The 144179-nt window shown below is 44.0% G+C and overlaps 1 protein-coding gene across 1 annotated transcript; it reads right to left on the minus strand.

Annotated features, from left to right (window-relative positions):
• Positions 1-6456: 6456 nt before the first annotated feature.
• Positions 6457-119757, minus strand: NTN4 (netrin 4). Its single transcript, XM_066591561.1, has 10 exons — positions 119374-119757; positions 101525-102054; positions 81799-82077; positions 54274-54400; positions 49892-50080; positions 27126-27321; positions 21217-21290; positions 12469-12537; positions 8473-8643; positions 6457-7161 (listed from the first exon to the last, which is right to left on the minus strand). The coding sequence occupies exons 1-10, from the start codon at positions 119480-119482 to the stop codon at positions 7025-7027; spliced, it is 1881 nt and encodes a 626-aa protein (XP_066447658.1). The 5' UTR covers positions 119483-119757; the 3' UTR covers positions 6457-7024.
• Between the last annotated feature and the right edge of the window lie 24422 nt (positions 119758-144179).

Genomic DNA, 144179 nt, shown 5'->3' on the forward strand with positions numbered 1-144179 from the left:
TTACCTTAATCCCCGCGCTCCGGTGACTTCTCTACTCACCGCTGAAGATGGCCTCTTCCTCCGTGGACCGCAGCTCTTCTGTGCGGTCCACTGCCGATTCCAGCCTCCTGATTGGCTGGAATCGGCACGTGACGGGGCGGAGCTACACGGAGCTACACGGAGCCCCATAGAAGACTGCAGAAGACCCGGACTGCGCAAGCGCGGCTAATTTGGCCATCGGAGGCCAAAAATTAGTCGGCTCCATGGAGACGAGGACGCCAGCAACGGAGCAGGTAAGTATAAAACTTTTTATAACTTCTGTATGGCTCATAATTAATGCACAATGTACATTACAAAGTGCATTAATATGGCCATACAGAAGTGTATAGACCCACTTGCTGCCTCGGGACATCTCCTTTAAGCAGCTTATATCTGCCATTAATTTCCCCCCCTATTCCGCAGATCCGTATACAAATATAGCTCTGGTCAATGAGCTAAGTTTGTGTGTGGAACCTCGGAAGTAGATTCTACACAGTTCTGCATTAAGTGACATGCCACTTCCTTTTTTCTGTAACGTGGATTTAAACGTGGAAAAATCCACTTAGTAAGACCGTGATGAAGATCTGTCATTGAAAAGATTGGGGACCACACTGTAAGCATGTTTTGGTGTGGATTTCGTGCCGTACAAAAATACCCCTACACAGAGGCGTAACTTGAAGCTCTTGGACCCCAATGCAGAACCTGGAAAGGGGCCCCCAACTATAATGCTTTATTCATAGTACTCGACTACCTATATGGAGAAGAGAGGCCTTATGGGCCCCTCAAGGCTCCTGGGCCCGGGTGCATCCTCTATAGTTACGCCTCTGCCCCTACAGATATGTCATATTCTTGGCCTGGAAATTTTCTTGTATTCATCTCCTGATCCGCATTTTTCATACCTTGCCAAGAAGCTGTGTTACGTGTTGTCTTCAGGGCTACCATAAGTTGGACCTTTCAGAGACAATTGCATCCTAGTACACCTTGACTACATACAAATGATCTAGATTTGACTAAAGATGTACAGAGCCATACTTTTATCACACTATGATAAACTGCCAGCACATAAGCGCAATCCTTGCTGCTCTATGTGAAGGTACCCAATAAGCGTATGGTCACACGTCACAATTCGCAGCAGAATTTTCGATGTGAACTTAAATCTCTAAAAACCACTGCAAAATCTGTGAGTTTCTGCCATGAATCTACGCACAGATTTAGCCCTGTCAATGGATAATATCCACGCTCGGAATTCTGGTGTAGCAAATCGCATTTTCGTGTCAAGAAAGGACATGTCAATTCTTGACGTGGATACAAGTGGAAATGGGTCAGAATTCTGCTTGCGGGGGGCAGGGGGAAGACAGAGGAAAATATGATCCAACGCATGGAAGGAATCACAATGTAAATTTTGTTAAACAGTCTTTTCTAGTAGAGCTAAACTAATGGTGAATGTTTATTAGTTTGTGTGTTTAATAATTCTAATTAATGAAGATCACTTAGCAGAGATCTGTTTATACTTTTACATTAAGGTAGTCTTCTTTTGATCAGTGTAAAAAAAACATAAAACATAATTAAAGGGGTTGTCCCGCGGCAGCAAGTGGGTCTATACACTTCTGTATGGCCATATTAATGCACTTTGTAATGTACATTGTGCATTAATTATGAGCCATACAGAAGTTATAAGAAGTTTTTCACGTACCTGCTCCGTTGTTGGCGTCCTCGTTTCCATGGAGCCGACTAATTTTCGGCGTCTAATGGCCAAATTAGCCGCGCTTGCGCAGTCCGGGTCTTCTTCTTTTCTCAATGGGGCCGCTCGTGCAGGATGCCGGCTGTGTGTAGCTCCGCCCCGTCACGTGCCGATTCCAGCCAATCAGGAGGCTGGAATCGGCAATGGACCGCACAGAAGCCCTGCGGTCCAACGAGGGAGAAGATCCCGGCGGCCATCTTCAACCAGTAAGTAAGAAGTCACCGGAGCGCGGGGATTCAGGTAAGCGCTGTGCGGTTTTTTTTTTAAGTCCCTGCATCGGGGTTGTCTTGCGCCGAACGGGGGGGGGGGGTTGAAAAAAAAAAAACCTGTTTCGGCGCGGCACAACCCCTTTAAGCCTTCACATTTACAAGCAGAGTTTGAAATGAACCATGCTTAAAAGCGAACCCTTCGTGTCCCTAATGGGTGCCCAGGCTGTGGACAGCACAGTATACCGTAGTAACACAAACGATTAATTCAGAGGTCTGTCACTTAAGGTACATGCACACGGACCTCCTTTCCATCCAATATTCAGACCTAAAAATCAGTCCGCACATCGGACAGCATTAGCACCCACTCATGTGAATGGATGTATTCACACGGGCTCCCTTTTAATTAGACAAATAGTATAAAAAATGCAGCATGCTCTATTCTTGTCCGAGTCTTGGACAAAAAAAAATATATGTCAATGTGCAGTGTTTCACACATTGGACAGCACATGGGTGGGATGTCCAAGTGCTGTCCAATCCAACTTGTGTCCGAGAAGTTCAAGCTTAACTTTTATAACATCCGTGTGCATGTAGCCTTATAATGATCGTTGCAGGAGTTTTGTACGGCATCCATGAAATCACGGCATTATTGAGACATATTAAAATCCCAACAGGAAGGACATACAATGGCGTAACAAGCTGACACTTTTCAAGCTGTCACAGCAGCTGTTAGGCTTCCCTTACGCAGGCGCTTTTTACCGCGATTAATGTGTCACTTTGAATGCTGAACGGCGCTTTCCAGCGCCAGGATTTTCGAGTGCTGTCTGCTCTATCTTAGGGCGTTTAGCGCACCTTGTTACCCATCACAATGATGGGGTGCGCTAAAACACACTGTCGGACACAGGGAGCTACGACCGAAAGCGAAAGTAAAATCACGGCAAAGCGCCGTGATTGAAATTGCTGCGTTTTGCTGCGTGTTCATGTGTGAGAGAGGACCCTTAGTCATAGCATACAAATATGGCGCATTTGCTCAGTTTAAAAAGAAACATACAACCAATAAACAAAAAAGTACTTATGTGACTAAACAGAAAAAAGGAAGAGAAAAGAGGTAGGACAGCTGGCAATTAACCTTTAGTAGTGTAAAATCAGGTCAGATCTCTTGTTTAGACCAAGGGGGCGCTGTTGATCATTTAAAATGTTTCTCTATTAAGTAGTCTTTGATGGTGGTCACCTGCCCTAATGGGACAACTGACCCATTCCATGCCTGCAGTGCTCATAGATGAAAGTTACCAGGAGGCATGTTGAAAAAAAGCGCAAAAAACTTCAGAAACACTCCTGTATGCCCCATTTAGTATATCACAGATATGTCGTCTAATACGCGTTTTTAAACTGCAAGTTATGCAGCCAACATACTGAAGATGACATGAGACACAAGTGATCAAATACACTACATAAGGGGTGTTACAAGTAATAGATTGTTTAATATCAAATGAGTTGCCAGTGACACATAAAAGAAATGTTTTTGAGATATGCAGAACCGAACAATTTTGAATTTACATATGTAAATGCCCCAGGATGTGAGAACTAGGAGCCAGATGGACCAATATGGTCAGAGAATAGACTGGGCGATAATACTTGACCCAAAGTTGGGTCTTTCTTTGCTACATTCCTATGACCATTACAGAGAATAGATGCAAAAATAGGATCATTCTGCAAAATAGATGCATATTTATTAGCCATCTGGCATATTCTGAAATTCATAACTAAATTCAGTGGAAAATACTAACGCAGGATGACTGGAATTTTCAACAGATGGAAGCATCTGTAAGAGATCAGATCGATCCCTATTGTTTACCATGGATTTGGCTCTGTTTAGCTTCCATGATGGATAGTTGCATTCTTTTAAGCGATGAATAGTTTTATGAATGTCATTATTTCATTAGTGATAGAACATTTACATTTTACTTGAATCAACTCTCCAACTGGAACACTCTTGATAGTGTAAATGGGGGGACTCAAAGCTAACAACACCATGTTGCCAGTAATTTGTTTTACGGTATGTAAGCGCATTTACCTGTTGATGATCAAGGTCAGCGCTTAACTGTAAATCTAGATAAGAGATAGAGAATGCATGGAAAGAAAAGGAAACTTTTAACCCAAAGTGGTTAATGTTAAGATACGGTTCTAGCTGTGGTACAAGCGCCACATCCCCAGGCCAAATGAATAACCCGTCCTCTATGTAGTGGCCGTACCAGGCGGGAACTGCATTAAAAGTAGTTTCTACAAAGCCACAAAAATGATGGTGACACATGGGCAGACATTCGCTCCCATGCTGCTCCAGTGGGGGAGTTGCTTCGTGTAAAATATACTCACAGACTATTCTCTTTGCGTTCAATAGTTGAGTCTGAACAAGACGCTTTAGAACAGATTCGGATGATCTCAAGCGCACACAAGAGTCTGTTTTGAAGTACTCCAGACAACAGCTGAAGTATTTGGACTTTAAATTGAAGGAAAGGTTTTAAAACTGGAGACTCAGATTTTCAAAACTAAGCAGGTAAAATGTATTTGGGACTTGCAAGACCATTGTGTGGATACTGTATAGCTCTCTTTTTTCTGCTTAGTCACAGGATTACTTTTTTTGTTTGTTTATTGGTTGTATGTGTCTTTTTAAACTGAGCAGGTGCGATATGTTCTCATGCCATGGCTAAGAGCTGCTGTAACAGCTTTGAAACGCATCAGAGGTCACGCCATTGCATGTTCTTCCTGCTGGGATTTTAATATGCCTCAATCAAGCCGTGATTTTATGGATACTGGATCCTTTTCTTGCTGTCTTCTGCAATTGATTCCGGTCAAGTCTGTGCAGCCTGCTGGTGACCCGGTTCATTTTCTCTGTATAACTTACATTTGTAAATTTGCAGCACTCGGCAAAGAAGAGTCATATATGGCTCATTAATATTTATATATTCACTACTCCTCCACCCTCTGCCGTTGTCTCTCTGTGTAAGTTCGGCTGCACATGGGCATATTTGCATTACGGATTCCGTAGTGGGCGTCCACCTCCGGATTCCGCAGCAAATACCGCCCATAGCATGCAATGGAAAAGTGCCTTTTCCTTCACACAAGCGGAAACCAATTGCGATTTTCCGCTCGCAGTGGAAAGATCGCAGCAAGCTCTGTTTTTGTGCGGTGTCTGCATGGACAGCTTCCATTGAAGTCAATGGAAGCCGCCTGAACTGCGGCCCTTCCACAATTAACATTAGGCGATGACACGGGAAAATCTTGTTATGTGTGCTGCTGGGATCTGTAGTTCTAAGCTTCCTAGCAGCACAGCCCTCACAGGGTTAATTGATTGAGCTGGCCGGGTGTGGTACTTCCTGCTAGCCAATCTCCTGGGTCTGTGCTCACATATAATCCCAGCTCCTGGTCAGTCTGTCTGGTGTTCATGGTGAGCAGTCATGAATCCTTGTCTGTTGAAGTTTGCTGTGTGATCTGTGTCTTGCTGGTTCATGTCCGTTTGTTTGTTTATATTCTGTCAATTTTGTGTTAGCTTGCTGTGTGACCTGCTATCTGTGTCCTGTCCTGTTGCAGCGTGCTGTGTAAACTGTGTCCGGTTCTGCTGGAATCCTGGTTAGTGTAGGGACTAGTGGTATAAGCAGGAGCTGTGAAGTTTCGCCCACTAGCTTCCACGTTTTGTACAAAATGTCAACTAATACCTGGTATTTATATTCAGCTTCCTATCTGTTACTAGTGGTTGCATTTTGGCTGCTGTATGCTGTGTATTCTGGCTCTGTGTGTCCTGTTGTTCAGTCCCTGTCATGTGGCATGTGAATGCGTCCTGTTCTGGTGCGTGGCTCCGAGGATCAGCTAGGGCCCAGATCCGAAGACCACTGGACTGCCCTTATTGGGGCAATGTCCCCGCTTAGTTAGGGCCAGGTCACCTCACAGTAGCACAGGGTCAGTTGCCTGAAACCCATGTGCGTGCATCTCTCTGGTCACGATTGTGTGGGCCCTGTGCTTAGTTTGCCCACACGATTGTAACAAATCTGTACTGTTCATATCCGGATCGCCGGTCGGAACATCTGCAGTACAGAAGAATTCAAAAAAAGATAGGTACGCGGGGGTCAGCGGCCAGGCACAGGGTCGAATTCTACTGCAGGCTTACATGCGGAATACAACCTGGTCTTATGCAGCTGGCCATTAAGAGCTGCACACGACCAGGTCGGATTAAGAGCACTATGCATTAAGAGCCACCTGTCTATCAGTAGCAGGGAAAGCAGTCAACATATGTTAAATAGTTGCATCGGATTCCTTTCTGCCGAGCACTGCAAACTTACAAATTCAAGTATTGCAAAACTCCTGGACCAGTTTGTATAAGTGACAGAGCACTGAAATCAGTGCATTTGTCACTATTCTGTGCTGCCCGCAGCCAAAACAGCATTAGGTACCTGACAGGTTCCCTTTAATGAAGAAAAGAAGCCCACAATATTAATGTCCATTGTCTTCATTTATCTATGGTAACATAAAATGACAATAAAACATAAATACATGTGAAGAAAACAAAACTTAGTAAGCAGTAACTGCTTTAAGGTGTCTCTAGTGTCATTTCAGTTCTGTAGCTCTCTAAACACTTTAAACACCATTGTCTTTTCGAACAAATACAAAAAATAAACACAATAACAATTAGTAAAGTGCTTTTTAAAAATGGTATTTACATTTCAGGATGCGGTTTGGAAAACTATCTAAATAACGACAGTCCAAGTTTTCCTTTTGTACCTTCAATTCAATAAAATGTAAGCGGATTGTAGAAGCTTTAGCTTTTACGTTTTTACATTTGCTTTTAAATTTGATTTACCTGCAAAATTCCATTATAAGTGTAGTTTCCTGCTATTATATTGCAAATGTGCCATGGAAGAGGAGAACCATTTGGCTGTAAAACATGTATATGAACCTGTAAGGAATACAGGTGTTGCTGTGCAGTATCTTTATGTGCGTTTTTCACTAAACAGGTCAATAAATATACTTAATTACTTCTGTATTCAGTAATTTGCCTTATTTTGCCTCAAATGCAGTCTTTTTTTAGCATCTCCACTACTTTCTTGCCAAGGGAAGGTTTCCAGAGCTGGACAAAACTTTTCATGTTCACAATGAGACGACCTGTACGCATATCTTCATATCCAGCCACTAGATATTCTAGACCTAAAAAAGAATAAATCAGAACAGTGTGACCACAATCATGAAGCCTTCACTTGTTTCTATCGTTTCACTTTTGCTGCTGTTTTATAGTCCCATTTACATAGTAACATAGTATGTTAGGCTAAAGGAAGACAATGTCCATCTAGTTCAGCCTGTTTCTACCCCCCTACCCCCGCATGTTGATCCAGAGGAACGCAAAAAAAAAAACGAGGCAGATGACAAGCTAACGTAAACGTTCCAAGTGACGCACGTTTACGTTAGCTTGTCATCGGGCGGCTCTACCCCGCCCCTGGTGATTACAGAGATTCCTCCATGGCACCGCCTGCAACAAATTTCACAGACATGTAAGTCTCCTATTTATACCCGTGTTGTTTTATTGTTATGAGCTTGAGAAAGGCTGTTATCACAGCCGAAACGCGTTGCTCACTTTACGGAATAATAAAAATATTAATTACAATATTAATGCTTGCTGAGATTTAAGATTAACCCTCTATCCTGATGAGAGCGGAAAAACGTTTTTATTTTTTTGATTCGGCTATATATGTAACAATGATATTTTATTGGCTTTATGTGCAGGTTGCAACCTTAAGGGCTCATGTCCATGGGCAAAATAAGAATTAAAATCCGCAGCGGATTTTAACTCTTCTCCTGCCCGCGGATCCGCACCCCATAGGGATGCATTGACCACCCGCGGGGTAGATAAATACCCGCGGATGGTCAATAAAAGGGATTTTTAAAAAAATGGAGCATGAAAAAATCTGGACCATGCTCCATTTTCATGCGGGTCTCCCGCGGGCTTCTATTGAAGCCTATGGAAGCCGTCCGGATCCGCGGGAGACAAAAATCAGATTTTACTCAGACGCTCCGTTTCTTCTCTTCACCGCGGCGCCATCTTCTCTCAGTCGCGGCCGGATCTTTTGTCTTCGGGACGGCGCATGCGCGGGGCACGTCACCGACGTCATCATGCGCATCCGCCGAGCCGAAGAAAGAAGATCCGGCTGCGACGCAGAGAAGATGACGCCGCGGCGAAGAGAAAAAACGGATGGAGAATCTGCAGCGGATCTGATTTTCCCCGTGGACATGAGGCCTAAGGCTGAGTGTCCATGGGTGGGACGGAATATCGCGAGCGCAATTTTTCGTGATTAATCTATTTTAATGATAGGTTCATCGCGGCAAGACACGATTTTTAGACGCAAGCGATTTTTCGCTTGTGTACATTGGGCTGCGCTTTCCATTTCCAAATTCAAACATCTAGTGTACAAATACATCTGGTATAACATAACACTGAAGCAATTGATAGACAAGGCGACATACCTGGGTTTAGGATAGGACATGTACAGCCTCGATTTGTCCACGATTCCGGATACAAAGTTCTTTTTCCACGAAGAATCTTCAATTTTGTCATTTTCAAAACCTTTTTAATTTTCACATTCACTTCAGCGTGGGAGCCCATATCATGAGCCGACAGTATCTTTACTTTAAGCACTACCCAAAAAAGAAAGGGGGCCACAACAAAATAAAAAACGTGTTATTGTACTCAAAAGTCTCCTAAATATTCCAGAGATAACACAGATTTATATTACTATGTACATCTGTGGCCGAATTTTATGCTGGTCATAGATTGTACAGCTGACAGTCATTTTACCTATTACTCCACCGGCAGACAGTGTGCCATGCAAGTACAAAATGTGCTGCAAAACTGCACATTTTGTACTTAGTTGTCATGTAGCATTCTCAGTTTGATTATCTCTTCACTAATGTATAGCAATTGTCAATAGAGTTTGCTGTTGTCAATTGCTTTGCAATGGGTTTTTTGTGTTAAGATAAGCGAACAAGAGCTTTTGAATGACTTAAGATAACCTGTCACAGAAAATTAACACGATCTAGTCAAACTTTGCTACATTTGTACACACACACACACAGAGCTTTACCATATTGTGTAGTGCATAAAAGGCAATACAATCATGCCAGTCTTTAGTCTGCAGTGCAGTTCATGTTCCATTTTCCCTATGAGGGGCAATTTCTTAAGCAGCCAATTAACCTAATTATGTTTTTGGGGTGTGGGAAAACACTGGAGCTGAACAGTCCAATGGGCGGTCCTATCAAGGGCTTTTTGAACAAATCATTAAACAGCATGTACGCAAGTACTTGAATAAAAATGGAGTAATTAACCAAAGCCAGCATGGGTTTGTAACAAACAAGTCATGCCAGACAAATCTAATTTCCTTCTATGACAGTATCACCGACTGGGTTGATCAGGGAAATGCGGTAAATATAGTAGAACTTGACTTTAGTAAAGCATTTGACAAAGTATCTTATACCATCCTTATTAAAAAAATGACATATGGGATTGACAAGGCAACTGTAAGGTGGATTCACAACTGGCTGAGTGATCGTACTCTAAGAGTGGTCATTAATGGCTGCACATCCAAGTGGGGTACCAGAAGGCTTTGTCTTGGGCCTGGTGGTTTTCAATATTTTTTTAAATGATCTGGAGGAGGGAATTGAGGGTAAACTGATCAACTTTGCTGACGACACAAAGCTAGGAGGGATAGCTAACACTAGAGAAGAGAGAGAGGGGATTCAAAAAGATCTGGACAACCTTGCACAGTGGGTGGCACCTAACAAAATGGTGTTTAACAAGGAGAAATACAAAGTCCTAAATCTGGGCAAGAAAAATAAAAAAAACAGCACATGCAGAAGGGGGGAATTGGGCTAAGCAGCAGCACATGTGAAAAAGACTTGGGTATACTAATAGATCTCAGGCTGAACATGAGTCAACAGTGTGATGCAGTAGCAAACACAATTCTGGGATGTATTAAGAGAAGCATAGAGTCTATATCACATGAGGTAATTATCCCCCTCCACTCTTCTTTAAATCAGACCTCATCTGGAATACTACGTCCAGTTCTGGGCACCACAATTTAAAAAAAGACACTAACAAACTGGAGCAAGTTCAGAGAAGAGTTACCAAGATGATGAGCGATCTGCAAATCATGTTCTATTGGGAACGGTTAAAGGATCTGGGAATGTTTAGCTTGCGAAAAAGAAGGCTGAGAGGAGCCCTAATTAGCCCTATTCTCATTTGTATAAGGAAAAACTAGAAGCGATGGGATAAAACTGAAAGGGAGGAGACACAGATTAGATATTAGAAAAAAAAAAACCTTTCTGACAGTGAGGGTGATGAATGAGTGGAACAGGTGACCGCAGAAGGGGGCGAGTTCTCCTTCAATGGAAGTTTTCAAACAGAGGCTGGACAGACATGATTTAGTGAATCCTGCATTGAGCAGGGGGTTCAGCTCAATGACCCTGGAGGTTCCTTCCAACTCTACCATTCTATGACTGACAGCTACCTTTGTATGCAGAGTCAAACACAGATTGTTGTCAACCCCTTTAAGATCCTTGCATTGCTTACAGTATGGTCTGTATATGCGTCCATTTAATATATCCAGCACACAATACCAGTCCATGAGGCAACAATAAAAGACTGAATAGAATATTAATACTTCACAGAAAGGATGACTGAAGGGAAGCTGTCAGCACCTATAAGCACTGTAAACTAAATCCTCATAGGAGCAACCTATTTTCTTAAAACTCACATAAGACTCAGGGTCATCTAGCATCCTTTGCTAGAAGACAGGGGTTTCTATCTTGAATCCCTGCCACCCCCCACCCCCCTTCCACTCTACCTATATATCTGGTCATTATTCCCCCTGTCCCGTTTTTTTTCTCTTTCCCCTTCTTTTCTTCATTCTTCGCTTTTCCTCTTTGGTAGATTTTTTTCTTTTTGGATGGTACCAAGTAAGCTGCCTACCTCATGGTTTGGTTCCGCTAGGTTATGTAGGTGGTTGCTTCGTCTTTACATTGAATAGTTTAACCCTTTCCAATCCAATGTCGGGCCTGCCCCGACATCATAATTTCCCTCCACAGCTCCGATGTCAGGGCAGGCCCGACACTGCAGTGCAGGAGCGCTTCTGCACCCGATCATCAGATACATCTGGTGCAGATGCACTCCTGCACTGGTCCTCATCAAGGACCCCCGAGGAGAAGGCAGAAAGGGTTTTTTAACCCTTTCTGCCCTCTCCTATACACATTACATAGCGCTCAATTAGCGCTATGTAATGCACGGAGATTCCGGCCAGCGGTCACATGAACGCCGAGTCGGGAGCCTGCACCGTGGGGGGGCCTGCTTACCTGTCCGGCGTCTTCCGCATTCTCCCTTCTGTCTCCCGGCTCGGCGATCATGTGACTGCTGGGTGCCACCTAACCCCAGCAGTCACATGATCGCCGAGCCAGGAGGCAGAAGGGAGAATGCAGAAGACAGGTAAGCAGGTCCCTCCATGGTGCAGTGAGCACCTGCACCCTCCTGTACTCTGTCAGTTCAAGAGGGTGCAGGAAAATGTACTTTTTCTCATCCATTCTCACCAGCTCCAATTTATTTGGAGCTGGGGAGAATTGATGAGAAAAAATAATTGGATTGGAAAGGGTTAATACTCTATGATTGTCAGAAAGAGTAAAGCATGGCGCTGGATCCAAGTTGCTCAATAAAGTCTTGCCCAGTTTTTTGTTCTGTTTTAGGGGTCCTGTCCACGGGCGATTGTGCTCTGCGTTCCACGCTGTGATAATCCGGCCGCGGGGAACGCAGTGAACACCTTCCATAGTGTTGCTATGGAAAGCACAGCCCCCCTGTCCACAAGCAGAGAGTCATAGCGATTCTCCGCTTGCGGGCGGCAAATCACAGCATGGCTCGATTCTCCGCGGTGAGCCTATTTGTCAGTTCTCTCCCCTGCTCCCGGGCAGTGCAATATCACTGGCAGCCTAAGGGTCCTGCGTGACCTAGCTGTAAATTTTTGTGCATTTTTATTTGCTAAAAATCAATGAAAAAAACTAATTAAACATAATGCTCATAGGCCAGGTTCCTCTGTATGCACAGTCATGCACAGATAGCTGTCAATCACTGATAGCCCCGCCTATTGGACAGTTCAGCTCAGAATGTGCGGAGATATAAATGAATAAAACATAAGTTATACTGAATATTCCCCATAAAGCTACACTATATATCTGCTCAGATCTTCCTGCTCCAACATGATGCCTGCGGTTTGAACAGCATCTTCCAGCTGACAGATTTATTTTAAGTGTTGTCAGATGATAAACTGTGTTCTTAATGAAACACCTATCCCTCCTTCATACAGGGATTGATGAAAGGGGTGCAGGAGTAGGGTGCTGTAGTACGATTCACACTTTTGGGGCTTTTTACTCCTTATGTCAAAGAAAGATTAAATAGGTGATAGGAATAAAACAGTTACTCACCATAGGAGTATCTCATGTCACAAAACACTTTTGGATTTTCTAATACTTGATCCTTGCACTCACATTTTCCTAAAACGTAAATATATACAAGACTTCACATATGTAACTAGTGAGGAAAGCTGTAATACTTCTTATGAAAGGTATGCATTTATCTAGCAGTAGATTGTGGAACAGAACACTTTCCATAATTCTGATACCTTTTAAAAACAGAACCTTACCGATGTTGTGCATTAGTGAACATTATAACAATTTCTTCAAACACTTCCATTATCCCATTTACTTGAATGGGAGAATGCTGCAATACTTAGAAGAGCCGCTATAAGAAAGCGTATACTGAATGCGTATCAGACTGCAACACGATGTAAAGATTGAACAAGCTCCACAGTCCCTTCTGTCAGTTTATTGTGGGGTTGCTGACAGTCAGACCCCAATAATTAGATTTTGATGCTTTATTATAAGGGTAGGTCATCAATTTTAGAAGCCCAGAAACAACCTTTAGGCTGGGTTCACACAGGGCGAATTCGCCGCGGTTTTGCCACTCGGAATTTCGCCACGGCAAATCCACCCGCAGCCGCTAATCTCGGGATTAGCCAGCCATGTGGACGAGATTTCTCAGAAATCTCATCCACATGGGACGGCCAATCCGCTGCGGTAAGTTATAGTTTACTTTCGTCGCGGCCGCGCTCTCCTCTATGGGAGTGCCGCCCGTAACGGAAAAGCGAGCGGCCGGGCCGCTTCAAAGCCGCCGCAGCTTTTTCCGCGGCGCTTCTCCTGGCGGAAATCTTGCGGTTTTTGCTGTGGCCAAACCGCGGGATTTCCGGTGGGAATACGCCCGTGTGAACCCAGCCTAAGGGTGGTTCCACAAAGATTCTGTGATTGTTCTCAGCAAGAGAAATCAAGTAATCTTGTAGATAGGATACCTTTTAATGGCTAATAATAAAAACACATGAGGTTATAGCGAACTTTCAAACCTACTCAGGGTTCTTCCTCAGGCATAATGAAATAGATCAGAAGAGGGCATGCATATATGTACGCACATACATATGACAAGGCACATACATATGACAAGGCACATACATATGACAAGGCACAGACATGGATGTGATTAATTTGCACTTTAAAAAAATACAAGAACAGGATGAGTAGAGAAATAAATACTTACATAGTCCATGTTCGCAACTTTATCAGTGGACTATTCAAGTATGTATTTATTTATAAGTGCAAATTAATCACATCATGTCTGTGCCTTGTCATAAGTATGTGTGTACATATATGCATCCCTCTTCGGATCTATTTCATTATGCCTGAGGAAGACCCCTGAGTAGGTTCGAAAGCTCCCAAACATCATGTATTTTTGTTAGCCATTAAAAAGGTGTTATATTGCCTTATTTTGTATAAGTAAGTAATATATGCCTGACAAGGCACATAAGGGTTAAGCTAGAGTTGTTTACACTGTTAAAATAAACTGCCTTAGAGACAGAGATTACAAATCAAAGAATGATAAGAGTTTTTAAGCATTTCTATACTGTTTAATTGAGGACTTGCTTTCACATGTCTGTATTCATCATATTTCCATGGCATACCAAATAAAAACTTTGTAAACCATAAAAAGGTGTTATGGTGAGCTTTCAAACCTACTCAGAGTTCTTGCTCAGTCATAATGAAATCGATCCAAAGAAGCATGCATGTATGTACACACATACATATGACAAGGCACAGACATGACGTAATTAATTTTCACTTTAAAAAATGCCAGAACAGGATGAGTAGAAAAATAAATACTTAAAGTGCAAATTAATCACATCATGTCTGTGCCTTGTCATATGTATGTGTGTATATATCTATGCATGCCTCTTTGGATCTATTTCATTATATCTGAGGAAGAACCCTGCGTAGGTTCGAAAGCTGGCTATATCATCAGGTTTGAAAGTTCGCTATAACCTCATGTATTCTTGTTAGCCATTAAAAGGTATCCTATCTACAAGATTATTTGGTTTCTCTTGCTGAGAACAATCACATTTTGCTCTACTGGCTAACACATAGTAACAGTTACACAGTACCAAACATCTTTCATTTTACAGAGCATTCTATTACAGATATTCTGGCAGCTTCCATAATTACTGATACACATCCCTTAGTAGGTCTCACACACTTTAAATGGCTCATCTATGTGAATGTGTAAAACTAAGCAGCCACTCCCCTCAATATGTGGTAGGTATCTAAGTGGTCCTTCATCAGTATACCGCACCTGTGCAATGCTCCTCCATATAGCAATATGGCTATCTGCATGCTGAGGGATGTGGTATGTATACCTCACATTGTGTATTTTTGTAGCAGTACATCAATAATTATTGAAGCTGGCAGCGATTTTTGAATTGATAAGTTCTTTTTCTGTGATTTCCTAGTTAGTGTAGGGACTCGCAAGAAAACAAGGAACCTTTATGTGGGTTGTGAGCTTGCATATTTTGGCCAAAATATTATCTTATACATCGTATTTATCATTATTTTTGCAGCAAGTAGCCTGTCTTTAAATGCTGGTGAAGTCCATGGTGTCAGTGCAGTTCTGAGGTGCAGGACAGCTCACCGTGCTGAATCATCAGAAGTCAGCAGTATAGCTTTTGGTGTGCATTTTTACAAGTTTCAGCTACTTTGAACCCTATAAGAGAAGCTCAAAGTAGCCGACATGTAGAGTTCAGGGATTTAAGTTTTATATTTACCTTCCCCGCCGTTCTCTCAGTGTCAGCTGTCAAACTCATCTCTGAATGCTTCCATGGGACTACTTAGTCGCGTGTATAGAATGAGAGGACTACTTAGCACACGCCTATCTAGTTCACTCAATGCATTCAGTGGCAGGTTTGAGAGCTGACAGCGAGGCAACATCGGGGAAGGCAAGTATAAGTGCTGCAGAGCTTCCACTGTAGAAATTCCGCAGCATTTACAGTACAAACCATGCAGAGGGAATACAAAAAAAATCTTTCACATGGTGCAAAAAATTTCAAAATATCTATTTTGAGGAAAGCCCACAGCGAATGTTAGACACACGTAAAGGTAGCCTAAAACGTACGTCCCGGACTCCGTGTGTCAGCTACTTCGAACCTATAAACTTAGCTTATAAATAGTGTATTTAACGTTTATGCACTGGCAAGTTTGTTCATCATTTTTGACAGTACAAAATCAAAACAAGAGCACTTTTTATAAATGTGCCCCGTAGCTTACAAAACTGTAAGCAATCATAGTCATCTATGACAGAAAAGGGGTTAATTTGCACTGAAGGATAAGCACAGGTGTCTTATGACATGCAGATCAGCAGCACTCCCTTTGTTGACATTCCAAAGAGGGGGAGCAGCAAACTGGGAGCAGTTTTCAGTTTATCCAATAATTAGGAAATGGAATGTTTGTACAATCCAAGAAAAACAAACCACAGCTAACGCATTTCTCATACGCACAAATGAATTTTACATAAGAAAATTAAAACATGGGTTACAAAAACCACAAAGTTTCTTCACTGTGAAATATATATGTTAAATTACATGAAAGCTCCTAACTCAATCTAAGTCCAATACTTCGGGCACGGCCACAGGTTGCCACATCCTGACCCACCCACAGCAGCCAATAGCCACATACTCTTACTAGCAAGATCATGACTGCCAAGTGTGTGCAGGATTTTGGCTGCATGCGGTTACCATATCATGTGGCTGTATCCTTAGGGTGCTATTTCATGAGAATAACCTGTAATTGCTAAGGGCACTATTACACAAGCGCCGTCGTCAGCCCAGCAATTATGGCCAATAATGTGAGAATTAGCTTAGCTGCTAGTGCTTGTCTAATAGCACCCCAACGCTTGCACCTGTCTTCAGCCGGGCAAGAAGCAAAAAAACACAGGCTTTACTGGTGGCCACTAACAGCGCCCTTAGGCTGCTATTAAAAGACCGCTAACAGCTGCCACTAGCACTCACATTTTCCTGACAAATGCCGGGCTCAAACTGCAAGTGCCACGTGGGCTGTCTTAAGTTGTTTTCATAACTCACATAGACGTGAATGAGAGTTACGAAGAAACGGTATAGCCTGCTGTGCCGTTTCCACACTCTAAGGTGTCGTATACAGAATGGTATTCTCATCTTGATCATAATGGGAGGAATATGAATGTCATACTTTTCTGTCATTGGAATACCCTCTTGAGTTTCATCAGAGGATAAAACCCATGAACATAACATTTTGGTGCCAAGCAGTGAGGCCTTGACCATGTTTTAGCATCCTGTACAGATTTTCTGCTATCCCTTAAAACAGGAAGCAACAGAAAACAATGGGGGGAATTTATCATCATATATGCTAGTTTTCTGGTGTAATTTTTTGGCCCAAGTATGGTGAAAATTTGCAACTATTTGGAAATTTCTGATGCTCTCGCCATTTTTGTAAAAAGTGAACAGGCTGTCCGTGGCCCATTAGCTTTACCATAATTTATGGCAGGTACTAGCATCAATTATATCAGAATTTCTTGGCAACTCATAGCTTCAGGTGGTAGTGCACAGACTGTCCAAGATGTGCCAAATATATTAAGAGTAGAGATGAGCGAGCGTACTCGCTAAGGCAAACTACTCAAGCGAGTAGTGCCTTATGCGAGTACCTGCCCGCTCATCTCTAAAGATTCAGGTGCCGGCGGGGAAGAACGGCGAGTTGCGGGAGTGAGCTCTCCCCTCCCCCCCCCCCCCCCCCCCCCCCCCCCCGTTCCTCCCCGCTCTCCCCCGCCGGCACCCGAATCTTTGGAGACAAGCGGGCAGGTACTCGCATAAGGCACTACTCACTTGAGTAGTTTGCCTTAGCAAGTACGCTCGCTCATCTCTAATTAAGAGGCTTGCACTTCTTAAAATAAACTGTCAAAAAACAAATCCAGCCCCTAGAAGTCTTCGTTTTGCTGTAAAATACGATATGCAGTTACATTTCAGGCAGATATGCAAATGATTAGAATTGTGGCGTGATTATATGAACAGTTTTGCTATCTGAGGCTGAAAAAAAGAGGTTCCACCCTTGACCATTAAAAAAGGCTTCCAACAGCTACTTGTGTGTAGAGGACAAGACGCCTAGACGCCTCTATGACACAATCAAAGAGATTTCGCCAAGTTAACCAAGTTTGAGAGGGGGCGCATTATTGGAATGCGAGAAGCTGGTCATATTGACAAATTGCCCACCCACCTCGGCTATTCTGACCAAACTGTTAGGAGGTGTTCGCACCAGTGGATGTATGAGGGCATGCACACAAAGCGACTGGGCTCAGAACACCCTCAACAGACCACCAGTAGAGAGGATGGTTTGACAAGCATGAGCAGCTCCAAGTGTTTTGTTGTTCACCATCCAGAGACAGATGGCACCATCTTTGCAGGCCCCTGTGTCTGTCAGAACCATTTCCAGACACTTGGCTGAAGGACATTTGCTCTCATGGTGCCAATTAAATGTACTGCCTTTGACCCCACTCCTCCCCCCAATGTTGCCTCCATTTGCTGCTGTTTCACAAGTGAAAAAACTGGACTACGACGGAGGGGGACTGGGTTGTCTTCAGCAACAAATTCAGGTTTAGTTTGGGCATGGACGATGGCCGTATTCATGTCTGGAGACCTCGGGATGAGCGTTTGAGTCCTGCTTTTGCTGTGGTGCGGCACACTGCACCCACTGCTGGTGTAATGGTCTGTGGGGGCCATCGCATACGACAGTCGGTCACCCCTAGTAGTGGTATGAGGGACAAAGACAGCTCAGTAATATGTTCAGGACATCCTGCAGCCACATGTGTTCCTCTCATGGTGGCTTCCAAGAGGCATTTTCCAGTAGGATAATTTTTGGCCACATACACAAGGGTGTCATAGGAATGTCTCCACAACATTGTCACACTTCCATGGCTGCCCGGTTGTCAGATTTATCTTCAATATAACATGTATGGGACCATCTAGGATGCAAGTCTATGAGTTTGCATGATCTAGAGGCTCAGTTACAGCAAATGTGGACCGGCATGCCGCAGGATAACATATGGAATTTGTATGCCTCCATGCCCGCCTGTATCACACCTTGTATCCAAGCTAGAGGCAGTATAACAGGGAACCAGAGCCTCCATGCCCACCCGTATTACATCTTGTATCTAAGCTAGAGGCGGTACAACACGGTACTAGAGCCTCCATGCACGCCCGTATTACATCTTGTATCCAAGCTAGAGGCGGTACAACAGGGTACTAGACCCTCCATGCCCACCTGTATCACACCTTGTATCCAAGCTATAGGCAGTATAACAGGGAACTAGAGCCTCCATGCCCACCTGTATTACATCTTGTATCTAAGCTAGAGGCGGTACAACACGGTACTAGAGCCTCCATGCACGCCCGTATTACATCTTGTATCCAAGCTAGAGGCGGTACAACAGGGTACTAGACCCTCCATGCCCACCTGTATCACACCTTGCATCCAAGCTAGAGGCAGTATAACAGGGAACTAGAGCCTCCATGCCCACCCGTATTACATCTTGTATCTAAGCTAGAGGCGGTACAACACGGTACTAGAGCCTCCATGCCCACCCGTATTACATCTTGTATCTAAGCTAGAGGCGGTACAACACGGTACTAGAGCCTCGATGCACGCCCGTATTACATCTTGTATCCAAGCTAGAGGCGGTACAACAGGGTACTAGACCCTCCATGCCCACCCGTATCACATCTTGTATCCAAGCTAGAGGCGGTACAACAGGGTACTAGAGCCTCCATGCCCACCTGTATCACACCTTGTATCCAAGCTAGAGGCAGTATAACAGGGAACTAGAGCCTCCATGCCCACCCGTATTACATCTTGTATCTAAGCTAGAGGCGGTACAACACGGTACTAGAGCCTCCATGCACGACCGTATTACATCTTGTATCCAAGCTAGAGGCGGTACAACAGGGTACTAGACCCTCCATGCCCACCTGTATCACACCTTGTATCCAAGCTAGAGGCAGTATAACAGGGAACTAGAGCCTCCATGCCCACCCGTATTACATCTTGTATCCAAGCTAGAGGCGGTACAACAGGGTACTAGACCCTCCATGCCCACCCGTATCACATCTTATATCCAAGCTAGAGGCGGTACAACAGGGTACTAGAGCCTCCATGCCTGCCCGTATTACATCTTGTATCTAAGCTAGAGGCAGTACAACAGGGTACTAGAGCCTCCATGCCCGCCTGTATCACATCTTGTATCTAAGTTAGAGGCAGTACAACAGGGTACTAGAGCCTCCATGCCCGCCTGTATCACATCTTGTATCTAAGTTAGAGGCAGTACAACAGGGTACTAGAGCCTCCATGCCCGCCTGTATCACATCTTGTATCTAAGTTAGAGGCGGTACAACAGGGTACTAGAGCCTCCATGCCCGCCTGTATCACATCTTGTATCTAAGTTAGAGGCGGTACCACAGGGTACTAGAGCCTCTTTTCAAGTGTTCAGTTTTCTGCAATAAATTATCCTTTTGCTCTGACATTGTAAATCAGTTATTTATATCAATGTTACAATCACAAATAGGAATTGTCAGAATCGAATTAAACTTTCTATATGCTTGATTTGTATGGACAATGAGTGTATTAGGGCCATCTTATTCCAGCGACACTTCACTAAGACTATCGTATCAAACAGCAGTTTTAGATAAATGTGCCCCAAAATGTTGACATCTCTTTTTTTGTCTTGTTGAAGAACAGGATCCAGAAGGCTTTTCAAAGTGGGAGACAGTGGCAACAAGATCTAAAAGGAAATTAGTTGTGTTGTATCCTGTTTTAATGGTACTTAATTTTTTAATTTAAAAACAAAAACATTATCTTTTAAAAGTCTGCAAAAATGTGGCGTCAACAGGGCCCCTAAGGCTGGATTCACACAGGGCAGATTTGCCGCGGTTTTGCCGCAGCAGATCCGCCCGCGGCCGCTAATCTCGGGATTAGCCAGCCATGTGGATGAGATTGCTCAGAAATCTCGTCCACACGGGATGGCTAATCCGCTGCGGTAAATCCGGTTGAAACCGCGGCTGCGGCAGCCGCGGCTTCAAAAGATGCAGCATGTCTATTTACTTTTTTTTTGTTGTTTATTTACATCTCGGCCGCGCTCTCCTCTATGGGAGCGCCGGCCGCAACAGAAAAGCATGCGGCCGAGCCGCTTCAAAGCCACCGCGGCTTGAACCGCGGTGGTTCTCCCGGCGGAAATCTCGCTGTTTTTGCTGCGGCCAAACCGCGAGATTTCCGACGGGAATCCGCCCTGTGTGAACCCAGCCTAACAGTTATCAGATATTATAATCTATCTATCTATCTGGGGACAATACAGAAAGGTGTCCATCTATCCCATGATCTGTTTGTACCATTTTTTTTTTTTACCTTCCTCTGGATCAACATTAAGCTCACTTCTCGGGAATGCACACAAACATGGTGACTGACGTATGCAACATCACACACATTTGTTTTTGATGCAACGGCTGTACTAACAGAATGTTTATACCGTGGTACTTTTATATCACAATGGTCTCAGAGAAAACTTTATCTTGTTGATGATGGCAACCGTTCAGAGCAGCTTTTATTTGTAAATTATACCGACATACACGTTATACAAAGTCAACAAGTACAAAAGTGCAGCATACATGAGGCCTATTATATAAACCTGTACAATTCAGCTTATGGACACAAAGAAGCAAAAAGAATGGAATATGAAAAAACAGACTGAACTGCTAACAAAGCAACAAAAAGGCAAAAACTTCTCACCAGAATGGCGAAGAGCTGAAAATCCTTGTTCACTTGAAAGGAAGTCAGGATCATGATGCCAGTCTATTTCCAAGCTGTGTATTAAAAGAAACGCAGTTAGCGTATTATGAACAGAGTAGCCCTTCTATACGCTCTATTTACTGGGGACGTGATGTCTGTAACAGTGTTCAGTCCAGCCATTTCTCAATACTGGAGTGTAATGTACAAAGAGTAGAGATGAGCGAGCGTACTCACTAAGGCAAACTACTCGAGCGAGCAGTGCCTTATCCGAGTACCTGCCCGCTCATCTCTAAAGATTTGGGTGCCATGGGGGGCGGGGGAGAGCGGGGAGGAACGGGGGGGGGGGGGGGATCTCTCTCTCTCACTCTCTCCCCCCCCCCCCGGCTCCTCCCTGCTCACTCCCGCAACTCACCGCTCTCCCCCGTCGGCACACGAATCTTTAGAGACGAGCGGGCAGGTACTCGCATAAGACACTGCTCGATCGAGTAGTTTGCCTTAGCGAGTACGCTCGCTCATCTCTAACAAAGAGGCTATATACACTATAATCTTGTGAAGGTCTACTTTATAGTGTGAACTATCAGCCTTAGATCTCACAGACAAAAATGCTATGTGCTGCAGTAATATTCTCCCTAACAAACTTTATTCTTAGGGGAGGGAACCTCCATAAGGCTTCCTTCACACACAATTTTTGTGGGTCTTTTTTCCAGATTCCAAAAAACAGCATGAATTTCATGATTTTTTTTTCTGTTTTACCAGCGTTTTTTGGTGGTGTTCCTTTTGGTCACACATTTTTTTACATGCATTTTTCTAGCCTATTTTTTCCTATAGTGAAGCCTATGGAAGATGCCTGAAAAAAATCTACCATATTTAATGCTGCATTTTTGAAAAAAAACCAAAACCATGGACTGAAAAAACCAACACAGGTAAGGAAACCGCAACAAATAAGAGGAAAGGAGGGGAAAAAAAAAAACATTTCACATTTCCCTATGGTCAGTATTTCATTGAGGGCTCAGTCACACAGGCGCCGACCTGCCCGTGTTACTGCACGATAAGACGGCCGCACCGGGTGCAGATGTCTCTCTGCATGACCGGCTCCATTGCCGGCCATGTGTTCTATCTGACGGCCGCTGTGGAGAGTCGTCTGCACCGGCAGTGCAGCGGTCTTATCCTGCAGAAACACGAGAGCATCGGCGCCCATGTGACTGAGCACTGGAAAAAAGAAATCCCTGTGCGCGACACTACTCTAATAAGAAATCGAATGTAGCATGCTAGGTTTTCTTTTATCTCTTAGATTCATATGAAGCTCAACAGAAGAAACATCCATATGAATCAGTGGCATACAGAGTTTCAATAATGTCCTGTTGGTGCCATATACTGGCTCCAAACATTTGTGTGCATAGGGTCATAATTGAAAGTATATATAGTTGTGCTCTTACATTTACATACCCCAGTCGAAATTTGTAAAGCATGTACCATTTTTGGATAATATAAGTGATCAACAAAACACCATTTGTTACTTTAGAAATATTGGACAGCTGAAGCAATTTAGTACAGAAATTTGTATATCCTGTAGTAATCAAGGTGCCCGTATCGGATGTGGTTGCAGTGCTGTAACATAGCGCCCAGCAAGTACAGGTGAAGCACATAAAAACCACGTGCTCTTCTGGTATTTTTATAGAAGACGTCGTGGCAATTCCAGTTAAGCCGCCTGTCCAGAATTGTACTGTACTCTACCATATCGGGTTATGGCCAAACTCGTAATGATAACTGAAATCACAAAGATTTCACAAAGATCAAAAGTTTACATATACTAGAATTATTGTACTGATAAAAACTACAGATGTAATGAAAGGTATGTATTCACACTGGTACCTTGTTTAACTGGGATTAGTATTTGTGAATTTCTTAGCTTTCTTATAATTTCTTGCCTTTCATCCAGACTGCACTGACTTTCCTAGATACTAAAACATGAGAAAAGTAAAAGAACGGTCAAAGAATCTGCAGACAAAAGTAGTCCAGTAAAAGTATTAATGTCCGTTCTGTTCAAACTCTAATCAAAAATAGGAAAGTAATTGGTTGTGTTAATACCAGGCTAGGTCAGGCAGCCCAAGAGTGGGTTCAATCTACAAGCTACTTCTATTGAAACCCAGGCTTCCTCAAAACAAAATTGGCGTGCCTGCTTCAGCATGGATGATCAGGAGATTTTTGAAGGAAAATGGGCTGCAGACAAAGAAAAAAAAAAAAGCCATTCCTCCGCCAATGTCAGGGAATGGTCACGTAAAATACGCTACACAGCACCAAAAGAAACCTCAAAACTTGTGGAACAAAAAATAAAGTTTGGAGAAAGAAGACCAAAACGGAGCTTGAGCCAAGAGAAATGAGCGGCTTCACCACATGTGAAAATAAATGGCCTTATTCACTCCTATTACAAAACTGCAAGCTGCTCCAGTACTGTTGTAAAGGCAACAATACCTGATACTAAAAGGCGTTATCTGAGGACAAGTGCATTTTCAAAATTCTGCTCAGTCTACAGTTGAAACATCAAAGCCATACTCATCTTTCCCACTCTCCCAGTGCTCGATCCCTGCTGCAAGGAACCCGCAATGACGTCACCATCACCAGGGTTGTGTGACCACTGCAGTCAATCACAGGCTCGCATCAGCGGATATTTAGCTGCAGTGGACACATGACTAGTGTAGGGACATCATCACTCGGCGCCCAGAAGTGAACAGCAGTGGGGGCCTAGTCACAGCGGAATAGGAATGGGAGAAGGGACAGAGAGTATGACATCTTTTATACTACCATTGCAGGATGAGAATTTATTTTTTTTAAATAAAGCCCCCGGGGAACCCATTTAAGAACTAAAGGAATACAAACTTTTGAACGGGATAAGTTTTTTTCTTTCTTTTTTAATGCTATGGTTTAATACTTGTGCTATTCGGTGATGCATAACAGTTTAACCCCTTAGCGACAGCCTATTTTGGACTTAAGAATGTAACAATTTTGGGGGGATTTTTCTGTCCACTTTTCAAAAGCCATAAACTTTTTTTTTTTTTTTTGAACATTCAATTTCTATTGAAAAATTATTTTTCAATATAGTTACATAATTTAATGGTAAATAAAATACCGTTAAATGGGTCATCAAAGAATCTCTTTCACAGAGGTTGTAGTACGTAACTTAGGCTGGCTGCACACGAATGGGTTGGATTCCGAATGTGGGATCCCACAGTGGATTCCGACCCTGTGCCCGGCCGGCATCCAGCTTACCTCCAGCTGGCTGATTCTTCTGCTTCCTGTGATGTTACGTACATTCACAGGCAGTCTTTTTCCTGCCCGGCAATGTATGCTACGTCACTAAATCATAGTCTGGCAGGGAATGCCAAGCTATTGTAGAAACTGGCTATGTGCGCGGTCTCTGCAATAGATCAGCATTCTGTCTTACTACATCACAGGGACGGGACCTTCACTGACCTGCCGGAAGCAGAATGTGAGGAATGCACGTTTCATAACAAGCCAGCCGACTGGAGGTGAAGTGACCCAATGGGGAAAAGGGGGACTGCGCAAGACCAGGAGGAGAAGATGACTTATGCAGTCTGCCTGGGAAAGAATACGTGAGTATAGACATTTTTTTTTTAAATGACAAAATCCCTTTAATTATATCAATTATAACCTTTTTATTTTTCCAACGACATGGCTACAAGAGGACTTGTTTTTTGTGTGGCAAGCTGTAGTTTTTATTGGAACCATTTTTTGAGTGCATATTTACTGTATTTTCCCATCAGCAAAGCTTAGAGTGTGTGGACCAAAAAGTGTGTTTACTTTATTGTACAGGTTGTTATGGATTCAACAACAACAACAAACTTAAAAGGGAAAGTGCGCAAAAGAGGGTTTTTTAAATTTTTTGTTACATTTTTATGTCCCTGTAGGCGACTTGAACCTGCGATGCAATGATCACTCTGACAATACACTGCAGTACTTCTGTACTGCAATGCATTATCTTTTATTACAGCAATGACAAGCCATGGCAGACCTGGACATCATTGACTAGAGTCCAGTCGCCATAGCAACCCATCGGCCCTTCGTCATTACATGGCAGGGGGCCGATGACATCACAGAGGGAACTCCCTCCCTGTGTGAACCATTTTACATGCCGCGATCAACATTAATTGCAGCATGGAATCCTGCACTGAGCAGGGGGTTGAACCAGATGACCCTGGAGGTCCCTTCCAAGTCTACCATTCTAAGGTTCCATTCTATATAAGTGATTAAAAGTGGGGATTAGCGTTCTCACCGTAGCGAGAGGCCGGTTGTAAGTCATGGCTAGCTCTTGCTGTGGATGGCGCGGGCTCAGCTTTTAAGCACATGTCATTTGCAGAAGATTAGTGTACGCCCTTTAACAGGAACCGCCTTCTCAGTCAGGACGTGTATATATATGCTTTGGGATGGGTTGGGTTTAATTTAAAACGTACGGTATTTAAAATAACATGCTTTTATCTGATAGTTTTATTCTCTTCAAAAACAGAACACGTTACAAATGCTGCTGTGTTATGGAAACTTATGAGCACAACTGTATATACATCAGTTAAAAAAAACAAACACTAAAAGAAAAAAACTGGGGATTACACAAAAATCACATTTTGGAGTGTTCTAAAGTCAGAAATCTACTCCTAGATTTAATTTTCTGACATTTTCTGGCTTTAGTATTAAATTTGTCTAAACGTTTTTGCCTGCGTCCAGTAAATCCTTATTTTTCACATCATTTTTAAATTTTGTCGAGTGAAGTGAAGATTCAAAAATCTTTGTAAAACTATTTTTTTCACACTTTAATGTAAAATACTGGTGCAAACTGCTTAATAAATGTGTGCCATAAAGTCTTCTCTGCTTGCATGATTGGTTTCAAGAAAAGACTTATACATTGTTAATTAAAAGAGGTAAGAGGAAAAAGTTTAACAAGGTTTGCAAAATATTCCTGAACTAAACGAAAAGTAAAAGAAGTGTAAAATAAAAGCCATGTCATGAGTCTGTGTATCACGATCACAAGAAAATCCAGCACTGTTAGATTTTAGGGAATAGTTTCCTCCAACTATATGAATACCCTCCCCTAACTTACTCGTATCACAAGGAACATATTGCATGTGATTATATTGCAACTTTTGCAAGATTACATCCCCACAGGCCACGTGGCAATATTTTGCCGTGGAAACCTGGCTTTACCCTAGAAGGCAACTGCAGCACAATGGTTAATACTGGAAAGCTACATTATAAACAGTGGAGCCCTAGCCTAAGGGTACGTTTACACAAAGCGAGAAACCGTTCGTCAAAGCAATGAGCAAACAATGGCACAGTTTGCTCGTCCACTCGGGCGGTCAGTTTAAACAGACAAATCGCTTTTAAACCGAACGATAAGTAAACGAGCTAACAATGATTTTTTTCGGCTTGCGTAAAATAAATGAATGGTAAGGAAACAAATTATGCTTTTTGGTATCATGTAACGTATTCCTGTTCCCATGTGAATATGCAATATTGTGCATCTGTGATATTCTAGCCTGTACAATTGGGGACCCTCCCATCATGACCAGCATCACAAATGCAAGTTTAATCTCCATTCTTGCAAGAGATTGTTTTATATATCATGTGCAATAGGAAACCAAGGGACCCTGACCTAATGTAGAAGAAGAAATCTTCTACATTAGGCCAGGGGCCAAAACAGGCACGTTACAGTGGGGCGGAGCCAAAAGCTGGGGCGGGGTCGAACACAATTTGATGCTAGTTCGAGTAACGAGCACCATCGAGTATGCTAATACTCGAACGAGCATCAAGTTCGGCAGAGTATGTTCGCTCAACTCTAGTAAAGATTTATATATGCTTTCTATAACCACACATCCATTTTTATAAATACCAGAACTCACTTGGTAATACAGTCTCCAGTTAAAGAATCACAGCTTCCAGCGCAAGTACATGGTCTACAACCGTATTCACCAAACCCCCAATATCCAACCATACATTGGTCACAAGAAGGGCCAGCTACACCAGGTTTGCAAGGGCAGTGTCCATTTTGAGGGTCGCATAAAAGTTTTGCTGATCCAACTGAGTGGCAGGAACATGCTGAAAACAGAGAGAAGGAAAACAGTGACTAACTTAACATGCAACAAAGAAGCTGCTATCAGTACCTGGAAATAAAACAAAAAAACTTAAAGGGGTTGTCCCGCGCCGAAACGGGTTTTTTTTTTTTTTCAAACCCCCCCCCCCCCCGTTCGGCGCGAGACAACCCCGATGCAGGGACGTAAAGAAAGCTTACCGGAGCGCTTACCTTAATCCCCGCGCTCCGGTGACTTCTATACTTACCGGTGAAGATGGCCGCCGGGATCCTCTTCCTCCGTGGACCGCAGCTCTTCTGTGCGGTCCATTGCCGATTCCAGCCTCCTGATTGGCTGGAATCGGCACGTGACAGGGCGGAGCTACACGGAGCCGGCATCCTGCACGAGAGGCTCCATAGAAGAAAGCAGAAGACCCGGACTGCGCAAGCGCGGCTAATTTGGCCATCAGAGGCCGAAAATTAGTCGGCACCATGGAGACGAGGACGCCAGCAACGGAGCAGGTAAGTATAAAACTTTTTATAACTTCTGTATGGCTCATAATTAATGCACAATGTATATTACAAAGTGCATTAATATGGCCATACAGAAGTGTATACCCCCACTTGCTGCCGCGGGACAACCCCTTTAAGTATTGTGAAAACTTCAGCTTTTCTGTATGACATCACATATACAGATGTGCCCAGCCTGCTCCAAAAGAGGAAAGAAAGCAACAGCACAAGGGAAGAGGTTGAAGCCAATGCTGCACAACAGTACAGCAATTTATTCTAGTCCACTACCTTTAAATGGTTAGAAAATTATTAAAGGGGTTGGCTGACAGGTTTTAAAAAATAAATAACTGAATAAAATGCTCTAAAATTTAAAAAAAAACAATAAATGTTATTCATCTGATGAATTCCCTGCTGCTCCAGCGCCCATCCTGTAGACGTGGTCCCCACTGGACTTTGACTTACCATACATTCAGGTAACTGCAGAAGCCAATCACTGGCCTCAGAAGTCACATGCCGTGGATACTACTGCTGAGCCCATTGGTTGCTTACACATGCACATGGACCACTGTAGCCAAAGACTGCTGGGAACCCCTGGAACATCAGTGCTCTAGCAGCAGGGGATTTAACAGGAGAGGAATGATTTTTTTTTCCTTTATGCGCTTTCCCACATTTTTTGAAACTCTCAGACAACCCTTTTAACGAGTTCAACTCCAGCTGCCATTTTTTTGCCTTTTTAGCCACATTCCAAAACCCACAACTTCTTAAGGCATCACACTGTTATGTTGATGAAAATGTTTTTTTTACAAGGAGTAGAGCAAGTAGGGCAATGTGCAGCAATAAGTTGCTGCTTGTGAAATACTGTACATGGACAGGCGAGAAGTGCTTCTGTTACAGGGAACCTTTCACCTCCCTACAGCACCATAAACAAATTTGTGGTGCTGTTAGGCGAGGTAACCAGGAGCCATATTTTTATATTCACCTGCTGCCTGGTTCCTGCGGTGCCCGCTGCTCTCCTAGGTCAGAGGGCATGCACCGGAGGAACCAGGGAGAAGGAGCGTATAAAAAATACATCGCCTGACTTCCTGTCACCTTCCCTAATAGCATCATAAGTTACTTTTTGGTGCTTTGGGTAAGGGACAGGTTTCTTTTAACAAGTATTGATCTGAAGAAATCAGCAGACCTTGCTTGGTGCATGAAAATAAACCACACTTCAGATTTTTCAAAGTTTCCTTCACAATTTTAAGCTTTGTAATCCATTGGAAAATGTGAAATGTTGTAGATACATTCCTGTCTAAATAAAGTAGACATATAGAAATATATGAGGGAGTACCAATGCGGGTGCAGTTTCGTAAAGCTGAGACCTGTTTAGAACAACTGCGATCAGCACTCTCACTGAGTGAGTCTGTTAACCCTTTAAATGCTAATGTTGAAGAGGTGAAGCAAAAAAAGGCACATTTTTTCTTTGAGGTCTCTTTTTTTAGTTCTTCGGGTTAAAAAAAGTCTGAGAAAGCAAGAATATGGAGGGCGAGACAAGGGTGTCATGCCATTTCTCGTCAAAAATTGCTTAACACTCAGTACTGTGTGCCAGGTGTGTTGTCATGATGGAAGAACTAGTCATAAATCAGGATGTTTTCTTCACACATCTTAACGCAACCTTTTCAAAACTTTCAAATAAAAAAACTTTGGTTGACCAAACTTCAGTTTGACCCAGTGTTACAAATTCTGAGTGCACTATCCCTCTCACAGCCAAGAAACAAATAAACATTGTTTATATACTGTTCGTTTGAATCGGCCATCACAAAATTGGTGAAAAACTGAACTTGTTGAAAAAAATAAAAAATAAATAGCTAGAACTGAACGCAATCTTCCCCAATGTCGTCAGCTGGCATATCGCCTCAGAAGAATTCTGCAGATATTCAGCTACCGTAGCAACAGAAGCCTGTACTAGTAATGCCCCGCCAACCAGATTACTCCTGTTTCTTTTGGGTACTCTTTTGTATATTTCATAACACATTAGTACAACATGTTCATAGATATTAGAGTTAACATAGAAAAATAAAATTTCTAATTAAAAAAAAATATGTATATTATTTGACAATCACAGATTGTGTCACACTATGTAGGACACACCTTACTCATCAAAATACTAATGACCACCTGTCTGACGAGTGACTGTGTGAGTTACATGTGATGTTACTGTCATGTGATCAGTCACTGGGCCTCTGATCTACACCCTTGATTACATGACTAAAGACTATATAGTAAGTGGCAGCATAAAGGCAGTCCTCTTAGTTAAAAATAGAAAGTTCTTTATTCCATAAAAAGTGACGTTTTGCCCAAAGTATATGGCGTTTTTCAAGCTAAGCTTGAAAAAGACCATATACTTTGGCCGAAACGTCACGTTTATGGAATAAAGAACTTTTTTTTTAACTAAGAGGACTGCCTTTATGCTGCCACTTACTATATATTCTTTGATTGTACATACATGGTGACCATGGGTTCAGGTCACCACTAAGTGGCTACGCATGTAAATCCGCCTCCCACCGATTATGGTCCATTTGGAGTGCCGTGGTATCTGCTGTTTTTCTTGATCACATGACTGTAACATCATTAGAGGTCCTTCATCCTTGTGCACTGAATGAGGGATTACAGGTGGACTACATTTCCCACAAACCCCCATGGCCTCAGTTGCTATGGATACAGCAGTACTCAGTCTGACAGTTTGTAGCTGGTTGTGAGACAGCTGGACACCTGTGTGGAGACTCCAATAAATGACACCTCACAAATGTATACATACATAGCTGGCGGTGCATATTGACCAACAACATTGAAGCATAGTCCTTCACCACTATCTTCACATCTCCTGAACGTGATATTATGTCATCTCCAAGTGCTAATGCCGCCAACACCAGTCCAGCCTTCATCTATTTGTTAACTGTTGTCCAGTATTTAAACAAACCATTGCTGTCATGCAATCATGTCCCCAAAGAGGGTTCAACGCCGTTGTGAAGCTAATGCAGCTTACATGACACAGCGACAAGCCATGATTTCACCTCAGCCGCCAGCTATATTATATTAGTAAGTGGCGCATTGCACCACGAGAAACACTGGTAAGGTACATAATGCCCAGTTGTCAATGTATTCATTAAAATGGACATGTAGGGAATGCTGAGCTTATGCTGCAGAGCAGTCTGATTGTCACACAGAAGTACAATTAAAGCCTATTCCCAAGTACGGTACTTTCGTCATGAGTGCACAGTGCAGGGTCAACACTGAAGATCAGCACTAAATTCCTGTGGGGGGCACAAAATTAACCAGGAATGGACTGACTCACAGACAGATGGCATCTTGCAGAAAAAGTGATACAGACAAGAAGTTGAATATTTGTTGCACTTTAGAATTTAACACAACAAGAAAAAAAATGTTACAAAGTAGGTGGCATTTATAGTGGAATCACTTTTAAGAATTCATGCACGTGGAGGTATTAAGGCTCCATTTTGAACAAAGCTATAAGAGAGCACCAGTAGAAGTACACAGGGACTCACTATTCCCCTCTGAGGCCTCAGGAAGCATCAAGAGACACAGTAAAGCCCCTGTACGCTTTTATGAGTGCCCTAATAACAGCTCCATGCAAGAGAGGCCAGATTTGCCGAAAAACAGTCAGGCAGATCTATAAAACTGCCTAAAGGAAAAGCAGTCTTAGGCCACTCTCACACATGCGGTCGGCAAACGCCATGATTTCGATCGTGGTGTTCTGACGCAATTCTACTTTCGTTTTCAGACCCAAGTTCCTGTCTCCGACAGCGGGTTTTAACGCGGCAAAATAGAGCAGACAGCGCTCAAAAATCACATGTCTGCAAGGCCCCATTGAAATCAATGGGAGTGTTATACTGTGGTGTTCAAAATACTGCGGTAAAAAAACGGATGTGTCAGAGTGGCCTTAGTTGCCATTAGCAACCAATCACCGGTCAGCTCTCATTTTACCAGAGCAGAAAAAAATGAAAACTGCACTGGGATTGGTTGCTAAGGGCAAGAAGGACAGTTTTTCTTTTAGACGGGTTTGATAAATGAGACCTAGTATTTGTGAGTTTTAAAAGGCGTGCCCAGGAGGTTTTATTGATGAAGTGATTGTGTTAATCTGGTGTCTTTCTATAAATTTATGGAGTTCTGGCATACATCAAGCAAGAGCAGCAAGCACTTTCAGCAGCAAACAAATGTAAGTGCTTGATAAGATAAAATCACCACCCGCTGACTGAGCTTTTGGCAGAAGGCTGCTGGTTGGATTGGGTATTAAAAACACATGGTTTAGCAAAATGCATTTCGACTATCATTCCTGTCTGTGAAATCTGAAAAATATTGTGCTGTTAAAACACATTCTTTACTCCTTGAGCAAGAAGTCCAAAAGGGTGAATTATCTGTGCCACTGCAATACACAATACGTTTAGTATGTCCTACTGTCAACATTACAAAGTACTGATATGAACAATGCTAAGTTATGAGAACCACCCAGGGAAAAGGAGTGACCGAAAACATAAGGATCACACAGTTTATTTCTAAAAAATATTGGCCAGATTGTTAGTGCTTACAAGTTTCCTCAAACACACAGTTTTTTTGCAAGCTATGGTTTTTGGCGTTTTTCACCATTCTTTCCCTCATTATCACATGTGTTAACATGTGAAAACAAGAATACTGAATTAAAATTGCATTTGATGTGTAATGTATTATACTATATTTGAAGATTCCCCATTCTTCACAAAGTCGCTGCTAAGGTAGTCAGCGCTGGTACAGAGCGGTTAGAGAGACAGACATCACCGCTGGGTTCCCACTCAGTGCTTCACCTTCTATGTGAAGGGCTGGCCATGGAGCATTTATACGGAACAAGAAGCCAGTGATCCAGGGATAGTTCTTATGCTGACTGAATAGGAAGCGATTATTTTGCATTTACACTGCACGATTATCGCTTAAAGGGGTTGTCCCGCGGCAGCAAGTGGGTCTATACACTTCTGTATGGCCATATTAATGCACTTTGTAATGTACATTGTGCATTAATTATGAGCCATACAGAAGTTATAAAAAGTTTTGTACTTACCTGCTCCGTTGCTGGCGTCCTCGTCTCCATGGTGCCGACTAATTTTCGGCCTCCGATGGCCAAATTAGCCGCGCTTGCGCAGTCCGGGTCTTCTGCGGTCTTCAATGGGGCCGCTCGTGCAGAATGCCGGCTCCGTGTAGCTCCGCCCCGTCACGTGCCGATTCCAGCCAATCAGGAGGCTGGAATCGGCAATGGACCGCACAGAAGAGCTGCAGTCCACGGAGGGAGCAGACCCCGGCGGCCATCTTCAGCAGGTGAGTATGAAGACGCCGGACCGCCGGGATTCAGGTAAGCACTCTCCGGTTTGTTTTTTTAACCCCTGCATCGGGGTTGTCTCGCGCCGAACGGGGGGGGGGGGGTTAAAAAAAAAAAAACCAGTTTCGGTGCGGGACAACCCCTTTAAATTAGTTTGTTTGCTGTAGAAATGGGCCTTAACAGACCATGTGAAACATGCATGCTTGCTACAAGTCTTTGAATGTGATAATAGGGCACTTCCTAAACACCATATGAAGAATCTTTTACACACCACAAAGCCTGGCTATGAATTGAAACAGACAGAAACAAGTAAGTAGAGTTGCTGTGCAAGAGCCCTTCTCACCCGCTTGTTCATCACTTCATTTGCCAACAGCAGTGCCCAATGGTTTGTTAATTTCTGGTTTCCGTGTCAGTATAGGAAACCAGCCATTATTTACCATGGGGCAGAGAACTATCTAGAAAGGCTTACAGCTGGCCAAGATTCTGTATGTTTGTGCTCTGCCTGAACATTTGGCTTTGAGCTGGTCAACAAAATAAAATAAAAAAAAGAAGTGTGAGGGTATATATATATATTGCCATATGTGTTTTTTATGCTTTTATACCTATATGCAAGTTTTATTCAATTCCAAATGAAAAAAACTTATATGTCGCCTTACATCAGATATCCCAAGGCTTTGCAAGAGATGTTCTAGAAACACAGCAAAAAAGAACCAGACATGAAGGACGCATGTACTTGGCCGTTTTCCCAGAAACAAGATATCAAGATGTTCAAATGTACATAACTTTCACTGTCTTAGGCCGAAATCCGGACTTCTTAGAATTGAGTGGGTGATTCTTTGTACTGGAGTTAATTGAATACGTGATTTTCTGTACGTAGGCCAGAGGCGCCAGTATCAAGATAATGACTGTTATATGATTTTCACTGTCTCAGTCCGCAAATCAGGACTTCCCATATATGGTTATGAGCCCATCACCCCCTAGTGGGGATGGGACAAAGGGTATAAGATCTCATGTAATCTGTAATAAAGTACGTCGACGTGGGCACAGCAGAGAGCCATGTCCCGTGTGAGGAATGATACCAGATCCCTGTGTGGTGTCTCTTCTTACGGCCGGCAACGGGGCAAGTGGGGTGGGCCTGATTGGTGCTGTACTTAGAATTTTAACCCTGATAGAAGCACTTCAAAAGGTTTGCAAAATTTAATAGCCCATGGTTTTACAGCAACATTTCCACTCCATTTTTGGGGCCATTTTTAGGCCCAATGTCCACGTGCAAAATGGAATTAGTAAAACCGCACGGGTGTCCCGCATGCGTGATCCGCGCCCATAGGGGATCAGTGGACACCCGCGGGTAATTAAATACCTGTGGATCGATTGTGTGGAAAACCACCCGCAGCATGCTCCATTTTGTGCAGGTCCGCACAGACTGATTCCATTGAAGCCTATGGAAGTTGTCCTGTCCCGCAGCACAACCGCAGCTGTATTTGTGTTGTGCCACAAGACCACGGGAAAGCAGGAGTTAAAAAAATGTGCACGGTGCAGTCGCGCAGCACGCTGCCGGCGCGCCGAGCACATCCGCCAGGCTGAATAATGAAGATCCCACCACAACGGAGAAGAGACCCGCAGCGTCTGAACAGGCAAGTATAATCTGATTTCTTGGCCTCATGTCTGCAGGCCACGAGGGACCCGCTGTGGGACTCTGCATGGGGAATCCGTGCTGGCCCAAATTACCCCGTAGACATGAGGCCTTAATCTTGGGATACCTTGTCAAAAAGCGTAAAGTGAGATCTTTGTACGGCAGCATGTGACAAGAATTAGAGTTAGCGGGCTGTTAAAATGGCAGATGAAAAACTACCTTACAGGAAACGGACTACTGATATCAGTCACTAGAAATATAATGCATTTCATAGGGTATCATCAGACTAAGTCAGCAGGGATAAATGCAATAACCCACATGATATGGACTTTTGTATGCTGTGGTTGTATATATGCACATTTTAAAACAATATTTGTGAGTATGATGACTAAAGAATCTCTTTGCTTGTACTAAATCCTGGATTCCACTTTCTGATAGCAGCTTCAGTGCATCCATTAACATCAGAGTTTCCTCCACAACAGATGAGTCCTTTCGTTCCATCATTAGGAGACGTGTTCCCGTGTGGATTTGGGAGCAGATTCTTGTAACCAGTGAGGACATATCATCCCACCAGGAGCAGCGTGCATAGGATTTCTCGTGTGGCTTATTGCATTCATCCCTGATGACTTGGTCTGACGTTGAGCAGTGAGGTGCATTTGATTATTTCTAGTGTTCTGGAAAACCTTCTCACTCAGTTGTCCTCACTTTATCTGCTCCGCTGGGTGGTTTGTTTTGTGCCACTTATCACAATCTACATAAACATTTTTGCTGATAAACACTGACTTTGAATTACTTTTCAAACTGCCTAATAGTCAGCCTGAGTAGATAAGGGTCATACACTGTCAGAGACCCACGTTGCAGTTTCTACATGATAGGTCTCTATCAGGTAACGTTCTCCTCCCACATACTGAAATGAAATGAAAATTTGGATCTCCTAGCTGGACAAGAGAGAAGCTATTTGAATTGGACATGGTGCAGAGTTAAAAAAAGGAATTTCTAATTGAAGGAAAATATTTTAGAATTATTCTTTTCATTTAAGTATAGGAAAATGAATATTAAAAGGATGTAACTCCGGTACAAAAGGTTTTACCAGGAAAAAGCTGTTTAAAAGGGGTGTTAAAACATATTAGCCTGCACACACTTTCTACACTATAAAGTTATAATTACATAAAGTGCTCGTACTCGGTTGTAGTTTAAAGTCTATTTGGTGTTAAATTTAGTTGCAAGAACAAGCTTGCTTATCCCCAGTGCCCGGACTGCCACTTTCTTCTACCACCTGCATTCTCTAGATGCTCAGAGTGGCACAAATTAGACTATATTACAAAATATAATAATGTGGTTTCTTTGAAACCTGAGTCAAGATTTGTTAGGAACCCATTCAGCCCAGTCCCAAGTTTTATTTGACACAGAATACATTATATGCAGTTTATTGAAGTCTCCAATAAGACTGCCACTTCTAGACACTATTTATCAATGTCTTTAAAAGCTAAAAATTTAGTGCCAAATTGGCGCAAGAAAAAAGAGAAACAGATCAAAGCTCCAGCAATTTATTACCGAGAGCCGTATAGCTTTAGCTCTGCCAAATATTCCTGCTACATGTTATAAAGGTGAGGGCCTCTGTGATTCAGCAGGAAGAATTAAGTGTATGAAACATGTATTGATTCGTTGTCAATTGAAAATCTATGATTATCGTATAGTATGAATAATAGAACAAACTGACAGACTAATTTAACATTTTTGGATGACATTTTTAGTTCAAGCCATAATGAGTTTGTATAGTGTACATGTGTTCAATGAAAGGGCTTGTCAAGCAGAAACGGATTCCATGCATTTGACACTGGTATGAGCTGATTTTATACATTCATCTTTCATGATAACCACTTACAGTATGTATCAGAGCACAGGGATACAAAACCCATGACATCCGCCTGAGCTCGGAATTTGGTGACACTAAGCACATTTTTGAAAAGGTTTTTCATATATCTTTTTAAAGTAATAAAATATAAAAAGGAAGCAAGCATAAATTTCTTTTAGCTGTAAACCTGCAGAATCGAGTTAGCATGTTGTTTTTCAGTTCTTTGAATGCTGTAAAAACGAAACCCTCAAAACAGCAGAATTGTGTTTTGTTGTTTTTTTTCTTTTCTCCCTCCCCATTAAGGTTAAGTCAATGGAAAAATTAAGAAAAAAAAGTTATAGGTCTTACAAAAGCAGGGATTAAAAAAACATGTAGAAGAGAAAAATGACCGGTTTCGGAAAGGGGATTTAAAAAGATTTGTTTCATGATTAAATCATTTTTCTGTTAGAGAACGCAAAAAAAAAATAATTTTTCAATTGGAATTAAAAAATGCTCTTGGATCCAAGTATTGCTGTTGAATACTTCTTACTGTGTCCTCCAGTGCTCTGTATTCTCTTTTTAGAAGGTTAGTAGCATAGTATGTAAGGCTGAAAAATGTCCATCTAGTTCAGCCTATTATTCTGCAATATTGGTCACCTAAGATGTTCAGTGAGAAGCAGCCAATTCTACTACGCAGATTGTTAGAGGCTGGCCTGCACATCAGCAGGGATCGCTCTGCCGCCTGTATATAAAGCTGCAAACCATTCTCAATCACCTCTTCTCACAGTTACTATCCCACCTAAGGCTGGCTTCAGATGTGTCGCAAAATCTAAATCCTCGTATAGTGAAAGTAAACCAAACTCAGGGCTCATGCCCACAGCCGTGGCGGGCTCCACAAACGGAATACCGCAGCGGAGTCCGTCAAGGCGCCCCCCCCAAAGACCCATACTCAGTGTCATGATGCTGGCGGCGGTGGCCGGGGCGCGTATTCACACTATACTTCCGCTGTGCTACTGGGGAAGTATAGCGTGACGGCCGGCTTTCATTGACTACAATGGAAGCTGGACGCTCGTATTCCCATGGCAAATAGGACATGCTGCGTGCTATTTCACACTGCAGAATTCCACGGTAGAATTCCGCAGCGTGAGCATTGAGTTATTAATAGCTGCAGTGAAACGCCGCGGATTACCGCCACATTTCACATGGAGGAAATCCAGCCGTGGGCATTAGTCCTTAGATGACTTTATGATGGTATAGTGATCTATGTTCTGTTCAACCTCAGGAGCTCCGGATGTAGCAGGTGGTTACAACCACTGGAAACGTATTATCTAAGTCTCTAGCAGCTCCAACAAACCATCTTATTAAATCTTTTGGTCGATAATGAGAAGAGTTTGCTAACTCTTTTCAAGTACGCTGAGGAAAGATAAAAAGTGAGATGCAGAAAACAAGAATGTTCTATGACTGGGGCGTGGCCTGCGACCAAGATGGCCGGTCGCACTTAAGTGTAGCTCCCCAGGGGATCTCTATTATCCTGCAATAATCCTGGCCTAAGGCACTCCACTTACCTCTTTGAGGCACCGACAGGACATATTTACCCTGCTGCAGCGGCGGAACAAGAAACAGCGGCGCCTCTGGGTTCCCGCTGGACGGTGGGTGACTCGAGACGGAGCGCGGGGTGACCGCCAGCCAACGCCCTGCCGACACTCTCGGCCGCGACCCGGCGGCGCCGCGCGACAGAACCTCCATACACACTTGATCCCGGCACACCAGAGAGACCGGCTCCCAGTGCCTGAAGCCGGCGGTGCAGCGGTTCGGGACCATCGGCGGTGCAGGCGACCACGCTGCATCACATCGCCGTTCCGGCCCCCCCCCCCCCCGCGGGAGGTGCGGACTCCCGGTCTCCGACAAGACATCTCAGCGGAGGCGCCGGGGACCTACTGGCCTGCTGCTGAGACCCTCCTGTGGCGCCCCCGTTAGCGGAGCTCCGGACGGGCCCGCTCCCGGCGGGCCCTGAGCGCACCACGGGCTGACCTTTTTCTCCTGCCGGACGGGACCCAGTGGATTGACAGCACGCCGACCGGAGCTGTAGCGTCGCTGCATTGTGCTGATCTGCCCGCCGACGCACGGGACCCGTGGCAGGGCTCATCCACCGCTGGGCCCCTGCTCTGAGAGACCGCGAACAGTGAGTAAAGTCAGGGGGGGGTCATTGCCCGGGAGATTGACATCCCCTAAACTGCACTTGAGGAGGGGATCGCCCAATACTGGGAGCACCCCCAGATAAAGCCCTTGGCAGAACACTCCATAAAGGGAAACAGCGACAGCACCGCAACCCCTCACAAACCCGTGCACCCGGGATAGCCCCTGACAAACGGCGCATGTGAAGGCAGCCGAAACAATAAACCCATCAAGCCATCTATCTGTTTGGGACCCGAGGGCTATTCCCTAGGAGCCACTACAGGACCCACATTAAATCTCTGGGGCCTAGCCCTAACGCCTTCTTCAACTACCATCTCCCGCCAGATCGACTGGTCAGTAGTCCAGACCCCTACACAACGATCAAGGGCCCACACCCCCTCGGCCGGTTGTACCCAGCTGGCGCCGCTGAGAGCTTCAAGACACCCGGCTCTACTAACTGCACGAGCAGGGCCCCTTTTCAGCCCTATATATTCTCTCTCAATAACACCACGGAGATATACTCCGACAGCTTCAACTATCCTTCCCGTTTAATATTTGTTCAACATGAGTACCCGAGCCAAGGGTAGCACTGCGGCCGAAAAACTTAAAGAATTCTCCAGGACAGAGACACCTGAACATACACCACGACCTGCACGTGCCACCCAGGCGAGAGAGAGCGAGACAGACCCGGGGCAGCCCCCGGAACCCACTATGCGGCAACTTCTTGAAGCCATTAATATCTGCAAATCCTCCCTCACGGGCAAAATAGACGAAATCAAAGCAGACGTCTCCCTGCTGAGACAGGACTTACAAAATATGCGAGGCAGAATGAGCGAGATGGAAGACCGCATTTCCAGCATTGAAGATTCCCTGAAACCACTCCCAGCAGCAATACACAAAGCTACCAAACAGTCAGAATTTTGCCAGTCCAAGATGGATGACTTAGAAAATCGCCTACGTCGTAACAACCTACGGATAATTGGCTTGCCGGAACGAGCAGAAGGCTCCCAACCGGAGTCTTTCACAGAGAACTGGCTAAAGTCTTTACTAGGGAACGACATTTTCTCAGCCTCCTTTACCGTAGAGAGAGCCCATCGTGTCCCGGCTAGACCTCCACCCCCGGGTGCCCCCCCGCGCCCCTTTTTGGCAAGGATTCTAAACTGCAGAGACCGTGACATCGCACTGCGTCAGGCCAGACTTAAAGGCCCACTTAAATACAACAATTCGCTGATCTCCATTTTTCCTGATTTTTCTGCGGATCTACAGAAGCAGAGAGCCACCTTCATAGAGGTCAAGAAAAAATTCAAGGACAGGAATATCCCTTACTCCATGGCCTACCCAGCCCGCCTGCGCATTGTAGCGGACGGGAAAGCCCTCTTTATGCAATCACCAACCGAAGCCATGGAGTGGCTCCAGATGCATCCTACACCATCCGCGGACGCTGGATCCTGAACACGCCGTAACTATACTTTAAATCTCATTTGTAATGTTACTCTGTAATTCCCCAGGCCTATTGGGAACAATGGGCAATTAATAATCAATAAGCCCCTTATTGGGACCTTAAGACGCAAAAACCCACCAGTCTCAGTCGAGGCCACCACTTCCCTTAAGGCCACAGGAATTTCCCCTTCTAGCAACAACCGTTACTCTCTTGATAGAGCGTAACTTAAAGATTTCCTCTTGACATTCCCGTTATAATTGTTAAACGGAATGTCACAAGTTGACTGTTTATGTGATTACAGTTCAGTTTTTGTTAAACCCCCGGAGAGTCCGTGCCGGTGCTATTATCCCATTAGTATATGCAAACTGCTGCCGCTCATAAATGCCCTACCCGTGAACTACCGGGTTCTTTTACCACTTAAATGGCGTTAATATGTTTTAGTTGGAATGTGAGAGGTCTGGGCACCACCGCCAAGCGTAAAGCTGTGTTCTCATGCATTAAACAATTTAATCCTCACATTGTATGTTTACAGGAAACTCACCTCACCACAGAAAGAGCCGAACTACTCAAAAAACCTTGGGTCCAATGGGTAAGCCACTCCTACCACACCTCTTCCAGGGGAGTTTCACTCCTTATTCACAAAGCAGTAAGATGGAACCCAATTAACACCCGTAGAGACCCTGAGGGGAGATTCATTTTTACATATGCTGAAATAGACTCTAAGCCCTACACCATCTTATGTATATATAACCCACCCCATAACAACCAGTACCCCGTACAAGCGGCCATCGCGTTCGCCCACCAATATCCCCTAGCAAGCGTCATCTGTATGGGGGACTTTAACCAAGTAATGGATTTAAATATAGATAGGTTCCATACACCATCCACAGCCCCCACCACTGCTAAATCCTCTCTGCAACAGCTTACTGATAGTGTGGGATGGTTGGATTTCTGGCGCATCAATCACCCCACTACCCAGGAATACACCTGCCACTCCCAGGGACATAACACTCTGTCTAGAATTGACTATATATTCGGCTCCCCATCTCTAGCAATCTATCTCTCCAATATAACACACTGCCCACGGGGCATCTCGGACCATTGCCCGATACTATTAACCTTAAAATTCCCCCAAAACAAAATCATCCCTAACTGGAAAATACATCCATTCTGGCTTAAACTTATTGATACCGACGACCAAACACCCGCCCACATATCAACCTTTCTAGACGTCCACAACAACAACACCCACTATGCCCTGAAATGGGATACCCTCAAGGCTTACCTCAGAGGCTGTCTTAAATCCACCATCACTCATATTAAAAAATCCACATCCCAGTCTGACCGCGACATTGAGGCCCGGGCTATGGAGGCAGAAAAACTATACATCTCCGACCCTACAGACTCCAATAAAGTAGCATGGCTCGGCATGTCCCGCCTGCATAAAATTCAAATCCATGAAAAAACCAAACGGAAATTATTCTTCACCAAACAATACTATTTTGAATTGGGGAACCAATCCAGCCATCTTCTGGCTAACCTCATCAGGCGGGAGGGCCACTCTAATACCATCCTTAAAATTCAAAACACACAAGGCGAGACGCTCACCGACGCCCAGTCCATCACAGAACGATTTAGAGAATTCTATGCCAACCTCTACAGCTCATCTACTAATAAAACCACTTCTGACTCCCTCAACTACCTCCAGGATCTGATATTCCCAACACTCGAGGCTGAACAAATAGCGTTTCTAGAGGCCCCTATTTCCCTAGAAGAAGTCCAGCAAACCATCCAAGATATGGCATTGAACAAAGCCCCAGGCCCAGATGGCCTCCCCATTGAAGTATACCAAAAATATAGTGAACATCTTACCCCACTACTGCACGAAACACTACTTCAAGCCCAAATAGGTAACTCCCTTCCCCCCTCATTTTATAAAGCCACTATAATCGTATTGCTAAAACCCAACAAAAACCCGTTGGACTGTAGCTCCTATCGACCCATTTCGCTAGTCAATGCAGACTACAAAATCCTAACCAAAGTCCTAGCAACTAGACTAAACCAAGTCATTCTTTCTATTATACATCCAGACCAGACCGGCTTCATGCCAGGGAAATCCACAACGATCAACATAAGAAAAGTCCAAACCGCCATTCAGATTGGTACCAAATTTAATATGCCCTGGGCCCTTGCATCACTGGACATGATGAAAGCCTTCGACTCCCTGGAGTGGAGCTTTCTGGAGGCTTGCCTTCACCGCTTTGGTTTTGGTCCCCAGTTCATACACTGGATCAAAATAATATACAAATCCCCAAGCGCCAATGTATCTGTAAACGGCATTCCATCAGCCGAATTTTCATTGACCAGGGGCACCCGCCAGGGCTGCCCACTATCCCCGGCTTTATTCGCCATAGCCATAGAGGCGCTGGCGATTCGTTTGAGAGCCACTCCGGCTGTAACCGGAATCAAGTGGGGTGGCCTGGAGAGCAAGGTGGGCCTTTACGCTGACGATACGATCCTGTTCTTGTCAAATCCAGAGATCTCCTTCCCCCATGCTCTACAACACATTGACAAATTTGCCCAATATTCAGGCCTACAAGTCAATTGGTCCAAATCCACGATCCTATACATGGACCATAACCCTGTGATAGACCCCTCAGCAGCTAGATGCGGCCTGGCGGTGGTATCAACGTTCAAATACCTTGGGATAAACATAACCCGAAGCCATAATAGAGCCCTAGAAGAAAATATTAACCCTCTATTTGAGACCATAAGACACAAACTTAAACAGTGGTCCGGGTTGCCCCTATCAGTTGCAGGTCGCATAAACCTAGTAAAAATGGCTATACAACCGAAATGTTTATATATACTACAACACATGCCTACGATCGTCCCCAAACGGTATTTCCAATCCCTAAACTCCCACATCTCCTCATTTATATGGGGCTCATCGAGACCCAAACTAAGTTTGGCGTCACTGCAGAGACCCAAGAATCAAGCGGGTATGTCCCTCCCAGACCTCAGATTATATTATCTAGCTGGTCAACTCCGCAATATCCGCCCGTGGTTCCAAAACACAGTAAAACCTATCACAGATCAATACCTTGAACATCAAGTGAAAGGCGGCAATCTGTTGGTGTATTTGGAGTTCCCCGAATGCTCAAACCCCTCAGATTTATTACCAATCCACAAACTGGCGTTGAGTGTGTGGAGAGAGACAAAATCTATCCAGAGTTTTGATGACACGGTATCCGATCTTCCTCTCTGGGATAACCCAGGCCTGTCGGCTCTGCTGTCAGTCCCAGACCCCCAATACTGGAAGAATTTGGGGGTCACCTCACTCAAAGACATATACAAGGACGGTATATTCCCTACATTTACTCAACTGCGCGATCAAATACAATCCCCGCACCTCCAGCTGTTCAGATTTTTTCAACTTAGGCACGCACTGACCACCCAGTTCCCCCCCAACTCTACTCAGATATCCAACTTCCCTACCATTGGAATCCTTAAATCCCAAGGACCCAGGGGCTTAATTTCGGCACTTTATACACACTTACTTTCAGCCAAAATAAACCTCCACCCACTTCCAGTCCTTAATAAATGGACAATCTCCATCCCATCCCTCACAACTGATGATTTGACAGACATCATGGAATCCCATTTGTCTGTCTCGCCCGCCGTGAATAATAAATTGATTCAACTCTATATAATCCATCAAGCTTATCTCACCCCCAACCGACTATACCAAATGGGTAACGCCCCATCAAATTCATGCCACAGATGCCATCAACCTGGGGCGAACTTCTGGCATTTAATCTGGGACTGTCCACCAGTAAACAATTTCTGGTCCGACATTGCAACCTTTACAAACGCACTTTTATTACCCCCATTTAACATATCAATGGACCCCAAAGTAATTCTATTCGGCCTACTGCCAGAAGACCAATGGCCCAAATACACACGCACCTTCCTCAGGAAAATACTGTTTCTGGCCCGCAAAGTGGTGGTGCTGCACTGGATGGCTGCAGACCCACCCCTACTATCACAATGGATAAAGCTAATAAACGATGTCACTCCATATGAAAAAATCATTTATAAGAATAGAGGATGCCCGGGTAGGTTTCAGGAGATTTGGGGCCTCTGGCTCATCAACCGACAAACTTTATCAACAATATGAGTCTTATCCGGGCTTCCACCCCTTCTCTCCCCCCTCGGGACTTCAGATTCCCCTTATCTCTCCCTACGTTCCACCCGCATCTTTAATGCATTTCCCATTTTTCTGCCAGGTACTGAGCGGCTGCCCGGCACGGGCTCTCCGATACGTTCTCCCCCCTTTACTGTTGTTCAACTGTTTGACTTGAAACTAAGCAAAGCAAAACAAAAAGCAATGTTTCTCCCCCTTTTTTTATTGCCAATTTATACAGGTACAGTTCAGCAATAAATGTACTTTACGTATACATGATATTTGTACAGTTACAATCAATGCCATGTACAATATTCCTCTTTTCATGCAAATGTGCTCTGTACCGTGATTTTGCAATATGTTAAATAAAACAAAGTTAAAAAAAAAAAGAATGTTCTATGACTAGTGTGTGAAAACTAAAATATTTCAGGATTTTTTTCATCTGGATAATCACACACATTTAAAAAATATATATATCTCAAACCCCTAGAAGGAGTTGTCGGAATCAAATAAAAAACTTTATATGTGTTATTTTAACATTAATATAAGTAAGTGATTGCCAAACTAAACTAATAAATGGAATGAGAGGACTGGAATACCCAGAGAGGCTATCAAAATTAGGATTATTTACTCTAGAAAAAAGACGGCTAAGTGGCGATCAAATAACTATGTATAAGTACATGAGGGGACAACACATGGATCTCTCCCATGATCTGTTTATACCCAGGACTGCGACGGTAACAAGAGGGCATCCGCTATGTCTAGAAGAAAGCAGGTTTCATGACCAACACAAAGGGGAATTCTTTACTGTAAGAGCAGTGAGACTGTGGAACTCTCTGCCTGAGGATGTGGTGATGGCAAAATCCATAGAGGAGTTTAAGAGGGGACTAGATGTCTTTCTCGAGCGGAAGGATATTACAGGATATAGACATTAAGTGATCAGTGGGTTTGTAGTTCCGGGTCTTACAGTCAGGTAGGAACTATCAAAGGTTGATCCAGGGATTATTCTGATTGCCATTATGGAGTCGGGAAGGCATTTTCCCCCAAATGGGCTAATTAGCTTCTGCCTCTTGGGGTTTTTGCCTTCCTCTGGATCAACTAGAGGGTGGAAATAGGCTGAACTAGATTGACATGATCTTCATTCAGTCTAACGTACTATGTTACAATACTTGTAATAGACCACGTGAGACTAAGGCCTCATGTCCACTGCTAAAATAAAATTAAGAATCCGCAGCGTGATCCGCGCCCCATAGGGATGCATTGGACACCCGCATGTAGTTAAATACCTGCGGATGTCATTTTCCCCTGAGGCACGGATTGCGTGTGCGGGAAAACACCTGCAGCAAGCTCCATTTTTAGTGCGGGTCTCCCGCAGGCTTCTATTGAAACCTATAGAAGCTGTCCGGATCTGCGGCACACCCGTACCTGAATTTCTGCTCTCCGGCGCGGTAGGGGAAACAAATAAAAAATGGCCTGCGGAACACATCCACCGGGCCGAAGAAAGAAGATCCGGCCGCGACGGAGAGAAGATCCGCAGCGTCCGGACAGGTAAGTTTAATCTTTTTAGCCTCATGTCCGCAGGAAAGGAGGGACCCGCTGCGGGATTCTGCATGGAGAATCCGCGGCGGGCCTGATTTTCCCCGTGGACATGAGGCCTTAATGTCCTTCAGCCAAGTGCCTGGAAATGGTTCTGACAAACACAGAGGCCTGTAAAGATATCCTGCCTCTGGAAGGCAGACAACGAAACAGTTGGAGCGTCTCGTGCTTGTCAGTTGCTCAGATGATCTTCTATATTGATATTCTGTTGAGGGCATCGCCTTGTGTGCATGCCCTTACACATCTGCTGGTCCCAACACCTCCTCACAGTCTGGTCAGAACAGTTCAGGTGGCGGGTAATTAATCGTTACGACCATCCAGCTTCTTGAATTCCAATAATGCGGTCCTTCTCAAACTCTGTTAGCAGGGCATATTTTATAGATCAAAGGTGGAATCACATTTAGGGTTTCAGGTGACAAGACCCTTCATCTAATCACGCCGCTACTATAATAATTTGCATATCTGCCTAAGAGGCTGATTTAGACAACGATTATCGCTCGAAATTTGCTTAAAAGCCATCGTTCAAGCAATAATTGTTGTTTATCTTGTGCCCGTCGTGCAGTTTTCGTTAAAGCTTCACTCATCGTCTTTCAGTCTGCTTAAAATCCATCGTTCGGCCGTTTGCTTCTCGTGTGGTCAAAATGACATAGTTCAGTCGTTCAGCGATGTTAGGGGAGTTTTCTATGCAAACATTACACAACAATAGTACGATGACTGAAAAGCCCAACATTTTCCAACAATTTTCGCTAAAAAAAGGTCCGTCTTTAAAAGCAAAACCATCGCTCACTTTTATCGTTCTAACGAATTTCAAGCAATAACCTATGTGTCTAAATGGGGCTTAAGATGTAACTGCATGCCGAGTTTTGCAGCAAAACGACAACTCTTAGGTGCTTGATTTTTTTTTTTTCCGACAAAGAGTATAGATCAGTGTTTCCCCATTTCCAGTTCTCAGGGACCCCAACAGGCCATGTCTTCAGGATATCCTATGGTAAGAACACCTGTGGTAATGTCTGAGGCACCGACAGTAATTACATCACCTGTGTAACACAGAGGAAATCCTGAAAACATGACCTGTTGGGGGTTCCTGAGGACTGGGGTTGGGGAACACTGGGATAGATAGATTAGATAGTTAGATTAGAATGTTAATTGTGGATGAGCCGCGGACCAGACAGCTTCTATTGACTTCAATGAAAGTCGTCCACACAAAAATGGAACATGCTGTGATTTTTTCTCCGCGAGCGGAAACCACAATTAAATTTCTGCTCATGTGCAAAGCATGCTATGATCGGTAATTGCTGCGGATCCACAGCATGGACGCCCGCCACGGATTCCGCAGCAAAAATCCGCCCATGTGTAGGCGGCTTAAATCAGTAGCATAAAGCTAAAACTCAGCTTTGGATTTCTGCTGTGGATTCTACTGCATATAATGTACCACTGTGTGAACATACCCTTATGGCTCTTTTACATGGGACAATTTTTGTTTAAAATTGTTCAGATTCCTGCAGGAGAAAACTAAATGATATGTCGTTCATTGTAAGCAGCAGTTGTTCACTTTTGAACGACTATCTACTTAATGTAAATGAAGGCTGGGAAGTGGGGGGGGGGGGACGCTCCCTGACCCGCTCCATCTCCATGCCGGTAATGCTTTGAGCGATGTCAACGATCTTGTGTAACAGCACAGAAGCGAGCATCACTGGGACGCGCTGTCGGGCATTGTTTTCCTGACAGAGCTTGTCCTGTGTGGAAGGACCTTTTCTTCTGAATATGACTAGGAGCACAGTACCGTATTTTGGCTGTTGTTTTGCGTCCGTAATATGGAAGTGCATGCCGGCAGGACCGTGAGTTTCCTGACCAAAACTATGAACATCATGGATATGCATGATCCTTGGGAGCTCGGGACAGAAGACCCATGGTCAGGCTGGGACACACTTCCGTATTTGGATTGGATATCAGTCAGTTTTTGGATTATTTTATTTTTTTTGCATAAGACAAAAAGGACATCGGCCTGATATGTTAATGTAAATAAGATGTAAATAAAATTAGGAAAAAGCTCAGTTTGTTTAAAAAATAAGCATTATGGCCGCCCATATTATTTTTTTATTTTTTTATAAAACCACAGCATGTAATATAATTTATCATGTTGTATTATCAATTTTTAATTCTTCATTGTGCTAAAAAAAAAAAAAGTGAAAAAAAAAGAGATGGTAATTTTGTCTGGATTAAACATAAATCATTCTGAGGATTGTTCTTTGATAATATCATTTTACTTCAATGGTTACTGAATAATTTTGCACTCGGCAATTTGTTCCAAGTGTGACTTCCAGTTTAGGAAAGTTACAATGTATGCATTATATGGAAGGGCTTGTGCAATCTTTCCAGCACGTCAGTATTCTGTCTCTGTTTACCTTGGATGTAACACCTGATCGTTCGTGTTCGTAACATTTTCTTCCACCTTTCTACAGACATGCCAGACACCTGCACAACATGTGAGGTAGTTTACAAGAACAATCCAGCATTTTATAAATGGTTTAACCCCTGGCAATATTTACTTGTCCTTTTCTTCCCCAAAGTGTCGAGCATAAATCATAGGATTACTGCGACTGCCGGATGCCTGCTTTTCTCAATGGTTATAAAGCTTTTCCAAAGGGAAACAGTGAAGCTCTGTTGCAGCAAAGCTGAGACTTTACGTCATTTTGTAGGCAACGCCATGGGCTCTAGGTTTAAAGCGTAGCTGCACCTTCCTGTGACTTCTTACAGTACATTGCCGTGTAAGTATACCTGAGGAATACCATTATTTCTGGTCATTATAGGACTTGTATCCTGCATTTATCACCAGTTTTTCTCTCTGCAGGCTGCTTTAGTAATTTTCAGTTAGTATAAGGCCACGCCCACATGACCGTTTTCTACGCAGCCTTTTGCTGCGTGCAGAACTGCGCTTCTGTACGCGCCTACCTGCATTTTTATGCAGTAAAAGCACAGACAAGCAAGCTGATGTCACAAACTTTATTCCCCCCCCCCCAGTGGCATAGCAACCTGCATAAAAAAGGCAAAACACAGTATTACGCATGCAATTGCGTATTTGCTACATTTTATATGCGCCCCCAATTCATTACCCCGAAAATAGGACATGCTATGCGTGATTTTGCGTATGAAAAACATGCGGCGCAAAAACGCTAGTGTGAGAGGCCCCACTGAAATACACGAAGGTTTAGTGCTGCATATTTCATGCTCTGTAAATACGCAGCAAAAAAACGCTTGTGTGACAGTGGCCTTAGTTTCTCTTCCCCTCTATAGACTTCTGTGGGCAGCATGAGTTATGCCCCTCCATTCACTTTCTGCGTTCTCTCTTGTCATCACTGTTACCAGAGAGGGATTTCACATGACAAGAAGAGTGGATAGCAAATTAGAAGGAAGGGAGACCCCTGGTGGTCAGCACTTTAGAGGGACTTTTCAACACAAAATTGTCGTTTTAGGTAAATAAAACAATTTACAGTTTTGTGAATCATCACATTGGCTATCATATTAAAAAATGTTTTCTCAAAGTGCAACGACCATTTATTAATGGGAATGTATATTCAGGAAACAATTTAAAAAAATGCTAATCTGAATGGCCCAATGTAAATCAATGGGCTTTTAGGACTGCGTAATACGCAGCCCCCATACACCCGTGTGAGTAAGCCTCAACAGTGAATTAGTTACATGCAATTAGGTAGAATTTTTAAAATGTATTCAAACAAACAGAAACTGAAAAGAAGCACAACCACAATAGATACTACATATATATGTGCTAAAAAGCCCAAGAATTACTGAGCTTTCAGTGTTAACTGCACTGATTACGGTAGGAATAACGCATAAGATGATATAATACTACTTGTAGTACCTTTACAGGCATCTGGTGCGGTGAATGGGATCTTTAAATCTCGGTAGAAGCCTGGCTTACACCTCTGGCAGTGTATCCCCTCTGTGTTGTGCTGACAGCCGTTACATACTCCTCCACTTCGGTTGCCTGATGCCAGCCACACATCCATGTCAAAATGACAACTATCAGCATGATTGTTACACTTGCACTCTATAATCAGTGACAAAAGAAATGACAGTAAGTAAAGGGCCACAATGTATCAGCAGTTCAGAACACTTATGTGGTGTTAATAGGGGCGAGTATTTCTATACAGGCTCAATGAGAACAGAAGGAATTCTGCATTCAGATGTGGTTCATACAGGATATCTAACAGGTCTAACGTCTATGCCAGGGCATTATCATCTAACTGAACCACTACAGCAATGCCACTACGGTTAGCAGAACATAGATGTTAAAAGTAAGGGATAAAAGCCAGATGGAGAACTGATGGAAGCAGTGTAAAGGCAACTGTAAAGAAAGTAGTCTTGTAAAACACTTTAACTAGGAATCGGCAATTCATTTCTCCTGGTTTCAGCATGAATTATCATTACATACATAGGCAACAAAACGGTGAAATAACTCACAAGGAGGAACAACACATTTCTTACTTTAGTCTTCCACTAGGTTTCTCATGACGTGGAGTTTACATTCTCTAATATCACAATGATAACAGCACTTGCCTACATCATAGGTGTGTGGGAACGATCACAGAGAAGTGCATCTAAGGTCTTCAGGTAGGCAGTTATTACAATCACCATGGATATACTTATTAGAGTAATGAGCTAACACTTTTTTTTTTTCGTTTATTAGACCTGGTATACCGAATATGGTGAATATTTATATGTATTAATTTATTGCCCTCTCTTATAGAATATAAGATAACTTTTATGTGAATTCCATGTTCCATGTTTAGGAGATTAAGGGAATAACTCCTCACCAGCATGGATTCATGAAGGGTCGCTCATGTCAGACAAATCTGATCAGTTTCTACGATGAAGTAAGCTCTAAGCTGGACCAGGGAGAATCTATTGATCTTGTATATCTGGACTTCTCTAAAGCCTTTGACACCGTGCCACATAATAGGCTAATATACAAAATGAGGCAGCTCGGACTGGGCGAAAACGTTTGTAAGTGGGTAAAAAATTGGCTCAATGATAGAAAGCAGAGGGTGGTAATAAATGGTTCGTACTCTGATTGGACCACAGTCGCTAGTGAGGTGCCACAGGGTTCAGTATTAGGCCCCACTCTGTTCAACATATTTATCAATGACCTGATAGAGGGGCTGCACAGCAAAATATCAATATTTGCAGATGACACAAAATTATACAATATAATTAATGCAACGGAGGACAATGTACGGCTACAAATGGACCTGGATAAGCTGAGGGCTTGGGCAGAAAAATGGCAAATGAAGTTCAATGTTGAAAAATGTAAGACTATGCACATGGGCAGGAGGAACGGATGTCACAAATATTCACTTAATGGGATACCGCTGGGGAAAAGTGATATGGAAAAGGATCTAGGGGTATTAGTGGATAATAGACTAAACTGGAGTAACCAATGCCAGTCAGCTGCTGCAAAGGCAAATAAAGTCTTGGGGTGCATTAAAAGAGGTATAGGGGCGAAGGACGAGAACATTATCCTTCCACTATATAAGGCACTTGTCAGGCCTCACATGGAATACTGCGTACAATTCTGGACACCGGTGCTCAGGAAAGATGTCACAGTGCTTGAGGGGGTTCAAAGAAGGGCAACTAAACTAATACATGGAATGACGGGACTGGAATACCCAGAGAGGCTATCCAAATTGGGACTATTTACTCTAGAAAAAAGAAGGTTAAGAGGCGACCAAATAACCATGTATAAGTACATGAGGGGACAACACATGGATCTCTCCCGTGATCTGTTTACACCCAGGACCACAAAGGTAACAAGAGGACATCCGCTACGATTAGAGGAAAGTAGGTTTCATCACCAACATAGAAAGGGGTTCTTTACTGTAAGAGCAGTTAGACTGTGGAACTCTCTACCGGAGGAAGTGGTGATGGCAAAATCCATAGAGGAGTTTAAAAGGGGACTTGATGTCTTTCTGGAGAAGAAGTATATTACAGGATATAAATATTAGGTTAAGGGTCAATCCTGGTATATAGGCAGGTAGGAACTATTAGGGGTTGATCCAGGGAACAGTCTGATTGCCATTAGGGAGTCGGGAAGGAATTTTTCCCCCAAAAGGGCTAATTGGCTTCTGGCCTTGGGGTTTTTTGCCTTCCTCTGGATCAACACAGTAGGATAGACAGGCTGGACTAGATGGACAATGTCTTCATTCGGCCTTACATACTATGTTACTATGTTACCTGCATCCACAACTCCGCTGGATTTCCATTATTTGGCTCGGTCCTTAAAACCGCTAGATCCGAGCAAAGCCGGACAGACCTTGCTGACAATAACGGGGTTTGTTCAGCTTCCGGCATGTTGGATAAAATTTTCCAGATGAAATAGCATTATTTCATCTGGGAGTTCCTGCCGAATCTGTGCCAGAGGAGTTGGGCACTCTAAGAATACAATATTCAATCTTGTATTGCACAGTACAATAAGCAAAACATTAAAGGCTCCGTTTACATTTATGTTCTGGTTTTTCATCATGGTTTCAGTCAAAAATGCTGGAAAAATAGTGCAGAATGCTGCGATATTTCCTGTAGAATGACGGGAACTAGATGGAATCCATTATAGTCAATGGGTTTCATCAGGTATTGCTGGCTTCTGTTATCTTACGGATTTGGAATGCAGTTTTCTTTCATTGTTCCATGACGGAACAGAAACATGGACATTTTAAACTGACCTTTACACCATTTTCCTAATTCATGAAGCCACACCCCTGAATCATATAGCCTTCCCCAGCCTGCTCTGTCTAGAATGTGGCCACACATGGAGTGACTGATGGCAAGAGACAGATATCAGCAACTGCTACTGAAAACCACAGCACATGCACAGGTTCTGGGCAGTCGGGAAACTATTGCATGTGCTTTGGTTTCATCAGAGGTTGCAAACAATGACATCTTGTCACATGACTATTCATTATGAAATATTGCAACGCGACTGATTCACTTAGCTTAAAATTGCACAAAATTTTCAACATTACGCCAAGAACAAGTGAGCAGCACTGCAAAATGTTTTTAATGTACAGCCCTTGCTCAAAACCTTTATGGACAAGACCATGATGAGAACACTGCATATATTGGTATAAATACAAGCAGCATATCCTATGTAACAAAGCATCAACAATAGAGATGAGCGAGCGTACTCGGAAAAGCACTACTTGCTTGAGTAATTTGCTTTATCCGAGTATCGCTGCGCTCATCCCTGAAGATTCGGGTGCCGCTGCGGCTGACAGGTGAGTCGCAGCGGGGAGCAGGGGAGAGCGGGCGGGAGAGAGGAAGAGAAAGATCTCCCCTCCGTTCCTCCCCGCTCTCCCCTGCAGCTCCCCGCTCCGTGCCGGCACCCGAATCTTCAGGGACGAGCACAGCGATACTCGGATAAAGCAAATTACTCGAGCGAGTAGTGCTTTTCCGAGTACGCTCGCTCATCCCTAATCAACAACTAAACTGATCATTATAAAAATCAATCATGCAGCATAGGCCTTTGGCTATTAGAACAGACATTTGCCGTGTGATTAAGGCAAACCAAAAGTTTAGAAGGCTAATATTTTTTTTAATAATGAATCATGGCCTCATTCTGTATTTTTGGGGACACGCTGAAGAACTAAAAATAAAAAGAGTGGCAACCTGAAAATTATGCTCCTTCCCCTTTTTATTTCTGCTAATATTAATGATAATCACTTTTTAAATTGGCTAAGATCTACAAAGATGACATTTTGGAACAAATAGTGTGATAAACATGAACTAAATAAGAAATCAAGAACTTCCCTGCCTAGTATAAATACTACATCGGAGAACATTGGAGAACAGAGCTATCATTGGCAGCGTCCCATCTAGAGTTTTTAGCATCCAGTTATTTCTTGTGTCCAGAAAACGGTGATGATATAAAAGGTCACATGAGTCGAGACCTGTTACCATTTTAGAATGGCACACAGTTTCCATCCGTCACGATTTCACAGTGACAAAAAGCATAACAGGAAAACTAATTAGCAATCGTGGGAAAAATCTGCTCATGTGTTTGATTTAGAGAGCAGAAAGATTCTAAAATGAAAATGAGTCATCTGGCGTAAATGGTTTACAGTGGTGGAATATAGCAGGAGGGATGAAAAGGACACAAAACTGTTAGCACTTTGTAATTCATGTAATAATGGACATGATATAATAATAATACACATTGTTTAAACTCAGAAATGGTCCCTTTTTACTTACTTTCACATATGTTAGGTTCCCCAGTTTTACCATTTGCTGCTTTCCAAGACTGGTCATTATAAAGGGGAGCGCACTGTTCACAATGAGGACCTGCTGTATTGTGTTTGCAGATACATCGGCCATGGACCTAGAACATAAAAAATAACAGAGTTGAAATCCTTAAATACGCGCATCATTAAAAACAGTCCAATTCAGTCATATTGGAGAAATAATAAGCAAAGTGTATAATGAAATATTCTGTACAAAATAGGAGTGATTTACACTAAATTACTGGCATAGTAGAAGAAAGCAATGGCAGCTTCCAACCTAAAAAAAAACAAAACTAAAAGCCAATGGCTCCCAAACTGGTAAGGGCCAAATACAATTTTCAGTTGGCAAATATCTGTTCATCACTGTACCTATACAAGAGATTGGCATTGGAATAAATTCAGTATAACTTGTATTTTGTTCAATCTTTCTTCTCAGCTCCTCCAGTTCTATAATATGCTGTCTGCAGAATAGATTGCATCCTCAATGTGACAGCTCCTCTTTAGAAATAGACTTGTAATTATTAGGAAATTTTAGTAGCAGCGTTTCTGGTGGCACATCACACACACAGCAGCTTGCTTACCACACAAGACAAACACAGCTCGACTACTCCCACAGCAGTGACATCACCACAGGTCCTTTAGCCCACCGGATCTCTGTGGTGGAGGTAGGTCAGTGTGTTCTGTCAGGACCGCTGAGTTGTGTCTGACATGATACGGTAGTGGTTTGGTTGTATTCTCATTTTGCTATTTTTGTCCTCCATTTTTAAGAACCCTAACTGTGTTGTTCTTGTGTTTTATATAAGTTGTAGGAGCTTCAATGACTTCACAAGGCAGCAGAGTGATGACATCACCAGGAATGGAGCATAAGAAACACACATACATACAGACAAATGGTCGTTAGCAGTTTGACTTCCTTTGTGCAGTGACCTGCATCTCTCTCCTCCTGCAGATACCTCCATTCTGGTTGTACACTTGATAGTTATATCATCAAGTCTTTGATTAGACTACGATATTATCCCCTAGGTACAAGAATATAACTTCAATAATACTGTCTCCTACAGGCAAGAAAATAGCTACTACAATACTGCTCCTATGGACAATAGTATTACTACTATAATACTGCCCCTATATGGGCATATCTAGGGCCTTTGTTTCACAGTAAATATTACATATACATATCCAGACTGCTGCACCCTTCATACGAGCGCCATTTTCACGCATTAGAAGCACATGAAAAAAGCACTTCTGTAAGAACCAATGGTTTACTATACAGGTGTTCACATGAAGGAATTTTAGACCAACTAAATACTTGCACCAATCAAAGATAGGACATGCACGGCTATAATGCCTGCATCTAAGGTCCCTGCTGCGAGAATACATAGGATCTGACCTATCTTTAGTGTGAGCTGCGCAGGAGTTTCCATAGACTCCTATGGGAGCAGGAGTCTATGGAAACTCCTGTGCAGGAAAAGAAGATTTCTGCCGACCGAGGGAATACCCCGCTGCTTACAGCAGGACATTTAAAGCTTGCTGCCCAGAAGCACATTTTAAATGTCCCGCTGTAAAGTCCTGTTAGTCCCCGTGGGGATGCGGGGACTCCTCGGGGGTTCCATTAACTAACAGGAAGTTACAATGGGACATTTAAAATGTGCTTCTGGGTAGCAAGCTCTAAATGTCCTGATGTATGCAGTGGGGTATTCCTCCAGCCCCGCTGCTGGGCAATTGCCCAGCAGTGCGGGGCAGTAGGGGACTTGCATTACTTTTCTCCCCAGGTGATTTCCCTATAGCAAGGAGAGAGAGGGGGCGGGGTTATAGGGCTTCCCTCAGAGCATGGGAGGAGGGGCAGAGCTAGAGGGATCCACTCTCTAGCCCCACCCCTCTATATTTGCTATGGGGGATCTCTGTGAGAAGCCCTATAGTCCCGCCCCATCTCTAGCCCTGCTCACTCTCGGAGCTATGGGGATATCCTTCGGGGATCCCCAGAGCAGGGAGAGAGAGCAGATCAATGGGGGATTAACCCATAGCAGTGAGAGACAATGGGGCTATGGGTTAATCCCCCATAGCCCCGCTCTCTCCCTGCTATGGGGAAATCCTGAAGCCCTGCGGGGCTTCTTCCCTCTCTCCTCCTGGAGCAGCTGCCCGTTCACATAATTTTTAGGACAGTTTAGGTGCGTTTTTTTTTTTTTACACACCTATACTGCGCTAAAACAGCGCTCGTGTGAATGAGGCCTAATCTACACATATAATCCAAAACAAAGTACAGGATGCCCCTCAGTATAATATACACAGCGCCACCACATAATATACAAATACAGAGTCCCCCCACAGTATAATTATATCCTGAGCAGTATAATCACATCCAGAACTCACCCCTAGTATAGTGCATGTGATCACTCAACCAATCACAGGCTTCAGTGCCATTTAGAGTCCATGATTGGCTGAGTATTCACATGCACAATGAATGGCACACAACTGCTCAAGCAACGTCCGGGATTGGAGAAGCAGGAACTGGGGCTCGTGTGTTGGACTGGTGGCTATTTAAATGGAGGGAAGTAAGCCTTTTTTATTTTAGACCATTCTTTTCCTTTTTTTCTTCAGTCCTGGAAAAACTCTTTAAAGTCTAGTAATGGGGCTAAGAGCATGTGGCGACAAGGCTAAATAATGCTGTCACTATTTGCAATTTCTGGTCACATTGGCAACCATTTCATTTGCCATATACAGACCTGGGCTGATTAAACCAGATGTTGTATAGAAGCATGCACTATTTTCTCTAATGGGTGGGAACCATGCTGATTGCGACAGCACATGCAGCACTACTTCTACAAAGTCTTAGGAAATGCAACCCCCCCCCTTCCATTATGCGAAGGCTGTCTGATTTTAATGGTTTGAATAACATTAACTGCAACAGTTTTATGAAGTTGTGCCCTGTTATTAAAGGCTGGTTTACACAGAGCGATGATTGCTCAAACGACAGTTTGAGTGACAGCTTTGAGCGATCATTTTGCATTAACTATTAAGTAGCTACTCAGCTACTTAATAGCAATTCAGTCTGCAAATGAAGCCTTTGCTGAATGCAGGTAAAAGCCCAAGGGCTCTTATCTGCTTTCAGTTATTTTGTTCTCCAATGCTATCAGTACTACCTGTGGAGAACTGCTGATAAGGCCGAAAAACGATTTTTAGGTTGGCCTGAATTTAACGATCTGCTAGCAGTGCCTGAAAATTGCACAATGGGTGCACATTTAGACGCAACGCAATGGTTTCAGAATACAAATACAGCAACATTGTAGGATTTCACAGAACCATCACTGTAATTTAAAAAAAAAAAAAAGAAAAAGGAAAGTGTAAGCAGGGCCTAATCAAACATAAAGATTACAAAGTAGTGCCCCGCATTTACTATGCTCAGATGTGTTACATTTCAATATAATATTAAAAATACATTAGATAAAAGTTAAAGGAGATGTCCCGAGGCAGCAAGTGGGGTTATACACTTCTGTATGGCCATAATAATGCACTTTGTAATATACATTGTGCATTAATTATGAGCCATACAGAAGTTATAAAAAGTTTTTTACTTACCTGCTCCGTTGCTGGCGTCCTGGTCTCCATGGTGCCGACTAATTTTTGGCCTCCGATGGCCAAATTAGCCGCGCTTGCGCAGTCCGGGTCTTCTGCTGTTCTCTATGGGGCTCCGTGTAGCTCCGTGTAGCTCCGCCCCGTCACGTGCCGATTCCAGCCAATCAGGAGGCTGGAATCGGCAGTGGACCGCACAGAAGAGCTGCGGTCCACGGAGGAAGAGGCCATCTTCAGCGGTGAGTAGAGAAGTCACCGGAGCGCCGGGATTCAGGTAAGCGCTGTGCGGGTGGTTTTTTTAACCCCTGCATCGGGGTTGTCTCGCGCCGAACGGGGGGGGGGTTTAAAAAAAAAAAAACCCGTTTCGGCGCGGGACATCTCCTTTAAATAAAAGTTCTTTCATAGTAGTTAATGTAAGCCAAAATAATATGAATTTACAGCGGACAAATTAGAAGAGGGCTTCTGCAGGATTTTAGAACTAAAGCAACAAAGCTCTATGCTCAAGATACACACTGTGCAAAAGTTTTAGGACTCATTCACACAACCGTGATTTCAACACATATATTATGCTCGGCCACATGACATGCGGTGAATGGAGTCAATGAAAGTACATGGCCTTTCAGTAATCTGTTCACATTAGCGTGTAGATACGCGCGTGAAAAATATTGTTGCATGCTCAATTGTACTGCTGATCATGCAGCATGAGCCCTATTTTTCATATGGGTAGTGTAAGTAATGCTGTCCTGTCCATATGCAATACATTGTGTATGGGAGACGATACATACGCAACCCCACTATGAAACAGAGTAGGGAATTTAAAAAAAACAAAATCTCACTGAGTATGACAGTGTGTGCGAGATGCGCCATCATGTGCAGTGTACTCACTGCTATTCGCTGCGATAGCTGGCTCTCAGACCGGTAAAACGCTGCGTGGGTTACGCATACATTCGTTTCAATGAGCCCTTGGGTGGGTGTGGCAAAAAATGTTGCAAAAGAATGGTTTTTAAAAAAAAAATAAATAAATAGGTGTCTGATGGACTCTATGCCTGGGTTCTTACATGCCGGATTCCCGGCGGAAATCTCGCGGATTGGCCGCAGCGAAAAACCGCGAGATTTCCGCCGGGAGAAGCGCTGCTTCAAAACCCGCAGCACTTAGCCGCAGGTTTTGAAGCGGGCCAGCTGCTTGCTCTTCCATAGAGGAGAGCGCGGCCGCAGCGGAGGAAGAAAAAGAATCAGCATGCTGCGGCTGGCTAATGCGCGCCGCAGTGCCGGCTCCTGCCGGCTTTGCCGCGGCGGATTTGCCGTCCCGTGTGAACGAGATTTCTGAGAAGTCTCGTCCACATGGCTGGCTAATCCCGGGATTAGCCGCGGCGAAATTCCGGACTTAATTTCCGCTGCAAATCCGCCCCGTGTGAACCCAGCCTAAATGTATTCTGCAGCAGGATGACCCCAAACATTCAGCCAATGTCATCAACAACTGTCTTCAGCGTAGAGAAGAACAAGGAGTCCTGGAAGTGATGTTATAGCGCCCACAGAGCGCTTATCTCATTACCAAGTCTATCTGGGATTACATGAAGAGACAGAAGGATTTAGGCAGTCTGCACATGGGCAAACTTGCATTGCGGAATCCGGAGCGAGTGTGCGACCATAACATACTATGGAAAAGGGATTCTTCCTGTGCACGAGTGGAAACCAAGTGCGGTTTCCGCTCGTGGAGGAAACAAAAAAAAAAAAAATCACAGCATGCTCCATTGTTGTGTGGGTTCTGCACAGACAGCTTTTTCATTCAAATCAATAGAAGCCGTCCGATACTCAACCCTTCCGCTAGGCGATAACGCTAGGAAAAACAGGTGGAGATTCATCAGTCAACAACTGTCTCTGAGAAGTCAGCAGTGTAACTAAGATGACTTTCATTTAATATTCGTTAATAGGAACCTCAAAGTATTTGCTTGTTTTTTCTAAGATACATTCAGCACATTTGATCCTGTATTTACAAAAGAAGCTACACAACAAGGCAAAGAAACCCATGAAAATATTTGAAATTTGTGCATTTTAGCTATTTGAAAATGAAATAAAGATGAAACAAAGCCTACAAATTCCATGTGACTCACAGGCAAAATAAGTATTGAACACTTTGCAACTATGAAGTAGTTCCATTCAACAGATTGTACAGAACTTTAGGATGAAAAATATTACAGATCACAAAATGAAATGGGCTAAAACGTCATCCACAATCTCAGCCACTTTGACTATTGCGATTTTCAATAAATAAATGGTCTAGTAGAATCTAAAGGCATCCTGAACACCCGAGAATATTCTAATGAGTGCATGTGCTCCAAAAACAGAACAAAGACAGAAAGCCCTAATGGAGCCCTGATGCTGGTGTAAACCAACCACAATTAGGTTTTATGAGTTTATGGATACTATTGTTTTTTTCTACATCGTATATAGGATAAGAATATCTTCCGCAAATCCACAAGACAAATATTCATTATACAGTGCAGATTTTGGTGTGGATTTGCCTCAGTAGATTCTGATTAAAAGAAAAAAAATGTTTTAACCTAAACTGGTAATCTGCACCAAAAAATACAAACAGTACTTTTCTTGCAGATTTTTTTTCTTCTCCACTGAACTCAATGGGTGACTTCTAAAATCTCTGCACAATCTGCAACAGAATTGCCATGATGCAGATATTAAAAATCGGCACCGCAGGCCATTTTAAATGCAGACAATTTCCACATTATATGGATCAGAGTTGTAAAATTTCATCTATTTACCTCGCTACTGTATTTTGCTGCAGATTTTACCTATGCAAAATGGGTAAAATCAGCAACAATTCTGTCCCATGTGGGGGTATAATACCGTATGACACTGTATTCCGCACTGACATTGAGCAGGTCTTCTCTACATGCAGCACAGCTGCATTCAGAACTACAGCAGTGGACGACTCCATTAGATCCTGCACTCATATCTTCTGGATATCGAGTTATACACACTTGTGTAGAGAACCTCTTTAAAGAAGAACACATTCTCTCCCGCTCTCTCCCCCTTTCTTTATGTCCTGGTGATGGAGTCCCTGGCCAACGCCCTTCAAAACAACCCAAACATACAAGGGGTCCAATCAGCTACCTCTGAACACAAGCTTGCTCTTTTTTGCAGATGACCTCTTAATGTATATCACAAATCCCCAGATTGCTCTTCCAGTTGCTCTGGAGCAGTTTGAAAGAGTCGGTAGCGTCAGTAATTTTAAAGTCGTAAATCTTTACTATAACAGTTCTGTCGGAGGTCGCTTTGGCTGTCAGCAATTTCTCCACTATGAAGTGGAGGAATGATCACATTAAATACCTAGGAATTAACCTCACCAGTGACCCTAAAGCCTTATTCGACACAAACTTTAAACCGATGATCGATAGCTTTGGAAGAGATCTTAAGAAATGGATACCCCTCACGATATCATGGTTTGGGAGAATAAATGCACTAAAGATGGATTCATTGCCTAAGTTCTTATACCTCTTCCAGACTCTACTGATAAGACTCCCCAAATCGTACTTGACCAAGCTCCGCAAAAACTCTCCATGGATTTCGTATGGGGAGGAACGAGATCGAAGGTTAAATTCAAGACCCTTATTAGAAGGAAGGGGGATGGAGGGGTTAGCCTACCGAGTTTTTCTCTAAACTATAGGGCGTTCATATGTAGATGCGTCCTAGATATCCTACACAACAGACCCGCCAAACTCTGAGTGGACTTTGAACGCGAGAGATTCAATGCTCTTGTCACTGGCTCCTTCTGGCTTCCACCCTCGGTAGCTAGCAAGACACCTTTACTATTTCCACTTTTGAAACAGATCCTGGACACATGCAATGGCTTTGCCTCACGCATGGGTCTGGTCTCTCGCCCAGGCCCCCTATCACCGCAAGCCAGTAACCCTAAACTCCTGACTCTCCTGGAGGGTTCTCCCCTCTTGGTGGAGAGGGACAACCCCTGCCATTAGAGTCAGGGACGCTATGTCGACTCTTGGAGTCCATTCAATGGACAAGATTCTGGATGGGGAAGGGGGGGGGGGGCGGTCCGGAGCGTGGTTTCAGTATATGCAGATCAGACATTTCATCCAATCCTTGGGTCCTATGGCCTCTCTTCAGGCTCCCCTCTCCCAGTTCGAACAACTCTGTGTCTCCTCCACGGTGGTTTCAGAGGGAGTTTCTACACTGTACAGTTTTTTGTTGGCCTTGGAGACCTGTGATGACCCTCTGAGATTTGTTGAAGGCTGGGAGAAAGAGTTAGGGAGATCCTTTCACGGGGAGGCATTGAACAAGGCCTTTATATTAACACACTCAATGGCGACCTCGTCGAAACTCCAAGAAACGAATTACAAGATCCTGTCTCAGTGGTACAGGACACCGGCACGTTTAGCAAAAATATTTCCCAGACCGCGGATGCCTGCTGGAGAGGTGACTTTATACATATTTGGTGGTCCTGCCCTCTGGTCTCACCTCTGTGGCAAGATACAGTGGGGAAAAAAAGTATTTAGTCAGTTACCAATTGTACAAGTTCTCCCACTTAAAAAAGAGGAGAGGCCTGTAATTGACATCATAGGGAAACCTCAACTATGAGAGACAACATGAGAAAACGCATCCAGAAAATCACATTGAAAAATAAGTATTTGGTCAATAACAAAAGTTCATCTCAATACTTTGTTATATATCATTTATTGGCAATGATAGAGGTCACAAGGTTGGCACACACTGTTGCTGGTATGTTGGCCCATTCCTCCATGCAGATCTCCTTAAGAGCAGTGATGTTTTGGAGCTGTCGCTGGGCAACACAGACTTTCAACTCCCTCCAAAGGTTTTCTATAGGGTTGAGATCTGGAGACTGGCTAGACACTCCAGGACCTTGAAATGCTTCTTACAAAGCCACTCCTTCGTTGCCCTGGTGGTGTGCTTGGGATCATTGTCATGCTGAAAGACCCAGTCACGTTTCATCTTCAGTGCCCTTGCTGATGGAAGGAGGTTTGCACTCAAAATCTCACGATATATGGCCCGTCATTCTTTCATCTATATGGATCAGTCGTCCTGGTCCCTTTGCAGAGAAACAGCCCCAAAGGTATGGTGTTCTTTGGATGCAACTCAGCATTCTTTCTCCTCCAAACACGACGAGTTGTGTTTCTGCCAAACAGTTCAACTTTGGTTTCATCTGACCATATGATATTCTCTCAATACTCTTCTGGATCATCCAAATGCTCTCTAGCAAACTTCAGTCAGCCCCGGACATGTACTGGCATAAGCAGGGGACATGTCTGGCACTGCAGGATCTGAGTCCCTGGCGGCATAGTGTGTTACTGATGGTAGCCTTTGTTACAATGGTCCCAGCTCTCTGCAGATCATTCACTAGGTTTCCCTGTGTGGTTCTGGGATTTTTGCTCACCGTTCTTGTGATCATTTTGACCCCACGGGGTGAGATCTTGCGTGGAGCCCCAGATCGAGGAAGATTATCAGTGGTCTTGTATCTCTTCCATTTTCTAATTATTGCTCCCACACAGCTGATTTCTTCACACCAAGATGCTTGCCTATTGCAGATTCAGTCCTCCCAGTCTGGTGCAGGGCTACAATTTTGTTTCTAGTGTCCTTCGACAGCTCTTTGGTCTTCACCATAGTGGAGTTTGGAGTATGACTGCTTGAGGTTGTGCACAAGTGTCTTTTATACTGATAACAAGTTCAAACAGGAGCCATTACTACAGGTAATGAGTGGAGGACAGATGAGCCTCTTAAAGAAGAAGTTACAGGTCTGTGAGACCAAGAAATCTTGCTTGTTTGTAGGTGACCAAATACTTATTTTCCACCATAATTTGCAAATAAATTCGTTAAAAATCAGACAATGTGATTTTCTGGATGCGTTTTCTCATGTTGTCTCTCACAGTTAAGGTCTACCTAGGATGTCAATTACAGGACTCATCTTTTTAAGTGGGAGAACTTGTACGATTGGTATCTGACTAAATACTTTTCCCCCCCACTGTATAATTAATCTCTACAACACAGTCTACAAAGATACTGTGGTCCTCACGCCGGAGGCAGCTCTGCTGTCCATGATCCCGGGACCCCCATCAAGAACCAAAAAAAATATTCTCAAATTTTTTCTCATTGCCACGAGACAGATAATACCTAGGCTTTGGAGGTCCTCCTCCCCTCCCATGAGGATCTTGTGGCCTAAAGCCTTTAGTTCCAAAAGTTTTTATTGAAGTATCGGATAACATTTGCATTAAGCTTATTTGAGTCCCCACGCAGGGGGTGCAATAATGTTGAAAAGCATATAACAATAACATAACATTTTTATTTTATTTATTTTTTTTTTTTCCTGTTCGGATTCCACCATGTTCTTAATGTAGGCAATGGACTGGTTTAAGTGTTCAAGTTTTTCTCCTCTTCTGTGTCCCTTAATTCCACCATTGTGTGTTGTGTGTTGCCTTTGATATCCCTCTCCCCCGCCCCACTCCTCTTTTCCACATCCTTCCCCCCTCCTGTTATCAGTCTTTATTTGTTCTTCTATCGGTTTAGTAGCTTATGAACTAAGGGGTCTGGTTAAGCCTGGTATATCTAATGAGACGGCCCAGGGCGTCCAGGTCTTGAGAAATAGGTCCATTTTGTCATCCCTCATGGCCGACAGTTTTTCATAAAGCATCATTCTTGATATTCTAGTTATGATTGGTTCTATATGAAGGGTGGGTTTCATCCATTGGAATGCGATGTAGATTTTGGTTGCCATACAGATCTGCTGTGCTAGTTTGTGTTGTTGGTTATTGTATCCCATGGGTTTGTCAGCCAGGAGGCATACAGATGGAGTGAGGGGGAATGTCTTACCCAATACTCTAGATATGAGGTTGGTTACTCTTCTCCAGAGGGCGGCCACTATGGGGCAGGTCCACCATGTATGTAGGATTGTACCTAGGTTATTGCATCCCCTGAAACAGTTCGGGGAGGTGGTAGGGGAGTACTTATTTATCGTTGTGGGGACTAGATATGCTCTGTGGAGTATTTTTACTGCGGTTTCTGCTAAGGTTACTTGATGACTGCCTTTTGCTGCGAATGTGCAGCAATGATGCCATCGTGGTAGAGAGAGGGTAACACCCAGATCTGACTCCCAGCGTGTCATAAAGGGGAGTTTTGTGCCTTCTGGGGGTTTATTCATGGAAGCGTAGAGTGTAGATATTACGCCCGATTGAAGTGGTGACCGTAAGCAGGTTCTCTCGAAAGGTGTGGGGGCGGTTGGCGGATTAGTAGTGTTCAGTAGGGAGCGTAGGAAGCTGTATATTTGCCTTAGTTCAAACCATAGGTTTTCTGGGACTGTGTATTTATCTATCAGTTGTTGCATAGATAGTAGTTTCCCACAGGGCATGAACTGGTGTAGGGTCGTGATGTGTTTGGCTCGCCACTATTGGTAATTTTGTTCTTGTAGGCTAAGGGGGAACGCCTGATTGGGGATCACCGGTAGTAGTTGTGGGATGGGTGACATCATGGCATATTTAAATCTGTTCTTTCTCCAAATCAAAAATTGGTGGTGGGGCTAGGTGTTGTATGTTTGTGGGTTTCCAGTTTTTATCCCAGAATATGATACCTAGGCCCAAAGGGGCCAGAAGGGCAGTTTCCACCTCTGCCCACAGGGGTCTTTTCCTGCCGGCGAACATTAGGGGGATTTGTGATAGTTGCGCTGCTATATAATATTTTTTCAGGTTGGGTACTGATAGGCCTCCGGTTCTCTTGTGATAGTGCATTACCTTTTGTTTGATTCTGGGTCGTTTGTTCCTCCAGATAAATTGAAATATGGCCTTTTGCATTTCTTGTAAGTCTTTAGGGGGGATTCCAATGGGGAGGCATCTGAATAAGTATAGTAGACGGGGCAGAACGTTCATTTTAATAGAGTTGATGCGCCCTATCCATGAAATGGAGGGGTGGTTCCATTTCTTTAAGTCTGCTTTCAACTCTGCGAACAGGGGGGGGTAGTTCTTTTTGTATAAGGTGTCTAGTTTGGGGGTGAGTTTGATACCGAGATATGTGATATGATGTTGGCATGCATTAAATCCAAAATTTAGTTCAATGAGCTTTTGTGAGTGTGAGGGGATATTGTGGAATAAGGCTTCCGTTTTGCCCATATTCACTATCAGTCCTGAGACTTCAGCAAAGGTGTCTAAGACTTTCATTAAGTTTGGTAGTGAGGTGAGGGGTTTAGTTAGAGTGAGCAGGATATCGTCCGCGAATAGGCTAGCTTTATATTCTTTGCTTCCTGCGGTCACCCCCATTATGTTTGGGTTATTTCTAATAATTTGTGCAAGGGGTTCCATCGCTAGAGCGAAGAGGGCTGGGGATAAGGGGCATCCCTGTCTGGTTCCCCTCTGAACTAATATTTTATTTACTGTTGAGGTGGGAAGTTTTAATTCCGCGGAGGGGGTTGAGTATAGGGCGTGTAGTGCCGTAATGAAGTTCCCTTGGATACCTGCTTTTTTAAGGACAGCGAATAGGTAATCCCAGGATAAGCTATCAAAAGCTTTTTCGATGTCTAGGGATAGGGTTAGTTGTGGTGTTTTATTAGTGTTTGATATGTGTATGAGGTTAAGGACTTTTCTAATGTTGTCTGATGCCTGACGGGAAGGAATAAAGCCTACTTGATCTTTGTGGATCAGTGAGGGGAGAAATGTGTTTAGTCGTTTCGCTAATATGCTGGTCAGGATCTTATAGTCTATATTTAATAGTGAAATTGGTCTGTAGTTTTTTGGGGAGGTATGGTCTTTATTAGGTTTGGGGATGACAGTTATATGGGCTTTAAGGAATTCGTCTGGAACAGTTTTTCCTAATAGAATGTCATTATAGAAGCGCGTTAGGGGCTGTGAGAGGACGGTGCTAAATTTTTTATAGTACAAGGCGGTAAGGCCGTCTGGGCCTGGGGCCTTACCTGGTTTCAGTAGTTTGATAGTCTCTTCCACTTCTTCTACCGAGATGTGTTGGTTGAGGTGGTCATTTTGGTGATCTGAGAGCTGTGGGAGCATTAGATTATTTAGAAACTCTTGGGGGGCAGAAGGCGATTTTTGGGGTTTATATGTATATAATTTGTTGTAAAAGTCAAGGAACGTGTTAGCAATTTTATCGGGGTCCGCTGAGCATGATCCATTTTGTGTTCTAATGGAGTGGACTATGTTAATTTTTTCTTTCGCTCTAAGGCGTGATGCCAGTAGTTTGTCAGGTTTATTGGCCAGTTTGAAGTACACTGATTGAGTCCATTGGAGGGCCCTTTCTGCCTGGTTTGTATATAGAAGGTCGATTTGTAGTTTGGTATCTCGGATGTTTTTCGCCAGGGCTATACTAGGGCGTTGCTGGTTTGCTATTTCTAGCAGGGCGAGGCGTCTTTCTAGTGCTTGTAGAGCTTGTGTTTTTTCCTTCTTTTTGGTAGCAGAAATTCTGGAAATTTGGCCTCTCATGAAGGCTTTATGAGCCAGCCATACCCAGACAGGTTCGGACGTATTATTGTCGTTTGTTGCTAGGAATTCCGTCAGTTGCTCTGTTGTTTGTGCCAACGTTATGGGGTCTTTCAGTATGGACTCATTGAGTCTCCATTTTCTTGGTAGAGGCTGCGGGGTAGTATTTATAAATTGGGTGAGGACTATGTCATGATCTGACCAGGCGCATGGGATGTGTCTAGCCTGGGCAAGTATGGGGAGTATATGGGTCGATACCAGGGCCCAATCGATGTGCGAGTATGTTTTGTGCGGGGCCGAGAAAAAGGTGTAGCCTCTGCTCGTGCCGTGCATCTCCCTCCAACAGTCTGCTATTGCTAAGTCTTTCAGTGTATTGTTTATTGAAATTCTTTGTGAAGGGCTTAATTTGTCTGGACTTTGGGAGGAACGGTCTAGGGCCGGGGAGAGGGCCATGTTGAAGTCTCCCATCCAATATATAGAAGCTTTCGGTATCTCTCTTAGTTTTCTGGCGATTTGAGTAAATAGTTTGCAAGGATTGTTCACGGGGGCGTATGAATTTACTATTACTAATTTATGTTCCCTGAGCTTACCGTGTAGTATGACATATCTCCCTTGTGAGTCTATTTCTGTTTTGTCTATTACGAGGGGAAAGGAATTATGTAGGAGAGTTGTAACTCCTTGGTGTTTTTTGGATGCAACCGACGAGAAGACTCTGGTGTATTGTGGGTGTAGGTAGCTAGGGGCAGAGGTGGTGGAAAAATGGGTTTCTTGAAGGCAAATGATGTCGGGTTTGACTTTAAGGTATTGTGTAAATGCCTTCCTTCTCTTGAGTGGGGAGTTGAATCCCTTAACGTTGTGTGAGATTATGGTAGCCATGTTGGGGCGGTAGGAGAAGGCTGAATATTTCTGGGGTGTGGCCCTGTTGGGGGGGTAGGAGGAGGCTGAGTGTTTCTAGAGTGTATCTGGTGTTTTTGGGTAGTAATGTGGTGGTAGTCGTTAGGCAGGTGGTGTGTGGAATTACCTTTCAGTACATACAATAGCATTGTAGAAATAACAGTTAAAACAAATATCAAGGTTTCGAACGGGTTTGGGTCTCTTTCAGAACCCAAGAAATCCCAAACTGAGTGTTCCCTTAAGAACATCAAAAGGGGACACTCAAAGTCTGGTGAGGATTGGGCGTCAAGTTTCTCCGCCCCGTCCCAATGCGAAAATTTATCATAACATTTAACAGAAACAATTAAACAATTCAATCTGGTTTACCAGGTCATTTTGACCTTTTGACTCCGGAGGAAACAGTTTTTAAGTTTCCTTGTGCCTATCCACGTGGGGCCCGCACACCACCTGTGTTGGTGTTAAGCTTACGTCTCCTCAACCCGTTACGGGGGGGGGGGAGGGGGTCAATTATGTATATTTTATAGAATGCGGGGCCCCAGGCGGACAAGCCACTCATGGGTTGTAGGTGGGTTGCCAGGTCTCACCGTGGGTGTAGTGCCTTTGTCTATTGGCATTGCTCAAGTCCACCTTCGTTTGTCCATGTGTATCACAGGGAAGGTCCCTTTTCAGTAGGTAGTGTCTAGTGGATGTTGGGGAGTAGTCATGTGGTAGCTGAGCCACCCCACGCCCCCCTGTGGAGGGCCTGGGGGGGGGCCAGCCCCGTCGGGGCCAACAAGCACTACTAGTTAAATGATACATATCTGAATCAGGCGCTCTGGGTTCGGTTTTCGTTGATGTTCATTCTGCGGCGTGGATTTCCCGCTGTTGTCCAGGAACGCGTTGGTCGTTGTTGTCTAGGGGATCTGCTCGGTTCGCTCACATAGGGGATGTGTTCCTCCTCTAAGATGCGTTTTCCTTCTTCCAAGTTTCTTATTGAGTACGACCTTTGGTTGATGCGGACCAACAAGGCAAATGGAAAGTTCCAGCGGTATCTTATATTCGCTTGCTGCAGGGCTAGGGTTATGGGCCTCAAAGCTCTTCTTTTTGCAAGAGTGGACGGAGCAATGTCTGCAAACATTTGGACTGAGGTGGGGACCCCCGGCAGCGAGTCTAGGTTGCGTGCAGCCGTTAGGAGTTGATCTCTCATCTCTGAGTAATGGAGCTTCAGGATAGTATCTCTTGGTAAGTCAGTATTGGTCGGTCTTGAGAGGGCACGATGTATTCTGTCTATCCGTAGGGATTCCTGCGCTACTTGGGGGAGGAGAGCGGAGAACAGATTCGTAGCGGCCTCTTTCAGGTTGATGATAGACTCTGGAAGGCCTCGGATGCGTATGTTAGCTCTCCTACTCCGGTTTTCGAGGTCCTCACATTTTAGTTCAAGCGCTTCTACTCTTTCAGCACAGTCATCCCATCTCGCTCTTTCATGGTCCAGCGCGTCTATGATGTCGTCCGTTTTGTGTTCAAGATCGTTGGTTCGCTGGCCTAGATCGTTAATTTGTCTGGATATGTCGTGCACCGCTGCCTGTAGCTCCTCTCGGAACAGTTTCTTGATGTGTGTAAGGAGCTTCGAGTCTGAGGAGGAGAGATCAGAAGCTTGGTGCATACTTGGTGGGTCGATGTTCTGGCCGGTGCTTGGGATGTCTCCGTTTTCGGAGTTGTGGGGTGATTGCTCCATCTGCGTTAATGGGGTATATTGGTTGCCCGAGAACAGTTCTGGTAATGTACACTGTGATGTTGTAGGCTGGCCCTTGCTTTGTCTGTTGGTCCTCCTGGACATTATAGATGTTTCAGATTGTGAGGTCTTCTAGTTTGGTGTTAAAAGTTGCTTCTGTTCTGAAGAGAGGGACGGGGTCAGAGCGCAGCTCATGGGTAGGCCGTAGTCATTCCACTAACTGCGTATGACCCTTTTCCTGTGGGGGGGTTGCAGGTCAGCGGAAGTCTTTTGTGAATATTCTTAAATATATGCTTGCGTTTGTGGCCGTTTGTAGGATGCCTTTTATAGCAGTTGTTGTGTGGTTAGCTTCTGCAGGTTCAGGGTGCAGATTTTATGAGTGGCTGGTGCTGCAGGTCTGGGGCTGCAGGGGAGGTGTGCAGGCAGACTTTATGCTGTGCTGGCTCTGGGCCTCTTGCAGGCTGCTTCACTTCAGAGAAGGGGGGGGGGTTCTGGGGGCAGACTCCTGGGGTATCTCCTCTGTTTGCTTGAGCTACAGGGCTCACTTTATCTCTCTGCTCCCCAGCACAGGATTGGTGCAGGCTTCCAGGGGTCTGCACTGGGCAGCACTTACTTTTAGGAGTCTGCCGCCTTCTCTCCTGCCTCTTCTGCCCGTTCCCCGACGTGTTCTGGGTCTCTGCAGCTGTTCCCCCGGTCCTGCTGTTCTCTAGCAGGGGTTTGGTGCTGTCTTCCGCGGCCGGCCCTCACTTCCGGTCGGCCGCGTCCAGAAATTTAGTCCGGGGATGCGGCCGGAAGTGTAGGCCGCAAAATCGCGGTTCCGGCTAGAGACCCGCGGAAGGTCTCTTTTTGTTGGTCTAGGGCCGGAGGTGTCAGCGGTGGTGTTTTCGGCTCCGTGGGGGCCCTTGGACGAGCGAGAAAGCCGCCGGCGTGATGCTGCTGCCAGGAGCTCTGGATTCAGCGTGTGCTCCCGCTGCTGGCTAGCCACGCCCATGGCCTAAAGCCTTTGACAACATAAATCGAATGGAGGAACTTGGTGCAACAGATAAAGGTAATACCCAAAAATATTTCACCATATAGACGGCGTGGATCCAATTTAGGAATTCCACAGGACTGAAAACTTTTCTCCAAACAGGACCAATACCCTCCTAGGCCTAGTCAATTTATCTCTTGGATAGAGCCCTGGTTCTTGGCTCCCAACCGTTAACGATAGACCCTCCACCGCGCCCCCTCCCAATCCATGTTCTCCTCTCTGTCCGGTTAAGTTGTTTTTGTTTTCAGCATTTACTAGCCATCAGTTTATACACCAATGCCGTTCCCCTGGTCCTGAATTGTTTAGAGTTACAACCCATTCTAGGCGCGGGTTGCTCCGTGGTTGCCAGGTAATGGGATCAGGGACATCGGCAGTATATTTCTCCAGTCAAAATAGGCTTCACTATCCTTTATTGAAACAGTTTTTGTAACGAAGCTGCAATATGTTTGTGGATTGAAAAACTCAATAAAATAATTTGAACAGTAAAGAACACATATCATCTGAAATTTAGTATGAAAAATCAATCTAAATTACCATCTCAAGAGTTAACCCCAATAGATTTCTATGAAATCTCACGAAAACTGTAATTTGTACAGTTGCTAATTGTGCATTGTACAGTGTTTCTTACAGAGTGAATCACAGAGCATGCAGTAAAAACCACTAGGATTTCCTGGCAGATGCTGGCGTGTATTCAGATGGAGAACAAGTGTAGTACTTGTAATTCCAGTGTCCACATACCTAGAGAGGCTCAAGATTGTAGTAGACCCATGTACAGACAATCTAGTAGACAGGTTTCTGTGGAATAATTCATATTTACTGAACCCTGTATGAACTCACTTTTTCAATGAGCATTTAAAAGTGGAAGTTCCTTTAGAGAATGGCACCAAATAGTTGTCTAGTTCACATGACATTCCTAAGAGTTTAAGGGGAAATGCCGTGCCTTCACCAGACAATTTACTTGAGTCACCTACTTTTTTTTTTTTAAATATGTTTTTAGAAATGACATGTATTGAAGTCATAAGACTGGAGCTTAAATAAACAGTTTTATAGTTGGAACTTTGCAAAGAAAAAGAGTCAGGACTTAATAGATCTAAAAGTTGATTATACCCGAACTACATTTTTTTTTCTTTTTTAGCAAAATGCAAAAATATATATATATTTCCCAAAAGTCTCCTGTTTACGAAAGGGACAAGGCCACATTAGGAGCACTGATAGGATCGTGCTCCGATGTAAACAATGAAGAGGCTGAAGCGCTGTATCTTCTGAGATCAGCTGCAGACTTTTACTCTGGGTAAATCAAATCATCTAATTAGTAGGGTCCCGAGTGGTAGACCCCCACCAATCAGATAGTGAGGCCCATCCTGAGGATAAGCCATCAATTTCTAAAAGGCCGGATAACCTCTTTAATGCATGCAGCAATCTCCCCCTAGTAAGTGGCTTAGGGCATGTTTGAATGGGGTGGAAATGCTGCAGAATGTCGGCATTATTTCTGCGTGTAAGGCCGGGCTCACACGGGTGAATTCCAATTGTGGAATCCACGGTAAAACAAGGCATTGAAAGGCATGTACTTTCGCTTCTTTGTTCATACTCATGGATATCAATTGCATATTCCTGGAACGGAAGACAAATCGTAGTGCGCTATGTGAGACCGGCGTAAGGGTGGATTCACACGAGCGTGTGCATACATAGGGGCATACATATGTGCGCACCCCTGTACGCGAAAAAACATATGTGTATGAAGGTCTGCACAATGCCTTCAATGGAGACGTCGGCAGCTCCATTGAAGGCAATGGTCTGACGGCACCCTGTAATTGTTTTTCAGGGAAGATCTTTAAATATAAGCTCTTCCCTGAAAAACAAGAATTTTAGTGTAAAAAAAAAAAAAAAATACTTACCTGTCTGCCGCAACCACATCTGGCAGATGTTTCCTTCATCCCCGCGAGGAAAAAGAATTCCCTGCTGCACCTGCCACATTTGTGACAGATGCAGCCAAGGAAATCTTCATCCCTGCGGGGAATAAAGAATTCCCTACCACAGCTGTCACAGATGACGGCTGTAGTAGGGAATCCAGCTGCCGGCATCCTGTAATTGTTTTTCAGGGAAAGGGCTTTAACTATAAGCCCTTCCTTGAAAAACAAGGAAAATTGGTGTTGAAAAGAAAAAAAGAAAAAAAAAATCATACTCCCCTCCCTTCAGCTGCTGGGGCTCAGCCGCGTCCAACTCTGCGCTGTCCCTGGCTCTGTAATGCAGTTCTTTCAGCAGGTGGGGATTTAAAATCCCTGCCTGCTGAAAGAGCTGCTTCTGATTGGCTGAGGCGTTCAGCCAATCACAGGCAGCTCTCGCCTGTTATTCATTCAGCTAGAGCTGCCCATGATTGGCTGAGGTGCTCAGTCAATCACAGACAGGTGCGTCTGATCCTGCAGGGGTGAAGAATTCCTTTGCTGCATCTGTCACAGATGTGGCAGGTGCAGCAGGAAATTCTTTCTCCACCCGGGACTGAAGGAAACATCTGCCACATGTGGCAGATGTGTTCTTCATCCCCGCGGCGACACGGCAGCGGCGAACAGGTAAGTAACTAAGTAATATTTTTTTTTTTTTACACTAAAATTCTTGTTTTTCAGGGAAGAGCTTATATTTAAAGCTCTTCCCTGAAAAAGAATTACGGGGTGCCGTGGCTCCATTGAAGACAATGCGTGCATTCCCTATGGTGCACGCATGTCCTATCTTTACAGGTGCACGCCTCTAAAGCACGGACAGGTACGTACACACCATAGGGAATGCATTGGTTCTAATAGAAGCATGCTTTTGTGCAGGCGTATGCACGCACAAAAACACGTTCGTGTGAAGCCACCCTAAAACAGAGTAAAAATCTGCAGCTGATTTCAGAAGATACAGTGCTCACCTCTGAAGTCTTCAGCTGTCAGTGCTTCCTTCATCGGGCACTTGGCGGCCTGTAGTGAGCACATAGTCAGTAGCCAATCACTACTTGCTGCAGGAGGACCAATCACAGCAGTCCTGCCCCAGAGATCACTGTGATTGGTCAGTCAGTGCTGAATGTCCACTCAAAGCGTAGCAATCCGAGTGCAAGGAAAATTATGTGAAAAATGATAAAAATGACCAGCGAGTTAGTAATAGGTAGAGTATGCGTTCTGTCAGTATATAATAATAATAATCTTTATTTGTATAGCGCCAACTTATTCCGCAGCACTTATATTAGTATAGTACGCAAATTGTGATCGGCCAGTGTAGCGTGATCTGTCAATACATTAGTGTATCTAGTAAAGGGCGATCAGTCAGTGTAGTGTGAGCTGTCAGTATATTAGTATAGTTAAGTAATTAGTGTGTCAGTTAAGTGTATTAGTTTAGTTCATGTAGTGACTAATGCTATCAATGTATTGTGTGGTTAGTCATGTATTTGTACGCATATCAGTCAGTGTAGTTAAAAAAAAAAAAAAACCCACAAAAAGCAAAGAAAAGTTACGGCCATGTTCTCGCCCCATTCTAGTGAGTGATCCCCTAGTGTCCTGTGTTAACCCACCCAATAAAAAATGTTTTGTACACAGAATACATTTGTATATAGTATGGCTCACAGGAGGTTTGCTTCTGAGGAGGCTTATGCAATTAGTCAGACTCAGCTAGTGAGGATGACCCAACATTTCTGGCATTATCCTCTTCATCATCAAGCGAGTCTGAACTCCTTGTACTCCAGAAAAGGCGAACAAGGTCTGCCACTTCAGAGGACCCCCAATTCATCAGATGCTCAGGGGATTACCCCAGAAGATTTCAGACCCCAGATCTCTGACTTTACTGGCAACTTGGATTCAATTTGACACAGCAGGGCTCAGAGGGGTGGACTTATACCACACCCCAATGTTCTGCATGAAAAAAAAATAAAAAATCAAATGTTCTAATTTCTGATGCACTTTTCTTTAATTCCTGTAAAACATTAAACTTTCTAAATGCCGTTTTGAATACGTTGAGGGGTGATGTTGTTAAAATGGGGCGATTCATAGGGGTTTTCTGATATATGCCGGAAAATACGGTATACAAGATGACTTTTTAACACAGGAGAATCTTCTCAAAAGTCGGGGGTCGTCTTATACGCCGGAAAATACGGTAAGCTGTTTAAAGCCATATCAGTAATGAATTGGCTCATGAAAAAAATAAAAATAGAACAGTTTTTGAAATCTGACCATAAAATGTGAAAAATTACTGCTATTGCTCCACAAAAACATTGCACTTCTTGGTTGCTACTGACCAGAAAATGTGACTGCTGCAGCCAATCACTGTCTATAAAAGAGCACTGATGCGGTCAGTGATTGGCTGCAGCAGTCACATGTCTTGGTCAGCAATAACCAGGAATTACAGAGTGGTTGTGGAGCAATTTTAAGTAACAGGAAACACCTTTAAGTCAAACTGGAGCTTCCAATTGGACAATATGTGAAATTTGTTGAAAATGGGCAGCAACAGGCATCTAAAATATATTAGATCCTAGCTGATATACCTGGCTTCACCCGAGTTAATTTGGTACTGGTGTTTATCTGGTGTTCACACGGAAAATCTTATGAAGTCGTGGTTACTTTAGAGATACCGGAAAAAAAATATGTTCACCATTTTGCATGGTTGTTTGTGTTACCCAGAAAACACCATGTGGAGGCAACCATGCGACGTTTCCTTTATATAAAATGACATCGGGAAGTGAGAGAATTAGATTATGCACGTAAAATTTGGACGCTAATTCTTTTGCGCTTGGAATTGAATAATCGAGTTGGGACCCATTAACTTTTCCTATTTATGACATAATCAATGCTCGTGCCGAATTTCAAGTTTCTATGACATCACGAAGTGAGAGAATTAGATTACATATGTAAAATTTGGACGCTAATTCTTTTTCTTTTGCGCTTAGAATAGAATAATCAAATTGGGACCTCTTTACTTTTCCCATTTTGGACATAATCAATGCTCGTGCCAAATTTCAAATTTCTATGACATCGGGAAGTGAGAGAATTAAATTCTGTACGTAAAATTTGGATGCTAATTCTTTTGCGCTAGAATTGAATAATCGAGTTGGGACCCATTAACTTTTCCTATTTATGACACAATCAATGCTTGTGCCAAATTTCAAGTTTCTATGACATCGGGAAGTTGGAGAATCAGTGGCGAGTCGGACGCTAAATCTTTTGCGCTTAGAATTGAATAATCAAGTTGGGACCCATTAGGTTTTCTTATTTATGACATAATCAATGCTCGTGCCAAATTTCAAGTTTCTACGACATCGGGAAGTTAGAGAATTAGATTCCGTACATAATATTTGGACGCTAATTCTTTAGCGCTTAGAAGTGAATAATCGAGTTGGGACCCATTAGCTTTTCCTAATTATGACAATCAATGCGCGTGCCAAATTTCTATGATAATAATAATCTTTATTTGTAAAGCGCCAACTTATTCCGCAGCGCTATGACATCGGGAAGTGAGAGAATTAGATTCTGTACGTAAAATTTTTTATGGCTTTTTATTGCGTTTTTTCTGGAAGACAGGGTGACTGAAAAAGTGAATTTCTGGCGTTCTTTATATTTTTTTTTCTGACGACGTTCACCCTGCGGGGTAAATAATGCTGAACTTTGATAGATCGGACTTTTACGGACACGGCGATACCAAATATGTATTTTTATTTTATTATTTAGACTTTTTAATTATTGATATGGCAAAAGGGGGGTGATTTAAACTTTTATTACTTTTTTTTTTTTACAATTAAAAAACTTTATTGCTCTTTTTTTCACTTTACTTTTAAGTCCCCCTGGAGGACTACAATATGCGATATTTTGATCGCTCCTGCAGTATGACGTAATGCTATAGCATTACGTCATACTGCATTCTGACAGGCAGTCTCTCAAGCCACCCCACGGGGATGGCTTGATAGGCAGTCTCTCAAGGCAGCCCTAGGGCCTTTTAGAAGGCCCCCGGCAGCCATGACACCTGCACGGCTCCCCCAATCTCACCGCGGGGGGCCGCACGGGACTGTTCGGGGGCTTTAAATGCCGCTGTCAGAACTGACAGCGGCATTTAAAGGGGTAATAGCTGCGATTGGCGGAACAGCTGACCGCGGCTATTGCCCACGAGTGTCAGCTGTAATAAAGATAGGTCGCCCCGCATACATACACAAACGCTCCAGGATGTAAATGTACCTACTGGAGCGGGAAGGGGTTAAATGAAAAATCACACCACCAATCACCACCACTGTCCTCACCCCTCATTAGCTCATCCACATTGTTGCCCTTAAAGGATAAAACAGCTGCAATAAGTGCTTTTGGTCTAGGATTCCTTTTCTTCACACTTCTAGTAACATGATGTGACTGCTGGCTGCCCCTCAGGCTGTTCATCATTGCATCTGTTGCAGTGTGAGCACTCTGCACTCCAGTAGGTTACATGACTCACTGAGTAATTCAAGAGTAGAATGATGAATACACCTACAATTATTCAACCTTCATTACTAATTTACAAATTTCAGCTCTTTGCAAAAAAAAATAAAAAAAATGTAAATAGCTCAACACTTCTTACAAGTGGTTCCTGCAAATTCAACACAAAATGCCATGTTTAGTAACTACTGCAAAACTATTCAATCCCTTCATGACAAGCTGCTTTAGTACTTGGTAAAGCACACTTTTGTTAGTACCTGCTGGAAATGTGATACATAACCAGACACCAGCTCCTAACAGCGTTCCTGAGGAATCTTAGGCCGGCTGCACACGGCCGTGACGGGCTCCGCCGCGTGAATTCCGCGTTAGAACCCGTCACGGCGCCCCCCAGAGACCCCAAACTTACCTGCGGATCCGGCGTCCTCGCTCCCGCATGACGCATCGGCGTGACGCGCCGGCCACGTCACATGACACGCCCACCACGTCACATCACGTGGCCGGCCGCATCATATGACGCGGCGGTGGTAGGCGGAGAGGCGATTTCACGCTATCTTCCGCTGTGCTACAGTGGAAGATAGCGTGAATGGACGGCTTCCATTGACTGCAATGGAAGCCGTCCGCGCGTACACCCGCGGCAAATAGAGCATGCCGTGGGTGAGGACAGGAGATTTCACGGTGCGGAATTCAATAGAACCTAATAGCTGCGGGCAACGCAGCGGAAATCCGTCCGTGGGAAGGAGGCCTAAGGCCACGCTCATACAGGTCTTTTTTTCCACAGCGTTTAGCAGGCATTTTTAACACCCGCTAAAAATCCTGCACTAAGCCTCCATTGTTTTCAATGGGGCTCCAGTTATACGAGCATTTCAGCACAGCGTTTACAACGCGCACTAAAGCAAATGCTGTATGTACTTTTTTCATGCGTGTTTGACACCCTACATCGCCCATTGAAATGACTGAATGTAGAAACCCAGCCTCGGTGGACCTCAAGGCAGGCTTTGGGATCATTGTTCTATCGGAAGGCCCAGTGACACCCAAGCTTCCTCACAGCAGTCATGAGTTTTTCTCCTAGGATTTCCTTATACATGACTGAATCCATCTTGTGCTCTGCATGCTAAATTATTTCAGTGCCAGAGGAAGCTAAGCAGCCGCAGAGCATCACTGAGCCACCCCATGCTTTACTGTAGGCCAAGTGTTCTTTTTGGTAGGCTTTATTTTTCCTCCTTCATACACACCACTCATCCATAGGCCTGAAAAGTTCGAGAACAGAATCCCCAAACTTCTGTGACTGATATGGTTTTGAGCATACTGGAACCAACTTTTCTTGTGCTTTTAGATTAGTAGAGGTGTAGGTTTTGAAGTTCTAGAATGAAGACCTTCACTGTTTAGTATGAGCCTCATTGTGCAAATGGAAACCTCCATGCCTGCTGCCACCAAATCTTGCTACAGGGATTTTGCAATCACTTGAGGGTTTCTGATCACTTGACTCTTCAGGAATTGGTGACAGTGTCCTCTTTCTGCCACATCCAGGTAGTTTAACCACTGTTCCTTTAAATTCAAATTTGTGAACTATGCTTCCACCTGTATCTCCAGGAACATTCAGTGCCTTTACTAGCTTTCTATATCCTTTTCCTTGTTTATGCAAGGCAATGATCTCTTCTCTTGACTTTTTGGACCACTCCCTTCACTTATATTTCTAACAAGCAAACCCTAGCCAGTCCAGGGATCTGATGTGTTTTAGCTCATAATAAAATATCTGATGCAACTAATGAAACCCTTGACTAGTTGCATCAGGTGTGCTTGAGACAATAACTTGTTTGTAAATCTCCTCTTATGAAGGATTCTATTCAGGGGTTGAATAATTCTGAGACTGCAGTCATTAAAAGTGGCATTTTGTATTAAATTTGGAGAAACCGTTTTTTATATTAATGGCGTTTGGCCAAATGCACACGAGCGTATTTTCATTGCGGAATTCGGAGTGGGCATCTGCCTCCACATTCCGCAGTAAATACTGCCCATAGACATGCTATTGAAAATCGCTTTTCTCTGTCCACGAACAGAAATCAATTGCGATTTTCTGCTCACGGAGGGAAAATCGCATCATGGTCTATTCCAGCATGGATGACTTCCACTGAAGTCAATGGAAGCTGTCTGTTCGTGTCCCTTCCGCATTGGCACTGCAGAAAGGCTGCAGAATCCGCGTCATCACCTAGCGACGGCATGGCATATCTACAGCACAGATAACAAAAATCCGGACAGGTACGCAAAGGTACCGGCTGGGTACAGGGTCGGATTCAGATTCGGCCATGTGCATTCTGCCAAATTTAAATTGTTTATTTTTATTTTTTTGCAAACTGTTAAAAGTTTGTAACTTTGGAAAATAAACCTAAATTTGCTCTGGGGATTAAATAATTTTGATTGCAACTGTAGCTCCTTCTTACTTCCCCTTGAGAAGGAGTCTTCTCAGCTACACTGTCATGTTACTGCAGAGGTTCTGATCCGTCCCCAACCTGGATCACTATGCAGAACTGGCTGTGGGGGAAGTCACTGAGCATGTGTGTCTACCAGCAATCACTTCATTAGAAGTACATTGCTATACACTCAACACCAGGTAGCCTACAAAAATGCATATACTACCGCTAATCTCCTTGTTAACCCTTTAGATGTTTCCTCTAACATGGAAACTGCATCAGGAAACTAGATTACATAGGGGACAACTGCGCAGTAGAAAAATATAAAAGGTGTACCTCTATAGTCTGTGGTTTTTTTCACCTGTCCTCACCTGCTGACAGTTAAGAGCTTGATTATAGTTTGCTTTCACGTGTAAACGGTGAAAGGAATTACACTGACTACTGATGTGTTCACTGCTCAACTTTAAAAGGTTTTCCTACTTTGTCCCAATAGAATTCAAAAACCGTTCTTGACAATAGATGTATATCTCTGCACAGAGCTGTATTACAACCATCTGAATGTACGATGAATCTGGCCATGCACATTGGGTTAAAGCTGTTCAAACCCTCCAATATCAGTGGGATTAGCTGAAGACTTTAAGGGGTATACTACCACTTTCTTAACCAAGCCTCACTGTACATAAGTTATAAAACAAAGAATACTTGCAAGTGTAACCAAGAAGTACCTGTTGCGCTTCGTTACATCCTCCTGTAGCTCTTATCTTACCAGGCTGAGTGTGAGAAGTCCATTTTCGTGTAGCAGTGCTCCTTCCTGTACACTGCAGTGACCACGTGTACACGGTTCCACTGCGCAGGACGCACTATGGAGAGTACATGAAACTAACCTTCTTGTATATTGCAACTAAAATGACAGGATTGTGTTCCCTTGGGTGCCTTCACACTAGTGATAAAATCATACAATTTTCACAGGCTGCCAAAGAGTGAAAACACAGAATTATGAAACCCATGCTTTTCCATGGTTTCCTTCACATTTGTGTTGTTTTCACTCATGTGATGTTACAAGGAAAAAAAATATCGCAGCATGTCCCATCTTTCTGCGTGTTTTTTTTTTTTAATCTCCCATATTTCCTTATGGAGCCTCCTTTTTCGTGCAGTGCTTTTGTTAACATTAGGAAGTCCTAAAAGAATAAATAAATAAAATTTGCACGAGGAAATAACAAGTGGCAGCCATGTTTTTGTGAGAAAAAGTAGCGCTGACGCTCCAAAAAGGAGTGAAAAAGTAAAAAAAAGATGCTATTTTGCCGCTATTTTCTGGCAGCAAAATCGTGATCGCCAGTGTGAAGTAGCCCTTGGCAGAGACCATAAAGCACAATGGAAGAAATGGAAGCCCAAAACAATGAAAAATCAACGCACATAGAAAGTGGCTGACAGCATGTAACAATATTTTTTCAGTAATTAGGTGGGTACTGGCATTTTAGGATAAAACATCTATAATGTGTATAGTGTCAGCCTAACAGTTCCCAAACAATTGACATCAAAAAAGGACAAAAGGACTGGATATGGATTTTAACACAAGCGATTGTTTGTTCACCTGGAAGATAAGTGGTGGCAAAAGCGTATTCTCCCCTAGTCACTGAAATAAACAGACATACTTAGAAGTCCAGTGCACTGATTTATGAGGAGGTGGAGATATAGTAGCTGTTCACCAACGGCCATCTAATGTATATGCTCGGCTTAAATCAAAGAGTTTGGTCTAAATAATGTCATAAAAGAATTTGGTGCCACAAAATGCCAATGAACTCTTCAGTTGGAATTCCGAACGTTGAGCCCTCACTGACAAGTGATAACACACCGGCAGGATAACGAACGGAACGTATGCAGCCAACATACAGCAATATAACATCTGAAGCCATATTTGCTTACTTTACAAATCAGAGTACTCTGTACTATCTTATAGTATCAACCACTTTGTCTTTAATTCTCTTGCACAATCATTTTAGACTCACCATCTGAAGCTTGCTGGTTGCCTGGACTTGTCGGAATCCATCTGTAGGAACACACTGATCGGCATGCCCATTGCAGAAGCAGCTTCCTTTAACAATGAAGTCATACACGGCATAGTGTGCGAGGGACTGCCGCTTAATATCCAAACTCCGATTGTGACATGGACAAGTCTGTTGCTTCAGCAGCTGTACACGCAGGTTAGTGATCTTCAGCTGATCCTGAGCCTTTTCACTATAGGGATCCACAGCGGAATAAGGTGGGGACATTGTTCTGTAAATAACCTATAGTGACATACAGACACATGAAACTTGGTAAACCTCATAAAGTAATGAATATACGGGATATTTTACAAGCAATTTCATGCCATTATTTTAATTTTAAAAAAAGGAACAAATATTGCTACATTTATAACAGATACCATTTACAAGTCTAACATTGGCCGTAAGAGTACATTCAGACGTAGCGGTCACATAGGGTTTTGTTGTGCCTCCAATAAGCAATATTGCCAGCAGTTACCCATATAATGAATTGTGCCATCCGATGCCTTTCCTTCACACAGCTATGCACAGCAAATGATAGAAAGCCCACAGTGGCACAAGGGGGAGCCCGGCCACCTGCACACAGCCGGGTCGGATTTTGCATTCAGGATCCCCCAGCGGGATCCGACCCTGTGCCCAGCTGGCGACCCCAGCATACCGGTCCTGAAATCTTCAGAATGTGTACTGCGGAAGTACCAGCTTTCGCACATGCAGTATAGATTATGCTGCACCGTCACTAGGTGATGACGCGGATCCTGTGACTTTTCTGCAATGATGATTGCAGAAGGGCCATGGGGTGGACGGCTTCCACTGACTGATGGAAGCCGTCCACACGGAAACTGCATAGAATCACAGCATGCTGCGATTTGTCCTCCACAAGCAGAAAATTGCAGTTGATTTCCACTTGTATAGAGGAAATTGCGTTTTGCCATAGCATGCTATAGGCGCTATTTGCTGTGGAATCCAGAGGCGGATGCCCACTCCGGATTCCACAATGCAAAACCGCCCGTGTGCAGCCGGCCTAAGGGCTTCGACCCACTAGGATTTTTTTTAACCCTGCGATATCGCTGCGTTTTTTTAATGGGACTTTCTAATGTTAAAATTGCATCACACAAAAATCCCAAAAGCACCAACGGCGATTTTTGTGCGATGCGATTTTAACATTAGAAAATCCCATTGAAAAAAAACGCAGCGATATCGCAGTGTTAAAAAAACCCGCTAGTGAGTAGAACCCCTAAGGCTTATTTATATAGCTGCTACTGAAGCTATTGGAGGCAGCAGGAATACATGTGCATCAAGCACTTTCTAGTGACAGGGGGCAGCAACTTTTGAGGAGACTTGCTCCGCAGGGAATCCAGGAGATCTCCTTTAATTCAAGAGACTTCTGGACAATCTAGAAGAGCAGCCAAGTATAGTCAAGGCTGCAACATAGTAAAGACGTCAGCTTCCCACTCTACCCCAACATTATCTTTACAGGGGTTGTATTTTTTTTTCTTTTTATATATTAGAACTCCAAATACCAAATTTTATCGCAAATTTTTATGTAGGAGAATTCATGCAAAATGTAACATATGAGTAGTTTTATTTCTAGCACTTGGTGAGGTATGGATAGAAACAATTTCCTGTAAAATTCATGTTCAAGTATCCAACAATGTGAACAAATTCATAAAATACCAGGAAATTCTGTTGACGTTACAATAAGATAAATTCAGGTCTAAATCTTTCCCACAGGTTCTGTTATCATAATGCTGATACATAACATAATCCATCTTGTTATCTTCATCCTACTTCTGCTTGTATCTAAAATTACTCTTGAGAACACATTCTAGGCAGGTCCTAGGTTTCATTACATACCAGAAAGGTTTTATGTACACTATTTGAACAACTGTTAAGGCCGATTAGATTTTTGCAAAAAAAATTTTTTTTAATTCTTTCACACTTTAAGTGCTTAAATCACACATGTCAAACACAAGGCCCGCAGGCCGAATCGGCCAGCCACCACATTTTGTGTGGCCCGCCAGCTGTGCAGAAAGTTCCCTTACCCTCCGTGCTGCTGTCAGTATGAGATCGTCTATTGGCTTGTTTTGTCTATTAGAGCAGACAAAAATAGAGGAGCGCCGATAGCATACTGACAACGGCCGCGGAGGAGGGAAGAAGACTGCAGAAGACCTCATCTCTGGTGCGAAGAGAGCGGTGCTGAGGAGGACGAGGAGCAGCTGCACGAGGAGAGCCGCTCAGCGCTGACCTTCTCTCACTGGCCCTCTCTCTGTTCATGGCAGCAGATCTGGGGAGACATCAGGGGCCCAAGTATGCAGGAGGTCAGCAGCCAGTATACCTGCTATTGGGACCACATTGGATGCAGGTAAGTATACACATGGTTCTGTCTGGTATATATACATATGTGTGTGTGAATATATATATGTATGAATGAATATATAAGTGTATGTGTGTGAGAATATATATATGTATGAATTAATATATATATATGTGTATATATAAGTGTATGTGTATATATATATATATATATATATATATATATATATATATTTTGTGTGTGCGCACACACACACACACACACACACACACGTCTCCTCTTCTTTGTGATGTGTCGCGTCTTGAAATAGAGCATGCTGTGATTTGTTTTCATGGGGACAAATTGCGGCAGTGTGCATGCATGCAATCCTATGGAAGCGAGCACAGGTGGAAATTCTGCGGGAAATCCCGCCCATGTGCAGTAGGCCTAATAGTGTGTGTGTGTGTGTGTGTGTACATATAATATATTATATATATATGCAGACACACACTATTATACACATATATGCACAGACTGACACTATTATACACATATATAATAGTGTGCGCATGTGTGTGAGTAAAAGGGCTCGGTCAGACGAGCGGAGATCCACGCAGGAAAAAAAACGCACCGCGTATGCGGGCAAAAGTCCACACCTACCAAAGATAGAACATATGGGTTGCAATGGAAGTGATCATGCAGATTTTTTTACGCGAATCTCTGCTCGTCTGACTGAGCTCTAATAGTGTGAGTCTGTGCATATATGTGTATAATGGTCTCTCTCTCTCTCACATACATATATACATACATGCATACACACACACACACACACACACACACATTTAATTGTACCTTGATGCTACCGATAGTGGTGTCCACATGGGTAAGGCTATTTGACAGCCAGGTGACACCCTCTGTTTCTGATTGGCTGCAGGGCTGGTTTCACTTCCTCAGCCTCAGAGGTCCTGTGCACTGCGTTTTCCACATCGCATTGTCGGGCGGCCATATGCCTTTGCCGCTTATGTGTTTGTGTTCTGCGGCCATCTCACCCCCCGCCCCCCCTGAGGGTGCTGGCATCGTCGCAGCTACAGCATGCATGTGCTGCATCCAATCAGAAACAGGGCGTCACCTGGCTGTCAAACAGCCTTCCCCTTGTGGACACCCACCTTTCCGGTGACGTCAAGGTACAATACCCGGGGTTACTTACTACTGGGGCCACTATGGGTGACCCTATTACCACTTGGGTCACTATGGGGACCCCATTACCACTCGGGCCACTATGGGGTTCACTATTACTATACAGTCTTACAATTTGGAATCGGCCCTTTGAAGGCAGCCATAACGGTAATGTGGCCCTTGGTGAAAATGAGTTTGACACCTATGGCTTAAATGGTCACTGCACTTTCAGCAAACTTGTTCTTATGTTATATCCAACATGATAGCTAGCAAAAGTACAAATCACTTTATTAACCCAAAACATAGGTTTTTATGCTTAAAAATCCCTCCAATGTGTTGGTCGCTAGAGGACTCACTTCCTTCTAATCGCACCGGCCGTACAGTAGCTAGTTTCCTTACCACCAGCTCACTGAAAACGGAGAATTGAAGACTGAGCCTACAGAGTAGAAAACTTGTGCAAAATACAGGGCAAAGTGATATAATGTTTAGAAATACTGTTATTCTTCATTTACATGGGTCGGGAAGGGTACCATGTCTCCTTAAGGAGCGCAACTAGAAGGTGAGTGAGGAGACTTATAGGACCATGTTTCTCCTCTAGGAAATATTAAGATAAGGAAAATGGAACGATACCTCTGCAGCGCCACCTATTGGATGGCAGCATACCTGCAAATTAATGTTAGACCTTTTATACAGGTCTTTATATCAATGATTGGGAATTGACCAAATACCAGAAAACCATACAGTAACAACAGTGGCCCCAATGACGATAGTGACCCACCCCCACAATGGCTCCAGTAATGACAGTGAGCCTTCTTCCCCCAAAGTGCCCCCCCCATATAGCGGCCCCAGTAACAACAGTGACCCCATCCCCACAGTGGCCCCAGTAATGACACTGACCCCACCCCCACAGCGGCCCTAGTAACGACAGTAACCCCACCCCCAAAGCAGCCCCAGTAACGACAGTGACCCTACGCCCCCACAGCGGCCCCAGTAACGACAGTGACCCTACGCCCCCACAGCGGCCCAAGTAACAACATTGATCCTCCCCACAGCGGCCCCAGTAACGACAGTGACCCCCCACCCCCCCACAGCAGCCCCAGTAACAACATTGATCCTCCTCACAGCAGCCCCAGTAACGACCCCAAAGCAGTCCCAGGGATGCTGCCAGGCAGAGGCAACTAGCAACCCCTCTACTGGCCTCTAGCTAGGCACCATCCCTACAGGTTTTGCAATCACCCACCCCACAGTGCCACTCAGATGGTGGCAGCTGTTGCTGAGTCTATGGCTGCTTACTTCTCACCTTGACGCTCTAGCGATACAGGCACAAATCCACATCAGAAATATGTAACTAAGCCGCAGATTTCTGCTACGGTTTTACAAATGTAATGCGCACCGAAAAATAGAACCACAGATTCCGCCTTGTAAACATATCCTTAACTTAAAGGGAAAGAAAGGTGGGGTCCCCCTATTGTAACTATTAGGCTCTTCAAAATCAATGAGCACTATAATGCACCAACTTAACTGAAAACCTCAAACCCTTCTAATTATACTTCCAGTTATAAATGATAAAGGAATGTTATATTGTAACAGTCAGGGAAATGTTAATCGATTCATTTTGATAATGCATCAGAGGAAAATGAAGAGACCCAATGTTCCCAGCCTTTGTAGACTGCAGGAAAATACAAATTCCTGGACATTGGGACGCCTTGTCAGACAGGCAGCGTTTGGCTGCTATTTGTGGCACAAAAGCAATTCTTATTAGTACAAAGAGTCCATATGATAAGAAGAAGAATCCACAGTTTTCTTTCAATTACCTAAATACATTCTAGCTAGAGATGAGCGAGCATACTCGATAAGGCAAACTACTCGAGCGAGTAGTGCCTTATGCGAGTACCTGCCCGCTCGTCTCTAAAGATCCAGCTGCCGGCGCGAGTGACAGGTGAGTTGCGGCGGGGAGCAGGGGTGAGCCGGGGGGAGAGAGGGAGAGAGAGATCTCCCCTCCGTTCCTCCCTGCTCTCCCCTGCCGCTCCCCACCGGCAGCTGAATCTTAAGAGACGAGCGGGCAGGTACTCGAATGAGGCACTACTCGCTCGAGTAGTTTGCCTTAGCGAGTATGCTCGCTCATCTTTAATTCTAGCATATTCACTGGGAGAAAATCACTACCTTCTCTCACACAGCAGACTGACTCCAGGGAAAAGCTTCTGGTCAGCAGAAGAGCATCATTTGGGAGAGCCCCTCCCAGCGGAGGAAAAACAGGGAATATTGGGCCCTATAGCAAAAGGGCTGAACCCCCAGATAATTTACTAAGTCAGGGCAACCTGTACTATAATATAGTCATCCAGGGCCCAAATACCACCCCAATACAGTGACCAAATATTACTGACATATGGGAGGGAATTTATAAAGACTTTTTTTTACATGATTCTTAAATCTAAATTATACTATAGAAAAGTGTACCGAAATTATGAAAAGTACATTTTGCAATCAGTGCACCAGAAATTCAAATCTACACCAGCTACAGAGATCAGTCTTCTTTTGCTTAAGCTTGGGCTGACATGGGCGAATTCCAATTGCGAAATCCGCGATCAGTGTCCATGAGGAGGATCTGCGGCAAAACGAAGGAATTGAAAGGCATGAACTTTTGCTTCTTCACTCAAAGATACGAATTGCGCATTCTGCGAGCAGAGGGAGAGAAAAATCAAAAAAATTAAAAATTGCAGCATGCTCTATTCTGCCGCGAATTCTATTGAAGTCAGTGACCCCAGTAACATTGCCAATAGGCTGCAGGTACCCATGTCATCGCTAAGCAACAGCAGGAAATATAAATATTGAAAGGGAAAAAAACGCGCCTGCAGTTACAAGTGCCGTCCACTACACGGAGGTCGTCGCAGAGGTTTCCGCTCCAACCTCTGCATTTGCGCCGCTGACAGCATGCACCCACTTAGCTGCTCGGTCAAGGTCCTGAGCAACGAACCCCAGACGATCAACTATTGATGACCTATCCTGCTGATAGATAATCTTGAAGGGGTTTTCCAGGGAAATAGCATTGATGACATCTCTATCTCTGTCCTTTCCATCAACCCTGACCAGTCTATCTCCCAGGCGCTGAAAACCAGCCCCACAGCATGACGCTGCCACCGCCATGCTGCACTGTAGGGAGAGTATTGGGCAGGTGATGAGCGGTGCCTGGTTTCCTCGAGATAGAACACTCAATCCTGGTTTCACCAGACCAGAGCATCGTTTCCCAGTCTGAGAGTCCTTTAGGTGTTTTTTGGCATACTCCAGGCGGGCTTTCATGTGTCTTTTACCGAGGAGAGCCTTCTTTCTGGCCATTCTGCCATAACACCCAAATTGTGGGGCTACAGTGATGGTTGATCTTCTGGAAGTTTCTCCCATCTGCACAAAGGGTCTTTGGGGCTCAGCCAGAGTGACTATTGGTTGCTTGTTCACCTCTCTTACCAAGGCCATTCACCCCCAATATGCATTGTGAGCGGTGAGGTCCTAGACCTTTTATACAGGGCAACTTTCGGGCACTACAGTGCCCGACATACGTCCCAGCGATAATCACTACTATGCGGTCACAGAGGAGTGAGGATCACTCAGTGAAAGGAGGCAGTAAACAGGCAATTTATAGATAAACAACTGCCTCTACACAGACTAATCGTTGTTTGATTTTTATGCCTGCTGAAACTTAACGAACGAATTATCATTCATCTTTCAGTCGCTGGTATTTGCACTGAATGAATTATTCAGATTCCTACAATCCAGCAAGAATTTGAATGATTTTCATTCAGTGTAAAGGGTCCTTATATAGACAGGGGTGTGTCTTTTAAAATTACGTCCAATCAACTGAGTTTACCACAGATGGACTCCAATCAAGATGTAGAAACATCTCAAAGATGATCAAGGGAAATGGGAGGCTCCCAGAGCTAAATGTTAAAGTATCAGACCAAAGGATCTGAATACTTAGGTTGATGCAAAATGTGAATTTTGGTTTTTTACATTTTTTTTAAATGTAGAAAGATTTCTAACATTCTCTTTTCACTTTGTTCTTTTGGGGTACTGAATGCAGAACGATGGAGACAAACTCACCTGTCACCCCCGCCGGCCCCCGAATCTTTAGAGACGAGCGGGGAGATACTCGGCTAAGGCACTACTCGCTCAGCTCTAGTCTGAAGCCTTTCCAAATGCTTATACTTTCCATAAACGTATATGTACACATACATAGATCACAGCATGTTGCACCATATAGGAGTACAGGTACGCATATGCTCCTGCATGCATAGATACACTCACAAATAATGGGGAGAATTTAAGCCAGTTTTTAGCAAGATTTTTTTCCCTTTTTCCAGTTAATAAAGTAAATCCCAAATGTCGCACAACATTCATACATTTTTAAGAATGTCTAGGAGGTAAGAAGCCACTTTAATCACCACCCAGCTACTGGAGCGAGATTGCAACAAAGTGTAGTTAGGGGCGCAGCATCTGTTCTTTTTGGCGCTAATAAATAGCAAATCTGTCTAAATTGATGTGCGCCAAAAGAAATGAAAACAAAAAGTGCCAGTTATGCCGGAATTGTGTGGCAACACCAGTAATAAAATGTGCCCCATTGTTCATACTCACTATATTAACCCCTTGAGTGGCGGGTTTCCTACCACCCTGTCGTGCCCACCAGGGCAGGTTTTTTAAAATGGTCTAATCATTGAATTTCAACTAATTTTGCAGTTGCGTCTCAAGAGCCATAACTTTTTCATTTTTCCATTGACATGGCCATATGAGGGCTTGTTTTTTGCGGGACAAGTTGTGATTTTTTAAACAGGGGGGAGGAAAAAAAGAAAAAAAGGTACCATGTCATTAAGGGGTTAAATAATGCATTAACTTCCTTCTCTGGGTCATTACGACGCATGGATACCACATGTGTGATTGTATTTTTGATTTTTTACAAAGTAAAGGGAGACAAGTGTTTTTATAATTTTTTAAAAAATTTTGTAACTTTTTTTTTTTTTAATTTTTTTTGTGTCCCTTTAGGGGACTTCCACAGGGACCCATCAGGACCCCTGATCACATTCCGGGGGTCCGATGGTGACAGCCCTTTACATGCTGCAGTCACATAGACTGCCGCATGTAAAGGGTTAACACAGCAGAGATCGGAGGTTTTCTCTGATCTCTGCTGTAAGAGCAGGTACCTAGCTGTCCTCTGACAGCCAAGCACCAAGCTCTCCCTGCCACAGAGACCATCGGCTTGCTTCTGACAAGCCGATGGTCTCTATGGCAACCTGTAAACAAAGCAGGAGATTGCCGGCATATCGGCAATATCTTCTGCTGGTTTTTCAAAGCCCTTGCACTGCTCTGTGTGGGTCTGTTCAGGCAGAGCACACTGTCACAGCTTGTGGCATTGTGCTCCGCGGCTCCCATAGTGATACATAGCCCGGAAATCTTCCGGGCTATGTCGCTATGAGCAGTGGAGCTCGTCCCGGAAAATTTCTGGGCGTGCCACTCAAGGGGTTAAAGGGATTTACTAATTACTTTAAAATTTAACCTCTTAGTGACAAAGCCCATTTGCGCCTTCGTGACGGAGCCAAATTTTGGAAATCTGACATGTGTCGCTTTAACATAGAATAACTCCATAAAGGTTTTGCATATCCAAGTGATTCTGACATTGTTTTTTTGCCACATATTGTACTTTATTTAGGTTGTTAAAAATAGACAGAATTTGTGTATATTTATTAAAAGTGCCAAAATTGGGAACATTTTGGGGAAAAAAAAGGTCTTTTTTACATTTTCAACTGCAATCTCAAATATGTGCAAACATACTGTACAAGTTTTTCATAAGATATATATTTCCATCTGATTACTTTATTCTGGACGCACATTTGAAAAACATTCGTTTTTTTAACCATTTAGAAGGCGTACAAATTTAACATTGACATCAACATTTTGAGGAAAACTTTGTTTTCCTACACCAAGCCAAGATTGCAAAGGCTCATAGGTGTCAGAATGATCGATACACCCATAAATGACCCCATTTTGAAAACTACACCCCTTAATGTACTCACTGAGGGGGTCAGGAGTATTTTTACCCCACAGTTATTTTTTGTGAGTTAATGCAGTTTCCAAGAGAAAAAATAAAATTTCATATTTTTGCAAATATGTCCTTTTAAAGACATTTTTTTTCTATAGTGCCCATGAAAATGAGGATTTACACCTCAAAATGGATACCCCTGTTTTCCCTGTGTTCAGAAACATACCCATGTGGCCCTAATCTGTCCGTATGTACAACAGGGCCCAAACTGAAAGGGGCAGCCGTTGGCTTTCAGAACAAAAACTTTGCTTGAAGGTGATTTAGGCCCCATAGCCCACTTGTAGAGCCCTTGAGCGGCCAAAACGATGGAGAACCCCCACAAATTACCCATTTTGAAAACTAGACCCCTTAACAAATCCATCTAAGGATGTACTGCGTATTTTGACGGCACAATTTTTGAATGGATCTAAGCAAAACAGAAGGAAAAAATTACGATTTTAACTTTTGTTCCAATTATGTCATTTTAAAAACAGTTTTTTTGTACAGCACACACATGAATAAAAGACTTTCACCCCAAAATGGACCTTGTTTGTCCCGTGTTCAGAAAAACACCCATTGTGGCCCTAATCTTATATCTGTATGCACAACAGGGCCCAAACCGAAAGGAGCGTTAAACTTCAACTGTTTAAGTTTACATGATCGCCATTATCCATTGGATAACGGTGATCATGTGACTGGGGACCGCTCACTGCTCCAGGCTCTCCACTACATTCAGTAGCCAGGAGCAAGGAGATTTTAAAGTTTCCTGGGCCCTCCCCCAGCTTCTGCCCTTACATCCGCCATTTTGCCAACGGGCGCATACGCCGAAGTTGGAGAAAGGTCTGCAGATAAAGATCTCGTCGGGGAACATCGCCAGAGGTCTTAAGTAAGCAATTTCACCTCCCCTCATGGTTCGGATCCGTGACGGAAGGTGAAATTATTTTTTTTTAACTTTTACGTGAACGCGGTTATCCATTGGATAGCAGCGATCACGTGACCAGGGACCGCGAACTGTGGCCCCCTGTGAAATCTTCAGGCTCACGGCTACGTTTGGTAGTCAGGAGCAGGGAGATTTTAAATTACCCTGGCAATCTGTGGCTTTGAGCCTGCATCCACAATCCTGGCAACGGGCGCGGTGTGCGCAGAAGCCGGGGTACGATTCACAGATAAATCTGGGGGCCTTAGTTACATAATTTCTTTTCCCGGATATGATCCATGAGGGGAGATGAAATAAACTTTAAATGATCTCTGTTATCCATTGGATTGATCCATTGGATAACAGTAATCATGTGACTGTGAACTGCATACAGCGGTCCCCAGTGATAGCTCTCTGCTCCTAACTGCACATACTAGCCAGGAGCAGAGGGATTTAACCCTTCGCAATCCAATTTTGGATTCAGGGTTTTCTAGGGGGCTTTCTCTTTCTGCCATTATACAATTGCGCCATCTGCTGGCTAGAGCCAGTACTGCGGCATGGGATATGCTGGGGAGGCCCCTGACAACAGAGCGGACAGTAATATACAGTAAGAATACCCTGCCGGACGTCTTCCTACATTGGAGCTGTACAGCCTTCATTCAGAATGTCTTTAGACGTCAGACAGTGGATTGTAAAGGGTTAAAATTTCACAGGGCGTGAGCCCTTCTGCGCATGCGCCCGATGTTTGACGGGATAGACCAGATCGCCGCGGGACATTGCAGAGGACGGGGGTATTTTAACCTCCCCTCATAGATCCGATCCATGAGGGGAGGTGAAACTTTAACTTAAAGGGGTTGTCCCGCGCCGAAACGGGGTTTTTTTTTTTTAACCCCCCCCCCCCCCCCCCGTTCGGTGCGAGACAACCCCGATGCAGGGGTTAAAAAAACAAACCGCTCAGCGCTTACCTGAATCCCGGCGGTCCGGCGTCTTCATACTTACCTGCTGAAGATGGCCGCTGGGGTCTGCTCCCTCCGTGGACCGCAGCTCTTCTGTGCGGTCCATTGCCGATTCCAGCCTCCTGATTGGCTGGAATCGGCACGTGACGGGGCGGAGCTACATGGAGCCGGCATTCTGCACGAGCGGCTCCATTGAAGAGAGCAGAAGACCCGGACTGCGCAAGCGCGGCTAATTTGGCCATCGGAGGGCGAAAATTAGTCGGCTCCATGGGAACGAGGACGCCAGCAACGGAGCAGGTAAGTATAAAACTTTTTATAACTTCTGTATGGCTCATAATTAATGCACAATGTACATTACAAAGTGCATTAATATGGCCATACAGAAGTGTATAGACCCACTTGCTGCCACGGGACAACCCCTTTAATTTAACTTTTTTGAACTTTGCCGTTATCCAGCATAGTCCCTGGTGACATCTCCCACTTCCCAGCTACCTTTGTACCACGAGAGTGTCTGTGGAGTGACCCTACCCCTAGCCTCCATTGGAGAGTTCCCCTTCCAGAAGCAGTGCCTAGCAGATAACTGGGACTGCGCGACCGGTTTCATCCTGGACTTCCTTCCTGACCTCTAATCTTCTGTCTACCTGCACCAGTATTTTAAGTAGTGTGTATTTGCAAAGTTATTCAGTAAAGTTTTGCCAGGCTCTGACCATTCCCAGGGCCTGAGATATGTTAATGCAGTCTGAAGCTTCTTAACCCCTTCATGACACGGTCCTTTTTATTTTTTTCCCCATTTTCGTTTTTTCCTCCCCCCCCCCCCCTTAAAAAAATCATAACTCCTTTACTTATCCATCGATGTCGCTGTATGAGGGCTTGTTTTTTTGCGGGACGAGTTGTAGTTTTTAATGGTGCTATTTAATGTACCATATTATGTACTAAAAAACTTTCAAAAAATTCTAAGTGGAGTAAAATGAAAAAAAAAAACAAAACTACATTCTGCCATCTTTCAGTGCGTCTTGCTTCTACAGCGCACAAACTGCAACAAAAACGACCTGATAACTTTATTCTATGGGTCGGTACGATTGTTACGATACCAAACTTGTATAGTTTTTTTTTAACTGTACTACTCTTTCTTCAAATACATTTAATTTTTTCAATTATTTTCTGACGTCACCTTATACGCGCAATAACTTTATTTTTCCGTCGACATAGTTCAGCGATGGCTCATTTTGTGCAGAATATCCTGTAGTTTCCGTTAGTACTAATTCGGAATACATACGACTTTTTGATCGCTTTTTATTGTGTTTTTTCTAGAAGACAGGGTGACTGAAAAAGTGCATTTATGGCGTGCTTTATTTTATTTTTTTTTCGGACGAAAAATGTGCTACTTTGATAGATTGGACGTTTACGGACGCGGCGATACCAAATATGTATTTTTATTTTATTATTTAGACTTTTTAATTATAGATATGGCAAAGGAGGGGTGATTTAAACTTTTAGTGTTTTTTTTTACAATTAAAAAAAACTTTATTGCTCTTTTTTCACTTTACTTTTAAGTCCCTCTGGGGGACTACAATATGCGATACTTTGATCGCTCCTGCAGTATGACATAACGCTATAGCATTGTCATACTTCATTCTGACAGGCAGCCTATCAAGCCACCCCACGGGGATGGGCAGTCTCACAAGGCAGCCCTGGGGCCTTTCAGAAGGCCCCTGGCAGCCATGACACCTGCACGACTTCCCCGATCTCACCGGCATTTAAAGGGTTAATAGCCGCAATCGGCCGAACAGCTGACGCCCACGCTGTATGCAGAGAGGTCGCCCCGCGACCTCTCTTCATACATACCGGGACACTCCAGGACGTAAATGTATGTCCTGGAGCAGGAAGGGGTTAAATGAAAATCACAATCACCACCACTGTCCTCACCCCTCATTAGCTCATCCACATTGTTGCCATTAATGGATAAAACAGCTGCAATAAGTGCTTTTGGTCTAGGATTCCTTTTCTTCACACTTCTGGTAACATGATGTGACTGCTGGCTGCCCCTCAGGCTGTTCATCATTGCATCTGTTGCAGTGTGAGCACTCTGCACTCCAGTAGTTTATATGACTCACTCTGAGTAATTCAGGAGTAGAATGATGAATACACCTACAATTATTCAACCTTCATTGCAAATTTACAAATTTTCAGCTGTGTGCAAAAAAAGAAAAAAATGTAAATAGCTCCACTTCTTACAAGTGGTTCCTATTCAATCCCTTCATGACAAGCTACTTTAGTACTTGGTAAAGCACACTTTTGTTAGGACCTGCTGAAAATGTGATACATAACCAGACACCAGCTTAAAATGCTGCACTAAGCCTCCATTGTTTTCAATGGGGCTCCAGTCAGACGAGCGTTTCAGCGCAGCGTTTATAACGCGCTAAAGCAAATGCTGTATGTTTTTTTTTCATGCGTGACACTCGCAACCAGGTGGAACTCACACATTAAATGCACAAACACGCTTACCACACAACCTCGCACACTAAAGCAGATGGTAAAGCTGAATATAAAGGCATGGGATTAGTTCGTACATTGGCCAATGAACTTAAGCTGCAAGGCCCCGACAAGGCTTCTTGTTTCTTGCAGTCCCTACTTGAGCAAGACACTAAACAGGCAGCACACGACACTACACACACAGCAAGCTGACTAGAGACTACTCACACAGCAGACAAGACTGAGGAAATACAGCTGCCTCATTGCAGAGGCAATGACCCAGGGTATTTGGCTGACCCCCTAGACCCAGGGGATTAGCTGACCCGAACAACCACACCCAGCCAGCTCAATTAACCCTCACCTGTGCAGGTGTGCTCCTGGAACCCCGTAGAGCAACAAACTCCAGCAGCACAACCTAACATTATGGCTCTTGAGATACTGGGAAATGTAGGACGATGGCAATCCAAGGCTAGTTTCCCATGGGTGATTGCGATATTGCCGTGGGGAAAAAGAAAAAAAGTTCTGTTCAGGTGATTTTTGAGTGGCAGGGATAGTTTTTCTCGTGAAAAAAGCGCGCATCACATCGCTGCCACCCGGAGTTGCTAATGGTAAAAACACATTGCACGAAAATCGCAAGTGCGTGCATTGTGATACAATAAAAAGGAGGCTCCATATGGAAACATGTGCTGGGGGGGGCGGGGGGGGGGGGCGGGCTCAGAAAAAAAGGCCATGCTGCAATTTTCAAAATATATTTACTCGCAATATTGCATGAGTGAAAACATCGGAAATGAGAGTGAAACCATTGAAAATCATTGGGTTCATAATTCTGGGTATTCACTCACTCTCGCATCATGCAATTTTATTTCCCATGTGAAACCGGCCAGTGTCACAGTAACCCGCATAAATTCCCTGCTTAAAAGAAAATTTGGTGCACCACTAAAGAGAACCTGTCATGCCCCTATAGCATAAACTAAGTTATGGTGCAGTTAGGGAAGGTGACAGGGAGTTAGATGATGTATTTGGATTTTATTTTTTTCATACTCACCTGATGAATTCCATGTACCGCAAGATAACCTGACTCTCTTCAGATTTACGGTAGAGTGCGAACACGGCTAAGTCTATGAGAAACCTGGAGCATGGCAATCTGAAAAGAGTCAGATTGACAACGTGGGAACCAGGGAGTAGGCGGGTATAAAAAAAAATACAATCACGTGGCTCCCTATAACTTCCTGTAATACCACCATAACTTTATGATGCCATGGGGATGTGACAGGTTCCCTTTCAGTATAGTCCACCATCAAATACATATAGTAGACTGAGAGGGGTTGAATATCTTTACTGCACTTTGACGAAAATCTCCCTCTTCATTGAAACATGAATTATCTAATCTAATCCCCCAAGTGCATGGTAATCTAATAGCCCGTTCTCGGAATACTGGCTTCTGTCCCAAAGAAATTTGGCATGATAAACTAATAGTCATATTTTATTACAGAAGTTGTCTAACACCAGGAAAATTAGGACAACTTTGCAAAACTGTATGAGATTTTATGAATTTACTAAAAAAAAACTAAATGGAAGTTGGATTGTATCAATCGCACTGCCAATCTTCCTAACTCGCACATACTGATGTGACACCGCTAACGCATCTCGCGTTAACATGTTACAAGCTAATGAGTCACGGCTCAGTGCGGTTATGTTACTACCATCCTTCCAACTGAACAGCAGCAATCAAGCTGCGCAAATAGCGTAGCGGTACCTGGCGGCTTGCAGTACAAATGTAGCACCTCATCCTTCAAGGGTGTCGCTGGTATATCTGCATGGTCACTGTTAATATAGTGTAGCAGGAAACAATCCAAGCTGGCACTTGCAGTGTAATCTGTCCTAAGAATAGGATACGGTCAGACAAAGTACTAACCTTTTTGTGTTAAATGCTTTAAACAGCCAATTCGGTCATTGCTGCCGGTGGTGCACCCTTGTGATCTTGGTAATCTAAATAATCCATGCACACATGCTAAACATTTCTTCATGCTTGTTAATGGGACTGTCTCATCATGACAACCCCTGTATATACTGTAGAGGTCCCATGTATAGTATAGGGCCTCACGTCCACGGGCTGTTCGGATTTCGCATGAGGGAGCCCGCAGCAGAATCCCACCCAGCACACGGCCGAGGACCTTGCATACCTGTGCAGGCAGGTGGTGGTGTCTGTGCGGACCTCTCTTCTGCCGGGACATCTGTACTGTGCCGTTAAACAGTAGTACAGATTTTTTTTAAAAAGAAAAAAAATCTGCGTTCCCGCGGAATGCGCGGCTCGTCCGCAGTGTCAGCTGCGGGTTTGACGTGGATTGGACTGCTTCCATTGACTTCAATTGAAGCCGCCTGTGCAAGACGGTTCTGTAGCATTGGGGCCAAAAAAAGTTTCTGGTTATTAAAAATGGAAATCGTGGAGGCCACAGCAGCACGGGTAAGTCATCATTTCCAGCAGGGCTGTGAGTGATTGTGCCCCAGATCCTAACATTATGACAATTAACGCTACCATTGAGGTGGAAAGTCATCTCAATGCTGAACACTAGCCTATCAGCAAGTGTATGCGCCTTTTATAATTTGGTAAAAAAGAAAAATGTTTGGTATAACGTTATTTTCCATTTCCATTGGCCAAGAAATCATTCAGAATTCCACAATCAGCGGGAATCTGGACGATTAGGCTTAGTTCACACGGGGCGGATTTGCCGCGGAAATTCCATGCGGAATTTCGCTGTGGCAAATCCGCCTGCGGCACTGATCCCAGTGTTAGCCAGCCGTGTGGACGAGAGTTGTCAAAAATCTCATCCACATGGGACGGCCAATCCGTTGTGGCAAAGCCAGCATTAGCCAACGCTGCGGAGTGGATTCCCCGGCCACAGCATGTCTATTTTTTTTTTCCCGTTGCGGCCGCTCTTCTCTCTATTGAAAACATAAGCAGTACATCAAGCTCCCCTGAAGAAATCCTCTGCCATAGCTGTCACAGCTGAGACAGCTGTGGCAGAGGTCCGCAATGCTATCCATTGCTTTCAATGGCGCTAGTGCTGCTGCAGCCCCATTGGAAGCAATGGGTTGCAGGCAAGCACCGCAGCAATGATTTTCAGGGAAGGGTTCGAAATATAAGCCCTTCCCTGAAAACCCTCTCCAGCTGTAAAGAAAAGTAAAAAAAAAATTAAACTCACCTAGAAGAGCCGTCCGGCTCTTCTCTCCGGCCCAGGCAAACGTCTTCTATCTTCTGGAGGCCGGGAATTGAAGAATCCTCGCCCCCAGAAAGCGCTGCCCTTGATTGGCTGAGCGTTGTAACCAATCAGGGGCAGCACCCAGCCGTCCTTAATTGACAGGTGAGTGCTGCCTGCGATTGGTCACAGCGCTCAGCCAATCACAAGCGTCCCTCAGCAATGAATCCATGCGTTTTCACTCACTCTCGCAACGCAAAATAGCCTATCACCAGTGTGAAGCTGGCCTTAGATGAACCATACCGCAGCTGGGGTTTAGTTTGGCCTCACAATCATTTATGGGAAGTCATTTTGCATTCAGAATATAGACATCTGGCACCTGTAGGAGTATGTGTATGGAAGCAGTAGAAACGCCCTGGAAATGAGGTAGAAACGCAATTTCACAGTCATGTGGGAACACTACCTAAGGCCTCATTTACACCGGCATGTTTTATGCCTATATTATGTCCATATTTCTTACAGACAACATACAACACCATTGATTTGCATTGAGGTGGGCTCAGACCACCGGTTCGGATTCTGCATGTGGGAGGCCTTCAGCAGATTCCGGCTGCGAGCCCGGCCGGTGACTGTGTGTACAGCGCTTAATTGTATTGTGGATGACCGCGGAGGCCCATAGGCAGTCATGTGCTGTACAGGGTTTTTTTGGTTTGTATTTCCCGCACCGTTGCTTAGCGTTGACACGTGGGACTATATTGCGTATGGGCCGCGACTATCAAGCACAATGGGCTATATAGTCGAGGATTCCGCTGTAAAATAGAGCATGTTGCAATTTTCCTCCGGCTTGTGGAATACGCAATTCATACCCAAAGGTGTGAGGAAAACGTTGAAAACATGCCTTTCAATTCCTGCGTATTACTGAGGATCATCCACTCAGCCGGCGATCATGGAATCCGCAATTCAAATCCGGTCGTGTGAGACTGGCCTTGGTGTATACAGAGCAGTGCTTATGTGCGTAAAAACAATTGCAGCATGTCCTACTTTGGTCCGCAATACAGACCAGAATCACCCATTCAAGTCTATGAGAGCGTAAAAAAAAAAGCTGAATACTGATGTTATAAGAATATTCTCTGCAGGTTTTGCTCATGTTGCCAGGAGACAGGGTTGAAAAAAAAGTGACATCAATTGGGCCTTCTTAAGTTATTTTGCACATGTGAAAAATGCAATGAATATGCACATACACACACAGTGAAAAACGCTGTTTTCTCCATGGCCCAACATTGCATAAACCAGTGTGAATGAGCCCTTAAGGCCTTCGTGATATTCTCCTCCATGCCCACTGGCCAATCATTGTTATAGGTTGGGATAATAACTGGCTCGTGTATGTGGGCCTTTACCGATACCATCACTATCATACAACTTCTCTTTACACAAATCGGAGAACAATAATTGTACTAGTGATATCATCCACCAAGCAGAGCAAGGATTTAACGATTTCTAAAAAAAAAAACAACAACTTCACTATAAGATAAAGGAGTCTATTTTATTCCCTCTGGACAGTTATTACAGGTACTTCTTAAGGCCTATTTACACGCAAAGATGAAGCGCTCAAAATTCGTTCAAATGATGGCATTTGAGTGATAATCGATGCATGTAAACGCTGCCATTGTTCACTCTTTGGCTGAACGATGATTTTAAGGCAAGCTTAAAGGGGTTGTCCCGCGCCGAAACGGGTTGTTTTTTTTTTCAACAGCCCCCCCGTTCGGCGCGAGACAACCCCGATGCAGGGGTTAAACAAGAACACCGGACAGCGCTTACCTGAATTCCCGCGCTCCGGGGACTTCTTACTTACATGGTGAAGATGGCCGCCGGGATCTTCTCCCTCGGTGGACCGCAGGGCTTCTGTGCGGTCCATTGCCGATTCCAGCCTCCTGATTGGCTGGAATCGGCACGTGATGGGGCGGAGCTACACGGAGCCCCATTGAGAAAAGAAGAAGACCCGGACTGCGCAAGCGCGTCTAATTTGGCGATTAGACGCTGAAAATTAGACGGCTCCATGGAAACGAGGACGCCAGCAACGGAACAGGTAAGTGAAAAATTTCTGATAACTTCTGTATGGCTCATAATTAATGCACAATGTACATTACAAAGTGCATTAATATGGCCATACAGAAGTGTATAGACCCACTTTGTTTCACGGGACAACTCCTTTAAAATCCATCGTTCGGCCGGAGAGAGATAACAGGGACCGCCCGCTGTGTTCTGCATGGGAGTCGGAGATTACATTTTATTCTGCCGACAGCCTGTGCGAGAACAATGGAGTTCTGTGCAGAGTTCAGAGTACATGCTGTGCTTTGCAAACAGCTCCTGGGGGTCCTTTTACACGCAAATAAAGCTGATAAGGCGTTAATGGACATTAGTGTCCATTAACACTTTATGCAAAACGATCGCTAAAACTGTCAATCTTTTAATCGTTTGAAAGATTGTCTTTGCGTGTAAGTGGACCTTTACTGTTCATATCAGACCAACTGATTGTATAGTACAAAAGTATAAGCATAGCAGATAAACTCAAAAATAGTTTTAATCATATGTATAAATGACTCTGCCAAAATCACTTACCTCCCCTCCGCCACATGGAAAAGCTTGCGAGTATCGAGACGTGCAGATTGCTCCTTTCACACTAACATCATCCTGAAGCTGAAAGCTTTCTGTGCAGTTTGTGGAGAAGTACTTATATGGACGCCAACTGAGGCCAAAATCCTGGGAACCCTCTAGGAGCATGGCTGCAGGTCTGGGGGATTTAAACACCATAATCAGATGAGTGAAGTAAAACGTAGTTTCTAAATTTAACTGTATAGTTTCCTTCTGAGTATCCCGGGCGGACTGCCACCACTTGCGTGGAGTCTTGAAAGTTGAATCTGCCATTGCAGATGCTGGATGTGAAAGTCGGGGAACTGCAGCATTGCATTTTTCACACTTTGGTTCCTTGCAAATTTTGTCTTGATATCCAGTATATGTGCAATATAGTTCTGTGTTATTACAGCCACAAACCGTGTCTGTCAGTAAACTCCGGCCAGTAGCTAGATTGCCCATCCTAGGATTACAAGCCTTTTCCCGTTGAGACGCAGTTGAAGCCATTGTGTTAATCCCTGGAATAAGGAAAACAAATTACATTCATGCTGCGTGCGCGCTTGGTGCATTACCATCCATTGTAAAAGACTGACAGTGATGGAAACTTTGTGAGATCAAGACCAAACAAGTCTACATTTCACATATAATCCCCTATGGTGCCATTTGGGTTCCGTCCCGATTTCTGTCCCCAAAACCATAATGTAAAAGTAGCCCAAAATGATTTTTTTTTTTTTTTTTACAAAAATAAAAATGGTATATTCTCAAAATAGGACTATGAAGAATATGATTAGAATACGCAAACAGTGCAAAAGTATACGATCTCATGCACACATATGCACTCTATGGTCCATAATGTGATGCCACTGTACAGGACCGCACAATGGAGATAAACCTGTACAGAAGATGTCACTAGGGCATTATTGCTCATGTAATCCCAACCCAGGCCGCTGCACTAAAGACAGCATGATCTGCTTTCTGCACTGTCCTGAATGGTGGACCTCACCCGTTCATCTATTGATGACCTGTCCAAAATTTACCAGACAACCCCTTTAAAGTTTGATTGTAGCTGGACAGAATTCCTCTACTATATTGTATAAAATACTATAATAAATGTCTTTTGACACAATGTTTCAAGTGGATCAGGATTTACAGAAGGCAATTTTAGCTATATTCACATCGGCTGGTTTGAATGCTGTAAAAAATAAATAAATAATAAATTTATAAAAAAACAAAAACAAACAAACAAAAAAACACCAACAAAAAGCAGCATCAAAACCACCCTATGTGAAAAGTCTTTACGACAGATAAGAGCTGCACTACCATCGCTCCAGAAAACAATGTTACTGTACAACTGGTCATTGTTGTAATTAATATTTTGTTTTTTGCTGTTTTTTTATCAAAAGCGATAAAACGGGTACAAGTGTGATTTAAGGGTGCATCCACACGGTCCGTAAGTTCAGTGATAGAAAATCTACTGCAGATTATGGTACAGATCCACGTTAAAATCTGCAAAGGTTACATGCAGGTTTAAATGCACGTTCACCACCGATGTCACGCTGTCATTTAGCGAAGGGGTGAAATCCACGGTGGAAATCTGCTGAATGAATTGACATGCTGCAAATGTAAAATTCCCACCACTGGAGACTTTTTCCTGCAACGTGTGGATGAAATTTCTTGGGAATTCCTTATACTGTAGAGGTAGGTTCACAGGCTGCAGAAAATCTGCAACAAACCTACCCCTCACACTCTCAGGGCGCCTACCCACTTGCGATTTTTTTTTCCTGCGATGTTTTGCGTTTTTTCTCAAGAGCAATTAGTATAGAATGTGTTCTTGTCCATCTGGGTTTTTTTTCCGTTTCGTGGGGTTTTTTCACATAGGAACTGTCAGTTGCATATGTCTCCTTATTTTTCTCTTAATGCACCCATGACTGTCAATGGAGGGCTGCAAAAAACGCGCAAAAAATGCCGTGAAAAACGCGCAAAAGCCGCGTTTTTCACGCGCGAAAATCAGCAACGCAAGTGGGTAGGCGCCCTTACAAAAGTGGTTAGCATAGGGCAAAAATGAAAAAATAAAATACATTTTGCGCATTATGGAATGCGCCAAGATTTCTGACTCTTTAATGGCAGAATTTTTGTGCCAACGTGCATAGAAATTCAGAATATTGTCCTCAATTGTGTTTGCTGTTTGAATAATTGGTAAATCCTGTATGCGATTACTGCAAATTTGTCACTTACAATTTTGACAGTTTTCATTAAGTAATCCCTGACAAACCCTAAATCAATTCTAATTCTACACTTGAGAAATTTCCTGACATTCAAAGTTTCGAATGAAAATACCTCAAATCACGTGGCAAACGCATATTGCCAAGCGCAATATTAGGCAGGGTTTCTTGACCCGATATTGTGCTCGCCCGTGTAAATACAGCCTAAGGGCTTATTCACAAGGGCGTATTTTTCATCAGCGGTTTGTGAGGCAAAACCAGGAGCGGGTCCAAAATACAGAAGAAATGAATATCTTTCCATTCTACTTTCTCTCTGCACGCTCCACTCCTGGTTTTGGCTCACAAAATAGTGATGAAAATACTGACGTGTGAATAAGCCATTAGGCCTCATGTCCATTAGCAAAATTGAATTGCGGATTCCGCTGCGGAATCCGCATTCAATTTTGCCCATAGGGATCTCTTGGTCATCCGCGGACAATTAAATTGAAATTTGCACCCGCAGATGGCATTTTAATGGATTTGCGTTTTCTCCCGCACGTGAGAGAAAACGCAGCATGCTCCATTTTCTGCGGGTCTCCCGCAGGCTTCCACAGAAGCCTAGGGAAGCCGTCCGGTCCCACGGTACACACACAGCTGAATTTCTGCTCTCCGGTGCGGGAGAGCAGGAGTTCAAAAAGAAAAAAAAAAAAAAAAAAAAGAGAGAGCACGGCGCACCGAGCGCATCCACCGGCAGAGAGAAAGAAGATCCGGCCGCTACGGACAGGAACCCGCAGCGTCCGGACAGGTAAGAAAATTCTATTTTCAGGCCTCATGTCCCCAGGAAACGAGGGTCCTGGTGCGGGATTCGCGCGGGCCCGAATTTCCTAGTGGACATGAGGCCTTAAGGTAACCCTCTGGTTTGGAGACAAAATTCTGTAATATCTGCAGTATGCTCTATCTGTTGCAGAAATGTTGCAGATTTTCACCCCAGATTTTATTCATTGCAATGCAGTGAGAGGAATCCATGGTTAAAATCTACATCAAAACCAACAATGTAATCCACAAGTTTACCAAAAGTGCAGTTACTTTTATGTGATACAAATTAAAACTACAAAGGCACCAGGACTATTTTGCCTGGTTCCCTCAACTATTTGCTTGCTTCCCAAGATGGTTGGATACCTTGGAAACCTTTACCACAATGGCTCATAAGAGTTTGAACTATTGCATCTTGCCTTCCTCTTTGGCAGAACAAAAGTTAAAGGGGTTGTCCCGCGCCGAAACGGGTTTTTTTTTTTTTCAACCCCCCCCCCGTTCGGCGCGAGACAACCCCGATGCAGGGAGGTAAAGAAAGCTCACCGGAGCGCTTACCTTAATCCCCGCGCTCCGGTGACTTCTCTACTCACCGCTGAAGATGGCCTCTTCCTCCGTGGACCGCAGCTCTTCTGTGCGGTCCACTGCCGATTCCAGCCTCCTGATTGGCTGGAATCGGCACGTGACGGGGCGGAGCTACACGGAGCTACACGGAGCCCCATAGAAGACTGCAGAAGACCCGGACTGCGCAAGCGCGGCTAATTTGGCCATCGGAGGCCAAAAATTAGTCGGCTCCATGGAGACGAGGACGCCAGCAACGGAGCAGGTAAGTAAAAAACTTTTTATAACTTCTGTATGGCTCATAATTAATGCACAATGTACATTACAAAGTGCATTATTATGGCCATACAGAAGTGTATAGACCCACTTGCTGCCTCGGGACATCTCCTTTAAACATAGAAGATTCTTTGATCTATTATTATTAGTAAATCTCCGTCCTCTTCCCTACCCTCCAGTTACGTGCCTAATGCAGAACAGCTCGCTTTTCATAACACTGAATTTTTAACATGATGCGCTTTAAACTTTATTTAGTGTTTTCTCTTCCTGCTTATCCCCCCAGTAAAGGGAACGTGATCCCCAGAGGTAAGTAGAAACCTCAGTGTATAACTAATGAACAGATCAAAAGATCTGATGAATAAAGAACGGAGTCTAGAACAGTAATCTGTAGACAAATGCCCGTAGAGATGTTTGTTTCCATTTCCAAAATACCATCTCACTACATAAACTGTATTTTAATACCATTGGAAGACGTGTTATTTTAAGTGGATCCATTACATCTTTTTTTATTACATTTGGTTAACAAATCTCCCAAAAATAGTTTTAGTTCTTTTTTCTCAAATCAAACATGGCCCACATGGGTTAAAGTAAAGAGATTTGTATCACATTTTGGTGATTATTTAGTACAAGTGATGAAAATACAAATACTCATTACTTTCAAGAGAATGTGTCATTGTTGTTTAATTCATTAGAATTAGAAGGTTAGCCAAACACTACAAAATTGATAGCCCAGCCCTATGGTCCCTTCTACATAGGTCGACTCTCAGCCCAATGTAATGAGGGCACCAATTGACTAAGCGTGTCATTTACTGGCCAGGTACTGCAGCCAGCTAAAAGGGGGCGTCACCGCACTGTCAAACCCCCTGTATCTTGACTCCACTGCTACTTCCGGTGGCGCCAGGATACAATAATACCGATAAACCTTAAGGCCGGCTGCACAGGTGCAGGACGGATTGCACATGCGGAATTCCGCTGTGGAATCCGACCCTTTGCTCAGCCAGCATCCGTGCGTACCTGCCTTTCCTCTATCTTCTCTTTACTGCAGAGGGAGCCGTCAGACATACGCATTATAGATTTTTTTTCTAAATTTCCGTGATGATACGGAATCCGCAATCTTTCTGCAATGACATTGCAGAAGGGCCGCGGATCGGATGGCTTCCATTGACTTCAATGGGAGTCATCCGCGTGAAATCCGTACAAAGATAGAACATGTTGCGATTTTTCCTCCGCGAGTAATTGATTTCCGCTCGTGTAGAGGAAAAAGCTATTTTCAATAGCATGTTATGGGCAGTATTTGCTACGGAATTTTGAGATGGATGCCCGCTACGGATTCCACAATGCACATCCATCCGTATGCAGGCGGCCTATTTCAGATATTTTTAGGGCAGGAAAGATGAAACCTTTCACCAATCTGATGAGAGAAATTGTATCTTTCATGAATATTTTCAACAATACAATCAAATTTTCTGAATTTCTCTGCCTTACAAGAGACCATGATACCCCACAAAATTCATTCCTTACTATCTACCAACTTTCCCCCTTCCAAATCTGTTGTAAGAACATTCTATGACAATTTCTCAGGAAAAAAATGGATGTTTCAAAAAAAGTACATCTCAAATTGGTAAAGATACCTGGGAATACAGTTTACCCCAATTCAATGGATAACCTCTTTTGATTGGGCCAACAAATCAACCTGATTTACACCTAGAACTGATGAGAAGAGGACCCCTCCCTGGAGATCATACCTCCCATGTATTGTGGCAACTGTACTGAGATAGGAACAATTTTCATGTAAAATTAGTTCTTTACTTTCGTCAACTGTAATAATCTGAAATCCATAGAGTGACTGAAGGTCAGATGCGACTGAACAGATCATCAATAATCTGAAATATTCAATAAAAAGTTGAATTAGGAATAAAAATTCAGAGCTGTGCCTAGCAACTAATGTTGTGGCTGAGATGCATGCAGGAGCAAAAACACCTCAGTATGGGTAATAAAGATAAATTAGACACATAGATTATTCTGTATGCAGCCAACTTTCCTGTAAAACAAACATTATTTTAGTGGCTTGAATTTATTGCTTCCTTTGATGGTTTATCTCCCTTGCACCTGGCTGGTGAGTGAAACAAAGTATCTTTTTCAGACTTACATCAGTGCCTAAACACAGGAAGAAATGTTTTGTTTTACTTTAAAGGCCCCTTTACACCATCAGATGATCACTCAAAGATCGCTCAAAGGACAGTTTGAGTGACAGATTGAGCAATCATTTTGCATAAACTATTAAGTAGTTACTCAGCTACTTAAAGGGGTTGTCCCGCGGCAGCAAGTGGGGTTATACACTTCTGTATGGCCATATTAATGCACTTTGTAATGTACATTGTGCATTAATTATGAGCCATACAGAAGTTATAAGAAGTTTTTCACTTACCTGTTCCGTTGCTAGCGTCCTCGTTTCCATGGAGCCGACTAATTTTCGGCGTCTAATGGCCAAATTAGCCGCGCTTGCACAGTCCGGGTCTTCTTCTTTTCTCAATGGGGCCGCTCGTGCAGGATGCCGGCTCCGTGTAGCTCCGCCCCGTCACGTGCCGATTCCAGCCAATCAGGAGGCTGGAATCGGCAATGGACCGCACAGAAGCCCTGCGGTCCACCGAGGGAGAAGATCCCGGCGGCCATCTTCAGCAGGTAAGTAAGAAGTCACCGGAGCGCGGGGATTCAGGTAAGCACTCTCCGGTGTTCTTTTTTAACCCCTGCATCGGGGTTGTCTCGCGCCGAACGGGGGGGGGGGGGGGGGGGTTTAAAAAAAAAAAACCCGTTTCGGCGCGGGACAACCCCTTTAAGTACTAATTAGGTGTGCAAATGAAGCCTTCACTGAATGCAGTTAATAGCCAGAGGGCTATTATCTGCTCTTAGATCCTTTGTTCTCCACGGGAAACAATGCTATCAGCACTCCCCATGGAGAACTTCTGGTGAAAGTGAAGCACGATTTTTAAGTTAGACTGAATTTAACGATCAGCTAGCAGTGCCTGAAAAGCGCACGATGAGCGCACATTTAACAAACCGATTATCTCTAAAACAATCGCCGATTAGCAATTTTTTTTAGCAGTCGTCAGCTAGTGTAAATGGGGCTTTAGAGCCAGGGTGTTACCTACCATGCAGCGATTGCTGGTCCTCCCGGGGCGGCGATATGCGGGGTCCCGCGGTCGAGGTGCGTTCCCCCGGCTTGTTGTCCAGCTGCCGGGGGCGCGGGTGCCTGGCCGGTGTGGCGCTGGTGGCGCCGTGCGCGCACGCACCTGTGAGTGCAGCTGCCGTGCACGAGCTCCCTTTTGTTGTGTTTTGTTGGGAGTTGGCTGTCTGGGCGGAGGCTTTTGTTTAAAGGTCGGGCAGAGACTTGCAATCACTGCTAGTTATTGGTTTCCCTCAGTGTGCTAGCTAGTCTGCCTCTGTTGGTCTCCTGGTCCTGTCAGCTTGTCTGCTCTACTTGCTATTTTCTGCCAGGTTTTACCATCTGCCTCAATTCAGCTTATTATTGTTCGTGCTGGTTATTTACATCTGCCTTTTCTGTTGGTGTTCTACCCTTTCCATTCTGGTGCGCCAGTGTCCCTTTTTTGGTCCCTAGTGAGAGTAGGGACCGCCGCCCAATTGCCCGTCTGGGGTTAGACAGGAGTGGAGGCAATCAGGCAGGGACAGGGGTTGTGGGTGAGATCTAGGGCACCAGGGCTGGCGTATCAAGGGTAGTATACCGTAACATAATAACTGGCCCTTAAAATTGCTCTCCAATGGAGGCCATGAGTACCCTCACAAGTCAGTTGCAGGATTTAGTGGTCGTGATCCAAGACCTGTCCGGTCGTATGGTGGCCCAGGAGCAGCAGGAGTTAGTGTAAGTTTCTACCGCCCCGTCTATTCCTGAGCCCAAGTGTCCGCTTCCTGAGGTATTTTCAGGGAAGAGGAGCAAGTTTTTTGTTTTTCAGCAGGCATGTAGATTTTATTTTCGGATGCGGCCCCGCTCCTCCGGCTCAGAATTCCAGAAAGTTGGATTGATTATGTCCTTACTTTAGGGTTCCCCCCAGAAATGCACCTACTCCTTACCCGAGAGTTCAGCTTGCCTGCAGTCAGTTGATTTGTTTTTTCGAGAAGTTGGAGGTATTTTTGATGAGCCAGGCTGTGCGGGGTTGGCGGTATCCCATCTCATGTCTCTACATCAGGGGCAGCAGTGGGTAGAGGACTACTGCTCTAAATTTAGACTGTATGCAGGTGAAATCTCTTGGAACGATAACGCCCTTAAACATATGTTTCTGTTGAGTCTTTCTGACGCTGTCAAGGATCTACTCATTTCCCATCCCGCTCCCATAACACTTAATGATGCAATGGAATTGGTGGTTAAAGCTGACAGGAGGCTGAGATTTAGAAAAGAGGAACGTCAGGCCCGTGAGGCTAGGGAAACTGGCAGACCCGCTCCCACTTCTCCCATGCCAACTTCTGGTACCGAACCTATGGAAATGGATCACCTAAGTCCCGAGGAACGGCAACGGTTCCGGATGAATCATCGACTCTGCTTCTATTGTGGAAAAGCCAGACATCGTGTAGCGACCTGTCTACAGAAGAGTCTACAACCTCAGTCTGAACTGGCGGAAAACTTCAGATCCTAGGTGATTTTTTTATTTTTTGTTTTGGGGGGGGGGGGGGGGGGAAATCGCCTTGGATCACAGGTACTCCCTAAGTTGTTGGTGCCTTGTCAGATTGGCTTCCAGAATTTTACTCAGTCCGGTCAAGCTTTTATTGATTCGGATGCGGCCGCCAATTTGATTAATTTAAGTTTTGTCAGACCTCTGATAAATGAATTCTCGGCGTTAAAGATTCCCATACGCTTCACTAGTATTGATTCTACCCCTCTGTCTGCAGGTGTGGTACAATGGAGGATTCCCATTTTACAGTTCACTGTGGATGTTCTCCATTCTGAGAATCTGTCGTTTTTGGTAATGGAAAGGATGTCCATTGATGTAGTGCTTGGCATGCCCTGGTTGGCACTGCACAATCGCCAATTTGATTGGTCCACTCTGGAATTGACACATTGGGGGTTGTCCTGTCATAGTCACTTAGCTACTATATCCATGTGTTCAGCAGATACCATACTTATTCCTGAGTATTTGTCTGATTTTCATGATGTATTTTCCAAGAAACTGTCTGAGACTTTGCCTCCCCATAGGGAGTGGGACTGTGGTATTAATTTGATCGCCGACAGTCCCATCCCTAAGGGAGCCATTTTCAATTTGTCTGTGTGTGAGCACGAAGCCCTTAAGTCCTATATCTCAGAGTCCCTGGCCAAACAACATATCAGGCCGTCCAGGTTTCCTGCCGGGGCAGGTCTCTTCTTTGTAGAGAAGGATGGGACATTGAGGCCCTGTGTGGATTATCGGGCTTTGAATAAAATTACAGTCAAGAACCAGTGCTTCTTGCCCCTGATTCCTGATTTATTGAATCAGGTGGTGGGGCCCACTGGTTTTCCAAATTGGACGTAAGGGGGGCTTACAATTTAATTCGCATCCGAAAGGGAAATGAGTGGAAGACCACGTGCAACACCTCGTTCGGACATTTTGAATCTCTAGTCATGCACTTCGGACTTTGTAATGCCCCCGCTGTGTTCCAGGGGTTTATGAACACGGTCTTCCACAACTTCCTGGGGGTATTTTTGGTCATATATCTCGACGACATTCTGGTGTATTCCCCAGACTGGGATTCACATGTGTGGCACCTGAGGTTGGTTCTGACCCGTTTGCGTGAGTACCAACTTTTTGTCAAGTTGGAGAAATGCATTTTTGGTACTAAACAAGTGTCTTTCCTTGGTTATATGATTTTCACCCACGGAGATTCAAATGGAGTCTGATAAAGTGGCAGCAATCTCCCAATCGGTCAGACCAGATAACCTGAAAGCTCTCCAGCGGTTTTTAGGTTTCGCAAATTTTTACCGTAAATTCATTAAAGAATTATTCTGTTATTGCTCAACCCCTGACCGATCTTACCAAGAAGGGTGCCAACTTGGTAAGAGGGTTGCCAGAGGCCCTAGAGGCTTTTAGTCATCTCAAAAGGGCGTTTACTGCTGCCCTGGTGCTTGTACAGCCTGACACACGACAACTGTTCTTCATTGAGGTCAATGCGTCTGAGGTGGGGGCGGGGCCTGTATTGTCTCAGGAAGTCAGCGGAAGATCTGGGTATAGTCCATGTGCGTTCTTCTCACGGAAGTTCAGTTTGGCGGAACGTAACTACAACGTGGGTAATCGTGAGTTATTGGCGATTAAGTGGTCTCTAGAAGAGTGGCGTCACCATCTTGAGGGGGAAAGGCATCCCATTACCGTGTATACTGATCATAAAAACTTGGTATATCTCGCCAATGCTAAGAGACTCACAGCTCGTCAGGCCAGGTGGGCGTTGTTTTTCGCCAGGTTTAACCTCGTCGTTACATATATTCCAGAGGAGAAGAACGTAAAGGCAGACGCCCTCTCACGGAGTTTCAGTTTGCCAGAAAGTGAGACAGTGGCTCCCGAGAATATTTTGGCACTTGGGATGGTGGTAGCAGCTGTAGAATCTGATCTCGTTCCTCATCTACAAAATCGTCAGCAGGACGCTCCCCGGGGTGTCGGGGGGCAGATGGTTTGTGCCAGAGACCTTGCGTCTTAGAGTCATTGAAGAGTCTCACTCATCTGTTCTCGCATGCCATCCGGGGGTTCAGGGAACTCTGGATCTTTGTAATAGACACTACTGGTGGCCAGACATGTCTCAGGAAATTCGCAACTTTGTTAAGGGATGCTCTGTCTGTGCACGCAGTAAAAGCCGTCGTCGGCATCCGGAGGGGCCTCTGAGACCGTTACTGATGCCTTCTCATCCGTGGTCGCATTTATCGGTAGATTTTATCACCGATCTACTTGAGTCTCAGAAGTTCACCACTATCCTAGTTGTTGTAGACCGTTTCTCAAAAATGGCACATTTCGTGGCGTTAAAGAAGCTACCTTCTGCTGTAGAATTTTGTAAAAGAAATCATTCGTCTACATGGGGTTCCCGAAAACATTGTATCTGATCGCAGGGTTCAGTTTGTTGCACAATTTTGGCGAGCCTTCTGTAGAAACCTGGGAACGTCGCTTTCCTTCTCGTCCGCATTCCATCCGCGAACTAATAGTCAGACTGAGCAGAAGAACCAGGATTTAGTGCAATATTTACGGTTGTTTGCTAGCGAAAAGGCTCATCAGTGGGCAGAATTCCTGCCGCTGGCAGAGTTTGCTCTAAACAACCGTACTTGTTCTTCCACTGGGGTATCTCCATTCCTTTGTGTATATGGTCAGCATCCCAGCTTCCTTACAGCTATTTCTACAATGTCTGCCTGTCCTGCAGCTGATGTCGCCACAGATGCGCTGCAGGGGGTATGGAAAGAAGTACAGAAGAACCTGGAAGCAACGGGGGCTCGTATGCAGTTGCGTAGTGGGAGGAGTCTGTCAGTATCTGAACCTTACAGGGTGGGACAGAAGGTATATTTGTCTTCTAGAAATCTCAAATTGAAGGTTCCGTCTTTGAAACTGGCGCCGCGTTATGTGGGTCCCTTTGTCATCACGCGTGTAGTAAACCCGCTTGCTTATGAACTTGGCGTATCAAGGGTAGTATAGCATAACAGGGATAATGACGCATGTAGCAGCTGTTGTAGCAGTGAGTTGCAGGAGTGTGTAGCATAGGTGTCTATATTGCTGAAGCTCACAGAGGGGGAGGATGTTATTGACCAATGACACTGCAAAGCTGAAGTATATGAATCCATATTTATAATTGGAGGTACGCTTTAATCACTTAATGACCATCCTTATATGTTCTTATAGCAGTCATTTGGAGCTTCATGTGTTGCGGCTGCGGAGCACCCACAAAGCAGCAAGATAATTTCTTGGTGGAAAAAACAAACAAAAACACAGCTTGTCTGGGTCTTAGGCCAGCTGCACATGGGCGATCTGGATTCTGCATGCGGAAGCCGGCAGCGGAATCCAGCTGTGACCCCGGCTGGCGACCCCTGCGTAACTTCTTTTATCTGTAATGTGGGTGACGGCAGGCGTTCACCAGCGGTAATGCGCAGTACAGATTTTTTTTTTTAAATGTTTTTCACATGCCATTGCTAGGCAACAAAGAAGGTACCCGTGGTCTATCCGCAATGTCAATTGCAGATGGGCTGAGGGTCAGACGGCTTCCACTGACTCCAGAAGTCTTCCTCATGGAGCCCGCAGCAAAATAGAACATGCTGCGACTTTTCCTATGTTCGCGTAAGCGAATTGTGATTGAGTGTGAAGGAAAAAAGCGATTTTCCATAGCATGTTTTGTACGGTATTTGCTGCGGATCCTCCATGCGGATGTCAACTGTGCATTCCGCAGCAAATATCTGTTCATGCACAGCCAGCCTTAGAGATCAGTAGCTCACCTACACACAGCGGTAGATAAGCAACATAACCATGGATTAAGGTGGGAGGCAAGTGACTTGATGTGTGCGTGTGGTGGGTACAGGAATGGTAAGGCCCTTTTACACACAAAGAAACCACATGGCTCCCTGCGATCTCATCACAGGGAGCCATACGGGTCCCCGAACATCGTTTTGGGCATTTAAAGGGTCAACAGCTCCAATGAGCCTCACGGCTTATCGGAGCTGTTGCCGCCAGGTATTGGCTGTAAGAAACAGCCGGCGCCCACAATGTATGCAGGCAGATCGCCGCACGAGCTTTATTCATACATACATCGTAAATGCGGGACGAAAAAACACGATACGCCAGTCACTCTGAGGTTAAACTCCTACTATTCCATAGGCAGATTAGGTTGTTTAACTTGCCTATGGTTCAGGAAGAGATAACTGGAATTGTCTCTTGCTGGCTTATAACTGCAGTATTTGAATGCAATTGTTTGCAGGAAGGGGACAGTAACAAAAATCAGTTATCTATGAACATTGATTTGAAAACCAAGAAACTTTTGGGAGCAGGAACAAGAGTAAATTATCATCCTGCATACTAACTCGTATGAGGGGCAGTAGCCATCCTACTAATGCCACAGTACCCTGAGAAGGAAAAATCTATTTTGACTTGATGTAATCTCTAACATATTCGAACAGTCAGTCACAGAACCCAAACAAATGTCTAAGGCAAACATGAGCCAAAAACTTAAATGAGTGCCAGTCTCTGAATCAGGCCACGGGGTAGAGATTCTTCAGAAAATGTCTAATAGATTAAGGTCCAAGAGGTGGAACTTGCACCTATTGAGAGAATAGGGATCCATGTTCACCAGTTCAGGCCAGCTCTTTTCCCTGGAGAAGTCAATAGAGAGGTGGATATTTATACATATTGTTTTCCCCTTTCAGAAGACCCCAATTATCCTGATAGGTGTCTGAAGAACATTAGTGAGGTTCATGAGCTGTGACTCCAACAAATTCCCATAGACTTCAATCAACAGTTGGTGCTTTAACATCAGACTTCCTAGAATGGGACAGGGAAAAGCTGCAGCCCAATACTAGACAGTACTGATGTGTAATCAAAGCCATCTGCACAGTCATCTCTATAGAGTGGGTGGACACACTGATGACATGAATTGGTAGGGTGTGCCCACCCACATCACATTGACAGGTTAGATGATATTTTATGTATGAAATCCAATGTAAAAAAAGGCATTTTAAGAGGATGGAGTTGCATTGCCAGTGGAAAAAAACAACTATTTGGTATGATCACACTTTATCATGAACTGAAAATGTACAAGTTATGTTAAATACTGAACACAAGACAGGTCAAGTCAAACATGCTTCGGAATTAGGATTGGACAAAATCTTGAGTCAGTCACTGAATGCTCCTTGGTAGTAACACTCCAGCAGCAGATAGAGCTATGCACTGTCTCCTGAGCATCTGTCTCTAGCATGAAGTCTCCGCTACTCCTCTTGTAATCAATAGGAACTGTGCACAGAGTGAGGCTTCATGCTGGATGCCTAGGAGACAGCGGGCATGACCATGTCTGTTGCTGAGGCTTTTCTGCCAGTTACAGGAGTTTGCGGCATGGGTACCTTTTGCTGTTGGCATTTTTCTCCTCCTTTCTGAATTTCAAGTTGCTACTAGGCAAACTTAAAGAGGTTGTCTCAAGACAGTCCTTCGCGGAAATGTAGCTCCAGGTGCATTCTGAAGTTCTTAAAGTATGGGGCAGCAAAGGATGTCAGCTACCTCAAGTGATCTCATTGACATGCATGGGAGCAGGGATGTGCATGTGCATCCTCCAATGCCACACACTTCGGGCGCATTTCAGGTATGGGTTGTCATGAGGCAACCCCTTTAGAACATGTTTTTTTCCCCCATTTATAACTGGAGGAATACTTTAAAGGGGTTGTACCAAAATATCAAGTTATACCCTACCCACAGGATAGAGGATAACTTACTGACCGGTTGGGGCCTCACAGCTGAGACCTTTGTCAATCTTGAGAACGAAATTCCCATGTCTCCTTCTCCTGTCACTACAGGGGTCGCTTCTTCCCCACAGTGATGTCACTCTGAATAGAGCGCTGGCCAAGCATGCGCAGTCAGTACTCCATTCATTTCAATGGAAGTGCTGAAAATACCCAAGCAGGTGCGCCGCTTGGGTACTCAGCAGTCCGACTGAAAGTGAAGGGAGAACTGGTATGCTTGCACAACCAGCGCTATACTCCTCCTCACTTCAGGCAGTGCACTAATCCCCGCACTGAGGATGACTGGGGACAAGGAACCCTCATTCTTGAGATTTTTGAGCACAAAAACATTTTTGGCCGCCTGCACACGGGTGGATTTGCATTACGGAATCCGTGGTCGGCGTCCACACCACAGTTCTGCAGCAAATACTATTCAAAACATACTATGGAAAGACATAAGCAAAGGAAAATAAATAAATTGCAGCGTTCTCCATTTTCGTTGAAGAGTCTGCACGGATGATGGTAGTCAATCATCCACATCATTGCTTAGCAACACTGTGGGAGAAATAAACATTTGAAAAAAAATCTGTACTGTACATGTCTGACGGCGAATAGCCGGGTCCACCCGCAGTAGAGATAAAGGAGCGTAATTATAGGTACGCGCGGACAGTCTGCGGTCAAAGTCGGATTCCGCTGCAGGCTCCCGCATGCAGAATTCAACTCCACTGTGTGCAGGTGGCCTTAGGTAAATTAAAAATAGCAGTTTTACTAATATCACACGGACTATGATATAAGCACAAGTTTTTTGAAAAGTTAGTGTCTATTTAAACAGAGTGAAAGCAAAGAGATGTAATAGGAAAAAAAACACACTTTTGCAACGTACAAGCACAAAAGAAACATATTGCTGTGACAAAAGAAAGGGTCCCGAATGAGCATAAACCGACAAGAATGCTCTGATATAGGCACTATTTAATTTGATTACAAGGTATTCAGTACTTGTATGGACAGGTAGATTTGGACTTGCTACGTGGCCACAAATCTCCATGATCACCACTTATTTATGTTGTTTTACTACAACGTTGTTTGCGTCTTTTTCAATCTACATCAAGTAGCTACAAACGGAAAATGTCATCAGACTAATTGTGTGAGGATTGGCTGACAGTCAATGATCTGTAAGGACAGGACCTGGCAGACGGCATCCTCTCTCTTCGAGTCAGATTCCTAGGATGCAGAGACTCAGGCTCACCGAGACATGTCCTACATTGTAACTTCCAAGATGCCAGCCAGTAAGTATCCAGGGTGATGAGAAGCACTACAATTCACTTTCAGAAGAGCTATGTGTCAAAAATGTTGCAAAAGAAACCAGCCAACTGTATTAGCAACAATTGCACACTGGGAACGTGTTCAGCTATGTAACATTATGTAATGCATGTCCTAGCTGAACCAGCAGCATCCGCACATGAACAAACAATACTGGATGAGGCTTGCGTGTCAGCCACACGCTACAAAAATGCCCTACTCAAAAAGGACCAGCAACCACCTGTGTGGGAGAAATCCAGGCTATGAAAACACGGGTCAACACGTCACCATGCCTTCAATGTAGTAACTATGTTGGTCCACATTAGTGTACAAAGATACGGACTAATTACCAGCTGGCAGCGGTTCCTGTTACTAGGCTACAATTAGAGGATATTTGGGTATATTTCTCCTAAAAAGCACGAAGCTTTAAAAAAAAAAAAAAAAAGAAATTTAGCGAGTCTGGTTGTAATAAGTTATGATGCTACCGCGTTTCCCCGAAAATAAGACAGTGTCTTATATTAAGTTTTGTTCAAAAAGGTTTACCTTTTTTACATGTAGCTGCCTGGACACTATTTAAAATGACTTTTTAAATTAACTGTTAGCAGGGCTTAATTTTGGAGTAGGGCTTATATTTCAAGCATCCTCAAAAAGCCTGAAAAATCATTTTGCATCCTCAAAAATTCTGGAAAATCATGCCATGTCTTATTTTCAGGGAAACAGGGTAGATACATATAATAATGAGCTGCTTCCATCTCCTCCATGGTTTATCCTAGCTAATAGGAGCTACAAGACAACTCTGGACCCTTTTTTCGGAATTTGTTAATTCATGTAGGGCTTTGTCCATATTTGTATCACAGATTCTATTTAGGACCTCCGGTACCCAAAAATCCCAAATGAAATAGCAAAGCTAGGCTTTTTCATCCACGCCTTACAGCATAATGGAAGCTAGACAACCCTCATGATGTATGTTTGGTTCTGTTATAGGACGGATCCGTTCTAGCAGGGATACTGTTTTCCCTCACTCATAAACCCAAATGGAAATTACTGCTGATGTGAACCCACTAACAGGGTTGATGGGGAAGTTATATATTCGTTAAGAAAACTGTAATAGTTTTGATTGCCAATCACTACAGATGGTCAATAATGGGATGCTGTTGATACTACCGCGTTTCACTTTCCACAACTGATTCCAGTGTTATTTGAGGACAAGAACTTTGGAACCTGCATTTATATTCTTGTCGGCAAAATCGTGGACATCTAAAGTTACCCAGCCTATGAGATTGAAACCACATCGGTTATACCTGTGCAATAAATGGAAGCCATGACGTTAGTATGAACAGAGCTAATCTGTGTAAGGTCAGCCCAACTACGCCCTGGTGGTATATAAACACATGTCGAGGATTATACCATCTACCTATGGCAATGATCATACATATAAAATGGCATAAAGTGAAAAGGTTGCCCACCTCAACCTGACAGAGTCCAGTTGGGGGGGGGGGGGTCTCACATCTGCGTTGGAGATTCGTTGCAGATCCGCATCAAAATACTGCAGGGAAAAAAAGCGGAGGATGCAGTGCTTTTTCTTCCATCCAAAAGCCAGGCAGCTGAGCAGAAAGCAAACGGCCACCATCATAGTCAATGGGAGCCATTCGGCTTGAGGATTCCCCTTTCCTGATCTCTGAATGGAGCAGGTAGCCGGAAACCCCGATGCAGTTGTTAAAACACCCTTATTCTGCAGTGACCCCATGGAAACTAAAAGCTGCCATCTAACTGGTTGCTTTAGGAAACACCTGCACTTTTCCCTTGCGCTAGTTCTGAGACATCTTTACGGTATGTCCACATGGCGGAACTAACGTTAGACTAAAAACCATGGCACCAATCCACGCCTAAGCTGTGGATGTCTGTCCCATCTAGGCACATCTGTACCCACAGATCCACACATGGATTTAGCCCTGGGCAAATCTGCATGCAGGATTCCCCAAGTGGATTTAGCACGGAATCCGTGTCAAGAAATGACATGTCCCTTTTTTTCCCGCACGCACAGTCCAAGTCATATAGGCTACAGTGCGGAAACCCATTGATGGTAACGGTGCAGATTTGGCTGCCAATTCTGGTCCATGTGAACATACCCTACAATTCTTCATACATCGGCATACAATGTGCTTCTACATCATCCTGTAGATAAGCGGCGCCTCGGGTCCGTGCACTCAGGACATTGACCTGTGGTGTAATTACAGTTCTAACACTGTTACAGAAAGACCAACCTGTAGCCAATGCAGAAGCTGCGAGGAGAGTCAGCAGGGAGTGAAGAACCTCCATGGTCAGTGATACACTGAAGGATATAGATGTGCTCCCAGTGATAGATGTCCGCATGTGTTGTGCTGTCTAGGATGTACACACAGCTCCCATCACCTCCACCTATGACACAGGATGCGGTGCTACATGACAGGGCTCCCACGTCTCCTGCTGGTCATCTCACTAGGTGACCTGCCATGGTCTCCTGGCAGCACCTGAGCAGCAGCTCCGCAGCCACTTGTGTACACGAGCAGTCCAGGCTGCGGCTTGTCCCGCAGAGCTATAGTGTCTTCCCTCCCAGTGATAACAGTGTGGGATGTTTGGAGCCGGTGGCAATAAGTGGAGGAGTTATGGGCAGGCTGCTCTGCCAGACCGTGCACAGCGCCGAGCCCGCCCGCTTCCCGCCCTCAGCAGTGCTGTTCCCGCCCTCAGTGTCTGCACCTCACATACACCGTCTGTCCCATGCAGACTTGTAGGGTCCCATCCCGAGACGCATATTAACTTATTCCACCCCATTTCTGCCCTAATCAGCAATTCCAGCAACCTGATTGGTTGTTTGGGTTGGCTGGATGTGCACGAGGATACAGTTACAGAGATGTGCCCGTGAGGCACGTGCTGAGCCGTCAGTGGCAGTGATCGGAGCTCGGGGCTCATGTTTATGCATTACATATGGTGTGTTGTGTGGATATGGTGCATATAGCATGTATTAGTGTGTGGATATGTGTGTCTGCAGGTATTACTGCATGGTGGTGTGCTAGCATGTATGTGTTAGTGTTTTTATACAGTATATGTGGTGTAGTCGTGTGTATGTGGTGCATATTAGCATGTGTAGGCTGTGTGTGGTGTAGCTAGAGCATATAAGCGTGTGGTTCTCTGTATGTGTGGTCGTGTGTATGCGGTATGTGTGGTGTACTAGCATGTGGTTGTGTGTATTCAGTACGGTGAAGCATGTGTAGGCTGTGTATGTGCTGTGCAAGTGGTCCTGTTTATGCAGTACATGGGGTGTATGTTGTATGAATATGGCACATATTTGTGTGTGCACGCGATGCATATTAGCGCATGTGTTTGAGTACGTGCACTGCATGTTAACACACGTGCACGCGCAATGCATATTAACGCATGTGCGCGGTGCATATTAGCACGTGTGGTACATATCAGCGCCTGTTTGTGCGATGCATATTAGCTCGTGTTTGAGCGCACATATTAGCGTGTGTGTTTGCGTGCGCACATTAGTGCGTGTTTGTGCGCGCACTTTAGCGTGTGTACATTAGCGCGCACATTAGCATGCATGTTTGCGCACATGTCTGTCGGCACAGTGCATATTGGCCCGCAGGGTGCATATTAGGGTGTGTGCGCAAGTGGAGTGCATATTAGCGTATGGTTGTGTGTGGCGGGTAGGGTGCCTGTTAGCGTGCGGTTGTGTGTTGGGGGTAGGGTGCCTGTTAGCGTGTGGTTGTGTGTGTGGGGTACCTGTTAGCGTGTGGTTGTGTGTGTGGGGTACCTGTTAGCTTGTGGTTGTGTGTGGCGTGTCTATTACCCCACACACACAACCGCACACTAACATGCACTCCACGCGCGCACACACCCTAATATGCATCCGCGCGCTAATATGCACCGTGCGCACACACATTTGCACAAACACGCATGCTAATGTGCGTGCTAATGTACACGCTAAGGTGCGCGGACAAACACATGTGCTAATGTGCTCACGCAAACACTCGCTAATATGCATCGCACACACATGCGCTGATATGTACTACACGTGCTAATACGCACCACGCACCACGCACACACATGCCCTAATATGCATCGCGCACGCACACAAATATGTGCCATATTCACACAACACACACCACACGTACTGCATAAACAGGACCACGCACTTGCACAACACATACACAGCTTACACATGCTTCACCGTACTGAATACACACAAGCACATGCTAGTACACCACACATAAAGCATACACACAACCACACCACACATACACAGAGAACCACACGCTTATGTGCTCTGACTACACCACACACAGCCTACACTCTATCCTCGTGCACAGCCAGCCAACCCAAACAACCAATCAGGTTGCTGGAATGGCTGATTAGGACAGAAGTGGGGTGGAAAAGGTTAATATGTTCCTGGGACTGACAGACGTTACACGGCTTCCTCCCACACATAGTTGTCCGGTCTGACTTCCTCTCAGTGTTTGGCTGCAGGCCTTCATGACACATCAGTGCACCATGACAGGGACATTCCTGAACCACTGTGAGTGCCTGATGCATGGGAGCTAGTGAGGGAGAGGACAGAGTGAGGCCGACGTACTAATGGCACAACAGCATCCCTTTAGGCCAGGCAGTCTAAAGATACCACTAGTCTACTGAGGCATAGAACGGGTGACAAATTTGTCACCTGTTAAAATCTCCCTTCTTTATGCCACCTCTTTGGTGGTATGCTTTAGATAAGGTTGCCACCTTTGTGACAAAGAAATACCAGCCAATGTAAAAAGGGGTTGTTTAGCGTGTGGCTTATCATAACATATGGTTTTACCTCCATTATTTATTTTAGTGACTGCAATTAGTAATAGTGGCCCCAATAGTAACAGTAGCCCCAGTACTTAAAGTAGCCCCAATAGTAACAGTGGCCCCAATAGTAATAGTGCCCTCAGAAGTGGTCCCAATAGTAACAGTGTGGCAGTAGTAAGAGTGCCCTCAGAAGTGGCTCCAATAGTAACAGTAGCCCCAGTAGTAAAAGTGGTCCCAATAGTAACAGTGGCACCAATAGTAATAGTGCCCTCAGAAGTGGTCCCAATAGTAACAGTGTGGCAGTAGTAAGAGTGCCCTCAGAAGTGGCTCCAATAGTAACAGTAGCCCCAGTAGTAAAAGTGGTCCCAATAGTAACAGTGGCACCAATAGTAATAGTGCCCTCAGAAGTGGCCCAATAGTAAAGTGAGGCAGTAGTAAAAGTGCCCTCAGAAGTGACCCCAATTGTAACAGTGTGGCAGTAGTAAGAGTAGCCCCAGTAGTAACACTGCCCCCAGTAGGAATAGTGGCCCCAATAGTGACAGTGCCCCCCAGTAGTAATAGTGCCCCCAGACGTGGCTCCAATAGTAACAGTGCCACAGTAGTAATAGTGCGCCAAGAAATGGCTCCAATAATAACAGTGTCCCAGTAAGAGGGGTGCCCCCAGAAGTCACCTTAATAGTAACAATGCCCTCAGTAGTGGCCACAATAGCGGCCCTAATAGTAAGTGTCTTCAGTAATAAGTGTCCTCTATAGTGACAGTGCCCCCAGTAGTAATAGTGCCCTCAGAAGTGGCCCCAATACTAACAGTGTGGCAGTAGTAATAGTGCCCCCAGAAGTCACCTCAATAGTAACAATGCCCTCAGTAGTGGCCCTAATAGTAACAGGGCCTAGTGCTTCCAGTAATAAGTTTCCCTAGAAGTGTCTCCCAATAGTAACAGTGTCCTCCACTAGTAATAGTGCCCCCAGAATTGGCTCCAATAGTAACAGTGCCGCAGTAGTAATAGTGCCCCAAGAAGTGACCCCAATAGTAACAATGCCCTCAGTAGTGACTCCAATAGTAACAGTGCCCCTAGTAGTAATAGTGCCACCTGCATTCAGGACGTAGACGTTGGGAGGAGAAGTAAGTAGTCACAGTGTCTATTCATAAGAGCGGCAGGTGGACAGAAGCTAGACAGTGCAAGGGACATATTGGATGGTGTGGGGTTGCTGCCTGACTTCAGATGCTCTCGGCTGACGTTTTTTACTGGCCATTAATATTGCCAATAAAAAAAAAATACTAGCACTTTTGATTACTTGCCAGGTGGCAACCCTAGCTTTAGACCAGTATTTTGCACCAAAAACTACAAAAAAAACAGGACTTGGTGCTTGAGGGGGCCCAAAGATCCCTCTGCCCCATAAGGAGACACCAGTAATATAAATGACACGGGGTAGGTGAGCGTCCCTGTTACAGATTTTGCTCTGGGGCTTATCTACAAGTTATCCCTTTGGTGAGAGAGGAAGGGCATCACTCTACACATGGCGACACTGCACCACAAATACCTCATAGAAATGCATGCAGCTTTTTGCGTTTTTCTAAGAAAAACTTCTTATAAAAAAAACTTTGGATTTAGGCTCTGTGGCTTTCTCACTTTAAATTCAGTTATGAAAAGCATAACCAATATGCATGTGACATCACAAATGCGTTTTCAAGTGGGTTTCACTCAGGTATTTGCTATGACATCACATCACGCTAGCACTGTGAAATCACAAGCAGTTTTCAGTCAGGGAAACAAGATGTACTTGGTGCCAAGTTGTGATAAGACCATGGGGACAGGGACAATTTGAGATAGCTTGGCTCCTGCAAAAATTAAAAGTGGGCCCCAAATATTTAAATGAAATATTCTACTAAAACCATAGTCACATGAAGTCAATTCATACCATAGAATGCCCATAATCATTAGCACTATATAGTGAGCATATAATAGTATCACAACTTAAGGAGTACGATATTACTGACAAAGTGATAATACAGGCGTAGATACCAGCTCTACACAGATGCTCTGCAGACCATTTAAGTGATTAGAGTACCGTTCTACCTAGTGATCACAGGTGACATCCTTTCTGACCAGTTATTCATGTTCCTTTTTTGTTCTCCGTTCAGCCAGACGCCATGATGACTTTTCTCGGCCATGATTTGTCACTGCAGAATTTGATATATATCTTTGGCTCCTCACTTTTACAACACCCACTTGACATTATCCACATCTTTACACAATCTTCCCATCCATGCTTCCCTAGTTAGTAATAATGCCATCTATAGTGTCCCACACAGTAACAGTATACTCCCTTTTGTGCCACCTGAAGGTCCCATACTGTAAGTGCCCCTTTTATGCCTCCATTCATTAATAACGCCCCCTTTATGCCCACACTCAGTAATAATGCCCACGTTATGCCCTCACTGTTTACTAATGCGCCTGTTATGCCCCCAGTCTTCAATGGTGCCTCCATTATGCCTCCAGTCTTTAATGGTGCCCCCCATTATGCCCATAGTCTTTTATGATGGCCATATTATACCCCCAGCCTTTAATTGTTCCCCCATTATGCCCCTAGTTTTTAATTGTGCCCCCTTTATGCCCTCAGTCTTTAATTGTACACCCTTTATGCTCTCACTTTAACAATTTAGTGACCAAGCCTGTTTGCGCCCTAATGACCAGGCCAAATTTAGGAAATCTGACATGTGTCACTTTAATATCATAAAGGTTTTGCATATCCAAGTGATTCTGACATTGTTTTTTTGCCACATGTTGTACTTCATTTAGGCGGAAAAACTAGAGCGACAGAATTTGTGTATATGTATTAAAAGCGCCAAAATTGGGAGAATTTGGGAAAAAAACTTGTCATTTTTTCCCATTTCCAACTGCAATATCTCAAATATGTGCAAACATAATATTGAAACTTTTGATAAGATATATTTCCATCTGTTTACTTTATTCTGGGCGTTTTTTTAAACCATTTAGAAGACGTACAAATTTTGAGGAACACTTTGTTTTCCTGCACCAAGCCAAGATTGCAAAGGCTCACAGGTGTCAGAATGATAGATACCCCCCATAAATGACCCCATTTTAAAAACTACACCCCTTACTGTGTTCACTGAGGGGGGTCAGGAGTATTTTGATCCCTCAGTTTCTTTTCAGGAATTAATGCAATTTAGACGAGAAAAAATAAAATTTTATATTTTTGCAAAAATGTAACTTTAAACACAGGATTTTCTTCTATAGTGCACATGAAAATCTGATCCGTAAGGGGAGCTGAAACTTTACTTTTTTAACTTTACATTGACTTTAACGCGATCGCCGGTATCTGGTGGATACCAGCGATCGCGTGACTGGGAGTGGGGTCCTGCGGCCCAGGGTGACAGCTGCATGCTGTTGGCTACCTCCGGTAATCGGCAGCATGGAGATGTCATGTCCAGAGCCTGCAGGGCTGTCATTCCCAGAGGAAGAATGTTTTTACGTCCACTGGGAATCAATCCCAGTAGGCCAGGACGTAAAAAGGCAATGGGCTGGTCACTAAGGGGTTAATAATGCCTCTTTATTGTGCCACCAGTCTTGGATACTGCGCCCAGCTTTAGTAATGCACGTAGTCTCAGTGCCTCCACTCGGTGCTAATAATGGTCTTATGTATGCTAGAAAATAAAAGAGTACTTTGCTCATCTCTTACCTTCCCCGCTGGTCTGTGCTGCTCCAGCCTGCTCTCGCTTCGAGCATAGTGTGATCATGTGATCACTGTGACCAGTCACTGGCGTCAGCCGTACCATGGCTGGGGCTAGGAACTGATCACATGACCAGTTGCCGGGAGGCAAATGGTAAAGCGGAGACCACAGCAACGTAGACCAAACCAGCAGCGCGGAAGCAATGGTAAGGTGAAGTGAATACTCTGTTTTTATTTTACGATCCCCTATACAGGTCTCGTGTCTTGGATTGTTTGGGGACCCACTTGGGGACTGGGGCACCGGGCAATTGCCCACTTACCCCCTCCTAATGCCAGCTCTCCATGGGGGAAATGGTGCATGAATAAGAGCCCCTCTAGTGTTTTCAAAGACACTGGAGCACATTTATAACTGATCTTGCAACAGAACTCTGCAGTAAGTGGCACTTTTTAGACGTAAATCAATTTTGATAAATTTATTATTGATTTGTGCCCACCCCATCGCCCCCAGATGTTATGCCTCTCACTCCATTTTTTAGAAGTGTCTAGAAATTAGAAAATGGGACGGGCTTTGAGTGGAGTCAGGTTTTTAGATTGTAGGTTTTTAGATTGAAAAATCCCTGCCTCCAGAAAGCGCTGCCTGTGATTGGCTGAGCGCTGTGACCAATCAGAGGCAGTGCCCAGCCGCCATTGAATGACAGCTGAGCGCTGCCTGTGATCCCACACAGCGCTCAGCCAATCACAGGCAGCGCCCAGCCGTCACTGAATGACAGCTGAGCGCTGCCAGTGATTGGTCACAACACACAGCCAATCAGAGGCAGCGCTTTCTGGAGGTGGGGATTTTTCAATCCCCGGCCTCCAGGAGACAGACTTCCGGGGATGGAGAAAAGAGACAGACTGCTCTTCTAAGTGGATAAATTTTTTTTTTGTTTACTTTTTTTTTTACAGCTAGGGGTGATTTTCAGGGAAGGGCTTATATTTCAAGCCCTTCCCTGAAAATCATCACCACGGTAATGGCCTTCATTCCTTTGCTTTCAATGGGGCTGCAGCAGCGCGGGTCTCTTTGAAAGCAATGGAATAGCATCGCAGAACTCTGTCACAGCTGTGACAGGGCATTCCTTCATCCCCACTGTCACAGCTGTCACAACTGTGTCAGGGAAGCGCGATGTACTCCCTATGTTTTCAATGGGGCCGGCTCTGCTGCCGCTGGCCCCATTGTAAACATTGGGCGATAGTGAAGATTTTTCTTAGCGCTGCAAGGCTTAAGTGAACACATCACAAATGACAATGAACCCATTGAAAATCATTGGTTTCATAATTATGCGTTTTCACCCACTCTTGCATTGCAGACAAATCTATCACCAGTGGGTTTGAGCCCTAAGAGTGCCTTTACACTTGCGATAAAATTGCACGATTTTCACACAATACGAGAGAGTGAAAACGCAGAATTATGAAACCAATGATTTTCAGTGGTTTAATTCCCATTTGCGATGTTTTCACTCATGTGATGTTGAGTGAGAAAAAAATTGCAGCATGTCTTCCTGCGTTTTTCAATTTTTTATCTCCTATGTTTCCTATGGAGCCTCATTTTTATTGCATTGCAATGGCCGAACTTGCGATTTTCATGTGATGCAATACATTTTTAATAGAGTTGAGCGAACATACTCTGCCGAGCTTGATGCTCGTTCGAGTATTAGCATTCTGGATGGTGCTCGCTACTCGAGCGAGCATCACACCGTGTTCGACTCTGCCCCAGTTTTGCCCCTCCCCGCTGCTGACGTGTCAGATTTGACCCCTCCCCGCTGCAACACTGCGCACTTCAACACTAGTTTGTGGCTGGCTTGGGAGAGAGAGAGAGATAGATAGAGAGAAGAAGAAAAAAGCTCGGCAACCGGTGGGTCACATACAAAAATGCTTGAGTCCCCCATTACAGTCAATGGGGTTCGTTACTCGAATTGAGCTCTCGAATTTTACGAAAAGCTCGACTCGAATAACGAAGACCCGGGCATTTTGGTGCTCGCTCATCTCTAATTTTTAACATAAGAAACTCCTATTGACTTATTGAGGAAATCGCAAGCAGCGATACGATGCAAGATTATTGATTTCTGCTTCTCTGTTAACTCCTCCTTTATAACAAGAAAATGGTTTAAAATGAAAAATCTGCAAAATAATGACATTTTGAAATTACAAACCAATTTGCTTTAATTCTTATGAAACACCTAAAGAGTTAATAAACTTTGTAAATGTGGTTCTGAATACTTTAAAAAGGTGCAGTTTTTATAACTGGGTGATTGTTAGGGGAATCTTATATATAGGGCCCTCTAAGTCACTTCAAAACTGAATTGTTTTCTATAAAAACAGATTTTGGAAATTTTCTTCAAATTTTGAAAAATTGCTACCAAACATATAAAGGCAGGTTAACACACAGCATAAATACTGCAAAATTTAGAGTACAAGCCACGCGAAGGAAAGTTCTAAAAGCTACTGCACATTAATGCTCAGCATTTTTTAAAAATGGTACAAATTCTAAATTCATATCATGCCTATTTATGCTGTGGATTTGTGCTGCAAATTTCAACCCTTGAAATACAAGGGTTAAATCTACAACAAATCTGCAACATAAACCATGGCAAAATCCTCACCACTTGTTACGTGTGGATTTGCCCCTGCTGACTTCTTGCATATTTCCTGCGCGTTTTCCGCTGCAGAACAACCACAGTGAATATACTGTCTGAGTAGGGGGCCTAAGCTGTCTAATGTCCTGATTTCCTGAGTAATTAGAAGGGCATTTAAAGATGTCAAGATAAAGTAAACGAATATTAGATGTTATTTAATAACTATTTACAGTTGTATGCCCATTTGTCTAAGGCCACCTAAACAACCCCCTTTTACCTTGGCCGAGTTTCTCGGCCCGATATCGCGCTTCCCAATGTGCGTCTTCACTGTGATGCAAGATGCTTTTTGGACAGAAACGCCTCCCATCCCTTTTGTGAAGTCTTTCAACTGCGCTGGAGAATCAGAAAGTGTTTCCCATTATTTTTAAATGTCTCGCAACGCACAAAACTGGCAGGATTTTTGTAGTCGTGTGCATGTAGCCTCACAAGCGGAAAATTTCACATTTAGAAAACTGCTAATTTTTCCACAGTTTCTCTAAATTTAGCATTTTTAAATAAATAAATTCAAAACCTATTGAGCAAAATTAGCACTAACAAAAATCGCAATGTGTTATGAAAAAACAATCTCAGAATTACTGGGATGAAAAAAAGCATTCATCACATAAAGTGACACGTTAGAATTCAAAAACTGGACTGTGTCCACTAGGCCAGAAGTGGCTGCAACTCCCAAGAGTTAGATCATATTCACATGGGCGCAGCTTGCATCACACAGCCTACGGGCACTCTGTCCAGGTGTTGTGCAATGTATGGGACACCGCACATTACATCTCCTATTCTCGTGTGAGACTCACACAAAGAATACAGATGGTCCACGTGAAAAATTGCTCATATGAATAATTCAAATGAATGGGATCTCTTTCCGCGAGTTCTGCCTGTCATTTACAGAACTTGCACAGGAATATAGGCCATGTGAATAGGATGCAGAAGGGAAATATAGAAACATAAAAACAATCACAGAAAATGGACATATACTTACTGAGTAAGGAGTGCATATAGATGCATCCTCTCACCATGCAGGTAGCTGACTACCAAATGGGGGAGCGAATAACACCTGTGCAGGACACCGATGAGACAGCCACTCACACTGCCTCTTGATATAGAGGGGGGTGGATGCTTGGCGTATACTCCCACACATAGTGGATACAGGGTGCCAGACCATTCTGATACATGTAGTTCACCAGCAACCTATTCATGATGCCATAATTTGGTAGTCAGCTACCTGCATGGTGAAAGGATGCATCCATATGCACTCCTCACTCAGTAAGTAACGGACATTTTCTGTGATTGCTTTTAATTTTTTATTTCCCCTTCTGTGATGCATTTATATTAGTGTAGGGACCCAATACAACGCAAGGAACCGTGAAGTGGTTAGTGGGCTCATGTATCTTGGCCAACATCCAACCAATGCCTTGCATTTATTATCTATCATTCACATGCAGTGTGGCTTTAAGACTCCAGGGGGAGCCCAGGGTGGCAGTACCAATGTGGTTCACTGATGAAAATGCAGGACAACCCGCTGAATTATCATGGCATCATTAATAGGTTGCTGGTCTGCATGGTGAACTACATATATCAGAATGGTCTGGCACTTTGTATCCACTATGTGTGGGAGTTTACACCAAGCAGCTACCCCCCTCATTATCAGGAGGCAGTGTGAGCGGTTGTCTCATCGGTGTCCTGCACAGGTGTTATTGGCTCCTCCATTTGGTAGTCAGCTACCTGCATGGTGAGAGGAGGATGCATCTATATGCACTCCTCACTCAGTGAGTAATGGCCGTTTTCTGTGATTGTTTTTATGTGAATAGGATGCACTCAATGTATGAAGGCATTGGACTAGCCATGGCTTAATAACAGCAGTGATGTAAATCAGACACAAGTGTGGAAACATTCCCACTAATCATAGAATTCTTTGGAGTCTAAACAATGTTAACATAATTGATATATTCACAGGAAGCAAGAGAGGAAATGTCCGAGTGTGCGTTTTATGTGTAAATCTGAAAATTAATATTTAACTGCAAATATGTCCAAAGTCCATTTATTAGCCTGTGAATAATTCCACATTGTTTCTCTTACAGTTTAACAAGATTCTTTTCAGTGATCTGTGGTTAATCAGATGTCTGCTTGGCTAATGTATTTTGTCTTTGTGTGATGTCAAATAGAATCAGACTCATTACTTGGCAGCTCAAGGTTATTTGTGCCAAAATGAGAGCTTCCAAATCAAAGCAGATCGCACCATCTGTAATCCTACACCTGAGGCCATCCATTACCCACAAAAGTCAGCTTCTCAGATCATGTATTCTGAAATCAATGAAGAGGCAGGATTGTAATTTTATAAGCCTTGGGTGCATTAATTTTTTAATTAGGCTACTGAATCACTTGCCAAGTGCCTTCAGCGCCTGAAAGAAGGCTATTAACAGCAGGTATTGAGAAATTAAAGAACCTAGACATAACCAACTCCCAGCAAAAAATGGGGAAGAAAAGATGTAGATATTTCACATTCTATTTTGAAAGCTATATTCCTTTATTTCTATGCATTTGATCCTACTATTAGCCTCAGGCTTAAAAGAAAACGTGATTGTTATTATTGATGTATTTCATCATGTCTTGTCTTAATCACTGAAAGAAATTATCTTTTCAACCCCCCACCTAGAACATTAGGCAGGACAACACTGATTAATTTCTTCAACTCTTAGGCCGCTTTCACACGACCGAGAAACTTGCGCAAGATTTGTACGTTGCTGCCAAGGCAAATGGGATCATAAGGTGCATCAAAAGAGGTCTAGAAACACATGATGAGAACATTGTTCTTCCCCTTTACAAGTCACTGGTCAGACCACACATGGAATATTGTGGACATTTTTGGGCACCGGTATTCAAGGAGGACATATCAAAGCTTGAGTGGGTACAAAGGTGGGCAACTAAAGTAATTAAAGGAGATGTCCCGCGCCGAAACGGGTTTTTTTTTTTTTTAAACCCCCCCCCCGTTCGGCGCGAGACAACCCCGATGCAGGGGTTAAAAAAACCACCCGCACAGCGCTTACCTGAATCCCGGCGGTCCGGCGTCTTCATACTCACCTGCTGAAGATGGCCGCCGGGATCCTCTGTCTTCATGGACCACAGGGCTTCTGTGCGGTCCATTGCCGATTCCAGCCTCCTGATTGGCTGGAATCGGCACGTGACGGGGCGGAGCTACACGGAGCTACACGGAGCCCCATAGAGAAGAGGAGAAGACCCGGACTGCGCAAGCGCGGCTAATTTGGCCATCGGAGGGCGAAAATTAGTCGGCACCATGGAGACGAGGACGCCAGCAACGGAGCAGGTAAGTATAAAACTTTTTATAACTTCTGTATGGCTCATAATTAATGCACAATGTACATTACAAAGTGCATTATTATGGCCATGCAGAAGTGTATAGACCCACTTGCTGCCTCGGGACAACCCCTTTAATGAAATGGGCGAACTACAATACCCAGAGAGGTAGTCAAAATTAGAAGTATTTAGTTTAGAAAAAAGACGTCTGAGCGCGACCTAATAATTATGTATAAATATATCAGGGGACAACACAGAGATCTCTCACGTGACCTGTTTATACCCAGGATGATGACAGTAACAAGGGAGCATCCTCTACATCTAGAGGAAAGAAGGTTTCTACATCAACATAGAAGGGGGTTCTTTACTGTAAGAGCAGTGAGACTATGGAACTCCCTGCCTGAGGATGTGGTGATGGCAAATTCAATAAAAGAGTTCAAAAGGGTCCTGGATGTCTTTCTTGAGCGATACAATACTACATGTTATAGTCACTGACTACTTCAGAAGGGTCGGTGATCCAACAATTATTCCGATTGCCAGATTGGAGTCAGGAAGGAATTTTTTCCCTTAAATGGGGAAAATTGGCTTCTACTTCATTGGGTTTTTTTTTGCCTGCCTGTGGATCAACATTGGGGGGTAATAGGCTGAACTGGATGGACATATGTCTTTTTTCGGCCTTAGACCTTAGTCACACGGGCGTTTTTTCCCCGCGATTTGCGGATCGCATGACGGATGCACATCCGCAAATTGCGTGACCGGGGCCGAAAAATCGCCCGAAAAAACTGCTCCTAGCCGCGTTTCATTAGAAACTGGTTGGAGCTGTCCAGCACATTGAATTCAATGGAGCCAGCAATACAGCCGGCTCCATTGAAAGCAATGGGCTGCAGGCGATCTCACAATGAATTTTCGGGAAGGGCTTAAAAATATAAGCCCTTCCCTGAAATTCATCCAGAAATGTGTAAAAACAAGAAAATATATATACTCACCTGGTCCCGGCAGACGGAGTTCAGCGCGGCCAGCCGGCAGTTCTCCTGAACTGCTCTGAGTAGTATTCAGCAGCCAGGGATTTAAAATCCCCGCCTGCTGAATGAGCTGCCTCTGATTGGTCACAGCCTCACCAATCAGAGGCAGCTCTCACTTACCCATTCATGAATTCATGAATGGGTGAGTGCTGCTTCTGATTGGCTCAGCGCAGGGACCAATCAGGGGCAGCTCTCAGCTGAATTCATGAATGAGTAAGTGAGAGCTGCCTCTGATTGGTGAGGCTGTGACCAGTCAGAGGCAGCTCATTCAGCAGGCGGGGATTTTAAATCCCCGGCTGCTGAATACTACTCAGAGCAGTTCAGGAGAACTGCCGGCCAGCCGCGGCTGAACTCCGTCTGCCGGGACCAGGTGAGTATACATATTTTTTTTTTGTTTTTACACATTTCTGGATGAATTTCAGGGAAAGGCTTATATTTTTAAGCCCTTCCCGAAAATTCATCGTGCGATCGCCGGCAGCCCATTGCCTTCAATGGAGCCGGCTGTATTGCCGGCTCCATTGAATTCAATGGGCAAACATCCTTCTTCTCTGCCACAGCTGTTACAGCTGTGGCAGAGGAGAATGATTTGTCTACTATAGGTTCTCAATGGGGTCGGCGCTGCTGCCGCCGGCCCCATTGAGCGCATATAGAGAAAAGACCAGGAATCACAGATCGCAGATAGGTGCGATCTGCGATTTCTGTTCTATAATTTATCGGACGAGCGCATAAAAAGCGCTCATGTGTCCGATACCATTGCAAAGCAATGGTTTTATAAAATCGCCGGACGCATGCGCAAATCGCGTGAGAAAACGCCCGTCTGACTGAGGCCTTACATACATGCACTGAACCCTTCCTGTCAGATGTTCAGTGCATGTCAGCACCTCTATCTAATTTGCAGCAACTACAAGACGTTCTCCTGTCTGTGAGGGCCAATAATCTTGCAGAACGATTTCACCACCTACTAGAATCTATTTTGAATCCGTTCTGAAGGCCACAAGAGGTCAAACACGCAACTAGATGGGTGTCACGAATAAAGTGGCTATTCAGTGTATGTGTTCAGTGTAGTTTTTGATCACTTCTATTAGGCAAAACAGCGCAAAAAATATTGTGCTGTTTATCTAATAGGAGCGCGTCTATTCAGTAGTGATCTGGAGAAACGTCTCTTAGCAAAACATAAAAAAGTGAGAAAATACTGGACAGTACGAGTTCTAATTATTGTTTGTGAATGTATGTTTTTCTTGGCTTTATATCCAAGATATTGGGGGGATAAAGTTTCTCCTTGAAGTGAGTGCCGAGTTAGCATTGGGAGCCTTATGTAGGTCATGCAGTGCTCCCTTCTCCATCCCCTATTTGCATTTACCACTTTTAGAACGTTGATAACAAAATCATATACCATATTAGTTTCCCCTTTGAATAAACCACTCAGCAGCTAATAACTGTGAGAAAATCATTGACAACCACGACTCTGATGCATGGTGTTGCCGTACTGAAATGGAAAATGCCAATATCTCTCTGTTAGTGAAACATATAATTAAAACAGTTCAGCTGCCACTCTTAATCCTAATTTACTTATATATGGCTTTATTTCAATTTTTTTGGTGAAAATGGTTTTTCTGACTTATTATCGGTGGCATGAACATAAACACGTTAATAAAGCGACATCTAGTGGAATTGTATGGTATAGCGTGAAAAGTGGCAGAAGTTTGTTTAAAAAATTAAAGTTGTTATGACAAAGTAAAAATCACTGAAGCAGGACGAACACCAGATGGCCAATTTAGACTTATCACTGTAGGGTTCGAGAAAAAACTAAAATATAACTTTTATTAGATATTGCATTAAAAAGGAACTTGGAATACAAGTTTCCGAGGGACACACAAAGAACATAAAAGAATTGCTCCCCAGTGGGTGATCCCAAAGGTACTATATGATGGGGGATACCGTATTTCACGGAGAGCAAATAGCTCCAATTTAATAAGAGTATGTACTGCGGCTTCGACAATAGTCAAAGGCTACCCTGTAATACACACAGTGTAGCTATAGCCCTTTGATTGAAGGGTCAACCAGACTAGTACATTCAGAGTTACCCAGAAATTTCCTTGGTCTACTCATAGAAAATTCCTTGGTCTGGTTTGTGCCTGGGATATGTATAGTTTTCCCTTTCTAGCACACTCTCTTGTTAAGACCAAACGGAAATTTCTACTGGAAGGAATCTTACCCTGTCAGGAGAAAGTGCACGGGATGTAGATAAATCCCCGTATTGTGCACAATCTGACCGGAATTATAAAGGACTTTGGGTAGATTCCTTTCAGGAGGGAGGACGATATCAATAGTCCATCACTATCAAATGACAGCCATAAACTGCATGTAGAGGATTAGAGACGTCGCTTTCCAATAAATTACGCGGTTCAACGCGTTTCTGCTGCAATCATCGCAGCGTCATCAGGAACCTATTTCCCAGCAATATGTCAAACAAATAATGGAGATATCCTCAACTGCTAAACAGTAGCACAAACTAAGCTGTAGCTAAAGATCAAAGAGGAGGGATAGATGATACTATCACTAAGAAGAGTTAGATATTCCCCAAAGATTCCCCCTTAAAATAATAAAGACCAGAGTGGTAGCAGCACCAGCCCTTGTGGTAGGCTGGCGGCTAATGACCCATTGTGTGTCTCAGAGGGGTTTAAGTAGTGGAGTGGTTCCTCCCCTAACTAGGTTGTATGATGTTTTTAGCCACTAGGGTTTCAACATAATGTAGCTCCACCCACCTGGGCGTTCTATATCCTGGAAAACTTTACATGCATGTGTGACAAAGATAATGAAGAGCCTACAAACAGGAGTGTGTTATGCATCCACTCAAGATCTCTTTCGCTCCTTACAGCCAGTAGCGATTTCGGTGCCGATCTTCCTCTTATCTGCAAACGGCTGCACTATAAACAGGCCGTTGCTAGGGGGCTTGGTCCAGCGTCCCTCGTCATAGCGTGATCACGTGTACAGAGTTGGTCACGTGATCCAACGCGTGACGTCAGCGCGCTGTATGGGAAGGATGGCAGGGTCTGTTTACACCCCGCGCGGTCACGTGCGTGCTTTAACGATCCCGTGACCGGGCACATCGCGCGGTCAGGTGCACACATCTCAGAGCACATCATCGGAACTACTCCGGGGACGTGGAGTGGGCAGATTAGCTTCACTCCCCATATAGTTATGTAAGTGACACCTGCAATGTAGCCCTGTGCTAAGACAGAGTTATTGAACGGCAGTTTAAAGGATGATACTAAAGCAGATCATAGAATTTTGATTCCGTTAAAGGCCTGAAGTGGTTCTATGCAATTAAAGCAGAACCTAACAGGCAGGATCTTGGTTACTACAGAATTCTAGAATGTCAAAGGATGCATTATCAACGATGTCAAAATGCAGAGATATAATGCCTGAAGACATTTAAACACTAAGAGTGCCAGCCACTGGGTGAATGCTGACTTAATAAATGGTGTGAAAGAGACCCATTATAGCCCTTGATGTATATCAGATAATACATGACTGGATTGTAATCTAAACAATGCATGTACATTTCCTTTCTCCTATTAGAGTGGAGTTATCTATAATCTGTTGGTACCAATGCCCATCAGATTCTTACTCCAGTATGACTCTGTAAACAAAAATTTAGGGGAGGTGGTCGCACTATTGGCGCCAAGAAACCACCTTTTTAAGTATCCGCAAAGGGATTCTTGATGTTCATAGAGGCTAGTAGTGTAAAAATACTCGCTCAACTCATAAAAGATGTAGAGGCAGGATCTAGTTTAGTCCCAGTTTATAGAAAACATGCAAATGACAAGTTCTCGTTAAGGCCCTTTGGTTGTAGACAGTCGATGCGATACGTCCATTGTGACTCCTTTTGAAGGAGTTTCTTATCGAGGTCTCCCCTCCTTCCATAACTCCTAGTGGACTCCACTCCCTGAAACTTGAGAAGGTCTGGGTTACCCCCGTGGTAATCTCTCATATGATTTGCCACAGGCGTTTTGTCACCCCGTCGAATATTCCCCACATGGGCTAGGATTCGACGCCTAAATTCCTGCTTTGTCTTCCCTATATAGTTCTTCTTACAGGGGCATGTTGCCATATAGACTAAATAGGAGGAGCGACAATTGAAGAACTCTCTCAAGGTGTATATTTTACCTGTACAGGCACTGGTAATCGTGTCCCCCTTTAGTATATTGCGACACGCTAGGCAATCAGAACAAGGAAAAGTGCACAAAAAGAGGCTATGAATTTACCTGGCCCTACACCTATGAATACCCCCACCCTCCATGTCCAATCTGAAAAAGACACCAATGATCCAGGTGAAAAATTGAGGGTTATCAATTTATCTTCACAGTCTTTGACTGAAAGCCAAATCTCTGTCCTTGAAAGAGGCCTGTCCTTTGTCTCGGCATGCCGATTCGACAGGTTTGCTTGGACGAAGGACATTGCACTCTTTCTACGCAAACTCAGATGGAGAAAGTTTTTTGCCATGCAGAACAGGGGAAAGTTAAAAGAATTGGGCTTAGAATCTGATGATTTACCTGGTCTAGAAGCTCTTGAAGCTTTGGAGAGGGACAATACCAGGAAAGAAGGGGAGGGTCCGTTCACTAAACTCAGAAATAAGAGTACAAAAAATCCACCGGCGAACACCTCTACACACATCGATATCTTTGAGAAAATCGGCACCGAAATCGCTACTGGCTGTAAGGAGCGAAAGAGATCTTGAGTGGATGCATAACACACTCCTGTTTGTAGGCTCTTCATTATCTTTGTCACACATGCATGTAAAGTTTTCCAGGATATAGAACGCCCAGGTGGGCGGAGCTACATTATGTTGAAACCCTAGTGGCTAAAAACATCATACAACCTAGTTAGGGGAGGAACCACTCCACTACTTAAACCCCTCTGAGACACACAATGGGTCATTAGCCGCCAGCCTACCACAAGGGCTGGTGCTGCTACCACTCTGGTCTTTATTATTTTAAGGGGGAATCTTTGGGGAATATCTAACTCTTCTTAGTGATAGTATCATCTATCCCTCCTCTTTGATCTTTAGCTACAGCTTAGTTTGTGCTACTGTTTAGCAGTTGAGGATATCTCCATTATTTGTTTGACGTATTGCTAGGAAATAGGTTCCTGATGACGCTGCGATGATTGCAGCAGAAACGCGTTGAACCGCATAATTTATTGGAAAGCGACGTCTCTAATCCTCTACATGCAGTTTATGGCTGTCATTTGATAGTGATGGACTATTGATATCGTCCTCCTTCCTGAAAGGAATCTACCCAAAGTCCTTTATAATTCCGGTCAGATTGTGCACAATACGGGGATTTATCTACATCCCGTGCACTTTCTCCTGACAGGGTAAGATTCCTTCCAGTAGAAATTTCCGTTTGGTCTTAACAAGAGAGTGTGCTAGAAAGGGAAACTATACATATCCCAGGCACAAACCAGACCAAGGAATTTTCTATGAGTAGACCAAGGAAATTTCTGGGTAACTCTGAATGTACTAGTCTGGTTGACCCTTCAATCAAACGGCTATAGCTACACTGTGTGTATTACAGGGCAGCCTTTGACTATTGTCGAAGCCGCAGTACATACTCTTATTAAATTGGAGCTATTTGCTCTCCATGAAATACGGTATCCCCCATCATATAGTACCTTTGGGATCACCCACTGGGGAGCAATTCTTTTATGTTCTTTGTGTGTCCCTCGGAAACTTGTATTCCAAGTTCCTTTTTAATGCAATATCTAATAAAAGTTATATTTTAGTTTTTTCTTGAACCCTACAGTGATATGTTATGACAAAGTAAAATGATAAATAGTGTATTCATTAAAGCGACTCTCCGGTCCTAGACAAACCAAAACAAAGTAGCATGTATTATTTTAAACTAGCAATGCACAATGTGTGTCAGGTAGTCAGAGAAGCTGTGCGACCATCTTAGTTTGTTCAGGACCGGAGGGTCACTTTAAGCAGGAACCACCACTGTTCACATAAACGAGTGAAACCAATGCATTTCCTTTGCCCAGCTTCACGCCTGTCCAGGTGCCCTATAAAGAATTGCAACTCGGCCCTATACAAATAAATGGAGGTAAATTACAATACACGCACATCTACTGGATGGCCATGGTGCTGCAAGAAAGAGTTTGGAAGACCAATCATTCTTTCAATCCAGTTGGGCTCTCAGTGGTCAGACCTCCATTGATCAACTAGTGGCGGCATAGCCTTGCAATGTATATTCACTCCACTGACAGCTCAGGAAAGGCAAGCGATTATGCTGAGCTGTACACAGAGACCAGAGGAGACCTTCAAGAATATGTAATGTTGAGAGCATCCCTGGGGGCACTAAGGAAATATTTTTATTATGGGGTTCATTACTGTGGGTAGGAAGGAGGCAATAGTCCACACCTGCGCACTAAAACAGGCTGCCGATGATTCGGCATTTCCTGGTAAGCAGTGAATGCTACATCACTAGTGACGTAGCGTTCACTACCCTGCAGGAACTGAACTGTAGCGAATGGATGCTACATCATCGGAAGAAGTATATACGGCTGGCTTGCAGTGAGGTAACTCAGGGGACCGGAGGAGCCAGAAGAAGATGTGGTAAGCAGATTGCCTGGGGAGGAATAGGTAAGTATAGAATTTTTTTTTCTAATGATAAAACCCCTTTAAGAACAACCAGCCATTGGATCCTTCCTACCCTCTTTCTAAGTCCATTAAAATTTGCCTTTCTGAAATCCAACCTTGAAGTCTGAGTCCTCCCAGGTCTACGTCCCCTTGTTATTCCGAATTCATGAATACTATGATCACTGCCTCCTAAGATCTTCCTCAACAATTTCCTCCCTGTTGGTAAGAATTCCTTTATTTTATCTTCTATTTTTTGAAAGACATAGTTGTCAGCTAGAGCGGATAAGAATTTGTTAAACCCATTACTTTTGCCGGAGAGAAATTCCCAACAAATAGTTAAAATCTCCCATGATCACTATGTCATGCTTTTTTGAGAGCTTGGCCATCTGATGTACAAAGAGTTCATCAATATCTTCTGTTTGTCCAGGTGACCTGTAGTAAATGCCTACAATCTTTGAAAATTCCTGGAGAAAAGAAGTCCCAGAAGATTGGAAAAGGGCAAATGTTGTCCCCATCTTCAAAAAAGGGAAGAAGGTGGATCCAGGAAACTACAGGCCTGTGAGCCTGACTTCTATACCGGGAAACATCTTTGAACAAATTATTAAACAGCATGTATGCAAGTACTTGGATGAAAATAGAGTAATTAACCAGATCCAGCATGGGTTTGTAACAAACAAGTCATGCCAGACTAATCTAATTTCTTTCTATGACAGTATTACCGACTGGGTTGATCAGGGAAATGCAGTGGATATAGTTTATCTTGACCTTAGTAAAGCATTTGACAAAGTATCTCATACTATACATATTGAAAAAATGACCAAATATGGGATTGACAAGGCAACTGTTAGGTGGATTCAGAACTGGATGAGTGATCGTACTCAAAGAGTGGTCATACATGGCTGCACATCCAAGTGGTAGAATGTAACAAGTGGGGTACCAGAAGGCTGTGTCCTAGGCCCAGTGTTGTTCAACATTTTTATAAATGATCTAGAGGAGATAATTGATGGTAAACTGATAAAATTTGCCGACGGCACAAAGCTAGGAGGGATAGCTAACATTAGGGAAAAGAGGGAGAGTATTCAAAAAGATCTAGAAAGGCTTGCACAGTGGGCAGCGACTAAAAGAATGGTATTTATTTAACAAGGAGAAATGCAAAGTCCTGCATCTGGGCAAGAAAAATGAAAAAAAGCACATACAGAATGGGAGGAACTGAGCTAAGCTGCACATGTAAAAAAAAGACTTGGGTATACTAATAGATCATAGACTGAACATGAGTCAACAATGTGATGCAGCAGCCAAAAAGGCAAATACAATTCTGAGATGTATTAAGAAAAGCATAGAGTCTAGATCACGTAAGGTAATTATCCCCCTTTACTTTTCCTAGGTCAGACCTCATCTGGAATACTCTGTCCAGTTCTGGGCACCTCACTTTAAAAAAGACAGAGACAAAATGGAGCAAGTTCAGAGAAGAGTTACCAAAATGGTGAGCAGTCTGCAAATCATGCCCTATGAAGAACGGTTAAAGGATCTGGGAATGTTTAGCTTGCAAAAAAGAAGGCTGAGAGGAGACTTAATAGCTGTCTACAAATACTGAGGGGCTGTCCCAGTGCAGAGGGGTCAGCCCTATTCTCATTTGCACAAGGAAAGACTAGAAGCAATGGGATGGAACTGAAAGGGAGGAGACACAAAAAACTTTCTGACAGTGAGGATGATGAATGAGTGGAACAGGTTGCCACAGGAGGTGGCGAGTTCTCCTTCAATGGAAGTGTTCAAACAAAGGCTGGGCAAATATCTGTCTGGAATGATTTAGTGATCCTGCACTGAGCAGGCAGTTGGACCAGCTGACCCCGGAGGTCCCTTCCAACTCTACCATTCTAGGACTCTACCCACAACAATATGTTCATACAACAGCATTCCCAGAGTAGGAAAATAATAACCAAGCGGTATAGACAGTTAGGATGCACGCCTCCCTAGATCCCAAATCCAGTAATTGCACAGAAAAAGGACGCAGCTTCCACAGCATGGATGTATTTCCTAAAAGGACACTTTATGAGAGACGACACGTTTAGCCATCCTCGTACGGGGAAGAAGTATTGGATTAGAAAGAAATATATGTGTCGATTGAGCTTTGTAATCTACATGGTAGTATGCCCACGTGGGTTGTTGTATATTGGGGAGACGACGACAGAGGTCCGCACGCGCATTTAAAATCCCAAGAGCACCATCAGAACCGGTATAACAGATCTGTCTATTCTGAGTCATTTTGCTGCTGCAGGCCATTCCATCAGTCAATTTAAGTTTAGAGTCATGGATGACGTCCCCGTAAACATCAGAGGGGGCAACTGGGAAAGAATCTTGAAACAAAAGGAGATGAGGTGAATTTTTAACCTGGATACGAGATCACCTAACGGTCGGAACATCAATTCTAGTACTGCGATATGTTTGTGATCATACATTGGGTTTATTATGGCATCGTATTACAGCCTGCTGTAAATTGAATAATGCATATTGCTGTTGTTTTTAATTATATGTATGTTTGATTTTTTTAGGTGCATTCGTTGTCGGGTCTGCTTGGAGGAAGGTGCATCATGATTATACCTTTACTTTAGTCGTATTTCGATTATAAAGTGTGTTAAACCTTTTGGATGATCTTTTTTGGAAAAGCCTTTTAGTAGATGTGTTTTTGTCCTTTGCTGCCAATGTGATAGCAATTGCTGGATATGATTGGTTGAAGTATACAATAAAGTTCATATTTGAATAATAAATTGCCCATGTCCTTTGATGCCACATAGAGCGGAAGGCTGTCAAGTATGTGTGTACAGCTATACTAGGCAGCGTGGGGTTGGTTCTTCATGTTGACCTCTTGCCACTGTGTCTCAGATTGTGCACAGTTTTTATGAAATATATTGTATCATTAATTGGTATATCCGGTAGAGACATAAGCAGTAGGTAAGCGTGATTACATAACCGTCGCTTTAATATACCATTATTATACCGCTTTATTATATCATTCATTGGGTTGCATGTCTATTAAACTGGTAACATAGCAACGGCCACCGCTGTGTGTCGGCGCATGCGCTGTCTGGGGCCGGCTCGTAGTCTTGGTGCTGTATACATGAATCGCGCAAGACTTTGTGAATCCCGCGCATGCGCAGAAGGACCTGGCGGCGCCGGAGCAACTCGATGGTAATGGTGCCCATTCTGATGACGTGACAGTCTCTAGACAATTGAGGCAGCAGTTTGGTGATGCGCCAGCCCTGCAGCAGACCGATGACGATTTGCACATCTGAGTATTGTTGTTCTTATTGATCTGTAATTAGTGTTGTATATAAGGTTGCTTTTTCAGTATGTATGGTGAGATTGACAAAGGACCTGTGTGATCGAAACGTCGCTGTTAGCCACCGTTGGGGCCACATGAATAAAGTGTCCTTTTAGGAAATACAAAAAAAAAAGTCACATGAATAAAGTGTCCTTTTAGGAAATACATGTATGTTGTGGAAGCTGTGTCCTTTCTCTGTTAAAAATATTCTAGGATTCTACAATGGTGTCCTTTTTGTTGTTCTCTCCTTGTATTCTTACCCAGTTTCTACAGAACTCCCATGCTCTGAAGCTTGAATCTCTGTGGAGGTGAATGTTTTCCTAACATACAATGCAACACCATCTACCCTTTTACTATAAATAAGTTGTATCCCTCAAGCCTTGTATTCCAATCATGTGTATCATTCCACCAAGTTTCCATGATGCCTATGACATCATTTTTCTCTTCCTGTATTAGGAGCTCTAATTCTACTTGTTTCCCATGCTCTGGGCATTTGTGTAAAAACATTTTAGTTTGTGATCGGTGTCTCTCACTCCTCTACTTTGCTTCTGAATTTTTTGTCTTTGTCCTTTCTTTCCACTTCTAATAGCGAGGGTCTCAAACGTATTCATTATTTCACTTCCTTTCCGATACTGTTCTAGTAAAAATGAGTGTAGCAAGGTGCCTGCTAAATACATGTTTTACTGTCTTTGTAAGGTGCAGCCCGTCACTAGCAAGGAGTCCATCAGATAGGTAATTCACTATGTGGTCTAGAAATCCAAATCCTTGCTGATGACACCATCGACGTAGCGAGTTGTTCATCTCTAGAATCCTATTCCATCTCCTTATTCCATGGCCATCCACTGGGAGGATGGATGAGAAGACCACCTGTGCTCTTAGTTTCTTCATTTTGCTGCCAAGGTCTTCAAAGTCTCTGCAGATAGTTGCAAGGTCATTTTTGCAGTGTCATTTGTCCCTACATGTATTAGTAGGAATGGGTGGTGGTCTGTAGGACTGAAGAGTCTTGACATCCTATCAGACACATCTTTGATTTGTGCACCTGGAAGACGGCGCATCTCTCATGAGGTTATGTCAGGTCTGCAGACAGCGGCCTCTGTTTCTTTCAAAAGGGAATCCCCCACAACCACCGCTCTCCTCTTCTTCTTCACAACAGCACTTCTTTTTCTCCATACAAGAGGTTTCTGAGTACTTACTAGACTTGTTCTTTGTGGGCAAAGTCATATCTTGATGTACCTTTTCATTGTTCTCCTGAGTGAGAGTCTGGAATTGGTCCCTGAGCAGTATGGGTGCTGGCTGACTCCTGCTTCTTTGGGTCACATGCTTCCATTCCTCGGCTTCTACAGATACAATAAACATTTATTTTCTTTCAATATTCTGAAGAGTTACTTCTGCTATGTCAAGGAAATCCTCATCTTCCTTAGGGCTCCTGCACACTTGCGTTTTTCTTGCGTGTTTTTTCACGTGATTGTCAATGGGACTATCTAATGTTAAAAGCGTATCGCACAAAAATTGCAAAGCACCAACTTGTAATGTGTGTTGCGAACGTCCGGCAACAAGGCAGCTGAAGCGGCAAGCAGATGTAAGGGGCAGGGAGCCCCGA

Source organism: Eleutherodactylus coqui, chromosome 2 (assembly GCF_035609145.1).
Source record: "Eleutherodactylus coqui strain aEleCoq1 chromosome 2, aEleCoq1.hap1, whole genome shotgun sequence".
Lineage (NCBI taxonomy): Eukaryota > Metazoa > Chordata > Amphibia > Anura > Eleutherodactylidae > Eleutherodactylus > Eleutherodactylus coqui.

Excerpts from the sequence above, each read along its gene's own strand:
- NTN4 (XM_066591561.1), bottom strand. The coding sequence starts at position 119,482 with ATGCGGACATCTATCACTGGGAGCACATCTATATCCTTCAGTGTATCA. Across the intron at positions 102,055-119,373 it reads AGCTTCTGCATTGGCTACAG|GGATTAACACAATGGCTTCA; the intron begins GTTGGTCTTTCT and ends TCCTTATTCCAG. Across the intron at positions 50,081-54,273 it reads GGAACCTAACATATGTGAAA|AGTGCAAGTGTAACAATCAT; the intron begins GTAAGTAAAAAG and ends CACTGATTATAG.